General features: G+C 41.8%; 1 protein-coding gene and 1 pseudogene across 1 annotated transcript; both read left to right on the top strand.

Annotated features, from left to right (window-relative positions):
- Positions 1-3346: 3346 nt before the first annotated feature.
- On the top strand, positions 3347-61170 carry LOC114082422 (galactose mutarotase). Its single transcript, XM_071601508.1, has 7 exons — positions 3347-3719; positions 12292-12446; positions 23579-23785; positions 29492-29573; positions 57808-57949; positions 59434-59608; positions 59870-61170. Exons 1-7 carry the CDS (start codon positions 3530-3532, stop codon positions 59945-59947), a joined length of 1029 nt encoding a protein of 342 aa, XP_071457609.1. The 5' UTR covers positions 3347-3529; the 3' UTR covers positions 59948-61170.
- A 4147-nt stretch (positions 61171-65317) lies between these two features.
- LOC114091799 (small nuclear ribonucleoprotein G pseudogene) lies at positions 65318-65548 on the top strand (annotated as a pseudogene).
- Positions 65549-124991: the final 59443 nt, after the last annotated feature.

The following is a 124991-nucleotide window of genomic DNA, read 5'->3' as shown; positions in this document are numbered from 1 at the left end:
ACAGATATGTGCCACTGAACCAGGTAAGAAACCAATTTTTTAAAATTTACAATTACCTTACAATTAGAAGATGAACATATTACATTAGTATAAAGTACTAGAATAAACAAAGTGCTTTGGAATCCATATTCTCACCTGATCACAATACCAGACAGCAGATAAGGAAGTGGGTTAGTGCTCCCATCTCTGCAGTCAAGCTACCTAGGATCAAATCTGGGTTTCCTGATTTACTAATCCTGTGACCTTGAACAAGTTTCTTTACCTAAGTGTCAGTTTCTGTATCAGATAATAGTGCCTGAGTCAGGGGTGCTTAACACAGTGCCCAGTAAATTTTTAGCACTTTAGTTTACTACTATTCAATTAGAAATAATTGGATGGATTCATCATGTGATATTATTCCCATTTTATAGATGAGGGAGTGGTTGAGCTAATTACCAAGCCAGTAAGTGCTGGTGTCTCTTGAACTCAGGTCTTCTGATACAACAGCCAATTCTTCACAACATTATTTGTACAGATTGATGTATTGTATATTCATTCAATAGTTTTGCAGTGCTGAGGATCAAACCCAGAGCCTTATGCATGCTAAACAAGTACTCTAACCATTGAGCTATACCCTTAGTCTTAATAATTATTTACTGAGCATATAATATGTAACAGTCACTGTGCTTGGTGCTAGGAAATTCTAAAATAATCCCAATATGACTTGCCATCTTTGAGCAATCCTGAAATTACAAAACCTGAAGCTAGGCCCAGAGCTACTTTGTTTCATGCAGCATTAGTTAATAGTGAATTCTGAAGATTTTTACTGAAGTATTTGTGGGGATAAAGATGAGGATTATATCACATTAAATTATAAGTTATTTGAATGCAAAAATCATGTTTTTACTTATAAAGGTATAACCAGAACTTAGCATAATGTCCATCACATACTCACAGAATAGTTGACAAATGAACAACATGCCATATAGCCAAACTGAGTCCATCTTCCTAAAACACTTCTCACGTGTCCCCCACAATACATTCCCTGGCAGCTGCTCCAAAATTGATAAATTGAATTGAAATATAACTCCCATTAACTTGATTCTTCTAGGCATTTCTGGCTTCCTGATACAAGTGATTTTCATCTAAAACCAAATACAATGAGTTTGGGTTACAAAAAAATTATGTAAGTCAAAATATTGAGTCAAGAAGCCAATAGTTGAGTAAACAATGACAATAAAACATAAGAAATGATAACAAAAGATAAGAAATGAGTTCAGATGGTGAATACAAAGTGCCCAATGAAGAGAACTGAAATATCATGGAGTTTAGAGGAATGAGAAAGAGAACAGATGCACAGTAACCTATTCCAGGTCTCTTATAGACAAACTGTATATTGGTTTTAATTATCGAATCTTAGAGAATTTCCTCTGTGTAGCAGCCTGTCAATGGCTTAAGGCTTCAACAACATCTCTATGAATGAGCTGGGGCCTAAGAGGTCCCAGAAACAGCAGACCCTGCAGTTTCTGTGTAGAATGAGGAGGTGGGGGTGGGGTCCAAGCCTTGGTTCACTTCAAAGTGAAACAAAAATGAAGTTAAGAAATCCTGATATGTTTCCTTTTCTACCAAGTCAAGCAACAAGACCTCCCCTGGCGACACTCAGAGATGGCCACTCAAACAAATTTCTTTCATTCTGTGACAGCATGAGCTTGCAGAATGTTGAGAACAGGAGGCCAAGAAAAAAAATGCCGTCTTCCTGCTCACAGAAGAGATTGTAAGACATACTTGCTCACACAGCATTACCAAAAGGGCTTGTGTATGAGTCAGGCACAAATGGTAAGTGGGCTGATGAGACTTGCAGAGTTTATGATAATTTCTGACGAAGCAGCATGCAAGAGCGCCCATCGGTTATTGTATGAGTGTGGTGCGGTCTGTAATTTGACTTGTTTGGTTGGGTCTTCTTGTTATTATAGGTTGTGCTTGACTGAAGCCTGTTGAAAAGTCTTTTTTCTTTTTCTTTTTTTCCCTTTGCTATTAGAATTCTTGTTTAGTGACGAAGAATTGAGACTTTGCGGCAAGAATGCTAAATACTCCTTCAAGCTACACAGGCAGAAAAGGATGTGAGATAGTTTTATGTTTTATTAGCATCTGATTACAGGAACATGATCCCAGTTCCCCTGATTTCCTGATCACAGATGATTTCTGCACTCACCACAGTGTAGTTGGACACTGTCTGAAGCATCCAGGAACAAGGTCAAATGCAGGGCGAAGCACAAGGGATAGGTATGCAGAGGGATTGAACAAAACATGTCTCTAGGCTCCTAGTATCCCCCTCCATTCCAGGGCCAACACTCTTCTGGAGTTGCTACATTTAGCAAAGAATGCATACAGTCATGCCTGTATTTCATCTCATAGTCCTTTAGGGTTTAGTCCTCTGCCATCAGAGCCTAATTTGGCAGAAAATATCTGAGTTAGTTACCAGACTTTAAAGCAATATTTCAAGTCTGGACCCAGATAATCTGCATTAGCATAACTGGAGGGTTGGGAAAAAATGAGAATTCCTGAATCTTGTCCTAGGTTCCCAGAATCAGAAATTGCAGGAGTGGGCCTAGGAATCTGCCTTTAATTATGAGGCCCACTAAAGCAAGAAAAGAATTCAATGACTTCAGTGTCTTTCCTCTCCCATCTGTATATACTTAAGGACTTCATCCTACTTGTAAAGGAGACAACAAAGGTACAGTACTTGACCTTTATAGGGACTACAATAATTATATGTTTCCTTAATCCTTTCCTAAAGGGACTTTGGACTTCAGAAACAAAATGGGTATCTACCCATGGCTCCTCCTTGAAGAAAAGAAAGTCTGAAGCTATCTCTGATCACCTCCAAAGAAGGGCCTAACCCCTCTACCAGACCCTGTCTAGGTTGCTAATGCCTGCCAGCAGTCTGAGGAGGTTCCTCAGGAGTGACTCCATCAGGACCATGTCTAGGGCTTCATCCTGTGTTACAAAAAGAGCACATCTTCAATCAGTGTGCTAAGAAGCCTGCAATGACCTACCCCCTCTCTAAATTACCTCTGTACTCTTTGTTCTTCATCAAAGTGTTAACCAGAATTTTCTCCAAGATCTGCCTCTTTGTCCCTAAGTCTGCTCTCTGCATTTTCCAGTACTTTGTCTGACAATCAGCCATCAACAATAATGACCAGATCATTGCACGCTGAAAAAGTGTGCAGGAGAAGGGGATGGGACACAGATAACTCAAGATTTGGGTTTTGAAAGACTACAGGCTCCAAAATGCAATTTCACCTCCCAAAGACTACCATTCCCAACATGCAGTGCAGCCAGGGTCAGCAAACGCTTGGCTTGCCTTTCTGTCACCTCAGGCAAAGGAAGGATATGGAAAAGCCCCAGAGGATATTTGTGGCAGGAGTGGTCACTGGCTAAATCCAGGCAAGGAAGCGGAGCGGAGTCCCGCCCCTCCTGCAGTAAGCGCCTCAACTCGGCTGCTGGAGTTCTAAGAGCACAGAGTAGCTGCACGCCCCGAACTTTCCCCATGGTTTCGGTGACCAGAACAATGTTTGGAGAGCTGCCCTCCGGAGGAGGGACAGTGGAGAAGTTCCAGCTACAATCAGACCTGTTGAAAGTGGACATCATTTCCTGGGGCTGCACCATCACCGCTCTGGAGGTCAAAGACAGGCAGGGGAAAGCCTCCGACGTGGTTCTTGGCTTTGCCGAGTTGGAAGGTGGGTTACACCAATCCCGGGCCGAGGGGATGATCAGGACCACCCTTCACGCACCCCGAACGTTCGGCCGCCTGTGAGCAAGGGACTGAGGTCAAAGTCCCTGAGTGATCTTGGGACGATCTAACTGGGGAGTGCGTGGGTTGGCTAACAGGGCAGTGTGGCGATCCGGAGCTTGGGGGGAAATGAAAACCCAGAATGATTCCAAGTCGAGTAGCTAAAGGACTTGGTTTCTTGTCTGCTGGTTATCCATTCAGGCTTTGCCTCAGTTAACGCAAAAAGTAAGACCAAACTCCAGCAATCCTGGAGCAAACTTTGAACTGCTGGCAACGGGGGCGTGGCTCCTTCTTCTTCCGGTTCTGCTCTTTTCAGAAGAAGGAAAAGCAAAGACTTGCGTCTACTAGTTACTCTTCATCAGATTCTCTTTGAAGACTGATTGTCCCAGAAATGCTCCATGACTTAAGCTGAGTGCAGGCTCAGCAGAGAGCTTGGCTGTTTTGGTTATGATGCCCAGCCCAGCCCACCCTGCTTGCCGCTCAATAAGCATGTACTGACAGAAAGGGAGAAGACCACCTCTAACTAGATGGACTTTCTCCCCTTGGGGTCTATGGGCAATTAGGATGATGTGTTAATTCATGCATTTTAAAACTCTGGTAACACATTCGACAACACAGACAAGCCCCCACGCCCACCCCCTTCACAGAGCTTGCCGTTTAGCTAAGGAGATGGTTTTTAACCCAAATAACTCCATAAATGTATAATTACAACTGCAGTTGGATTGTAGCAAGAGAATGGGTACATGCTTCTATCTCTTGGCACTGCAGTGTAACCAAACAGAAAATGAGGTCTGAAATAAAATTGGCCAAGGGAAACTGAGAATTAATAAGCTCTGCTGGCTGTTGGGTGTGGACAAATTCTGCATGAGAAGAAGTTTGAGGTTTCCCTTTTGGTGTATCTCTCTATCCCTTGGGTTATTTAGATGTTTAACTTGGCTCATGGTTCCGGGTCAACAGGAAAACTCCTGAGAGTTTTGTTTTCCACTTAGCATAAAACTTTACTCTCAGTTTCCTTAACAAAATTTATTGTAAGAATATTGCTGAAGGTCCTATTGATCACCTCTGCTTGTCTTCACCAGCCCTGGAGCCCCCCAGTTTTCTTTATATGATCTTTTAGGTATGACCTAGGAAAAAACCAGTAATGCCTTTTGTGAGTTTTGCATACCATTTCTTATCTTTAAAAATCTTTTTTACTTGTGTCCCACCTACAGTTCTTATGGCTTCTTTCAAAGCCTGTTATGAGAATATTTGCTGGTAAGCCACATAGATAAACAACTTACCCATAAAATCCATGAGATTCCTTTCTTTCATTTCCCCCCAGTTACTACCAAACAGCCATCTATTGCTGCCATGAGTCATTATGGCACTAGCCCACCACATGTGAGGCCCTGGGTTAGATCCCCAGAACCTCAAATAAACAAACAAAAATGCTTCTTTAGCAGCAACTTAAGTGAGGAGGCTGGTACAGGAGGCTGACTGTAGGAAGGTACGGGGATGTGAGAAAGATCAGCGTCACTTCCCTTCCACACATCTTCAGAATTAGAAGCCGAGAGGGCAGGCAAGTGACCAAAGAGGATTCTCTATAATCACTTTGCCGAGTCACTTGTCTCTGCTATAGGCTGCAGATAGAACCACAAAAGATTGCATCTATTTTTTGTTTCAGTACTAGGCCTCACACATTCTAGGCAAGAGCTATACCACTGAGCTATATCTCTGACCCTTTTTATTTTAATTTTGAGATAGGATCTCCTTAAATTGTCCAAGCCAGCTTCAAACTCCAAATCCTCATGTCTCAGCCTCCCAGGTAGCTGGGATCACAGTTTGCCCACCACACGCAACTCAAAGAGTTTACTTGACTCATGCAAAATTGTTCAGGGGAGTCAAAGGAGAATTGGATATTTAACCTGGAATTCCTGATCCACGGAAAAAAATTGGGGATATAAAATTGTGGGCACCATCCCTTATCACCATTCAGAAAGGTACTGTCCACCCCCTGCAGACATATGCACACCTCTCTTATTTCCTGCAATTTTTAGTTCTAAGAGTCACATGAATGTAAAAGCACAAAGATCTTTGGAATTCATATGGAATGTGAGCTGTGATGACAAGCTTCCGGATGACATGACACCCAGGAAGCACCAGTTTCTTGATAGGTGTGGAAGTGCAAAGACATTCACATAATCCTGTGTGAGACTGTAAACCTTGTGGGAGTCTCGGTGAAAGAATCCTTCCCAAATGTTCTCAAATGTTCTTAAAAGGAAGAAAACACGTTAGCTCCCCTAGATTATAGTGATCTAGCTGCTATTTTATTGCCCTCCCTAGTACCAACATATGTTGAGAATGTTCAGTGGCATTTTCTCAGCAGAAGGCACCACAGCTTCACAGAACGCCAATTTAAATCAAAGCATTTCAAATATTCTTCTTGGTGCTGGTCCAAGATGGACATTTTCATTCCTGTGCTACAATTCAGATAATTTAATTATTTTAAAAGGAAAGAAAACTATTTTCAAAAGACAATATAAAGGGAAAACACCCTCAGTATATTAAATTACACTTTCTGATATGTTCAGCCATCTTTAAGGTTACCATAAGTGGACCCAAGTTTCTTTTATAAGGCCTTGTCTTTTAGTATTGCCAAAGATAAGACTTCACATATGTCATAATAGGAAGCATATTGCCTCAATCAGAAAGTAAGAAATGGCTCTCTGCTACTATTTTGGTTAATTCTAATTTATTAAAAGCCATATTAGGAAACTACTAACCTCAACGTAGTGATGCATTCTTGTAATCCCAGCTACACGGGAGGCTAAGGCAAGAGGATCTCAAGTTCATGGACAGCCTAGGGAATTTAGTGAGACCCTGTCTCAAAGTAAAAAGTAAAAAGGGGTTTCAATTTAGTTTAGTGGTAGAGCATCCCTAAAAGAAAACTAGCCACAGTGGTTGTCCTTAAGAAAGGACCTTGGATAGTTAAGGTGTAGGAAAGGACCTTCTTTATATTCTTTTAAAATGTCTGATTATGTGAGTACATATAAACATACAGGTAAATAATTTAAAGTAATAAGATTCGACAGAGCAAGGTATTGTCTTGACATTATCATGTTCCAAAAGTGTTTTGAGCTACAAGGGAGAGCTAAGCATGAGTAATTTGATGAGACATAGTCCTTTTGTAACTGCCAGGTTGGATGTGAACACTCTCCAGTTTCCCAGATAGATTATATAAATGCTTGGATGACAGCCATAACCAGAGGTCAGAATGGCTCGATTTCTCTCTGGGAAAATGAGATCTTTCTTCTGAAGGATTCTAAAGAGTAAATTATCCGATCTTTTAGGTATGACCTAGAAAAAAAACCTTCTGTGAGTTTTGCTACCATTTCTTTTCTTTAAAAATCTTTTTTATCTGTGTCCCACCTACAGTCCTTATGACTCCTTTCAAGCCTGTTATGAGAATGTTTGCTTGTAAGCCACATGCATAAACAACTTACCCATAAAATCCATGAGATTCCTTTCTTTCATTTCCCTCCAGTTACTACCAAACAGCCATCTATTGCTGCCATGAGTCATTATGGCACTTGCCCAGCACATGTGAGGTCATGGGCTGGATCCCCAGAACTTCATAAATAAATAAACAAACAAAAATGCTTTTAGAAACCTGGGTTAAGCAGAGGAGGTGGGGATAAAAGCAATCAGGTTAGAGACTGCAGTGTAATATTTCAAATGCCTAAGAGTACCTTTATGGGAGCATTGAGGACTCCCCACTTTGTCTTTTAATGTTGTGTAACATCTTGGGCAAGTTTTTTTTTTTAACCTCTTCAGAGCAGTGCCTCCCCTGAAACAAATGGATTATGATGATTCAGTGCACTATGATCTGTGATATGTGTCTGACTGGAGATGTGTCTGCTTTCTTTCCTTTGCCCCCAAATACCTTCCATCATACGACTAGAACTTTCTATTTCACTTTGTTAAATCTGCAAAAAATTATGTGGAACTTCAGCTTGGGCAACCAACAGCCTTTTAAAAATATATAACATGTTTGGGATAATTAGAATGCTTGTCAATTAAACTTCGGTTATTTTCCTCATCTGACCAAAAGACAGTCATTCAAGTAATAAATGTTGTTTGGAGTTTTAAAAAATTAATTAAATACATATGCATATGTGCATATATATTTAATATATGTATATATAATAATTAAATTATATACTATACAATATTATGTTATTATACATATAATATTATAATGTTGTTATTGTATAATTGTCATACTAATATTTATAATATTATAAATAAATAATATTTATAGTAATGATGTATAATATGTAATATATTGTATATTACTTATTATAATGTATGCATATATAATTAAATGCATGTATATATTTATATGTTATATATATGCGTATATAGATATGGATATAGATGTACTTTTTTTTGAGGTAGGTTTTACTATGTTGCCCAGACTGGCCTTGAATTTGCAATACTCCTGACTCAGCCTTCTGAGCAGCTGGGATTATAGGTTTTGCACCATCTTGCTGGGTTGTTTTGAGGGAGGGTAGTGAATAATTTATTTCAGACTTTAGAGCACTCTGGTGAAGGTTGGGGCTTTTTGAGGTGGGTGTCATAGTTGGGGATCTTGGGAGGTTAGAGGAGTGGAAAGGGCCATATACCATGCTTAAGCATTTATTGATTTATTCTGGCCAGTGCCTTGCCCAGGAAAAGGAGCAGACTTTCCCAATCCTCTTTCTCCCACCTCAGCAGCTGATTTGATTAAATCAGTATTCGTGGCTTGACCTAGGAACTTTGAACTTTTCACATAAAACAGAATTTTCTGCATTCCTTATTATTATTATTCCTTATTATTATTATTCCTTATTATTATTATTCCTTATTCAGAATTTGGGGATTTTCATTTTTCCATAAGACTGATTTGATACAAATGCTTAATTACATTTGAAAATAGTATGAAATCTATTTGTTCTGTTAAGGTTTTTTCAGAGACAGCTTGGATAAGTGGTTTCTCCGTCCTCATGGATCAATTCTTTTTTTTTTTTTTTTTAGTATTTATTTTTTAGTTGTAGTTGGACACAATACCTTTACTTTATTTTTATGTGGTGCTGAGGATAGAACCCAGGGCCCCCTACCTGCGTAGATGAGCGCTCTACTGCTGAGCAACAACCTTAGTGCCCTAATGGATTAATTCTTAAAAACTATTAGTCTAAACCAAGGAACTGGCAGGTACTTCTCATCTCCACAGGCTGATGAACTGTTGCCAGGAGTCGTGGCTTCTGAGGGAATTCTTGACAGCCAGTGTGGCAGGAGCTTTACTGTCAGATTGTCTCCAAGGCCTAGTATACCTCTGGTGGAGGATGGGGGCTCTGGGTACACTTGTGGAAAAATATTGAGATCGGACTAAAAATGGCCACAGCCAGTTGTTGTATGTTTGTTTGTTTGTTTAGACAATCTGCTTTTCTTTACATTTTTAAACTTTATTGGGCTCAGACATCCCAAATTGATGTCTGCAGAAGCAACCTCAAAGCAAAGTTTCCCTCTGGCCTTCTCTTGAGGCAAGCCATAGAAGCTAGGATTGCTCTTCTCCAAGGCAGGTCATAAAAACTAGAACCCCCTTTTCCCCAAAGTCAAGATAAAAGCTAGAAATATTACTCTAACCCCCCCCCCACACACACCACACTTTCTCTCTAAGAGTCAGCCATAAAAAAAAAAATTCTCTGACCTCTTGTTCAATTGTAGGTCCTAGGACCCCTGTTCTAGAAAGGGTCTTGGTTCGTAGCTGGGAGGAAGGATTGCTGTTCAGACAGGCCAAGAAGAATCTGAGCAGACAGGCCTTGCAGGGTCTGCCATGATTTTCAGAAAATACCCTTTTTGTCCAGTTCTATTTCTAAATGGCTGTCCATGCTTCATCTCTCCTAAGAATAAAAATGGTTAGTTCACCCTGGGTCTCTGAGTCTTCAATCTGAAGGTTCCTGTGTCACGTGAAACTATAATCAAATATGATTTTCTCTTGTCAACCTGTCTTTTGTTATAGAGGTGTCAGCCATGACCCCTGATGGTGGGCAGGAGAGGGATTATCCCCTTTTCTGTCTAAAGAGAAGATGAAACAAAACCAAGAAGAGGTTGTTTGCCTTTTGGGACTCCTTTTGTTTAACCACTGTTAAGGGGTTTGAAAACTACAGCTTCAGAAAGTAGAAGGTGGGGAGAAAGTGGGAACTGACGGAGCAATGAACCCCACCAGTGCCTAGAGACGGTGATTAGATGGGCCAACCAGGATGCCTGGTGCTTGCTAAATACAGTTGGCCCTCTGTATCTATGGATTTGCATCAGTGAATTCAACCAACCACAGATCAAAAATATTTTGGGGAAAACTGCAATAGTACTAAATGTGTTTAGACTTTTTTTCTTGTCATTCCCTAAATAATAATAAAGTACAAAAACTATTTATATGGCATTTGCATTGTATTAGGGATTATATATAATCTAGAGATGATTTAAAGTATATGGGGGGAGCTAGGTGCAGTAGCACACACCTGTAATCCAAGATACTCAGGAGGCTGAGGCAGGAGAATTGCAAGTTCTAGGCCAGCCTCTGCAAATTAGTGAGACCTTGTCTCAAAATAAAAATAAAAAGGGTTGAGGGTGTAACTCAATCCCCAGTACTGAGGAAAGAAGAAAGAGGATGTGAATAGATTTTATGCAAATGCTACCCACATCGTATATGAGGAATTGAGCATTTATACACTTTCCTGGAAGGGACCACTGGTAAGCAATGCTTAAAAGTATGGATTAGGAGCCAGACTACTTGGATTCAAGTCTTGATTCCTTTGCTAACTAGTGTTTTAGAGCAAGTTACTAAACTTTTCTGTCCTCAGTTTCCACATCAGTAAACTGGGGCAATAATAGTATCTACTTAAGAGAAATGTTCTGAGGATGAAATGAATTAAATGTAGAGCCCTGAGAAAGTGTCTGGGACTTAGAAAGTACTAAGTGTCCGCTGTTATAATAGTTCATTTACAAGATTCTGAGGCACCATGGATTAATGAGGAAGGAACAGGACCTGGAAGAGAATGATTAACTTGTGCCCAACCAGTTGCCTAATGGGAACAGTGACCAGCCACTGGCTGATTCAGGGTCTGAAAAATAGGTCATATGTTTGAATTGCATTCTTTGCTAATCCTAACTAGACATGGAGGATACAGAGTACCCCAGGGAAGGAGAATGGAATCCAGAGTGCATTTGAGTGAGAAATAGAACAGAAAGGAATTTTGGTGAAAATGCAAAAACAAACTGTCTCCAAATCTTAATCTGTTCCATGGAAAACCACACAAGAACTTAAAAAAACTGTAAGAATAGTAAACTTTAAGAAGAGAAAAACTTTAAGAAGAGTACTTTAAGTACTTTTACTGGAATATGCCCTTGTTCAAAGTTGTAACTACAACAATGGAGCTTTGCTTTTTATAACCCCCACCACCACCACCACCAAAAAATAAAAAAGCCCAACAACATTTGATTTTCATCAATATGCCCTGTAGCAATCAAAGGAATGTGGTAGATAGGTAGTAACAGGGAGAAACCTTAAGATATTTGATAAATGAAAAGTTACAGAACAATGTGTATAACTCAATTATAACTGTATAGAATATACATGTGTTTGTCTTCTTGCATGATGCTTATATGTAGTTAATTCAATTTTTGAAAAAATTGTACATTCCCAACGGTTAACAGTGATTGACATTAGGAAGGAAGAGAAGTGAAGAAAGGCTTTTAAAATGTTTTACACTATTAAATTTGCCAGATTTAGCAAATGAAAATATAAAAGTCTGATTTAAATTTCAGGTAAACAACTTATACTGTCTCATCTATAATAGTACTATGAACTTACTTAAATACTGTTAAATAATTATTCATTTTTTATTTGAAATTCAGATTTAACTAGGCATCCTGTATTTCCTCTGGCAATCCTACTCAATGTCCTTGGGTATTATTTAACTCTCATTAAAGATATTTACATGTTCTAATTATATGATTTTACAAAAACATGAAAAGAGAAAGAAGAATTAGATAGTTTTCTCTCAAGACAACACAAAAGTCCAATTTTTAGTTAAGAAAATTGATTGGCTCAGAAAATAGCAGATTATAAAGCAACATTCCCACTAAGATCCCAGTTTATAAAAAGAAGCAAATGCACTTTTTACACTGAAAGACAGAAGGATATATATAAGAATATTAACAGTGGTTCTCTCGAGTGATAAGATTAAGGAGGATTTAAATTTCTTCTTTGTGTGTTATAAAATTCTTTAAAACTTTTTGTAATGAATATTTATTACTTCTGGAACAGGAAAATGTCAGGTGTGAAAAAAAAATACCATTTTTCTGTGCTTTCATGAAGACTTTGATATGGCCAACTTGTAGGTAGTTGTGGCTTCCTCAAGAAGAAAGTGATAGGCAGCAGTGTAAGACACCTCTTCTGTTTGAAGTTTTAAAAAACACTGTCATCCTTGTCCTTTCAGGGTACCTCCAAAAGCAGCCCTACTTTGGAGCAGTGGTTGGAAGGGTGGCCAACCGAATTGCCAAAGGAACATTCACATTGGATGGGAAGGAGTATCACCTGGCCATTAACAATGGGCCCAACAGTCTGCATGGAGGACTTAAAGGGTTTGACAAGGTGAGTCCAGGGCATGTGGCAGAGTCCTTTCTTGGTCCACTTCCCAGAGTACCCACAAGCATGTCTTCTGTTGCCAAGCAGAATCCTAGGCCCTGGGACATGTGCATGGTAAAGCAATCCAGGAAAAAGGCTGTTCCCAGGGTTTGGGGGAGCAGATGCAAATGGCCACATCCAGGATCCATCCTTCTCTAATTCATCTGACTGTCACAAGCAGGGATCCTTGAGTGAAAGGACCATGATCCCTGACTTAGGGAAGATGTGGAACAACTTTCTCATAGTGTTGGGATCAGGGAATCAGGTTGAAGAAATGTGGGTTAATGATAAATACCTACCCACCCTCTACTGCATAGGCCTTCACGTATGTTGTCTCTGACCTTTCCAAGAGACCTGTATCATCACTCAAATGAGAAATCTGAGAATGTGAAAGGCACATGATTCCTAAAGGGGACAGCCAGGTCTGCCTGGCTCCAAGCCCTCATCACTATACTAGAGCTGCTGGTGTCCTCCATGGCCACTGTGGGGACCCCCAATCCAATACACCTCCCTGTTCCTCTTGTTTGCATCCTTCCTGTGCAGTGTGGCACCAGACCCGGGCCTGCCCTTCCACTGAAGTGCTTTGTGCCTTGAAATTACCTTAGGCTCCTCCAGATCCCCCTTTCTAAATAAAAACTCCATTCCCTAAATAAAAACTCCAATCCTTGGAAAGCAAAGGGATCAAGCTACTCCCTGAGATCAGAGTTCCTGGCCTCCTGCTTCAGAGTCCTGCCAGTCTCATTTTAGTCTCTGAGGGAAAAAAATTTCAGAGAGCTCTCCTTTAAATTATACCACCCAGGTTGTTTGCTAGAGTGGAGATAGAGAAGATAGGAAGTAAAATGTGTGGTAACTAAAGGCCATGATTTCCTTTTTTCTGCCTCTGGCCTCCACTTCTCCTGCTGAAGGAAGTTGGTTGCTCTAGGTTTTCCCCTCTCCCTCCAGCTTCCTCTCTGTAGCCAAGAACCAGATCCCATTGGCTTCCCTTTCTTCAGTGATGGACTCCTCACCCTAGGGAGAGCAAAAAGCTCTCCCTAGTAGCATCTGCTGTGCCCAAGAGCAGAGGGCAGAGATCCTTTAGAACATGCCAGGTCCATGAGTAAACCCCATCTAGAAGAAGCTGGGCCGAGTTCCTACAGGGATCTTCAGAGGACCCTCAGAACAGCACCTTGCTCTTCTCCTTCTGTTCCACTGTGGTATTTTCTGCAGTGTATGTATTCATATGTATTCCCTTTATTAACACAGAAGAATAATAAGAATGCATATCTGTCTTACTCCATTTTCTGTTGCTATGACTAAATACATAGACTGGGTCATTTATAAAGACAAAGATTTTTTTCCCCTCACAGTTCTGGAAACTGGGGAGTCCAAGAGTGTGATGCCAGCCTCTAGTGAGGGCCTTCTTGTTGCGTCTTAACATGGAAGAGGGCATCTCATGGCAAGAATGAGCAGCTGTACCAGTTTGGGTCTTTCTTCCTTTTCAAACAAAACCATTGATGCCATCGGAGGTTACCTCTCTCATGACCTCCTCTAATTCTAACTACCTGCCAAAGGCTGCATCTCCAAATACCATTAGCATGAGTTTGGTAATTACGTTTTAAACATATGAACTTTTGGAAGACACATTCAAACCATAGCCCAAACCCGTGCAGTGGGCCCCTTTTGTGAACCACAGAGCATAACAGGCTGGGGATTCCTGAGGTTCACAGTATAATGAGGCAGATGGACCCTTACATAACTATTAACAGCTGAGCTTCCACAGGCACCATAACATAGATGCTAACATTATACTAGAAGAGCTGATCATGAACAAATGAATAGTTATGGAGGTGGGACTTGAACAGCTTTTGAAGAACAGGTAGCATTTCATTCAATCTGTGGGTATTAGACAGAATGGCTATACTGGGGCCCAGAGATGGGTGGGAAAAAGATGAGAATACTTATGGAGCCCCTGAACGTTTCTCAGCAGTAAGTTTTTAGATAGGTATCATTAGCAGTATCAGATGGACTTTATTTTAAGTTGTACTGGATTTCAACAATTACTGAATGAATAGTTTAGGTTGGGGGGGTGTGTTTTTCTGTGCAGATCAGCACAATTCTTTAAAAGATGAAAATTAAATAACCTGACAGGATTTGAAATAGTATAAGAAAGTCTGCATATTTAAAGTTCCTAGAGAGTTAGAAACTATAAGGTCAGAGAAATTCTTCCATGAATGGGAATTACACGTAACTGAAAATATTTGTTTACACCAAAATCTTTCCATTCTTTCGTTTCCTTAAAGAAGAAAATCTGGGTAGCAAGGTAAGAGCATTTTATTTCAGATATTTAATTCCTAGAATTTTCCATTTGGGGAATTCTTTTTTTCTTTTTTTAATTACACATATAACAGTCTTCCTATTTTAAGTGTCTTGAAAGTTCAATATTTCTGAGAGATAATTAGGATATAAATTAAATTTTTTACTGAGCTCAGTGAATTTGTGTCAACGCCAGATGCTCTCATTGTAGATGAAGGTAGAGAGCTCCATCCCTGCTGGGCTCCCCTTCCTGGCAGACAGAACACCTGTGAGAGCCAGACCCAGGCTAGAGTGAATGGGCAGAGCCTGGCTGCAGGGCTATTCCTCTGATGCAGAAGGTTATTATCTTTTAACTGTGTTTGGAGTGAGAGTTTGACTCTTCTGTTGAAAATGGAGATTTGAATAAAGCTGTTCACTGAAACTAAGATGTGAAATCATGTAGATAGCCAGACCTGAGTTGGAATCCTAGCTCTGTCACTAATTACATGTATGATTTTAAACAATATTTTTTCTTTTTAAACTATGCTGTATTAAAGGGTTCTATTCTATACCTCTGGAATGTATGGGGAGAAACAGGCAGGTTAACTCCATTGAACTTAATTTGTTCATCTGTAAAGTGGGGATGATATTAGTTGGAACTATAAGAGATTGCCAGTGTTCAACAGTTTTGACCTACAGGGACGGTCATTTCGTTTAGTTCAACCAAAAAGTTCCTTGCAAGGTGATTTATGTAAGGCATCAGTGACTGGTGAATACTCCACAGATTGGAGGTCTCATGTGTGCAATAAACTCTTTACTAGTGATCCCAGAGCTCCCTAAAGGACAAGGACTCTGGTCAACTCATGCTGCTATTGTAACATAAGGGAACAGGCTTGGGCTGGGTCAAATCCACTATCACTTACAAGCTGCATGACCTGGGGCCAGCAGTTTACCCTTCCTGAGTCTCAGTGTGTGGTCACTCAATGAGAATGATGGCACTACTTGAAGTAGACAGATGAGGTAGTGTCTGTAAAGTTTCTGGCTAGGTGCCTTTCTTCATAACGAACACTTGATAAATGCTGGTTCTCCCTTCCCTGAAAGTGTGATCTTGGGGCCTTTCAGGCAAAGTGAAGAGGAACCTCTATGTTAATTCAAGATTCCTTTTTTTCTCTTCATATTTTTCTTGCCTTTCTTAGAATTTGTTAGAACACAGACAAAACCTTCAAGGTAATTTTTCTAGCTCCTTAATTTTATGGAAGTGATAGATGCCCAAATTTACACAATGAACTAGGAACAGATCTGGCTCCAAAACCATGACTCCTGACTTGTGGGCTGGAACTGAATCCTAATGGAACAAGTGCCCAATTTGCTATAAACTCTGTCCAGGGAATAAGAGAAACTTGGAGTGTTTTTTTTTTTTAATTTTTTATTGTTGGCTGTTCAAAACATTACATAGTTCTTGATATATCATATTTCACAATTTGATTCAAGTGGGTTATGAGCTCCCATTTTTACCCCATATACAGATTGCAGAATCACATCAGTTACACATCCATTGATTTACATATTGCCATACTAGTGTCTGTTGTATTCTGCTGCCTTTCCTATCCTCTACTATCACCCCTCCCCTCCCCTCCCCTCCCCTCTTCTCTCTCTGCCCCCTCTACTGACATTCGTTTGTCCCCCTTGTATTATTTTTCCCCTTCCCCTCACTTCCTCTTGTATGTACTTTTGTATAACTCTGAGGGTCTCCTTCCGTTTCCATGCTTTTCCCCTTCTCTCTCCCTTTCCCTCCCACCTCTCATCCCTGTTTAATGTTAATCTTCTTCTCATGCTCTTCGACCCTACTCTGTTCTTAGTTACTCTCCTTATATCAAAGAAGACATTTGGCATTTGTTTTTTAGGGATTGGCTAGCTTCACTTAGCATAATCTGCTCTAATGCCATCCATTTCCCTGTAAATTCTATGATTTTGTCATTTTTTAATGCAGAGTAATACTCCATTGTGTATAAATGCCACATTTTTTTTATCCATTCATCCATTGAAGGGCATCTAGGTTGGTTCCACAGTCTAGCTATTGTGAATTGTGCTGCTATGAACATCGATGTAGCAGTGTCCCTGTAGCATGCTCTTTTTAGGTCTTTAGGGAATAGACCGAGAAGGGGAATAGCTGGGTCAAATGGTGGCTCCATTCCCAGCTTTCCAAGAAATCTCCATACTGCTTTCCAAATTGGCTGCACCAATTTGCAGTCCCACCAGCAATGTACAAGTGTACCCTTTTCCCCACATCCTCGCCAGCACTTGTTGTTGTTTGACTTCATAATGGCTGCCAATCTAACTGGAGTGAGATGGTATCTTAGGGTGGTTTTGATTTGCATTTCTCTGACTGCTAGAGATGGTGAGCATTTTTTCATGTACTTGTTGATTGATTGTATGTCCTCCTCTGAGAAGTGTCTGTTCAGGTCCTTGGCCCATTTGTTGATTGGGTTGTTTGTTCTCTTATTGTCTAATTTTTTGAGTTCTTTGTATACTCTGGATATTAGGGCTCTATCTGAAGTGTGAGGAGTAAAGATTTGTTCCCAGGATGTAGGCTCTCTATTTACCTCTCTTATTGTATCTTTTGCTGAGAAAAAACTTTTTAGTTTGAGTAAGTCCCATTTGTTGATTCTAGTTATTAACTTTTGTGCTATGGGTGTCCTATTGAGGAATTTGGAGCCCGACCCCACCGTATGTAGATCGTAGCCAACTTTTTCTTCTATCAGACGGCGTGTCTCTGATTTGATATCAAGCTCCTTGATCCATTTTGAATTAACTTTTGTGCATGGCGAGAGAAAGGGATTCAGTTTCATTTTGTTGCATATGGATTTCCAGTTTTCCCAGCACCATTTGTTGAAGATGCTATCCTTCCTCCATTGCATGCTTTTAGACCCTTTATCAAATATAAGATAGTTGTAGTTTTGTGGATTGGTTTCTGTGTCCTCTATTCTGTACCATTGGTCCACCCGCCTGTTTTGGTACCAGTACCATGCTGTTTTTGTTACTATTGCTCTGTAATATAGTTTGAAGTCTGGTATCGCTATACCGCCTGATTCACATTTCCTGCTTAGCATTGTTTTTGCTATTCTGGGTCTTTTATTTTTCCATATGAATTTCATGATTGCTTTCTCTATTTCTACAAGAAATGCCGTTGGGATTTTGATTGGCATTGCATTAAACCTATAGAGAACTTTTGGTAATATCGCCATTTTGATGATGTTAGTTCTGCCTATCCATGAACAGGGTATATTTTTCCATCTTCTAAGATCTTCTTCTATTTCTCTCTTTAGGGTTCTGTAGTTTTCATTGTATAAGTCTTTCACCTCTTTTGTTAGGTTGATTCCCAAGTATTTTATTTTTTTTGAAGATATTGTGAATGGAGTGGTTGTCCTCATTTCCATTTCAGAGGATTTGTCGCTGATATACAGGAATGCCTTTGATTTATGCGTGTTGATTTTATATCCTGCCACTTTGCTGAATTCATTTATTAGCTCTAATAGTTTCTTTGTAGAGCCTTTTGGGTCTGCTAGGTATAGAATCATATCATCTGCAAATAGTGATAATTTAAGTTCTTCTTTTCCTATTTTGATGCCTTTAATTTCTTTCGTCTGTCTAATTGCTCTGGCCAGTGTTTCGAGAACTATGTTGAACAGAAGTGGTGAGAGAGGGCATCCCTGTCTTGTTCCAGATTTTAGAGGGAATGCCTTCGATTTTTCTCCATTCAGAATGATGCTAGCCTGAGGCTTAGCATAGATTGCTTTTACAATATTGAGGTATGTTCCTGTTATCCCTAGTTTTTCTAGAGTTTTGAACATAAAGGGATGCTGTACTTTGTCGAATGCTTTTTCCGCATCTATCGAGATGATCATATGGTTCTTATTTTTAAGTCTATTGATGTGGTGAATAACATTTATTGATTTCCGTATATTGAACCAGCCTTGCATCCCAGGGATGAATCCTACTTGATCATGGTGCACAATTTTTTTGATATGTTTTTGTATCCGATTCGCCAGAATTTTATTGAGGATTTTTGCATCTAGGTTCATTAGAGATATTGGTCTGTAGTTTTCTTTCTTTGAAGTGTCTTTGTCTGGTTTAGGTATCAGGGTGATGTTGGCCTCGTAGAATGAATTTGGAAGTTCTCCCTCTTTTTCTATTTCCCGAAGTAGCTTGAAAAGTATTGGTATTAGTTCCTCTTTAAAGGTTTTGTAAAACTCTGCTGTATACCCATCCGGTCCTGGGCTTTTCTTAGTTGGTAGTCTTTTGATGGTTTCTTCTATTTCCTCAATTGATATTGGTCTGTTTAGGTTGTCTATATCCTCCTGACTCAATCTGGGCAGATCATATGACTTAAGAAATTTATCTATGCCTTCACTATCTTCTAATTTATTGGAGTATAAGGATTCAAAATAATTTTTGATTATCTTCTGTATTTCTGAAGTGTCTGTTGTGATATTGCCTCTTTCATCCCGTATGTTAGTGATTTGAGTTCTCTCTCTTCTTCTCTTCGCTAGCATGGCTAAGGGTCTGTCGATTTTGTTTATTTTTTCAAAGAACCAACTTTTAGTTTTGTCAATTTTTTCAATTGTTTCTTTTGTTTCGATTTCATTAATTTCAGCTCTGATTTTAATTATTTCTTGCCTTCTACTTCTTTTGCTGTTGTTTTGCTCTTCTTTTTCTAGGATTTTGAGATGAAGTATGAGATCATTTATTTGTTGTTTTTTTCTTTTTTTAAGGAATGAACTCCAAGCAATGAATTTTCCTCTTAGAACTGCTTTCAATGTGTCCCATAGATTCCGATATGTGTGTCTGTGTTTTCATTAATCTCTAAGAATTTTTTAATTTCCTCCTTGATGTCTTCTATAACCCATTGATCATTCAGTAACCTATTGTTCATTCTCCAAGTGATGTATTCTTTTCCCTTCCTTCTTTTATCGTTGATTTTCAGTTCCATTCCATTATGATCAGATAGGATGCATGGTATTATCTCTACTCCTTTGTATTGTCTAAGAGTTTCCCTGTGACATAATATATGATCTATTTTTGAGAAGGATCCATGTGCTGCTGAGAAAAAAGTGTAACTGCTTGATGTTGGGTGGTATATTATATATATGTCAATTAAGTCTAGGTTATTAATTGTGTTATTGAGTTCTATAGTTTCCTTATTCAACTTTTGTTTGGAAGATCTGTCCAGTGGTGATAGAGGTGTGTTGAAGTCTCCCATGATTATTGTATGGTGGTCTATTAGACTCTTGAACTTGAGAAGAGTTTGTTTGATGAACATAGCTGCACCATTGTTTGGGGCATATATATTTATGATTGTTATGTCTTGTTGGTGTATGGTTCCCTTGAGCAGTATGTAGTGTCCCTCTTTATCCCTTTTGATTAACTTTGGCTTAAAATCTATTTTATTTGATATGAGTATGGATACTCCTGCTTGTTTCCGAAGTCCATATGAGTGATATGATTTTTCCCAACCTTTCACCTTCAGCCTATGTATGTCTTTTCCTATCAAATGCGTCTCCTGTAGGCAGCATATTGTTGGGTCTTGTTTTGTGATCCATTCTACTAGCCTGTGTCTCTTGATTGGTGAGTTTAAGCCATTAACATTTAGGGTTATTATTGAGATATGGGTTGTTCTTCCAGCCATATTTGTTTATTTATGTTACTAAACATGGTTTGTTTTCCACTTTGATTATTTTCCCCCCTTTAGTGTCCTACCTCCCACTGTTGGTTTTCATTGTTATTTTCCATTTCCTCTTCCTGTAATGTTTTGCCAAGGATGTTTTGAAGAGATGGTTTTCTAGCTGCAAATTCTTTAAACTTTTGTTTATCGTGGAAGGTTTTAATTTCATCTTCCATCCTGAAGCTTAATTTCGCTGGAAACACAATTCTTGGTTGGAACCCATTTTCTTTCAGTGTTTGAAATATGTTATTCCAGGATCTTCTAGCTTTCAGAGTCTGTGTTGAAAGATCAGCTGTTATCCTGATTGGCTTACCCCTAAATGTGATCTGCTTCCTTTCTCTTGTAGCTTTTAAAATTCTCTCCTTATTCTGTATGTTGGGCATCTTCATTATAATGTGTCTAGGTGTGGGTCTCTTATGATTTTGCACATTCGGCGTCCTGTAGGCTTCTAGGATTTGGGGTCCTGTCTCATTCTTCAAGTCTGGGAAGTTTTCTCGAATTATTTCATTGAATAGATTGCTCATTCCTTTGGTTTGAAACTCTGTTCCTTCCTGTATCCCAATGACTCTTAAATTTGGTCTCTTGATGTTATCCCATATTTCTTGGATGTTCTGCTCATGGTTTCTTAACAGTCTTGCTGAGGTGTCTATGTTCTTTTCAAGTTGAAATACTTTATCTTCATTGTCTGATGTTCTGTCTTCTAAGTGTTCTACTCTGCTGGTAGTATTCTCAATTGAGTTTTTAAGTTGGCTTATTGCTTCCTGCATTTCTAGGATTTCTGTTTATTTGTTTTTTATAACCTCTATTTCCCTGTATAGTTGATCTTTTGCTTCTTGGATTTGTTTATGTAATTCATTGTTGAAGTGATCTTTCATTGTCTGATTTTGCTGTCTGATGTCTTCCTTGAGACTCCAGATCATCTGAAGCATGTATATCCTGAATTCTTTATCTGACATTCCATCAGCTGCAGCTATTACCTCTTCTAACGTTGAGTTGACCTGCAATGCTTGTGGTCCTTTCTTTCCTTGTCTCTTCATACTGTTCGCGTTCCTTTCTTCTTGGTGAAACTGTTGTGCTATTGAATTTTCCCCCTATATATTTATATTGGTCTTGTATAGTTGCAAAGTCTCCCTCGCAGGCGCGGGCGGCGGCTCTGCCCCTCCTCCAATTGGGGCAATGTGCCTACCACGCCGGCAGGCCGCTGGGCCTGCTCTGCCAGTCGGTAGCAGGTCCGCCGACCTTGCAGGCGCGGGCGGTGGCTCTGTCCCTCTGCGGGCCGCTAGGCTTGTTCTGTCGGTGGTCGCAGTTCTGCCTACTTTGCAGGCGCAGGCAGCGGCACTGCCCCTCTGCAGGCCTCTGGGGCTGTAGTGCCAGTAGGTCGCAGGTCCGCCTACTTTGCAGGCGTGGGGGGGGGCGGCTCTACCCTTCCTCAGGCCACTGGGCCTGTTCTGTCTCTCGGTTGCAGGTCTGACCTGTTCTGATGGTGGTCTCAGTTCCGACTACCTTGCAGGCGCGGGGGGGAGTGGGCGGCTCTGCCTCTCAGCAGGCCGCTGTTCCTCTTCTGCCGGTGGGTCACAGGCCCGCCTACCTTGCAGGAGTGATTGGAAGCTCTGTCCCGCCGCGGGCCACTGGGCCTTTTCTGTCGGTGGTCACAGTTCCCCTACCTGGCAGGCGCGGGGGGTGGGGGGCGGCTCTGCCCCTCAGCAGGCCGCTGGGCCTGCTCTGTGTTTGGTCCCAGTTCCCTCTACTATGCCGGCGCAGGGGGAGGGGGCGGCTCAGCCTCTCAGCAGGCGGCTGCTCCTCTTCTGCCGGTGGGTCGCAGGCCCGCCTACCTTGCAGGAGTGATTGGAAGCTCTGTCCCGCCGCGGGCCACTGGGCCTTTTCTGTCGGTGGTCACCCTTCCCCTACCTGGCAGGCGAGGGGGGGTGGGGGGCGGCTCTGCCCCTCAGCAGGCCGCTGGGCCTGCTCAGTGTTTGGTCCCAGTTCCCTCTACTATGCCGGCGCAGGGGGAGGGGGCGGCTCAGCCTCTCAGCAGGCGGCTGCTCCTCTTTTGCCGGTGGGTCGTAGGCCCGCCTACCTTGCAGGAGTGATTGGAAGCTCTGTCCCGCCGCAGGCCACTGGGCCTTTTCTGTGGGTGGTCACCCTTCCCCTACCTGGCAGGCGAGGGGGGGTGGGGGGCGGCTCTGCCCCTCAGCAGGCCGCTGGGCCTGCTCTGTGTTTGGTCCCAGTTCCCTCTACTATGCCGGCGCAGGGGGAGGTGGCGGCTCAGCCTCTCAGCAGGCGGCTGCTCCTCTTCTGCCGGTGGGTCGCAGGCCCGCCTACCTTGCAGGAGTGATTGGAAGCTCTGTCCCGCCGCGGGCCACTGGGCCTTTTCTGTCGGTGGTCACCCTTCCCCTACCTGGCAGGCGAGGGGGGTGGGGGGCGGATCTGCCCCTCAGCAGGCCGCTGGGCCTGCTCTCTTGGAGTGTTTTTCATTAATATTTGTATACAGTACACCAGAGAGAGGGGTTGATTTATTGAGGTTATTTTTTAGTACTATAAAAAGATATTGCTACACAACACCAGAATGGAGCACCAAGATTAAAATAAATATATATCCAAGAAAAATTCAAAGAGGAAAATATTGTAGATACATACATGTAAGGTTAAGAGGAAAGAGTATAAGTAATGGAGCCAGGCAAGGTGGTACATGCCTGTGATCCCAGCGGCTCTGGAGGCTGAGGCAGGAGGACTGTGAGTTCAAAGCCAGCCTCAGGCCTCAGCAAAAATGAGGTGCTAAGCAACTCAGTGAGATTCTGTCTCTAAATAAAAAATATGAAAAATAGGGTGGGGATGTGGCTTAGTGATCAAGTGCTCCTGAGTTCAATCCCTGATAACCCCACCCCCCAAAAAAAGAGTATAAGGAATGGGAGTAGGTAAACAGGAAAAAAAAATGCCTCTTTTCTGTACAAATCAGAGATTTAGATTATTTCAAATCCAGGCTACTAATCCAAGCCTTAATGATTGAGGAACTCCCTTTCTGGAATCAGTTATCCTTAAATATTGAAGTGTGGCATTTAACTTGGGATTGAAGCAAATAAGCAGCTTTGAAAACACTTTTTTCTAGGTCCTCTGGACCCCTCAGGTGCTCTCAAATGGCATCCAATTCTCCCGCATCAGTCTAGATGGTGAGGAAGGCTACCCTGGAGAGTTAAAAGTCTGGGTGACATACACCCTGGATGGTGGGGAGCTCGTGGTCAACTATAGAGCACAAGCCAGTCAGACCACACCAGTCAGTCTGACCAACCATTCTTACTTCAACCTGGCCGGCCAGGTAAGTGAACTCACTCCTTTTCTCCTGCTGTAACTTGCTTCGTGGAATAACCAGGGACTGTGACTGGAGAGATCAACCCAGTATGGACTTACTCTGGTCCTGACAATGATGAAAAGAGCCCAGGAGAGCATCTGGCTCATAGTAGGTGTTCAATAAATGGAAGTCATAGAGGAAGAAGATGGAATGAATACATTGTACTGTCAAGAAGGGTATCTGTTCCCGTGGCTATTTCAAGAACTCACTCTCATCTGATTGCAGCATGTGCTCACATCTGCTTCCCTTATTGTACTCCTACATGACCCTCCAGTTACTTCCATTTAAGGAAGCAGATATAATTCTCCGAATTATACTTGAACCAGCCCGTTTAATATTTGTGTACTCCCACTGTGCAGCCCACCAGCTCCTTCCAGGGATTCTGGTGGCCAGTCATGCCCTGCACAGGACAGTAGAAAGAGCATTAGACCTGGATTTAGAAGACCTGGTGGGTTTTGTTTTTATTTTGGTTTGTTTTTTTCAGAATAAGAGGCATGTTCTTAATTTCGTAATAATAGCTACCTATTATTTATCAGCCCCTGTCAGAAGCACTTTATGAAGTTGTCAGTAAAGACATTGAAATCAACCCAGCCCAGGGATAAGCCCAGGGATAAGCCCCAGGGGATAATGTCTCCCTACAGGTGGCAGAGAGCCACTGACAGTGCCCTTGAGCGATCCCCTCTAAACCACATCATTCCCTTCGAAAGGGAACATTTCAGCTTATTGAGGAGCCTATCACAGGAGGCAGAAAACAGGCTGAGCCCAACTCTGTAGATTCTATCTGTTACTTCCTCATTATCTGAAGAAATCATGGTCCACTCAACTTGAATCATGTGGGCATGATTTCCTTCAAGCCTATGTACAGCCAACAAGTATTAGCTTACATTTTTGTCCTCCCCAACTTTTAGGAATTTGCTGCTGATTTTTAGGGGTGTGTGTGGATAATTTTCTTAAATAACAGAGGTAATTGGTTCTGATAAAATTTCCAAAGTTTTCCCTTTAAAAATAAGAAATATGGGTCTTCCCTTGTTTGATCTTATCTCCAGAATATCCATCATCCTTCCTGAAATCTGAAAACTAAACCAAAAGCTAAGAACAAAACAAAAACACCCATTCGTAAGAGGATCTACTTTTTTAAATGGGTTCAGCAAGGGCAGAATTAGAGAAAGAAAAACAAAACAAAACAAAACACATTATATTGTTTTAGGTAGATAGTAAATTGTGATGATTTTTCTGTTTTCTGAATTTTGATAGGCTTAGGACATATTATTTTATAACCTTGGGAATGATCTAAATGAATTGATTCAGAAATAGAAAGAGAAATTACACATGAAGTATTCCATCTGCCAGTGTTCTTCCAGTGAAGGAGATAAAGTGGGAATTTAAGGTTTACTAAGGCCCTTTGCATTTGTCACCTTTCTAATCCTGCAGGGACTTGGAGTGACAGATATTTCTGAATCTCTTTGCAGAGGATGAATAGTTTCCTAGATCAGAGATCCTACCCAGAAGAGCAATCAATATAAACCTCCCTTCTTAGACTGTCTTAGTAAGTGCAGCTCAAATAAATCTACAACCACCAGCCTCAGCATTAAGGGCACCAGCCTTTGGGGGCACTTGGGTAGGAATGGATGGTCACTAGGCCCGGGGTCAAGAGCCGCTGCATTTTCAGAACAACCCTTGCCCTATCCTGGGAAGCATTATCACATGTCAAGCCCTCTCCAGGGAAATACTTCAAAACATGATATTTAAAGTAATTAGCTGGGATATGGTTCACTGGTAGAGCACTTGCCTAGCATGGACAGGCTCTGGGTTCAATTCCTAGCACCTAGCACAAAAATAATAAATGAATAAAGTAGCCAGCTCATGTTACATCTGTTCACTTTTTTTGTTTTCTAAATCTAACAAATGGTATTTTTGTTCTATTTTGGGGCCCAAGCATTGGTTTGCTACTTCTAGTTTGTGGGTTGGGGGGGTCTGAGAGGTAGGATGTGAGAACTGTTTGAAACTTAACCTAAAGACCTCTGAAAGCAGGCCTAGTGGAATTTGAGATGAAAAGCAATAGCTGTGGTTCTGGTATGACTAGGTAGATAACGTCATCAAGGAACCAAGTTCTTCCATTTTTCCGTTCTACTTCCTCAGTGTCTTGGCTTTTTTTTTTTTTTTTTTTTTTAGTTGTTGTTGGACCTTTATTTACTTATATGTGTTCCTGAGAATCGAACCCAATGCTTCACACATGCCAGGCAAGCACTGTACCACTGAGCCACAACCCCAACCCAGTGTTTTGGTTTTTGTCTTCAGGTTTGTCCCCCTCAGTCACAGGGTGGTTGCTACAGCTCCAAGAGTCACCTCCTCATACAGTCACCCCCCAGAGACAAAAGAGGATGTTTACCTTTTTCATATCTCTAATGTTTCTTTTCTAAGAACAAGTACAACCTTTTCTAGAAGCTCCTGGAAGACTCACATTTCATTGGCCAAAAGTGTGACTCATTCTCTGCCAACGGGAATCTGAGACTGCCATGATTGATCTAGACCAACCAAAATTTGGCCTCTAGGGCTCGGGAAAATGTTCCTTGCCTGAATCTATGACTTAACATAGATAAATCAACAAGTCAAGTTTCTCCCAGGAGAAAGGGAGGGTACAGGTGAAGGGAAAGGCACTATGACTTCTGGGCAGTAGTCAACAGTGTCTGTTACTCCTGCTAAACACATTAAAAGATGAATTAAGGCAGGAACTGTGGCAATGAACAGAAAAGGTTTTAAAATCTCTATGCAAGTTGTAATGGGCTTTGTAAATGGCTAATGTTACAAACTGGTATTAATCGAGCAAAGTTCACCAAAACACTGAACTCAGAGATGGATCTCAAGATTGTTTGTGAGTCAACATTTCTTGCCAAGTGTTCATCAACCTTGAACGGAAATGGGTCTAACAGTAATATTCCACCAGAGTAGATCATTGGAGTTTTCCAGCCAGAAGAGGCGTGAACTGAATCATGCTTCTCTTTCAGGAAGGGATATTAGTGCTACTTGGTGACCCAGAGGCCACTGGGAGCACAGTAAGCATCTTTTCCTGCTCCTCTCAGCTTCTTCTTATAATGTCAGACTCATCCATTTTTTTGCAATGTGACTTTTTTTGTTAATTCATTTTCCTCCTGCCCATTGCTTTAAAAACAACAAAACAAAAAAGAAAAAGAGAAAAGGAAACTCCTAAGCAGTCTTGTTCATGATAGTGAAACACTATAAACAATCCACAAGTCCATCTACCCATCAGGAGAATGGGTAAACAAATGGTGATATAATGGTATAGTAGAATATTATCAACAGTAAAAAGGACCAAATTACTGATCCAATAACATGAGTGATCTCAAAAACCTTATGAGACACAAAAGAATATCTACCGTAGGATTCTATTTACGGGAGGTTCTAGAACACGTACAACTCATCTATGCTCATAGAAATTAGAATAGCATCCTGGTTATAAATGGGCATTTATCTTAAAACAAACAAACAAACAAAAAGAATGGAAGGAGGCAGGCACCTGTGGAAATTGAGTGAAGACCTGATAAATGCTAGGCTAGGAGTCATCTCCTGCAGGCTTTGCTCACTGGATGGTGTAGGAGAGGTTGTGTGTCTCAAGCCTCATATATGCAAAGAAAGGATGGAGGTGTTCTTTTGGTCGGGCTGTCCTTTCCTGGGACTCTTCAGTCCTCTATGTGGACTGTAGATGTCAATCTAATACCATCATGGCTTTGCACTCAACCTTCCTTGCTGCTGCCTGGACAAAATAAAACCTTCCAAGTTAGGGCTGGGGGTAGCTCAGTGGTAGAGTGCTTGTTTGGCATATGCAAGGCCCTGGTTTCAAACCCCGGCACTGAAAAACGAAGCAAAATAAAACCCTCCTGTTGAACTGAGCATTGAACAAATAGAGCTGGGGAAATAGTTCTAAATTCCCCTTCTCATCTTTCCTCCCTTTAGTCCTAAAGGCCTCCTGGGTGCCAGCACCACCCTGGTAAAAGAGGATGGCAATAGGGAGGAGCCTCTATCCAGGAGAGACACCCTGATGTCTTGAGCTACACTGGACCTGGGTGCACGCCACCTCCCATTTTGGACCTGCCTTCTCAAGTCAGAACAGGAACCAAAAAAGTGGCTAAGAGAGGAAGCATGAGCAGCGGAGAGCTCTCTGTCCTCATATTGTCCCCATTTCCTCCTACCCCAGCCCAGCACAAACCCACTTTCTCTCCCAGGGGATATCAGTTCTGCAGTAGCAGAACCTTCTAGCAGTGTCATTAAACCAGTTTTTGCCACATTTCCACATGGAATCTCATGGTCCCTAAATCTTGTTCTTTTGCCTTAAAATGACTCCATTTGATTGTGTGGCCTGAATCTTTGTCGCCATAGAATCTGCATCCCGTCAGCCTGCAGCCCTCCGCCCCTCTGCCCCTCTGCTTACCTCTCTGCAGCTCAGCAGCAGCTTCAGTTTAGCTTTGCTCAGGGTTTCTCAGCCACTGACATTTTGGGCCAGATAATTGTTTGTTGTGGTGGAGAGAGGGTGGGAAGGCTGATTGTTGAGCTTCACTAAGCAAAAGCCCTCTCTTGGTTCCTCTTTCCCATCTTGTGTTGTGAAGCATTAAAATATGTTACTATGGATAATAAAAATAATCCTTTGCATTAAAAACATACATGTATAAATTTATGTTCCGATTTGCAAGTAGCCCTTACTAAACTGTGCCTCACAAAAATCCTAGAAAAAGTGGGATCATCATAATCCCAATTTTACACACACACACACACAGAGAGAGAGAGAGAGAGAGAGAGAGAGAGAGAGAGAGAGAGAGTATTCCAGAGGTTACATGACTTCCCTAGTGAGTGGAAACTAGATTCCAAGCCTTCTGACCACTGACTCAGGTTTCCTGTACTAGCTTTTTTTTTTTTTTTTTTGCAGTACTAGGGATCAAACCCAGGGCCTTGCACCCTGAGCTACTTCTGCAGCCATTTTTATTATTTATTTATTTTTATTTTTATTTTTTATTTGGAGACAGGTTCTCAGAAGTTGCTCAGGCTGGTCTTAAATTTATGATTCTCCTGCCTCAGACTCTGGGGTAGCTGGGATTACAGGTGTGCACCACCTTGCCTGGCCCGTACTAGTCTTTGACTCTCTCAAGGAGGCAACACAATTTTGATTCTTGGGCTTCTGTCATGTGGCAGGGAGTGGAGCCTCTAGATGGGAGCTGGGAGAGGGGTGACAGGTGTCCCCCTCTAGTGGGCCTGGAGGCAGTGCCTTGACCACCCAGGACTTGCGTACTGGGTGAGTGATCCTTTCTCCTCCCTGTGCCTGCTATCTGACAGAGTAGCAGAAACCCCTCCATTAAAAAGCGGGAGCTAAAAGGCTTCCTAGCCACTGTGGTCTCCCTGACTTCTCACCTTCACATTCCACTTAGAAAAGAAAATGCATGCTGGGGTCACACGTTGAAAGCTTCTCTCACATGTGTCAGTGGTTGTTTGGAGGCCCCCGTCTACCTACACTAAGATGACCCTGTTTAGTCAGTATCATTGGTCAACTGGATTTCTAAAGTTTTTGTCAATGCCTGAAAACATTTTTACAAGAAATGTTACAAAGCAAATATGTAAAAGACTAAACAGTAAGTCTTTTTTTTTCTTTTTCCTTTTCCCTCACAGGGGTCCCCAAATATATATGACCATGAAGTCACCATAGAAGCTGATGCTTACTTGCCTGTGAATGAAACCATGATTCCTACAGGTTAGTGAATTTAAACATTTTTATGTAACATAGTGTCACAGATTAGATTCCGAGACCAAGACATAACATTAGTAGAGAAACTAGTAAAATCCTAACAAATCCTATCGTTCAGTTAATAAACTTATTTCAGTGTTAATTTCTTAGTTTTTGATATTTGTATCATATTTATGCACGATAGGCTTCCCTCAATGTACTATTTTTTACCACATTTCTGTGAATTAAAATTATTTCAAAATTTAAGTTAAAAACAATCAGTGTAAGAAAGTACTTCAAGTTTACAGGCAAAGAATTTTGTTTTAGTTTAGCCTCTTTAAAACAAAGAAGCTGTATTTATGGCTGCTGGTTTAACATTTTTATAAGGAAAAAGATAAACATGTGAGCCTGTGTATGCAACAGTGACTTGAGTTAACAGCAGCAGTTAGAAACTTCCATAAATACAGTGACCATAAAACTAATTGGAATAATAATGAGAAATTGAGATAGATGAGTTAAAATTTTTGTCATCACAGTTTTGAGTGTTTTCCTGCTCCAAGACAGGATTTAAAGGCTTTTATGTTTGTCTTGGTAATATGTGTCATCTTTTGATATTTAAATGACTCAATAGATGAGCATGAGTAAGCTGGCCCATCTTTTTTTAAAAATTGATGCATTATAATTATACATAATAGTGAGATTTATTATGCATAATTTGATTCCCCAGTAAAGTTGTCTCATTTTGTCCTGGATGCAGAATTATTGCATTACAACTGTATATTATCATTTATAAGGAAAAAAATAACCTGACTGCTATAATGGACTGATAAGGAAGAAAGTGAACTAAGTAGCTTATAAATGCAGGTTTTGAAATAAGTGCACATTTATTTGTCTATATTTATAAAATCTTCTTATGCTATATCCTGTTGTTTTGATCATATGAAAAGTGCAAAAATGCATGATTCATGCTATGTAAAGATTATCTGCCAGGGTTTTAAAAGATCATTGTGGGGGCTACAGTTGAGCCTTAGAGTCCATTAGAGTTCTATCATGATAACAAATAAGTTGCAGTAACTTCAGAGCTCATGAAAAATTATAATTCTCTGCTACCTGTCTATATGTTCACCAGTTCTACATGTTATGTCTGTTTGCCCCATAATACTCAAATGAAATTTATATGATTCCTTTGGAATAGCCTCCAAAATAGGTGGTAACTGCTACTTGACACCTCAGTGATGAAAGAATTCACATCTAGCCCATTTTCAGTTGAGAACAAAATCTCTAGGAGCCCAGATTTCATCTGACTCTTAACATTGACCAAAAAACCTGAGCAAGTGGTTTAATTCTTTTTTTTGAGTTGGGGGTATTGAACCCACGGGCACTCTATCACTGAGCTACATCCCCAGTCCTTTTTTTTTTTCTTCTTAGGTATACATGACAATGAGTATATTTTGACATATCATACATACATTGATATAACTTATTCTAATTAGGATCCCGGTCCTTTTTATTTTTTATTTTGAGATGTGCTAAGGCTCACTTTGAATCTACAATCCTCCTGCCTTAGCCTCCCAAGCCACTGGGATTACAGGAATGCACTCTTATGCCCAGGTGCAACTTACTAATTCTAAAATCACTACAAAGGGCCTGTCCATCATTTGGGCATTCAAAAATGCCTTTCCAGGGCTGGGTTGTGGCTCAGGGATAGAGGCCCTGGGTTTGATCCCCATTACTGCAAAACAAAACAAACAAAAACCAGAAATGGCTTCCCTGTGCTCCTGGGAGAGTTAAATATAATCTGGAAGGTCAAATGAGAGTTTGTTAGGCAGTGAGGAAAGAAAGGTATTCTGGATAAAGAGGAGTAGATCTGGGAAGTTCAGAAAACAGCAGGACTCTCCCAGGGAAGTGCTGCTTCTGAAGCACCAGGCTGCACCACGCTCAGCATGGCATAGATTAGATGGACCACATCAGATCTGCTGAAGTGCCTAGGTTGGCCCATGGTGACCCCAGGCTGGCCTGGAATTCAAGGTCAACCTACACAGAACAGACTGAAAGGTGGGACCAAATGCACTGTCAAACTTCCTGGTATTCAGCCAGACGTGGACTGAACACACAAGGCCACTTTCTTGTGATGCACTTAGGAACCTGTTAGACCAGCCACACTCCATTAAGACTTCTGGATCGATGTGCAGTATCTAGCGATGTAGAGATTGTAGTTTTGTTGAATTGAGATAATAACTTGTGAGATGAGATGAAGGTTTATGACACTAATAGCTAGTATTTCAAAGGAACACTATAAATAATTCCTACTGCAATCCTTCCTGTTGGGTGGATTGTGTTCATTTTCTTATTTAACAGATATGTAAACTGTTGAACAAGGAATTTAAATAACTCAGTGAGGCTATGGTTAGGGTATGGTTTGACTGTGTTCCCCAAAGGCTCATGTGCTAAAGGTTTGGTCCCCAGAAGGCAGGGTATAGGAGGTGGGGCCTCATGCAAGATAATGAGGTCATAGGACACCATCCTCATAAGGGATGAATAGCAGCCTCTCAGAATGAGTTTGTTCTCCTGAAAGAGAATTGTTGTAAAGGGAAGTCACCTCATCCAACTGGCCTCTTCTGCATGCAGCCAGTTTCCTTCCTGCTTCTCTGCCATGTTGTGAGATATTCTACCAAGGAGGCCCTCGCCAGAGGCCAAACAGATGGGGCCACCTGATCTTGGACTTTGAGCCTCCCAAACTGAGCTAAATGATCCTCTTTTCTTTGTAAGTACAAAGCCTCAGGGTATTTTGTTATAACAATAGAAAACTGGACTAATACAGAGAATCACCCAGTTAACAAATGGTGGAAAACTGAGATTCACACCAAGTAGTCTGAGATTAGAACTTGGGCTCTTGGACTAGGGGCATAGCTCAGTGATACAATCCTTGCCTAGCATGCACAAGACTCTAAATCCAATCCTCAGCACAGCAAAACAAACAAACACCCAAAAAACATACTCCCATGTTAAATGTCAAGAAGGTTTGGGTCAGGTGTGATGGTGCACGTCTATAATTACCAGCTACTTGAGAGGCTGTAGCAGGGAGATTGTAAGTTTGAGGCCAGTCTGGGCAGTTTAGTAAAACCCTATCTTAAAATTAAAAAAATAAAAATAAAAACTGAAAGGGCTGGGGAGGTAGCTCAGAGGTAGAACCCTTACCTAACTTAAGCCAGGGCCTAGGTTCAATCCCCAGTATTTAAAGAAAAAAGAAAAAAAAAAAAAGATTTGGGATGATGAGGAAGGGTAAGAAAGGAAAGAAAGAAAATAAATTAATTTCTTCACTCTATAGATATCCAAGACCACCATATAGTCAAGAAATGAGAAATAAGCAAAAACAAAAACCAAAACTTTTAATAGTTGTCAATTCTCATTTCTTTTGTCACCTTTGTACAAGAAACGTCACAGCTTCTCTAGCAATTGTTCCGTTTTTCCTTCTGTTCAACTTATTTCTAGTTTGCTGCAAAGAGAACAAAACACACAAGTTTGTTCACATTTTATTTTAAAAAGGGAAAGAGGGGGAGGGAAGAATTTTCCTGAAGTTAAAAGCATGAGTTTAAGTGTGTGGCTTTGTCAGCCCAACAAGGAGGGAATCAGAAAAAGAACAACTCCAAGGCAGGTAAATGGAAGCTCAAAATTCTTCTCTGTGCCCCTCGTAGCTAAGAGCTGCAACCAACTGTGTTTGGCAATGCATCCCCGGTCTTGATGGTTCCTGGTTTTCTTATCTGCAGAATCTTACTATGATCATATTGAAAGTTTACTTTCTTAAGTATGTGGTGTGTGTGTGTGTGTGTGTGTGTGTCATTTCTGTTGAAGATGACAGGAAAATCATTTGATAGACAATTCACAAACATAGTAAAAGAAAAGCTTTACCAGTTACAGGATAGCCTTCAGCTATCTGGAGAATTCACTTACTGGGGGACTTATTTGCCCAGAAGGGACACCGGGTAACAAGTTCACTTCAGACCCTCTGCTCTCCCTGGCTTTCCTGGGGCTGCTGATCTGTTGTGGTGAAGCCCTTAGAAGTCAGCAGTAAAAAAAAAAATCATTAACAACTTTGGTCTTCTTGCATATGAGTGGCTCTTATTCACAAATCGGTTATTTTGCTCACTCTCCTAATCCTCTGCTCTGCACCCCAGATCCTTGCTTGTATGTTTGTTTTTCTCTCTTCCTGGGCCATAAAAATTCTCAGAACTCCTGAAGAGAAAACTCTTATTATCATTGTAGCAGAAAAGAGGCTGAGCACCAAGAACTCTTTAACAGGTAACAACCAAATCTGAAAAAGTGGCACATGCAGAAGCATTTGTAGTGGATGTGAGGGAAGCTGGGGCACTATTTTAAAGATCAGGTCATCTACATTTCTTGAATTTAGTGTGATGTAATCTGACAAATAACAATGTCTAGAGACTCATCTGATTTGATCCTACTGACTGTCTGCAAGTCCTCTGGGGATCCTCCTAAGATTGTGCTTCACACAAAAGTGTTTTAATAGCTCCCCCCCATACACACACACACACACACACACACACACACACACCATCCTTTTCCTTTTGTGGCTATTAATTTATACTTATGTTTTAACTCTTTATTTTTGGTTGCCCTTCATAAAAGGTGTAACCTGAGCTGCTAGTCTTGTGGGAGATGCTGATGCAGATCTAAACTCAGAAGGTGATTTTTACCCTGGTTAGTACACTGAGGTGCTCAGTACATGATTTTTCAGGTGATGGGAAAACCCATCATCATAAGAACGTAGCTTCTTGTATTTTACAATTAACTATAATACCATAGCCAGGGTATTCAGTAAAAGGGGACTAGCCTCCTGCTGAGTGTTTTTGAGGAGGGGTGAAGACCTATTCTTCCTTTTGTTTGTTACCTGCTTACTAATTGAGTGTCATCACACAGAAAGGAAAGGGACATGGTAGCAGACCATGATGTGGCTTCTTCCTTCTCTCCTTATTCTACTCTTCTATATTAAAAAGCTACCCTTTTCCCCAAGCCCCATGGAAAAGCCTCCACAAGGGTAGAGGTATCTGCAGCCTTCGAAGGGACTCAGCCAAGTAATTTAGAGTCACCCCTGTTTCCCCACAGGAAACTCCTGCCATCTTGTCAGCCCTGGAGGCTTCAATCCTTCATACTGAGGCAGGGGGGAAGGGATAAAAATAAGAACAAAAAATATTTTGAATGAAATTCATCACCTTCTAAAGCTGCTTCTCTGGATGACATTCCTGGCACTTTGGAGTCTGCAGTGAACACGTGGTCCTTGCTCACAGGTGCCTCTGATATGACCCAGAGGCAGTACCAGCTGAAGGCCTCTCCAAGGCCGAGAACTCATTTTAACCCTAGACCAGGAGCAAAGCTTGCTGCTAAATTGTCAGTTCAGCTTTACTTCTTCGGAGCCATTGTTTTTAGCTATTTAACGAAACACAAAAGGATTGCAGCTCATAAAGCATTTGCTCCTATGCATAACGAGGGCCACAGCATGAGGACAGGCTCCCATTGGGGCATCTCAGGTCCACTTCAGTGTGTTTGTTGTGTTTCTTGTAATCAGGGCTCTCCCTATGGGTTCCCAGAAGTGAAACTCCTAGAAGCCGTTTACCAGAAAGACAGATGTACAATGGATGGTCAGGACAGAGAACACTCAGCGCCAGGTCTCTGAGCCATGTGTCAGGCATTCCACTCAGGACATGATTCTCATGCCTTTCCCTGTGGCAACAAGCAGAAACCAAAGTGAACAGGTGAGAAAAATCAATCCAGATTTCTCCAGGGATTAATTTGTTCCCAGGTTTGTAAATATTACTTTTTACCCTTTCACCTTACAGAATGGTGAGAGCAAGAGGCAGGCTGGGCAATCTGCCCAGCAAGATGTAGCCACGTATATAACACAGTGCAGTGTTAAAAAAAAAAAAAAAAGATTTTTTTTTGAGGCGTGCACCACCACACCTGCCTCTTTAAAGCATATTACTTTTTGTTTAATCTTGCTGCTCTTTATTTATAGATGAGGAATCAAAAAAGAAAAAATGCCTATAATCCCAGCAACTCAGGAAGTTAAGGCAGGAGGATGACAAGTTTGAGGCCAGCCTCAGTGATTCAGCAAGGTCCTAACCATCTTTGTGAGTCCCTGGCTCAAAATAAAAAAATAAAAAAGTGCTAGGGATGTGGCACAGTGGTTAAGCACCCCTGGGTTCAATTCCTGGTACCCAAAACAACAACAACAAAAAAAATGCTTTGATCAGGTCTTTGGCCTCTTACAGTAACATTAGTAAAATCTTCTTTTACTCTTTTTTTTTTTTTTTAGAAAAGATACCTTGTATTTTTATAAAAATTTGCCCAATCCACTCTGTCCCCCAACCCATCTGTGTTCACCTGCTATTCTTGCTGCTCTCCATTTTTCAAAGCTCACTCTAAAATTACATGAAAGCAACCCCATTTTAACAAAATTAGAATTCTGGTAGGAAAGGCTTACCATGAGTCTGTGGAGACAGACCCAGCAAGAGTTTTCTATTTTACTTCAGCCTCTCTCAGTTCCGCCTAGAATTTGGTCGATGATATAATTACTTCCCTAGAGCAGGTCTGTGTCTCTGCCCTGGAGAAATAACAAACTCCAAAGTATTCTCCTGTTTCAAAGATGCTGCAGATGAAGATTGTTTTGATCTTCGTGCATTAGTATGTGGGCTCCTGACAGACAATTCCTTTCGATATTATATAATCCTAAAATATTGGACACAGTATTCATTTCAACCATCCATGGATATGCTTCTCTTTCCTTTTTACCCTCCTCCACATCATTAGTCATCAGGTCCTGCTGATTTTTAACTCCTACGTATTTCTCAAATGTCGCCTCAGTATGTCTTATTGATTATATGATTCCACCTCCATTGACACCATCTTGGTTGATGAGATCGTTTCTTGTCTAGATCAGTGGGCTTCATAAATTTGGATGAATAAATGAATGAATGAATATAAATGATCACTCTCTAACTGAAAAAAAAAAAATCTCAAGATCTATCTTCCATCTGGTTCCTAAAGATATCTATCTAAAATGCAAATCTGACTCTGATAATCAGAAGCTTAGAATCTTTTAGATGATTTTTAGGCCAGACCCCAGCTGCTTCTTCAGGCCATTTATCACCATGCCTCACTCACAACCCCTCCAACCCCCATCCTAAAGGGACCACTATTATCCCCTTCTTTTTTTTTTAATATCTTTGTTTTATTTATTTTTGCATGTGGTGCTGAGGATCGAACCCAGTGCCTCACACATGTGAAGCGAGGGCTCAGCCACTGAGCCCCAGCCCCAGCCCCAATTATCCCCTTCTTTGCTGCATAAACCCTCACTTGTCCTTCAAGACTCATACCTTCTCCTTGGAAATCTTTCCCACACTTACTGGAAACAATAGTTTTGTTTTGTTTTTAAAAATTTGATCTTTGTTTTATTTATTTGTTTTTTTATGTGATGCTGAGGATCAGAGCCCCAGGCCTCACCTGGGCTAGGCAAGTGCTTTAATGCTGAGCTGTAACCCCAGTCTGGAAACAATAGATTCTTGTCTAGGGATTTTGTTTTGTCAGGGCCTCTTGCATTAGAGACAAGCACTTTACCACTGAGCTATATCCCCAGCCCTTGTGCTTGGTTTATAATGACATAAGCCATTTAGCATTCATCACATGCCCAAGTTTCCCTCCCTGCCCCTCTACAAGTTTTCCTTGGATGACCTATCAGGATTTAGTTGCAGATCCAAAGAGGAGAGCTTTGGGCTTGGTCACTTTTGAAGTTGGAAAACTAATCTATGCTAAACACAAAAATGAAACCAAGAGCAAGCAAATCTACATATCTTAGAAACAGCTACTGCTTCCTCCCCTCATGACTACTCGCTCTACTCTTTCCCCTCGATTACAGTTATTTTAAATACAATATATTAATGCGATATGGTGTGAGATCTGGGATTCAGAAAAGCAGGTACAATTTTTAGTTCTGTTCTCTACCAGCCATGTCCTCCAATCATTCATAAAAACTCTTTGGGCCTTATCAACTGAATCTGTAAAATTTGATTAGATGGGAATTGCATGAGTTGGACTTTAGATCCTGTCCATTTCTAACAATGACTCAAAAGACCACATGGAACCTTTAACCAGGGTTAAAGATGATGAAAGAGCTTTAGGAACCCAGGAGGGGAGAGGAGGAGGGCTCAGTTGTAGAGCACTTACCTAGCATGCATGTGGCCCAGAGTTCAGTCCCTAGTAGTTTTCCAAGAAACGGGGTGCCCAGGCACTCCTAAGTTCTATGGAAAACCCTGTGTGAGTTGGCCACATCATCTTGGTCTGCACAGGGGTTTTCTTGTCCTTTTTTCCTATCAGGTAATGACAGTCTATGGCTGCATTATATATACTATGCATTAGCATATATAAAAGCGTCATCTTTTTTGAGAAGAACAATAGTGTTTTACTTTGGGGGAGTTTCAGGATGGATTTGGTGTTTTGTTTCGTTTGCTGATTCATCATCATTGAATTTCCTGAAGGGAACTAGAAAACTAGCTAGAGGAGAACGGCAAACCAAGAAAAGCAGCTTCCCCAAGTCCCACCAAGAGGAGTGACAGTAGTTCTCTGTTTGGAGTTAGAGGGCCAGCTTTTCTGTTTCTACTTGATTCAGTTCATGAAATGGCCTCCACATGTCCACCAGCCGTTGGTTTGGACATCAGTATGTGGGGTGTAGGGCAAGCAGGCACACCAGGGCCACTCTGCAAGTGACGTGTTCTGGTTGTCACCCTCAGCTCTGCAGTTCTGGGGACAAGCCCATCCAGCTCCAATCTGCCCCCCACTACTTCATTTTCCAGTCTGTACCTACAGGATGTCACAGTACCTACTGTGTGCCGGTACTATGCCAGCCCTGGGGAAGAAATACTGAAAAAACTGAGTACGTTTTGCCTGAGTGAAAAATATACAGCCATGTATATAGTACAGGTCCTATCCTCATCCAAATTTTAGGCAACAAGAGTGCTTGATTGACCCTAAAAAATTAAACTGTGACATTGGATTTTATTCAAAGCTGCTTATTCTATGATAGGTCCCTCCTAAATAGTATTCAAAGAGGTTTGGTGTAGAAACTCCACATCTCTCTCCTGGTAATGATGATACTCTCCAACGGGGTACGTTACTGAGTTCTCATAAAATGGTCCCAAGAACAGTTTTCTGAACCCCTAGAATAACTCCCAAAGTTACTCATGTCCCCTGTTAGAGAACATATCACTGCTACAAGATTGGCAAACATGAACCAGCATGGTGGCGATTTGGCAGAAGGAAAGCTCGGAAATTAGCACTTGTCCAGGCTGTTAGAATTCCTGTGAAACTTGCAGGCTCACATCGAATGGATTTGTCAGGAGGGAAATTATTTGCTAGTGTTCTGACCACCATCCTGGGAGAACTGATTTAACATTTACCCCTTCCTTACCCCAGCTCTGGACAAGTGCTGGCTCTGTTTCACTCCTAGTGCATCACAATCCTCAGAGGTCACCCCATTCTGAAGGGGCTGAGTGGTAACTGGGGACCTTGGACGATGGATCTGCCTCAAGGGAGTTCCAGAGCAGACTTTTCCAGTTCAGATAACATTTACAGGATACCTGCTGACTGTTACATGCTGCCTGAAGCACTGGACACACCTAAAAAGAAAATGGAACACTCTCTCTGCCCTGGAGAAGCTTCCAGGGAGCAGCAGGATCTTGGTGGTCAGATCTGTAGTGGAGATACACCTCTATGCCCACAGGGCTTGGGAGGCATAGAGGTGAGGTTAGGAGGAGGCTCTCTCAAGATCACTGAGTTGTGAGAAGCTTCTTCGTGTCTGTGAAGATACTGCAACAAGGAGACTGAAAGCACCAAAGCATGGAATGTGGAAGGGGGTGGACTGTGAAGCCAGAATGTTAGAGAGGCAGTAGGGAAGTGCAGGCACTAGGGTACAGAATTTAAGGTGGCACCCCTTTTCAAGGTCGGCACCTGAGAGCATTTGTCTCCTTAACATTTGCACCTGGCGCCTCGCTTGCTCAGCCCTGCAGATGGTGGTCTCCATTGGCCTGTGTCTTGCTAGGGAATTGGGACTTTATCTTTAGATCATGGAGGTCTTTGAAGGGTTTTAAGCCAGGGGAATGACTTGGCAGGACTGGCCTTTTAGAAATACCACTCCAGCAGCTGTTAGGGTGGGGCTGGACTGCAGACAGATAAGAGGTTGTGCTCATAGTTCAAGCGTGAACTGGGAAGGACAGAAACATGGTGTGTGTGTGTGTGGGGGGGGCGCTGTTATAAAATTCAGGAGGTAAAAATCAGATCTGAGTTGAACGTTGTAGATGAGGAAGGAGGAAAGCTATCTGATCACTGCTGGTTTCTAGGGCAGCCCCTGCGCAAGAGAGATAAAGAAATCAAGTGGTAAATGGAGAAGGAAGAAGAGGAGGTGGCATCGGGTTAGTGGGCAGGCTGGGGAGAGGTGCCGGGAGAGCCGTGGATTTGGCCTCAAGAACACGGAAGGTTAAGGAAGCCATGGGGCGCCCAGGTGGTGACATACAGCTGGCAGTTGGACAGGTGACTATGATGGTAGGAGAGAAAAGAGAGCTGGAGATACAAATGGGCAGAGTGCACTTTGTAGATTGAGCCACGTGGCTTTCCCAAAAAGGAAATGTCGATCCAGGAAAGCAGCAATCTAAGGACCAAGCCCAGGGGAACCCTAGGAAACCACTTCCAATATTTAAGGTGCAAGGAAGCCCCCAGTAAAGGTACTGCTGAGGGAGATGGTGAGGGGCTGCAGGTCGTCGAACTAAGAGAAAGGTGTGTAGAAAACTTGGAGTGACCAACACTGTCAAGACTCTAGAAAGGTCAAGTCAGAGGAGGCCTGGGAAAAGTTTGTGATTGTTGTTTGACCCCATTTGACAATGTGGTCAGGGCAGAAGCTAGATGGGGACAGTTTGAGGAATGACAGAAAGTGAGGAGAGAGAGGATACAGACTGAGTGGTTCCCAACTAAGACAACTTTCTCGAATACCGAGATCTGGGCCCAGGTCTTCTGGTTCATGTGCTTGTACCTGAACCAGGGACCTGAGTTAATGGAAGGGATTGGTGTTGAACCTGCTCTAGGGTAGCTGGGACAGGAAGAAAAGAGAGTGCTTCCCTGTATGGGGATGCAGATGCAAGTTAAGAGGTTTTCCTTTAAGGATAGAGGGCAAGCAAAATGGTTGAGTGGGCCGAGAATCCACTTAAAAACTGAGACCGTGGATTTGTGATGGCTTCTGTCAGTGCTTCTGAGAGTTTTCTCCAGTGTCTCTCAGCAGCACGGAGTCAGAACTGAGAAGGCGAAATCAGGGGAATAGGAAGGGCAAGAGTCAGGGTGTAAGGCTGATCAGTGAGTGCCACTACCCGTGGCTCAGGTCATAGACAGTGCACCCTTAGAAGGTGGTGAAGGGGGTGAGAGACAGAAGGACATGTGGCAGGGGAATGACACCAGGGGCCTGACAGTCTCCAAGAGGAGCAGACTTGGGAGGAATGAAGCATGAAGGCCAGGAGGCCACAGACGTTGGCAACAGAAGGGTGAACCTCTTAGTGGATGGCAAATTTCCGATGCCATCTGAAGAGGAAATATGATGGAAAAAATACTGTCACGAAAATGTCTTACGTGGGTCTGACTGTGAAGTGTAAAATGGCCTTTTTGCCTGAAAATGAATAACCTGTGGTTCGGTTTAGCAGTTTATGCTTTGGATATCATGTCATATCCAGAAACAATACCTTCCCCCACTGCAAGTTAAAATAAAATCAGAAAGTGCTCAGTGGAAAGAAAAAAAAAAAAAAAACAGTAGTAGAATAAAGCCACAAAACTCAAAGACCAGCAGAGGAAAGGGGGGAAAAAACTGCAGACAAGCTTTGAGGTTGTGTGAACTATGAAAATTTATAGAAATGTTATCTTTACCAAAAAAAAAAAAAAAAATCCCAAGGTGCTTTACTTGCCAACCCCTGGAATGAAGTAAAAATTCCCATCCAGAGTGCTACTTTTAATTATCATTCTCTTTATGTTGTTTCCTAAAATAATAACCGGCATTCTAGAGATGATTTACCAAGATGGCTTAATTAGATGTCAGATGAGTACCTGTGCCCAGAGCCCCATTACCGCAGGCTTCTTTATGCAAATCAGACTGACTGTTCTGAACCTGACTAGATAAAGAGACAGACATAATTGGAGCAGCTGGGCTGGAAGCACAGCTGGGCCGTCCCCATGGAGACCAGACTCCAGTGCCTGGAGCTTCCTGTTGTCCCAGTGTCCTGCCCACTCTTCTTTTTCAGAGAGGAACATAGCAGCCCATCTGAGCCTGGGTCTCCCTTGGATGATTTCCATATTGGTGCTCTTCAGTTTTGATGTGCACACCAATCTCCTGGGGAACTTGTTAAAATGCAGATTTCGCCTCCTTGTCCTCCAGTGGAGCCCCTGGGTTCTTGTTTCTGACAAGCACCCAGGTGATGCAAGTACTGGTGAACTTCAGTTCTATTAAATAGTAGCTATTAAATAGGCTCTAAAAAGCTCCAACTAGCCTTAAGAGACCTTCCTTGGCATTCCCATTTTAGCACCTGTTTCTCCCCTTTTGCTCCTTTCCTCAACCACCCTGCCTTCTATCCTGCCTCCTTGGATGGAGGAGGGTAACTAAAGTAGTGAATTCAGGTACTAATTCCCCTCCTCCCTCCACTACTTCACACTCTGGGCTCTCTCAGAAGCTCTCTCAAAAGCTGTTCTATAAATCAGGTGTGGTGACACACCCCATGGACTCCCAGCTACTTGCTACTAGAGAGGCTGAGGTAGGAGAATTACAAGTTCAAGACCATTCTGGGCAATTTAGCATGACTAAGTCTCAAGATGAAATATAAAAAGAGTTGGGGGGTAGCTCCGTGGTAGCTCCGTAAGTCATTCTGCAATGAGCTGCTCTCAGCCAGTAGTCTCCTTAAATAAGAGAAGCTGAATTTTTATTTTTAAAAAGAGAGAGAAGAGAAATAGCCAAAATATCACAGAGTCCCCCAAAGGGAACAGCCTGTTTTATTATTTTTGTCACCTGAGTCAAGAGACTACATTCCTGGAATGTGGTAGTTGGCAGCTACCACCCATCTTTCCAGTATCTGACTGCAGACCTCTGGGTTCCACAGACACTTGGGTGCCTCTGGGACAGGATGCTCATGGTCCATCACGGGTCAGCATAGAGGAAGGCTTTTCTAATATTAAGATGAAATCCATCTACCTAGAGCTGATCCCAGTGGCCTCATTCTGGGAACTGGTCCTTAGATCCCTGCAGAAGAGGCTTGAGAGCCTAGAGGCGGCTGTCATGTCATTCCTGCATCTTTTCTTCAGGCAAAACATCTCAGGTCCATTGGCTATTATTCTTCTTATGCCATGGTTACACTTCTAGACATTTTCCTCTGGTTCTGCTATATGTCTTTAGGTCTTTCTACCTGACATGCCCATGTGGCACAAAGTAACCCAGGACTGTCACCACCTTACTATAAACATTCTTTCTGTGATTTCTGTCAAACATACTGCCAAGTTATATCCTAAAAATCATTTTCACACATGCTGTGGCTCAACTACATCTCTCCCTAGTGGGTAATAATTATAACAATTACATTTAACATTTATGAAAATTAGTATATATAACATGATGATTAAAAACACAAACTCTGGAACAAGACTGGATAGGAACCTAGCACTCTGTAGGTGTTGGCTGTCACTGTCACCACCACCATCACCATCTCCACCACCATCATCATCATCACTGGGATAAGCAGTTTTTCTACACTGACTCAACTTAATCTCCTAGCAACTTCCTGATGTAGGCAAGGCCAGATGCAAGGAACAAATGGAATGCAATGTCTGCAGAACGGACATCCCAGAGAGGATAGTGACCAATAATTCTTGCAGCTAGTTAGAATGAGGAGGCCACGCCTGGGTTTCAGGGCACCCTGCCTCTGGCCCCAGCAGTGAAATGCAAGCCTTCTGTGTTGCAGCTAAGCCACAGGAGACTGAGTGGCTGGGATGGTGCCAGCATTTCTATGAAGTAAGAGCTTAAGGCAGTTGTCTCATCAGAAGGGAGGCTAGGCCTGTCCTTGGATTTAGATTGTATGATTTTGGGGGTCAGTTTGCAAAGAGGGGACACTGATAGAGATTATGGAGACTAAATTCCCCCCATAAAATGTCATTTCATGACATTTCCCCTGTGACAGCTGACCAAACAGGCTAGACTGACTTCTCCCCTCTCTCCTTTCCTGATTCTGTTCTCTGAATCCAAGTGATTGATGAAATCCAGCCCTGTTCAATTACCCCTTCCTTTCACAGGGTCAGGATGTCTACCCACCTGTCCCTGTGCTCTTCTAAGCTTCCTATGAAATGGGACTGTGGGAGCCTTGTGAAACTTGGAGGAGAGCAGGAGACCCCCCAGTCATCAGTCTGAGCTCCCTAATCAAACCATTGTCACTAGAGCCTGCCCAAGCTGCTGTGATGCAGCCAAGCCAGCATGTGGAGAAATTTTTGTGCCCCAATATGTCTCTCCTATGAAATCATCAAGCAAACCATGAAAAAATCCCCTCCCCCCTCTGCCATCAGTCAGGAGAATTGTCCCTCACAGTAGTCAGCAGCCATCAGCAGAATGAGCTCCCTAGAGAAACTGGGAGGATTCCAGGGAGAGTGTCTTGATTCTGAAGGACCAGCACTTGCTCTGCACCTGCTCTCTGAAAGTGCCCCCCAGGTGCCATGAAAAGCTAGGGGCAGGCAGGGGAGGTTCTGCCAGATCCTACAGAAGTGAATCCTTGGTTTGAGCTTGATGGCTATTTTATAAGCTGATCTTGACACATTATTCTCATGAAAATACAGTGGTTTGGGGCAAGAACACTGACCGCCTACATCAAAATGTTTACCAGCTCTGGGATCGTAGACAACATATTTAAAGTACTATATATAAAGATAATAATTGAACCTACCTCCTTGGTTGTGAAGATTAAAGAGGTAATAGCACGTACGTGCTTTCCTGGCATTTATAAAGAGCTTGAACCAGGCAAGATGACCCACGCCTGTAATCCCAGCGACTTGGGAGGCTGAGGCAGGAGAATGACAAGTTCAAATCCAGCCTCCATCAACTTACCAAGGCCCTAACCAACTTAGTGAGACCCTGACTCTAAATAAAATATAAAAAAGGGCTGGGTATGTGGCTCAGTGGTCGAGTGCCCCTGTGTTCAATCCTTGGTACCAAAAAAAAAAAAATCTTGATATTGTTATTTTCACTATCACCATCATCATCATCACCATTTACTGAGTAGTTAATATGTACGAGACACTAGGTTAAGCACATATATGCATTAGCTCATTAAACTACTCTTGGAAATAGGTGTTAGCACTATGCTTCCGTTGAGGAAACTGAAAACCCAAGAGGTTAAATAACCTGCACAAAGTTCAACAGATAAGTAACTGGTAGAGTCGGTGTATTAGTCAACTTTTCCTCACTGTGACCAAAATACCTGACAAAAACAACTTAGAGGAGAAAAAGTTTATTTTGAGCTCACGGTTCAGAGGTTCAGTCCATGGTCAGCTGGCTCCATTATCCTGGGCCCGAGATGAGGCAACAACACATTGTGGGTGAAAGGGCATCATGGAGGAAAGCTACTCAGCTCAGGGGCAGGAAGTAGAGTAAGAGCAAGGTGTCAGGGACAAAATATAAACCCCAAAGGCATGCCCCCAGTGACCTACTTTCCCTAGCCATGTCCCCACCTGCCTATCAGCCAGCACAGTAGTCCTTTCAAATTATTAGTCTACCAGCTGGATTAATCTACTCATTAGGTCATAGCTCTCACAATCTAATCTCATAATCATGAGCTTTCAGGGGGACATCTCATATCGAAACCACATAGTCAAAATCTGGAATCAAGTTTCCCTACCTCCAGGGTTAGCTGTTACTTCCTTCTCTGCCATCCATAATAACAGCTATAATACTGAGTACTTCCTCCACGCTGGGTAGAGTGCTGAGCACATTCCTTGACTTATCCTGTTGAGTCTTGATAATCCTATGAGGTAGATTGTCTTGTTATTCCCATTTTACAGATGAGGAAAACAAAGTTCAGAGAAGTGAAGCAACCTTCACAAACTTTTACAACAAGGAAAGCCAGGGTTTAAATCCAGGCCTTCTGGCTCTACAATCCATTCTATGGAGTTTGGTTGTCAAACACATGTGCAGGATGCTCCTGGGGGGCTGATACAGTAATTGGTGATCATGACCTCCAGTACTACCAAAGAGATGTACACCTACCCATTTGCACCCCTACCCATTTTCTGAGCTACCATGAGGGGCAATTTCTACTTCGTCTGATGCTTCATTTTCCTACAGTTTCTGAAAGGTGTTGATTTACTCAGATTAAGACAAGCTTCTGTGCCTTTCACACGTTTGTTGTACATGCTGCAAGAAAATGGAGGAATCCTAAGTATCCCAGGAGGTGGCCCTGGTGGACTATGCAGTACATTGCTCTAGGTACACTCTGCCAGGAGACTCCCAGACTGCATTTCTTAACCAAACAAATGTTATGTGACTGGAACATTCCACCCGTGCATTTCAGCATCAGATCATGAGATCTGTACCCTGTACAGGGTACAGTCAGACTATTCTCCAGCCTGCCTGTCAGGGATTCTTAACCAAGGATGTGTGGATGGGTTCAAAGTTCTGGGAACATTTGGTCTGTATGCACATACATGTTTTACTGGAGAAAGAGCCAATAATGTTTACAATATTCTCAAAAAAGTTCATGACTCAGAAAACAGTTTTTTAACCATTGTTCTAGATTTTAAAATCACTAAAAAAAGAAGCTTCTAAAAACAAAACAAGGGCTAGGGGTGTGACTCAGCGGTAGAGTGCTTGTCTAGCATGCACATGGCCCTGGGTTGGATTCTTAGGACCACAAAAAAAAAAAAAAAAAAAGAGGAGGAAGAAGAAGAAACCCTGAATAGTTTTGTTTTTCCCCTCTTAGTGCTAGGCGCTGAACTTAGGGCCTCGTACATGCTAGACAAGTGCTCTACCATTGAGCTACATCCCCAGCCCTTTTTAAATTTTAAGACAGGGTCTTGCTAACTTGCCCAGGCTGGCCTTGAACTTGCAATCCTCCTCCTTTTGCCTCCAGAATAGAATTTAGAACACAATACACTTTAATAAAAATATAATGACCCCCAAAGAAGGAATGCACCTTCCTTTTGCTTGAATGATTGATGCTATTGTTGATGCCTGTTTTCTACACTAATGGAGTGTATCTGTGTGTAATAGAGAATAAGAACAAGCTAACTATATGCCAGGTAACACCAATATTAAATCCATCTTATAAATGGAAGAAGTTGGGTCTTACAGAAGAATAGAAACTTACCCAAGGTCAGCTACTTTGTTTAAACCCAAAGATATTTTACATAGATTTGTAAAGCAAAATACAGGACAAATCAGAGAAAACAATTTTTAAATACACTTAAATTTCTTTTTGTGAAGGGGAAAAAATCTTTGGAGAACATTACTACCACCTATCCCCCCATAGTTTTCTAGAAAATCTATGTCAGATTTTCTTTTCCTTTATTTCTCTCTTTCTCAGAGTAATTTTTTTTTTGGGGGGGGGGGGCAGATGGGGGAGGAATATACCAACAATTGAACCAGGAATGCTTAAATGCTTTATCACTGAATCACATTCCCATCCTTTTTATTTTTTATTTTGAGACAGGGTCTTACTAAATTGCCTAGGGCCTAACTAAGTTGCTGAGGCTGGTCTCAAACTTATGATCCTCTGCGTTAGCCTCCCAAGTGACTGGGATTACAGGCATGTGCCACCACACCTGGCTGTCAAAGTAATTTTTAATTATAAGCAAGACTTACCTGTGTTGAGGAGTCAAGCAGGACTATGGTTTTGTTCCTGCACTTGTATATTAAGTTGTGTGAAGATGAGATAAAAAGAAGATCTGCTCAGAAGGAAGGGCCTAAAAATGAATGAATGTGGAGATTCAGTGACTCTTAGAGTGGCCATCAATTTTCCTTATCAGAGAGCCCAGCACTACAGGAGTACCAGGCAGGGAAAAGAATTATTTTAGATCATGGAAAGTTAAAGGCTTTGAATTAAAATTCACTCTAAGGGACTATTCTGTCAGCTAATTAAGAAAGTCTTCATGCCCAGGTGGTACACAAATCCATTTCACTGTAGACCAGGTTTGATCAGGAGTTCAAAAGAATCAATTTACTCTTTACCCTACTTCTTAAGTGCCCCCCCCAATTAAGTTAGAGGTAGGAACCTGTAGGGTGCGTATAATATGAATGAGTCTTGCCCCAAATGCAACTTCACAGGTGGCAGGAATCCATTCCTGTGTTGTTCTTTCCTGGGCCTTATCTGGTTAGTTCTTGTCACACCTCTGGAAAGTCTTTCCTGCCCCACCAGAGCCTATGAATCCCTCTCTCACTGCATTTGTCATATTCTCCTATAAATTTTTATTTTAAATTTGGTTCGTCCGTCAGATTCCAGGCTTCCTGACCTAAGCTGAACCCTAGACATAGAAGATACTAAAAAAACTGATGGATTAACAAATTTGTCTTTGTTTTTTCCCATCCAAAAATCACAAGGAGTAGGGTTTTTAAAGCACAATTACTTAAAGGCATTTCTGACCCTGTGAAAGGACAGGAGGGGAGGAGGGGAGAGATTTGCTTCCTGTCAGGATTGTTACTTCAGTAATAAGAGGTGATCCATGAAACTACTCTAACACTTCATTTAGTAACTTCATTTAGAATAGGGACTGGAATCATAAGAAGACTCCTTCACTCTCATGTTTGGCAGCTGGCGTTGGCTGTTGGTTGAGGGCCTAGTTGGGACTCTCAGCCAGAACAGCCAGCCACACGTGTTGTCTGGACTCCAAGGGCGAATGTGTTTGAAAGAGGGCTGACACCACTTTGTGTTCTATAATCTCTTTTCAGAAATCACTTGTGCCACATTCTGTTGAGGCAATTTCTAACCATCACTTTACAAGAGAGGAAAGACTCCATCTCTCAGTGAAGGAGGGTTGGGATTGCAATTGTAAGGAGTGCATGCATATGGGATGGGATATAGAGTGGTGTGGCTATCTTCAAAAAAATGCAATCTGCCACAAGCAGTCATGGAAAAAGGGGCCAAATTCCTCATAATAGAATGTGTGTCTGAATCCCTTATGTGAGATAAGAGATAAGAATCAAGGCAGATGGGTTTCACGAAAGCACTGAGTTTTTCCTTCACTTTGAGTAGAGGTAATTTTAGCTCAAGAACACAAATGGTGGGCTGGGGATGTGGCTCAAGCAGTAGCGCGCTCGCCTGGCATGCGTGCGGCTCGGGTTCGATCCTCAGCACCACATACAAACAAAGATGTTGTGTCCCCCGAAAATTAAAAAATAAATATTAAAAAATTCTCTCTCTCTTTAAAAAAAAAAAAAAAAAAAAAAAAAACCACAAATGGTTACCCTTAGAAAGTCCTGATCAGAGCCACTTCCTCTTTTTGCAAAAATGAGGCAGCTATAGTCACCAGAGTGTCATTCAAGTGAACTGTCTTCATTGAGGTGACCTATAGATGCCCCTGCCCAATTACTTCCTCTAATTTCTTGTCATAATTTTAATCACTTCATTAACCATATTGGTGACACCCTGACTTCTCAGCCTCCTGAGATCCTGTCTTCCAAACAGCTTGTCCTCCATCCTGCTCCTCGACTCACCCTGTCTGTGGTCCTAGGGCCAGACCTTTGATTTGTCATCACCTCTCATTGCATGCAGCCCTCCATGGTCACTATGTTAGGTATCTTTCAACTCCAGTAACTCTTCAATGCCAGAAGACCCTACAGTCCTTGGATCCTTCCACCCCTTTCACTCCCCCTCACCCCTTCGTGACCTCACTTCCCTCCCCGCACCCAGCCTGGATCAGGAATCCATTACAGAACCACCCTTTTGCATATGCTCAGCGTTCTTGCCCCATCCCTCGAGTTCTCCTAACAAACCCAACCCCAACACCCATCTGCCCATGAAAATAACCTCCAGTGGGTCCTTACTGCTGCCTGCAATCAGACTCTCCCTAAAACAAGGAAGCAGAAATGCTGCCTTTAGCCCTCCCCACCGCCGCGCTGTACCCCGACATCTTTGGGCCAGGGCCTACTATCTGCCAGGCTTTGCTGCTCAGACCTTACACACCAGCCAACCTTCAGAAAGATAAGAAGTCCTCCAGAGAAAACAATGCCACTTGGCCAACATCCTGGCTTTCTAGTGGTTTCCAAACTAGAGTCTGACGATGTGACATCCTCTCTGAGGGCACCCTTTCCATTTCCGCCTCCTTTTCTGTACACTCAGCCTTGCTCAGAGAGCTATTTTGACATCTCTTTCTATTCTTAGCACAAAGCACAAACTCACATATGCAGATTAACCAAAAAGTTAGAAGAACTGCACATCCATTTTCCAATATCTTAGAAAAATCAAGAGTGCTTAGGGGCTTAGAGATAGAAAAGGCTGTCACAAGGCAGATACCGTGGGGTAGAAAGGCCTGGAGGCTTCCGTGCGCTGGAGATGTGTGACCTCTGGCAAGTCCATTTTGCTGCCTGGGGTCTCAGCCTCTTCATCTGCAGAGTGAAGAGTCAGGATGAGGCAATTCCCAAGGGCTTTTCTAGATCTTTCATTCTGACTTTGTCACAGAATGTTACCACTTCATAATTGCCTGTTTTTTCTTCCTCTGAATCATTCATCTATCAGTTTTTCAGTCAAGGAAAGGGCTCTGCTTCATGCCCAGAGGGGACAAAAGTTAAATAGCCCATAATTCCTGCCCTTTAGAGCTTGCTCTAATCCTGTAATTTTACCACAATGTGATGAATGTTTGGGGAAAGTGTGTTGTAAGTCTGATGGGAACAAAATACAAAAAATGGAGGTTAGAATCCTTCACTGAGGAGATGCTGTTATAGACTACTCCTAAGTGAACAATTGGACTCTGCCAGAATATGGATAGGGACACAGAAAGGACATTCTAGTTATGATAAAGGGCCCAAAGACATGGTGAATCTGAGGGACAAATTCAACGTTTTCCACATAACCTGACCATTAAGCACAAGAGGGAGTGTAACTAAAGAAAATAAATGGGGGCTATCTATTTTTTCTTCTCATTTAGCAAAAATTTTATTTTAGAATTAGCCAAAGTTTCTAATTTTAAGTCAGGCTTCTCTAAAGTTTTCTTTTTAACTTGTTTTTATTTTTATGTAATGCTGGGGTTTGAACCCAGTGCCTCATGCATGCTAAGCAAGCACTCTACCACTGAGCCACAACCCTGGCCCCATTCTGTAAAGTTTTAGGTTTTGCCCTCTCTAGCCTCTGCTGTGTAATATATATGTTACCTGACATCTGGCTCATTTATTTATTTATTTATTTTTATTTTTTTTAATAGTTGCTCAAGACAATACAATGATCTTGACATATCATACATTTGATTCAAATAGGGTATGGATTCTCATTTTTCCACGTGTACAGATTGCAGGATCACATTGGTTATACATCCATGTGTATACATACAGCAATCCTAGTGTCAGTTGTATCGTTTATTTATTTATGCTACTTTCCTGAAGACTTACAAGAACAATATGTATCAAATATTTCCTTGTAATGTGAAAGGTAGCCAGTAATAGCAGCTTTGTTTTAAGGGGGAGAAGCTGAGGCAAACACTGATTGGTAGATTTAACATGGGCAAATATGCCCTGTGTCTTCATGAAAATTCCATGATTTTCTTTGTTCCTTATAGCCTTCTACTTATAGTCATACCTGAAAGGGAAATATTCATAAGCAATATAACTGACCTGGGGCAGCCACACTAGGTCAGTCTCAAGGGTGAGATCTTGACTCAAGTATGGCTTTAAGAAGAATCAAATATTATGAACACCATACAAGGTTAGGGTATAAAGCCTAACATAAGTTACTACTCAAAATATGGGTAGGTAAAATTCAAATCTCCTAAGCCCATGAGAATAGCTGTTCCTTTCTCCAAATCTAATTGTTTCACAGTCATTGTTGCCTTTTGTCAATCTGGAAGGTGGCTGGTCGCACACTTTATAGGTCAAAAGCACCGATGTGGATCACTGCCATATAGGATTTGGCCTTTGGCCTTAGAGATCCAAAAAGAGAACCCCATCTCCCAGAACTGATCAGAGTTTAGAGGACAGACAACTCAGCTGGGTCTTTCTCTCGTGTCTCTAGCGCCATCTACTGGGAAGCAAGTGGCCTTCATTCGAATACCTTCAGTTCAGAGTCAGAAACCTAGCCCAGGTAGCAAAGAGGAGAAAAGGGGAGGAAGGAGAAGCCAGAGCAGACTCTAACAAAAAAGATTAGGTGCATTATACTGAAGCCACTGATATACAGTGTACAGTTGAAACCACAAAACAAAAATAAAAACCTTCTAAGTTATCAGAAACACAGATACAAGTAAACACAGACCATATAACAAGCTTTTAAAGCAACAACTGGAAATCATAAACACAGGAAGCATACTATACAGTAAGACAAAACTAAGAACACTTAGAACAAATGTATGTTGTGTTAATTCCACTAAATGCCCCTATTAAACAGGATCATGGATTGAATCCCAAAACAAAACCCAATAGAATGCTGTATACAAACCAAGTGAAGGCTGAAAATAAAATATGAAAGTAAACCAGGCAAATGAAAGTCAGAATAGTGTGTATGTATACATGTATGTATGTATGTATTGCAGTGCTGGGGATCAAATCCAGGGCATGGGAAAGGCTGTGGTTTTGATTCCCAGCACCACTAAAAAAAAAAAAAAAGTTGGCCTGGGGTTGTGGCTCAGTGACGGAGCACCTGCCTGGCATATGTGAGGCACTGGGTTTGATCCTCAGCACCACATAAAAATAAATAAACAAAATAAAGGTATTGTGCCCATGTATAACTGAAAAAAATATTTTTAAAAAAAATTGATAAAGTATTAGCTAACCTATTCAATACACAAAACAAGAAATGAATATAGGAAAATTTCTACAGATGAGACTAAAAGAACCATAAATTATTACTATGCTAAACTCTTTATGAATAAGTATCAGAGTAATATAGATGATACTTTTCTAGGAAAATCAAATTTGCAGTTATGGCCCCTGAAAAGAAATATTAAGTAGACAAATTATGATAGCAAAAATAGAGAAAAATATGGGTGCATAGTTATCTAATAAAATAGATATAAAATAATCGGAATAACTTTAGAAACAACCTCTAAAATATATTGAATTAAAAGATCAAGGTGGAAATGGGCTACCAAGTGTGTGAGTGTGTGTGTGTGTCTGTGTACACTAAAATATCTTGTTTTGGATATCTTTTTTTTTTCTTTTTCAAACATTGCTGGACCTTTATTTTATTCATTTATTTATATGTGGTGCTGAGAATCGAACCCAGTGCCTCACACATGCTAGGCAAGTGCTCTACCACTGACTACAACCCCAGCCCCTTGTTTTGGATATCTTGTTTGGATATCTTGTTTTCTGGAAGGGTGCATAAAAAACAGTAACAGTAATTGCTTCTGTGGAAGGAGTGGGATATGTGGGAAATAAAGATGAGAATTCTTTCATTATATAATATTTTATGTTTGTATCTTTTACATTTGTCACCATTTAAGTTGATCACACATGTAAATATTACTTATTAAAAAAATTTTTTTGTAAAAGAAGAATCTAGGCAAGGAAATAGATGCTTTTTACGTTTCCCCAAATAATTCTATATTCCTTAATTTTTTCCTGAAGCTGATTGTAATAGAAAAGATTCTTTTATATGCTTCCCAAATTCCCTTGGTTGAACAGTGGACACCCATATGCCACGGTGTATCACCTGAGCATCAGTGTCTCACTCAGGTGCTTGGTACCCTGGGCACTCCCAAAGCTGTGAACTGCAAGACTCCAATCATCACACACCAGAAAGCTTGCATCTCTGAGTTGAAGTATGTCTTCTTTTGCTCAAACATTAGTGTTTCCTCACAGCAATTAGGAATCTTCAAAACCAGAATCAAAAGCTAAGTCTAATTTTACTTAATTAATGAAGAGTAAGGTACAAGCTCCTGATTTTTCTAGGCCTTCTAAGATTATGGCCTCACTTTGCATGCTAAATCTTTCTCCTAAATATAGTAGGCACCAAGTTCCTAAAGTATCCCCATCTGAACACATGAAAGGAAAAAGTAATCCTCACCCCAAAAGATTATATCAATCACCTAATGTCTGTACTTACCTTTAGTGTATATAATACAAGTCTGGGACAATAAAATTTTAAAAAGGACTAAACTGCATCATTGTTTAAGGATCAGAAATGGAGCCCCTTTCTTTTTTTTTTTTTTCAATCAAGACAACCAATAATCTTTATTTACAATCATTAAAAGTCTAGCCACTGTTGACCACCCATATATAACTCTTGTTGCTAAAAATTTAATCACATATAGCATGATACCAGTATTTTTTTTCAGGTAACAAAGAGTTATACAAAATATCTGGGGATTTTTCTACAAAACACATATTCCTTTTTCCCTAAGTCATGTGTTTTAAACTATATAGTAACACATGCAAATTCCGCCTAGAGAAAGTACAAATTTCAATTAAACAGTAACAAACATGAAGTAAAATTTTAATGTTACTGTTGTGTTTTCAAAAGCTACCAATTCATAGGTCACAAGGGTATGCAAAGGCTACATATGGCCACAAAATCTATAGTCTACAGATGTTGCATTTTTATTTTACTAGAAATATGTGCAAAATGCTCAACAATGATTGGCTAACAAATACTTACTGAACCCTACTTACAAAAAATCAAATTTCTAAATGCCATAAGGGATACCAAATATAAAATGTGCAGTCCTTGGATACAGGAAAATGAAGCTCTATCAACTCTCTACAGAGCTATTTTAAAGATCCACTAGGTCTTCCGTGTGTTACTTCCAAGACCAGGATTTTCAAATCAGCTGTAACTCACTTTCCCTTGATTGCACCCCTTGTTCACTGCAGGTTCTGCCTGCCAGAGATCAGCCACCATCATCTACCTCCCCCAACACCAGGCCTCCCTCCTGTATACCACTCAGCTTGATAAGATCACCGAGAGGACACCAGCTTGTCAATAGGTGAATGCAGTGCTATTCTCTTCCCTTGTTGAACTTTCTTTATACTTTGTGCCTTACTGTATTTTATTAGAAAACTTTTTCTTAAAAATGATTTTTTTTCTGGAAAGACCATTTTATTCTACACAGTGACACTATTTAAGGAACACAAATTTTCCAAGAACATTTTTCAAATTAAAATAAAAAGTGGAAACTGATGACCAATTTGCCAAGGATTTCAATAACCAATCTAGTCACTGGTTACATATAAGAAATGAGAGCCACATTTCATTTTATATTCTTGTTGGTTAGTTATTATTGGGTTAGTGGAATGAGATAAGAATACAGAAGTACACTGTCTCAAGTGCAAGGAAAGAAAAATGAGTAGATATTCTACAACAGTTCTTGAATCTTTCTCAGGGTTTATGACTAGACTTGGGATCTGCATTCCCACTTTGAGGCTATTAGATGTGGTCTAAGTGCAATCAGTATTAAGATTTGCTTTTAAGTTTACTTACTTTTTAACTTAGTCTCATTGCAAGTAATAATATTCTTGCAATCACCATCTGAAGTATAAAAATGTGTATTTCTAATATAAACTAATAAATAATCATTAAAATCTTAACATTCATCTTAGGTCCAAAGTCATCTCTTGTACCTTCAGTAGTGACACATAATCCACAGTAACTAGTTTGCCTGCATCTAAAACAAATGCTGCAAAGGTAGCATTATGATGCAAACCAACTAAGGCTGTGGAAGTCTTCATATTTCACACATAGGATCCATAATGGAGCCCCTTTCTTTTCTCCTCTTCAAGAATGGCTAGAGTACCAGGGGTAGTGACACATGCCCATAATCTCAGTGGCTCCAGAGGCTGAGGCAGGAGGATCTTAAGTTCAAAGCCAGCCTCAGCACTTACTGAACAACTTGATGAGACCCTGTCTTAAAATAAAATATAGAGAGGGCTAGTGATGTAGCTCAGTGGTTAAGGGCCCCTGGGTTCAATCCCAGTACCACCCACACACACCAAAAAAAAAAAAAAAAAAAAGTGTATGGAGTGTTTGGCTGGCTGAAGAGAAATTAGGGATTCTTTGTGCTTGATGCAATATTCTAGGACCTAACCGTGGGATACTCCAGGGTGGGCTATGATTTTATGGGACAAGGTGGACCTCTGCTGTCATTTTTGTCCTGGGTTTTTTCCCCTACACTATTCAGAGCCTGCCTTGGCTTCAGTTAGAACTCTGGCACATAACTATACACATATGTATACCTGGACATAAAAAAATGTGTTTAGTATATTGAGTGTCCTACAAAGATTCTCTCTGAAATAAAGAATTCTGCAGGAAGAGAGGGTGGGTAGTTGAAAGTCAGTGGTCCAATTTCATTGCATTGATAAAATGCCCAGGCTCAGGGCTGTTTGAGATGGCTCAGTCTCGCATCTGGGGAGAACCAAAAGTTAGAAAAGGGGGCTGGGGATATAACTCAGTTGGTAGAGTGCTTGCTTTGCATGCACAAGGCCCTGGGTTCCAATCCCCAGCACCACGAAAAAATTTTTTAAGAAGTTATGAAAAGTTTAAAAGTAAAATGTATTTTCAGAAGAATGTACAAACCCATACTGCTGTTTTGGCAAACGTGTATAGAAGATTTTGTGTTGAGAAATTATCTCTCCCTTGAATCTCCCATTGAAATGACTCAAGATAATCCCACTTTCTCTTTCTTTCCTCAAATCCCTGATTACTTGTTTAGTGCTTTTAGTAGGATGGAAGATATGACAAACAACTTTTACATATTATCAATTCTAAGATGCCATTGTTTATAAAGTTGCCATTATTTTATGCATCATAAAGAAAGAAAATCTCTGCCTTAAACCAGGGCATGACTGAAAATTTTAAAATATGAATGTAAGAGTCTTAAATTGAGGAACTGTGTTGTATCAACATCTAGGTTGTTGATAATGATATCAGGTTGTATGAGTCTCAGTTTCCTTATCTGTTACATGAGCAGTTTAGACCAAATGAGCTGAGAACCTACAGGTTCCAATGCTATTGAGCTGTGGAACACCATGAAGGGGTGTTCTGGGCATTGGTCATGTGACAATCACCAAAACTGGAGTCCTGTCCCAGTCCCTTCTATGCTTTGCGCTTTAAGAGTTGAAGATCCCTACATAGCAGTATCCTCCTCAGGACTGTCCATCCACTCACATCATTGTGAAGAGGCTCCAGGATGGCCCACCTTCATAAGAAAAACTCCAGTGCTCTGACAGTTGGAGGAACCTGGCTCACACACACTGAGGCAGTGCTTGCCAGACTGACTGCCCCAGGAATCACTCCTGGAGAAAAGCTTCCATCAAAGTACTGAATTTAAATTGGCAGATGATAGAGTGGTCATACATCCCAGTTTGCCTTGGACTATCCTACTTGATCCATTTGCTCCAGGTTTATTAACATCTTCTGATACAGTTTAGAGTGTCTATAGACTGATCAGGGAGGTGATTTGGACAAGGTAATTGCCAGTGTCCCTTTAACCAATAATGGCCCCAAATGGTTTGAAAATCACTATTGCAGGATTTTTTTAGTGTCTGGTCTGCCCTGCCAGGTGCTAATGCTTGGTTAGGAGACTGGAGATATGTTAGCAGTAAAGAAACATCATCTGGAGGTGCAGCTCAGTGGTACAGTGCTTGCTAGCCCTGTATTTGATCTCTAGTACCACACAAAAAGGAAGGAAAGGGAAAAGAAAAAGGAAAAAAAAGAGAAGAGAGAGAAGGAAGAAAAAAGAAAGAGAATCAATGAGGTGATTGGGTGAAAGGTTAACACAGCCATCACCTTTATGTAACTTAACCTTTCATGGAAATTAACGTGTTTCCTTATTTCTTGTACATTTCATACTTGAATGACTCTGAATATTGTATCTATTGCATTTTATAATCAATAGCATATTCTAATCAAGGAAATCGAATAATTGATTCTCCTTGGGATCTGGGCTTTCATCTCCTTTACGAATTGAAATGAAGCCTGAGAGGGTAGAACCAGTGGGTCTTTTGGGTGCTGTATATAAGGCTTGATCTGAGCATTAATCACCTTTGTTCTCTTTCTACCAGGAGATGTTGCTCCAGTGCAAGGAACTGCATTCGACCTAAGAAAGCCAGTGCAGCTTGGAAAACACCTGCAAGAGTTCCGCCTCGGTGGTTTTGACCATAATTTCTGTCTGAAGAACTCTAAAGAAAAGCATTTCTGTGCAAGGTCAGGTCCTTTTCCCTTCCTGCCTCTGAGGGAAGAAGAGACACCAATTCTTTGAGGAACCTTTTGCCTGACCATATTGATAGCATTTACAACATGACAGAGGACAAAACACCACATCCCCCATCTTTTCAAAGCTCCCATGAATTTGGTGAATTCATCCTCCCTGGCCTGCCATCATCCCTGTATTCCCTACTTGGGTGGCATCCCATCTCTCCTCTTCTCTGACTGTTCTTTAAGGCCCATTTTCTCTTAGAAGCCCTAATGCTTCCTGATCGAAGTCCCCATTGCCTTCCTTGACCTTCCAGAGCCCTTTGTACTTTATCATCTGTGACTCATGTCCTGCCCACCCCTGTGTATACTTGGAGGCTCCCCTTCTCTCACAGCTCTTACCACCTCAGTCTCCAGTCTGCTAAGATGTCTGTGTGCATGCTCTTTCCTTCTCACTGAATTCCCAGTTCCTTGTACCATTTCACTGGCAATAATCAATACAAGTTTGTAGAATCAATGAATTTTAAAGAAATCAGAGCAAATGATTCAAATTCTATAATACAGACAGGAAGAACTATACAAATCTTCTCCACCTCCAAGCCCCAGCACCAAGGCCCCCTGTGTTCTATCTGTTTGAACCACCTTCTTCCTGGGTATGTCTCTTCTCTCTGCCCCCACCCAAAGAACCCCCTGCCTTCTCCCTGTTGATTCAAATCTTGCCCCCCTTTTCCCCAAACATGTTTCCCTGAGCCTCTTGTTAGATAGCATGTTGTGTGGATGTCTTAACTATTTCATGCATGTATTGTGCCTTAAGACCCAAGCTTTTATCTATAATCCATCAACAGCAAGTATAGAACCAGAAAGGAGCTCACCCCTATAGAGGCCTGGTTGTTGTTTATAAAGGACACAGTTTATCAGAAAAAACCCATAGCCCCTAACAAAACTGTTACAGAAGAGACCTAAAACCAGCCTGCTCCAGCCCCTGGGAAGGGAATAGTTTAATTCATAAAAACATCTCTTCTCTTTTATAAAAGACATGGCTGGTTGTCTCCCAGGCCAAGCAGAGAGCCTGATTCTGTGAAAAAGAATCTCAGCCTTATGTGCTGGGGATATAGTTCAGTGGGAGAGCACTTGTCCAACATGCATGAGGTCCTAGGTCTGGCCCCTTCTGGAGCCCTTACTGCTTCTTTCCAGCCTGTTTCCTCTCTTTCCACCCTACCTCAGCTGGCTGGGGTCAATCCGTTTTGCCATTCCCCAAAGAAGCCAAGATCAGAGTGAAAAGTTGCATGGAGGATCCTTGAAACCACCTTCTCATGCCCCACCTAGGAGGCTGTAAGACTTTCCATCATATTCTTCCTTCCTACCTCTCTCTCCTCCATACATCTTGCCCCTCTCTGTGGCTGGGTCTGATTCCTGTCCCAAAGAGGATTCCATTTCTACCCCTCTCTGTCTGCTTTTCTGCTCTGGACTCACATGTGGCTTGTCTTTATCCCCAGGGTGTATCATGCTGGAAGCGGGAGGGTACTAGAAGTATACACCACCCAGCCTGGTGTCCAGTTTTACACGGGCAACTTCCTGAATGGCACGCTGAAGGGCAAGAGTGGAGCCATCTATCCTAAGCACTCTGGCTTCTGTCTTGAGACCCAGAATTGGCCTGATGCAATCAACCAGGTAAAGCCCCAGGCTGCCTTGATAAAGTGGTATTGAGTCCAAGGTCACAGCCCTCAAATCAAGCTGTATGATTCAAAAGTCCATGTTTGTTTTCTTTAGATTTTTATCTGGTTCAGAATGGTTCTTTATCTCATCACAAACCAATACTACTGTTTCCACACTGGCACTGACCCACAGAGCCCTGGTCTAGAAGCACATCCTGAATGGCTAATGGCACGACCCTGGCTAGTGAGGTGTAACTGTGTTGTCTTCCCTTCACAGCCCCACTTCCCTCCTGTGCTGCTGAGTCCTGGGGAGGAGTACAACCATACCACCTGGTTCAAGTTCTCTGTGGCTTGAGGAAGTGTGAAGATACATCCTAGTCCATGGCCAGGCCTGGGCCCCCTCAGCAGCCTGTCTCCTGTCCAGAGACAAGGTGAAGATTTAGAGGATTTAAAAGTGATCATGTGCTAAATCATACAAATGGTAGCTGTCACTATAATTGGTCTGAATATTGATTTCCTTTTCCAGTGACTGGCTCTGGACCATGTCTAATGACAAGCTTTATTCTCTGTGCAGTTCAAAGGGCAAGTGAACCCAACCATCAATGTCATCATCTAAGGCCTGAACTTAGCCCAGAAGTGGTGTCCAGGGACTCTTATACACTGTTGTAGGTTCCATCTCTCATCTTTGTTTCTGTGATGTTGCTCTCATTGCTTTTCTGTCTCCTCCTCCTCCTTTACATCAAATCGCTTTACTCTTGGGTAGCACTCTGCAGTTTTCCAAGGTCATATGAGCTGGTTCACCATGCCAGCAGATGGAGCCTCTGTAGCAGGTAATTGACAAGTGAGGGAGCTGAGGCACAGAGGTTGAGTGACCCACCGCAAGCTGGTAAAAAGTTTAAGTAGGACTTGAGTTTAGGTCATGCAAATTAAAGTCCCCTTCTTTACCTATCCCAGTCTGCCAGAGCATTCCATGAGTCACTGAAGGGTTAAAAAGGGATCTGTTCTCTGCTCTGTTGGGAGCCAGCCTTTCTTCTCAGATTCCCTTTTGTAAGAAGCCATTCAAATACCCATAAAGAATCCATCATTTAGACTCCCTGCCTTTGGAGTTAACATTTATACTGGAAGCAGTGTTGTGTTTATGGAGATGAGGCTGGAGATTCTTTTCCTGAATAATCAAATCATTAATGACGGGTGTGGGCTGGTGCTTTTTAAAGAAATATATTTTATACTATTGTTTACTACAATCAGTTGAAATAAAGTCATCCCCAGAAGACTCCAGTTCTTTCATTCTTCTTTGTCAGGCATGGACATTGGGGAGTGGAACAAGTATATGGTGTGTGTTCTGGATTCTATGTTCTCCAATAGGCGCCCCAGCATTTTCCCAGAGAAAGATGGCAAACTGTTGAGCTTTCCATACCTCCTCTTTCTCTGAAACCAATAATAAATCAAAGATACAATTTTTAAATTCATTTCAGCATGGATGTTCTGAATACCTACTCTGTATGCTAGGTCTTTTAAAGCATTCATGATGCCTGACATGCATGAGGCACTAGGTTCAATTCTCAGCACCACATATTAATAAATAAATACCCACATACATAAATAAAGGTCTATCAACAACTCAAAAATATATATATATATATATACTTAAAAATATATATATACATATACATGTATATATATTTTTTGAAACCTTTGGCTGGGGCTGGGGCTGGGGCTCAGGGGCAAACTGCTGGCCTTGAATGTGTGAGGCACTGTGTTCTTTCACGAGAGAGACTAATAAATGTATAATGTAAAATTGCACCATGAAAATTGAAAGCATTCCCTCTAAAAACTGGAATAAGACAGGGATGCCCTCTTTCACCACTTCTATTTAACATAGTTCTTAAAACACTAGCCAGAGCAATAAGACAGATTAAAGAAATTAAAGGGATATGGATAGGAAAAGAACTCAAATTACCACTATTTGCCTACAATAAGATTCTATACATAGAAGACCCAAAATTCCACCATAAAATTTTTAGAACTAATAAATGAATTCAGCAAAGTAACAGGATATAAAATCAACACCCATAAGTCAAAGGCATTTCTGTATATCAGTGACCAATCCTCTGAAAAAAGAAACTAGGAAAACTACCCCATTTATAATAGCCTCAAAGAAAAATAAAATACTTGGGAATCAACTTAATGAAAGAAATGAAAGACCTGTACAATGAAAAGTACAGAATGCTAAAGAAAGAAATTAAAGAAGACCTTAGAAGATGGAAAGGTCTCCCTTGTTCTTGGATAGGCAGAATTAATATTGTCAAAATGACCATACTACCAAAAGCACTATGCAGATTTAATGCAATTTCAATCAAAATCCCAATGACATTCCTCATGGAAAATGCAGTCACAAAATTCATCTGGAAAACTAAGAGAACCAGAATAGTTAAAGCAATCCTTATCAAGAAGAGTGAAGCAGGTGGCATCACTATACCAGACCTTAAACTATACTATAGAGCTAAAGTAGCAAAAATGGCATGGTATTGACACCAAAATAAACGTGTAGACCAATGGTACAGAATAGAGGACACAGAAACAAACCTACGTAAATACACTATCTTATATTAAACAAAAGCACCAAAAATATATTGGAGAAAAGATAGCCTCTTCAACAAATGGTGCTGGGAAAACTGAAAATCCATATGCAACAAAATGAAATTAAGCCCTTATCTCTCACCATGCACAAAATTCAAGGGGATCAAGGACCTAAGAATTAAACCAGAGACCCTACACCTAATAAAAGGAAACATAGGCCCAAATCTCCATCATGTTGGATTAGGCCCTGACTTTCTTAATAAGACTCCTATAGCTTAAGAATTAAAACCAAGAATCAATAAATGGGATGAATTCGAACTCAAAAGTATCTTCTCAGCAAAAGAAACAATGAATGTAGTGAATAGAATGCCTACAGAATGGGAGCAAGTTTTTACCACATGCACATCAGATAGAGCACTAATCTTTAGGATAAATAAAGAACTCCAAAATGTTAACACCATGGGGCTGGGGTTGGGGCTCAGCGGTAGTGCACTGCCTGACATGCATGAGGCACTAGGTTCGATTCTCAGCACCACATATAAATAAATAAATAAATAAATAAATAAATATCTATTAACAACTTAAAAAAAATTTATATATATATATACATATATACATATATACATATATATACTTAAATATATATATATATATACACATATATATGTATATATTTTTTAAATCTTGGCCTGGGACTGGGGCTCAGGGGAAGAGTGCTTGCCTTAAATGTGTGAGGCACTGGGTTCAATCCTCAGCACCACATAAAAATAAACAAAATATAAAGACATTTTGTCCATGTATAACTAAAAAAATCTTTTTTTAATTTTAACACCAAAAAACCCCAAATAACCCAATCAATAAATGGGCCAAGGAAGTGGATAGACACTTCTCAGAAGATGATATACAATCAATCAACAAATATATGAAAAAATGTTCAACATCTCTAGCAATTAAAGCAATGCAAATTAAAACTACTCACTCCAGTCAGAATGGCAGCTATTAAGAATACAAACAACAATAAGTGTTGGTAAGGATGTGGGGGAAAGGGCACACTTTTACATTGCTGGTGGGACTGCAAATTGGAGCAACCAGTCTAAAAAACATTATGCAGATTCCTTGGAAAACTGGGAATGGAACCACCATTTGACCCAGCTATCCCACTCCTAGATTTATACCTAAAGGACTTAACGACAGCACATTACAGGGACACAGCCACATCAATGTTTATAGCAGCACAATTCACAATAGCTAAATTGTGGATCCAACCTAGATGCCCTTCAGTAGATGAATGGATAGAGAAAATGTGGTAAATATACACAATGGAATATTACTCAGCCTTAAAAGAGAATAAAATCATGGCATTTGCAGGTAAAAGGATGGAGATGGAGAATATAATGCTAAGTGAAGTAAGCCAATCCAAAAAAACCATACGCCAAAATGTCTTCTCTGATATAGCTGATTCATAATGGGATGGCTCGGGGGTGGGGAGCATGGAAGGAATAGATGAACTTTAGATAGGGCAAAGGAGTGGGAGAAGAACGGAAGTGGCATGGGGATAGAAAAGATGGTGGAATGAGACGGGCTTCATTACCCCCTAAGTACATGTATGAAAACACGAATGGTGTGATTCTACTTTGTGTACAATCAGAGACATGAAAATTTGTGCTCTTTTTGTGTAATATGAATTGAATTGCATTCTGCTGTCATATATAACAAATTAATTTTTTAAAAAATTGCACCATGACAGAGCTGGGAGCACTGAGCACTCTCTTTGGTACTACTCATTTTACTTGGCCTGTTTTGTCACCTATGAGACAAAGGGATTAGACTTTGTAAGATGAACATATATCTGTAGGGCAGGATGTCAAGTTGGGCCACTTGTCAAGTTCTTTTCTCCTCAGGCCCAGGCCCTCCCTATGACTATGATGAAGGGTATTGAAAGGGTGGACAACAAATGCTCAAACTGGCCAGAGCACTGAATAACCAATGCTGGGAGCCTGGAGCTTTGTTCTATTTCTCTTCCTGGCTGGATTTGAGCAGGTATGGAGGCCTAATTAGATCACTCTAGAGCTCCTACAACCTCTGGACAATTAAATTCTGTTAGCACTTTGCCAGGATTCTCCTCTACTAATTGTTCATTCTCACTTCATTGTAATGGCTGTGGAAGTGTTTGAATGGATTATTTCATCTGATCCTTACTTCCCTGTAAAATAGGTGGTAAAGTCCTTGTGAAGAAGCTATTAGCTGGAGAAAGGCATACTGCTAGAAAGTAGCAGATCTAAAACACATCTCCAAATCAATCCTTTGATAAGAAACCCAGTGCAAGGACTGGGGATTTGGCTTGGTGGCAAAGTGCTTACCTAGCATGTGCAAGGCCCTGAATTTAATCCCCAGCACCAAACATAAATAAGAAACTCAGTGCATGTTCTACTGGCACAATATTTTAAAAAGAAAGAAACTCCCCAATTTTTCCTATCACACAGGAAAAAAATCTAAGATTCATAATATACAGTGTTGATAAATGGAGAATTTCCTCTCCATCACAATTGGTAAAAACATAAATACAACTTTTTTGGAAGGAAATTTAGCAGAATCCATCAGTATTGACAAACTTTAAAATTCATGATCTAACAATTCCACATTAGAAATGTTTTATAAAAATACTAGCATAAATGTGTAAAGAAATTCAGACAAGGTTGTTCATTGAAACCTAATTGGCAATTAGGGGAAAAAAGAAAAAGAATATTTAAATAATTCCACAAACATTACTATAAAGACTAAAATGGCATACCATATAGGTTGAGCTACTGTGACTGTTCAGTGACCAATGACAATCCAACCTTGAAAGATGAAGTTTAGTGTCAATAAATAGTGGATAATGGGCTGAGGTTGTGGCTCAGTGGTAGAGTGCTTACCTAGCACATGGAAGGCCCTGGGTTAGATCCTCATCACCACATAAAAATGAAGGTATTGTGTCCAACTACAACTAAAAAAATCAATATTTAAAAAAAATAATGGATAGCTGGCAGAATAACTCAGTAGCATATGCCAAATAAAATAAATACTGGTAGTTTACAAAAAGCACGACATAAAAAACTACAGGACAATTCCATTTCAAAGCAGCTGAGCCTACAATGAAGACGCCATGAGCAAAGGTCTCCCTCCTGAGCTGAAAACATTTGTGGACAAGAGGTTATGGAAATTAAACAGTGGCAGACATGTCTAAGGAATTTTGCAGGGCTTTGATCCCTTTATGAATTTTATGACAGATGCATGTGTGGAAATGGCAACTAGTGGGCAACCGAATAATACCTAAATAGTCTAATTTGAGGAAATAAACATTATCAGCATGTTAGAAGCCTTGGAACAAGTATAATGACTTTCAGAAATGCATCTCTTCTCTCAAAGGGCCTGTTTATATGATGTAAAAATCAGGTCACTGGGGATGAAACCCAAGGCCTTGTACATGTTAAGCAAGTGCTCTATCACTGACCTACATTCCCAGCCCAGGTTGGATCCTTTTGCTAGGAAGTGCATTACTGAGACAAGTGGCAAAATTTGAATGGGACCTTTGAATGGTGTATGGGAGTATTTGGTGCTATTTTGGAGCTATTCATGCAACTTTTCTGTAAATTTGATTCTTTTTTTTCAAGAAGATAGTGACTTCCAGCCATCCTCATTTTAGTGCCTTAAATTTTTTCAATTGCAAAAGGAAGAGTTTTGTCTTTGGCAATTCAAACTGTACCAATCATTAAAAAGTTAAATATTCTCCATTCCCATACATATTTTATTTCCCAGAGCTCACTGTTGTTTTCATATATATATATAGTTTTGGTTTTACAAAAGCAGGATATTGTATATATTATTTGACCTCATCCTTTTTTTGCCATTGTATGGATTATCATTTATACATTCCTGTATTGATAGCATTAGGTAGCTTTAAAATTATGCTTCATAATGATCAAAGGATCAACATATTAGCAAGATAAGACTGTTATAACCTTATGTATGTACCTAATAATAGAACCTTCAGATCTTTTGAAGCAACAATTGTACACACAGGGTATGCCTGGAATTACTTTACTACTGGGCATAACTTAATAGTTCTGTTAAATATTGCTTCACATTTCTTGAATAGAATTTATTTTTTTGAGCACAGTGACCTCTACTGGTACTAATAAATATGCAGTTTACGCCCCTTTCACCCAGCATAAAGACCAGGGAAACTTAAGAGAAGGACACACTCTCCCTTGAATCACATGTTCTAACTTCCTTTTTATAAGTAGTGATAAACTAGGCTAATCTGCCCAATAACAGACAGTTCACAACAGTGAACTAGCATCCTACAGCAGTGGTTTTCAATCCTGGTTGCTAGGATCCCTTGAAGGGACTAGGATCCCTTCAAGAGCATGCCCCACAATGACCTGAAGACTTTTCACTACACCCTACCACTTAAAGTTTTCTCCACCTCCCAACTTCACCACTCTGGGGACCAAGCTTTTAACACACAGGACTTAGGTGGTCATTACAGACACAAATTACAGCACTGGTTTTTGTTAGCCTCTTTTTTATTTCAAAAGTAATCATACAAAATTTTAAAACCTCCAAAATCCAAACAGATGATGAAAGTCCACTATAATCCCAACTCCCATATGCCTATCTAGATATATGTGTATATGAGTATTTTAAAAACAGATCATAAGAATTATAGATTATAACTCTTGACTGGAAAGGCAAAACTTATTCCAAGGTTCTATGAATATTTCCCTATATTTAATAGTTTCTTTTTTTAAATATCAGATTTTTTGATCAGCTTTGGGAATTTATTTTTATGTACTGTGTAACATTGAAATCTAAGTTAAAATTTTTATGTACGCACACTAATTGTCTTAACCAGTGTCCTGAATAACCCTGCTCTGCTTGGGTCTGGGTTTGTATTCTCTAACCCATTTTATTGATTATCTCTACAGTTATTTTGATATCTGACAGAGTAAGCTACTCTCATTCATCTTATTTTTCACATTTGTCTTGTCTATTCTTGAGTACTTATTCTTTTAAAGAATTTAAGGATCAACTTGACAAACATATATAACAAGAAGCCCTATTAGAACTTTCATTACAATTGCATTAGGTTTAATATTAGATAAATTTATCTTTTATAGTTTTAATTATTCTATCTGGGAGAGTCAAGTCTTTTAAGTCTTTCAGCATAGTTTTGTGGCTTTCTTTTTGTAGAGTTTATGTTTCTTGTGAAATTTATTATTCTTGGAATACATATATAAGATATATATTTGGAACTTTGTTTTTTATTATATTTGCTTAACTAGTTATTGCTAGTATTATATAAGACTATTGAATTCAGAATTTTTTTATTCCTTTATTCTACTGAATTTTCTTATTAGTCTTTGTGTGTGTGTGTATAGTGAATATTTCTTATTATCCTGGTATATACTAGATATTGAACCCAGGGACATTTTACCACTGAGCTATATTCCCAGTCCTTTTTATTTTTTGAAACAGAGACTTGCAATAGAACTTGCAATCCTCCTGGCTCAGCCTTCCAAGTCACTGGAATTATAGGCCTATGCCACCATGCCTAGCCAAAGTCCTGGTAATTTTTCAGAAACTCTTGAAGTTTCTTAGGTAGGCAATTCTATCATCTGCAAATAGTTCTATGCTATCTCTTCCTTTCCAATATTTAAACCTGTCTCTTTTTTTAGTCTTTCTCCTTTGACTATTGACATTTAAATCAGTTGTTTTGACATCAGAGACATTTTGACACAGTCTAAACAGAAATCACTAAATAATTTTTGTGTTTCCAAAATGAAATAATAATAGCTAATTCATATCAATCAGCTGTTGTGTGCCAGGTAGACTCTAAGCATTATTTATGAAGGCACTAGAAATTGAACCTAAGGGTACTGAGTTACAATCCCAGCTCTTTTTTGCTTTTTATTTTGAGACACGGTCTCTCCAAGTTGCTGAGAGCCTTGCTAAATTGCTGGTCTTGAACTTGTGATCCTCCTGCATCAGCCTTCCTTAAGCATGTGCCATCATGCTCAGCTAAGCATTTTACATATATTGATTTATTTAATCCTTCCAGCAGCCTTATGAGATAGGTATTGTTATTAAATTCTTTTTAGTGATGAAGAACCTGAGGAACAGAGGCTTCAAGCTACTTTCTGAAGGTTGAACAAGGGGATGGTACTGGGATTTGAACCCAGCCAATTGGGTTCCCAAGGTCATATTGTTTACTACTATTCTAAATTTCATCTAAATGAGTAAAATGAAAATGGCTTCCTTGATTTTTCTGATTATAAAAGACATGCTTATTACAAAAGACACAGTCAAAAAGGAAAATTACCTCCTTTTTACTACTGTTTTTCATTACAGTACAGCATCATTATGAGAAGGAGTGGTAGTTTATTTAATTAATCCCATGCTGATGGGTTTTTGTATATAGTTTCTCAACATCCATTATATGCTCGTGATACTCCCTGAACTGGAAATTGTCAGTTACAACATATTCACGTTTTAAATTGTGACAGAATTGTCAGGTAAAGTTTATTTCTTATCTAATGTGAGTCTAGAAGATAAGATTTGCTTGGCAGCATAATTATTGCTACCCAATAAGGAAAGATAACTTCCTTCTAAAGATTCCTGCTGTTTTCTTAGCAGATAGACTCTTCTGTGCTCTGAAGCTGCTGGGTGCTGTTATCATCCTTCCTGAGTTTGCTCTTTCCATTCTGAGATAGAAAGCAAAACATCCAGAGGGACAGAGGGAATAGCTCCATTGTTATTTATACTTATATTTGGGGGTTGATTGTATTTATTTTGCTTTGCTTGCTTTTTTTCCTTTTTTTTTTTTCTTTTGCAATCCAGTCTTTTAACATAATTACCTAATTTTTTGAATAGACAAAATGCATCAAGGTTAGGTTTGTGACTCAGTGGTAGAGCGCTGACATAGCATGTGGGAGGCACTGGGTTTGATCCTCAGTACCACATAAAAATAAATAAATAAAATAGAGGTATTGTGTCCATCTACACAGCTACAAATTTATATGTGTGTGTGTGTGTGTGTGTGTGTACACACACATATGTATAATATTTTTGAAAATATGCATCATTTAATACATGATAAAATATCCAAATAGAGACTGTCCTGAATATCTGGGACTTCTAATTGCTGTAGACCTCATGGAGGGGTCTTAGCAGCTCTGTCCATCTACATGAAAGGGATCAGAAAGGGTGCGCCAAGGGTGTTCTACTGTACTCTATATAAGGCCCAGGGGCAATTTGACTCTAAAACTAAAGAAATTAAGCTTCAGACCTCCTCACCTTTCAGGGCCTGGCCCTTTTTAAGACACAGAGAGGGGCACCATGCAACATGTTTGTATATTTCTGTATAAATGGAAAAAAAGATATTATTTCCCATTAAAGATGGTCTCAAAAAATTTATAGGTTTTAGGCCCTACAAATCTGGGCCAACTTCTGACAAAGGTTTCCTCTCTGGCTGAGCCTGATGGATATATAACCTTCATATAACCAGCATCCACAACTTCAAGCCAGGGTACACTGGAATGCCAAGAATGGAGTGGGAGTACAAGGAAAGAGGAAAATTCATGTCTCAATCAGCTGCTGGATGCACAGTATAGGGCATTCTGGGGCAAGAGCACACCTCAGGCGGAAAGCAGGTTGTAGACTTGGGGTCTGGCAGAGAGTTCCTTCTTTAGACTGGTGAGTAGCAAGTGACACTAATCAGTTATCCATCAAAGACTGAAAAGAAATTAAACTCTTCTCAAATAAAAATATCATTTCCAAGCTGGGCATGGTGGCACATGCCTGTAATCCCAGTGACTTGGAAGGCTGAGGCAGGAGGATCTCAAATTCGAAGCCAGCCTCAGCAAAAGCAAGGTGCTAGGCAACTCAGTGAGACCCTGTCTCTAAAAATAAAATACAAAATAGGGCTGGTGATGTGGCTCAGTGGTTGAGTGTCCCTGAGTTCAATCCCTGGTACCAAAAAAGAAAACACACAAAAAAACAAAAAACATTACCATTGCTAATGTGCTGTGCCCCAGTCATTCCCACTCCCTGGAGGAACTGTGCCAGGTAGTAGCTCTCGTCCTACCTCCTGCTCCCCTGTTCAGTAGCCATGTGACTTTGGCCAAGGTATTAATCCCTCCAGACCTCACTTTGTCATCTTTAAACTGACGGTGTGGATTAGGCAGCCTTGCTCTGAAACTAATTTGAAAATTATTTTAAGTTGCAGAGATAGAATTTAAATGATTTTTGTAGTAATACAATTGGTGTGGTAATACAATAAGGGTATTATTGTGGGATAACATGATGCATGGATTGGGAGGGAGATTGAGTATAAGGACAAAAATTGGACTATATGGGATTAGGAAATTTTAAAAAATTATCTCCTTCTGTTCAATAAATGTGTCAAATACGAGCCTCTTATCCTACGAACTGTCTTTCTTTTAGCAAATCAGAAAACATGATGAGCATTTCCAAAATTAAAAGAATTTTTGTGTCATGTCCAATGCATGACATGAATAGGCAGTGATGTGTTAGGTTTTAGGGGGAAATTAGTATTTAAGACATGGTCTTTGTTATTAGGAGATTATACCAAAAACAAGAGTGGCCCAGATTAAACAATTAGCAAAACAAAGCCCATAAGATAAAACCATAACTCATGATTAATGATGGATTGATTTCATAAAGTACATCTATTCTATGGAATATTTTTTCAGCCATAAAATAGAACACATTTATATGTATTAACTTGGAAAGGTATAGAAGATATATTGTCAAATGAAAATAAGCCATAATATCAAGAGTATGGTTATGTTTTTGTCATATACTCTTGTTAAATATAATTTCACAGAACATCAACACCAGACAGAACCACTCCATGACATCATGAATTAAGACAGAAACAAGGCCACTCTACGATCACGTAGGACCATGATCAAAACAAAGAAGTTATCCTAACCACAAAAATGACCCCCAAATTCCCTATCCTGGGTAATAGAAGTGACTACTACTTTTCCATGTAATTGGAAAAGCAGTGAGCTTCCTTCCTTCCTCCTGCCTTCTAGATAAGAGTTAAGGTACCCATCAGAATCATACCTGCTTCTTGACAATATCCAATCCAGAGCAAAGTCCTACTTCCTTAGACCTTCCCCAGAGTCAGCTAACACAAGCTAGCAAGTGTGGAGAACCCTTTTCAACACACTTTTACTGAGTGCCTGCATCTCTGTCATTGCAAAAGGTCATTAATAAACCAAACTTTGTCAGACTACAGGTGTGTTCCTGGTGGGTTCAGGCTGAAGGGTACTGACAAGAGGTAGGAACTGAGGTGCATGGGTGGAGTGGGGTTGAAGGCAACAGATTTCACCTGCTGTTTACTTCCCACTTGTTGTGAAAAAGTCATTTACATATTTGTACCCTTTGAACTTGATGGTAAATATGGATTTCTTCATTGCCCAAGGGAGCAAGGTATACAAGGACCTTACAGGAATGATCTGTGGTAGAGCATTTCTTTGGAAAGTGTTTGAGGGCCAGAGAATGTTGAAGAGGTGATGATAAATAAGGAAATGCTTGAATTCCAGGATGATTTACCAATCTGTATTCCATCCTATTCACTCGGTGTGAGGAAAAATGTGGACTTCAGGATCTATCTTCACTTTTCTGCTTAGGAGTATGACTTGAAACAAGTTTCTTAACCTCTCTGAACTACAGAATCTACATTTGAGCAATGGAGATAATATCACTTAGCTCACAGGCTTGACTACAGTGTAAAATCACCCAGCACCCCCGGGTACATAGGACAGTTGATACTTTCTTTTCCAGTAAGCAATAGATAGCTATAGTAGATTCCTGAGAGAGAAATGGCCCAAGGAGAATGGGCATTTTAGGAAGATAGCCCTATGGCAGTGCAAGAGAACCTAAGAAATTAGGCAGACCTGGGAGGTGCTGGGACTCCACAGCTCCTGTGGTTCTTGCTGACTGACACAGAAATTGTTCTACACCTTCATAAGCAACACAATTGTTCTGGCTGGACACAGGCAAAGAGTAAATGCTACAGGTTTGCTACTGCAGCATGTCCTATGCAATGAATCTTAACGCAACAAGGTATAAAAAAGAAATACTAAAGTTCTGGACATTTCTAGATATGCAGTTGGGGCTGGTTTGGACAGAAGAGAAACAGACCTTCTTTAGAGTGCAGCAGTCAGCAAAGGGATACCCATTTCTAACCCATGAATCCAGGCTTCCTAACATCTCCACTTGTGGATTGTTGCCAGTGCTTTGCAGTCACAAGAGGAGGTTGGCTTCAAATGGGAAGGATGATGCTGAGCTCTCTTCTCCATGTTACTTGTAGACTACTAGGCAGCACAGGGCGTTCCTCGTCCGTCAGTTGGTGGGCAAATGACTCCAAGGAGGAGATGATGGTGACATTGCTGTCAAGAGCTGTTTTACAACCACTCTTTTTCACCAGTTCTACCTAAGATAGTTCCTAAATTCTATATTTAATAGTACCCATTGTGTCTTCAGAGTCTCACTTAGAAAAAAGCCTTTGTACCTGGAGTATTTATATGGAAAAAAAAAAACAAAAAAACAGGCAAATGAAACCCCAGGTAGTTTGTAAATAAGGCAAAAAAAACCAAACATGTTAATTAACTGCAGATGTTGTAGAAGAGATCAAGACTGTGGCAATAATATCAGAATCTTAACCCAGTCAGGCATGGTGGGGTCACCCTTAATCCTATCAAATTAGGAGGCTGAGGCAGGTTGTTAGAACAGCATGTTTGAGGCCAGCCTGGGAAATTAAGCGAGACCCTGACTCAAAGTAAAAATTTTAAAAAATGGGCTGGGGTTATAGTTGAGTGGCAGAGCACTTGCCTAGCCAGTGCAAGTCCCTGGGTTTGATCAGGGGGTCACTAGTGTCACAAGCATAATTGTGCTTGATAATTCTTAAGCTGCTAAGAGAGAATGAAAGAAATGGGGAATCAAGTAATAGACCTAGACTGTCTCTCTGCTTGATATCACATTGTCAGGTTTTTTCCCTGTTTTGAGAATAAGAGAAAGACAGATGCCTAGTTATAAATATAATAAGAAAACAGCACCAAGGTTCATCAACCAGTGAGAGAATACAGTCTTTTAAAAACTACAAATTAGATACTTTGTGTACCACCAGAGATATGAAAAATATGCCCTATATGTGTAATATAAATTGTAATGCATTCTGCTGTCATATATAACAAATTTTAAAAAACTACAAATTAGAGTAAAATGTATATGCATTTGTGTATTTCTAGACTGCTTTGCATTTTAGTTCTCATGTACTTTGTAAAATGAGTATGCTATCAACTTCACAATTGTGAGGATTAAATACTGTACATCTTTTTTTTGTGAACGTGTGCTATTTACAGCAATATCAATATTATCTGACACTGCTGTTATCTTACTGGGAAAGAAGCACAAAAATATCCCAGCTTAGTACTGCCTCCAGTCACATTTGCCTTGTCCACCAGTCAGTATGTAAGGACACAGTGGCAGTGTTGGATTTCAAAAACATATAGTTGAATGAGAATCTTATTATTTGTTTTCCATCTTTTTCTTGTCCCAAAGGGCTCTTTAATGTATGGAATATGAGGCAGGTTGTGTGTGTGCAATAACTTAAAATGTTAATGTGGTTCCAAAATTACTTAAGGAAAAACATTTGGTTGAATTTTCAGTGTGAAAGTGACATTGGCACCGTGTAAGGAGTATGTTAGGAAGACAATGGATTATCCCTGAAGTGTTGGATGTCTATCCTAAAACTTTCAGACTCCGGAGAAGTGGTTTCATTCTTAAAACGGATCATTCCTGCTCTGAGCACAGAGATCTGTGTTGAGGGCCACAACCGAGTCGGGATGACGCATGGCATTTTTGCCAGAAGTAGTGGTTGAGAAGTGACACCAGCGAGTTCTAGCGGAGTTCCTGTTGAGTTCCAGTTGAGCTCTTGGGGAGATTCCTGGGGAGTTCCCATTGGTTGGGGAAGTGCCGGAGGAGGGATTTCCGGTTGCTGGTTCCTGGAGGAGCCAAGGCATTCTGCAGATTTTCCGGAGTGTGTGTGGAGTGTGCTAGTAGAGTTCAGAAATAAAGTTTGTTCCTGCTTCAGTGGCTCATGATTTGTGCCCAGCCAGACTGTGGCAGATCTGACAAATTAGCAGAAATCTCCTTCCCTGCATGCAATAATTCAGTCTAGCATGTCAACATGGATACAAAACCCCCCTCTATAATCTCACTGTGGGTGAACTAGAGATGAATTACAAAATTCCCTTCCTTGATCCCACAAGAAATGGGAATACTTTTCCAGCAAAGAAACTGCAGTTCTAACTTTTCATAACTGACTCAATGTTCAGTTTCAATTTCAGTGTCAAAAGCTGGTGTGGACAAGGTTTTCAGTGTCATGGGAAATTTATGGGCTGATGAATAAAATAGATTGTACATAGACGCAATTTGAGATAAACACTGAGCTTAAAAAATACTGCAAAATGGTCAAATATTCACAAATGAAATCATTCAAGATCTGGGATTTGCTTTAAATTAATCCAGTGGGCTGGTGGAGGTGGGTTTGAGGTATAGTCAGAATAGAATTGGCTAGCTGTTGATAATGATTGAATCTGGGTGATGGGCCTAGGGGAGTTCATAATGCTGTTCCCTCAACTTTCATAAACAATTAAAAATTTCCATATAAAATGTTAACCCCAAAAACCCCAACAGTGTGACCGAATTTCTTTTGTGAATGAAATGTTTTTTTAAAATTAGCAATTCAGCAAGAAACATTACCATCCCACAGCCATTCTATTTTTTGAGTGCCAGGGAAAGTTATGATTATATATAAAATTATGTACATGCCTAGCACATCAATGTTAGCTATACTTTATATTTATATAATTATATGTACATGTAACTATTATTTATACACATAATTTATATATACATATCAATATACACACACAGGTAGTATATCAACTCATTTAGTTTCTGTCAATCAGCCCATGACGTAAATTCTAAATAAATTATCAGCATTTGCAGATGAGGCTGTGGTATTAATTGGAAATTAAACACCGTGCACAAGGTCATTAAGCAGGATTCCAACTCAGGCCTTTAGACTCCAGAACTCATGCTCCTCCTTAAACAACCCCCTCTGTTACTACCTGTGTCCATGCTGTTCTGTGTTATTGTGGCCAACAACTTTCCCTGGCAATACTACTGAAGGCGCCTGTGCACGTTGGCCCCGGGCCAGGGCATTTTGGGCACCGAGCTGGTGTGCCCCGAGCTGGTGTGCCCCAGCCTCCTGCAGTTCTCGGTCCTGGGTTCTCTGAACCTCAGAACCCTGACCCCCTACAAGCCGTGCGCTGGCGGCCTCTGCCGCCACCTAGTGGTCGGGGCCGGATCGCGCACAGAAGCTCAGAGACCTCCGCGGCTGGGACGCCGCCCTGGCTGTGAGGATCGCGGGCGGGCGGCGTTGCTGCCGCGCGGTACCCAGGTGACTCTTGCACATTCCTGCGGCGCTGAGCCCACTGGCCTGGTCTTCCCCGAGGACGAAGCATGGCTGTCCCGAGGCCTCGCAGTCACAAGCCAGAGGCAGACGCGTCCTTCATCTTCTCCGCGTGTCGCAGGCCTCCGGGGGCGCATTGCCAGGAGCGCGAAGGAGACTCCCTCCGCCCGCGCCTGGCGGATCTCCAGCTCCCGCCCCTGCCTCCTTGGTGGCAGAGCCAGAACTCCATCTGCAATGTGGCGGGGACTCGGTTGACAAGAGGCGTTTTGTCTATGGACTTCAAAAATGGGCGCGTCTACATCTCCAAGTACTTAAAATCAGTGTATTTCTGTACATAAGCCTATGTGTATTTTTTTTTTGTAGCCTTCCTTTTTGCCAGAAACCATATTAAAGCTGTAATTACTTTATTTAATGTCACGCCCCCCTTGCAATGAGCCATCCTGGGCCTGTGAAGAACGCAAGTGTCATGAGCCTTGGCGCTAAGAAGTCGTCAGTGAGCAGGGCCAGCCAGAGGGGGTTGAGGCCGGGCGGGGTCTGAGGCCTTCTCCGCAAAGCCTGGACACCCTGAGGCTGGCAGACAAGCCTTGCTCTGCTGCTGGAGGAGGACTACACAAATGTAGACGTGGAAGAGAATCTCTGGGCTCTGCCAGGGGGCACAGTGTTCATGGTGCAGAAGGGGCAACCCCCATCAGAGCAGGGGGCTAGGTACCAACTTTCCTTCTCCCATAGTGCCAAGAAGATGGGTAAGGCCTGCGGAACTTTCCACTTGTGCAAGGTGAGCCTGCAAGATTTCATCGGCTACCTGAGGTCGAGGCAGCTCTCTATGGCAATGCTCCCTTCCTTTCCTGTGGGTTACATTGCCATCCCACTAAGCACATCCTGAAGGAAGCTCTTCTCTGAGCCCTCTTCAGCATGCAGGCGACAAGTCACGTGCTGTTCCAGCACCCCCAGTCATATGTGGCAGGTCCTGGATGTCACGGACAGAAGGCACCCCTCCAAGGGAAAGACCAGTCTTATGATACTGCAGTAAGTACCCAAGTCCAAGGAGGATTCCAGGACCAAGGGCTGCATTGGCCAACTGGTTTACTTTGTAAAAATTGTGTTATTGTGTTTAAGGACACATCTCTCCACGAGGAAGCCAGGTTCTATCTGAGGGGTAAAGTCATTTGTTTTGTTACTCCACCAAGGAGGAAGAACATTTCTCAAATTCACATCTTTGATCTGAGCAAGAAAACTTGGACAGTCAGAGAATGAGTGGTCTCATACGACTGGAAGTTGAGGATGTCAAGATTGCCAATGAGGGAATTGCTGGGGGTTGGGATGGAAGATATTTCGCTCCAGGTAGAAATGAGGAAGCCAAGGAGGGTACTAAAAACTCATGCCACATCTTTTGGTCAAGGGAGTAGCTCTCTCAGGTAGTCAGTGAATTGGGTTAGGATCTGTGAACTGTGGGGGCAAATTAGTTATTTTGGAGCCAAGCTTCATGCTGGGAAAGCCACTGAGGCTTAGCAGAGCCTAGAGAAACCCAATGGGTGAAAGGAGTAATGTTTACACCCAGACTATCCCATGGTCTGTTTGTGTCCCCTCCCCCAATTCTATGTTGAAATTCTAACCCCTAAGGTGATAGCATTACAAGGGGGGGGGGCTTTTGATAAGATCTGGCAAGTCCATGGTGGTATGGTAACAGACAGAGAGGGGTCCTTTGAGAAGTGATTGGTCATGAGGATAGAGCCCTCATGAATGGGATCAATGCCCTTATAAAAAGACTCCAGAGAGCTAGCTTGTCTCCTTCCAGCACTTGAGGCTACATGAGAAGATGTCTGCCTATGAGGAAAATTCCTAGGACTTGATCTTGGACTTCTCATCCTCTAGAAATGTGAGAAAATTATAAATTTATGCTGTTTATAAGCCATGCTGTCTATGATTTTTTATGGCAACCTGAATGGACTATGAGTACAACTTTAACATCATAGTTATCGTAGTGTATTGTGGTTTAGATGTGGTGTCTCCCAAATGCTCACGTGTGACAATGCAAGGAAAAACAATTGGATTATAGCCTTGATCTAATCATGAATTGATCCATGATGGGATTAACTGAGTGGAAGCTGGAGGAAGGTGGGGTGTGGCTGAAGGAAGTGGTTCATTGGGGCCAGGGCTATACGAAATATATATATATATATATATATATATATATATATATATATATATATATATATATAAATTTATTTTTAAATAAATAAGTATATTTATTTAAACTTGTTCTTTTTAGTTATTTATTTAAATTTGTTCTAATTAGTTATACATGACAATAGAATACATTTGACACATTATATACAAATGAAGTACAATTTCTCATTCCTCTGGCTGTATGTAGTGCAGAGTCACTCCAGTAGTGTAATCATACATGTATGTAGGGTAATAATGTCTGTCTCATTCTACTGCCCTTCCCATCCCCACAGCCCTACCCCTCATTCCCCTCTGCACAATCCAAAATTTCTTCATTCTTCCCTCCCCTCTCTCCCACTATGGGTCAGCATCTGCTTATCAGAGAAAACATTTGGTTTTTGGTTTTTTGGGATTGGCTTATTTCACTTAGCATGATATTCTTGAGTTCCATCCATTTACCTGCAAATCCCATAATTTCCTTCTTCTTTAAGGCTGAATAATATTCTATTGTGTAAATATACCACATTTTCTTTATTCATTCATCTCTTGAAGGGCATCTAGGTTGGTTCCATAGTTTAGTTATTGTGAATTGAACTGTTACAAACATTGATGTGGCTGCATCATTGTAGTATGCTGATTTTAAGACCTTTGGGTATAAACTGAGGAGTAAGATAGCTGGGTCAAAGGTGGCTTCATTCCAAGTTTTTGAGGTATCCCCATACTGCTTTGCATAGTAGTTGCACTGGTTTGCAGTTCCACCAGCAGTGTATGGGTGTACCTTTTCCCCCACATCCTCACCAACACTTAATATTCCTTGTATTCTTGATAATTGCCATTCTGACTGAAGTAGTTTTGATTTTCATTTCTCTAAGTGCTAGAGATGATGAACATCTTTTCATATGTTTGTTGGGTGATTGTATTTCTTCTTCTGTGAAGTGTCTGTTCAGTTCCTTAGCCCATATATTGATTGGGTTATTTGTGGGTTTTTTTTTTTTTTTGGTGCTTTTTTTTTTGCGGGGGTGGGGGTGGGCCCTAGGGATTGAACTCAGGGGTGCTTGACCACTGAGCCACATCCCCAGCCTTATTTTGTATTTTATTTAGAGACAGGTCTCACTGATATTTGTTTAGTGCCTCACTTTTACTGAGGATGGCTTTGCACTCGCGATCTTCCTGCCTCAGCCTCCCCAGCCACTGGGATACAGGCGTGTGCCACCACACTTGGCTGGTGTTAAATTTTTTGAGTTCTTTATATATCTTGGAGATTAGTGCTCTATCTGAGGTATGGGTGGTAAAGATTTTTTTCCCCATTCTGTAGTCTCTCTCTTTCTAATTCCTTATCACCATGTGAGCTGCTTCCCTCCACCACACTCTTCCTCCCTGATGTTCAACCTCACCTTGAGTCCCAAGGAATGGAGCTGGTCTTTATGGACGAAGACCTCTGAAACTGTGAGCCCTCAAATGTTTCCTCCTCTACAGTTGCTTGGTTGGGTCTTTTAGTCTCAGAGCAGAATAGTTGACTAAAAACATTGGGTATTGGTGTGGTATGGATTTGCTAACTGAAGTGAGAGAACCTAAAGGCTAGGGATTAAGTCAGGGCTATTTGAATTATCACACCTTCCTTTTTTCACATCTCCTGATCCTAAACCTTGCAGGATCTAGGTATCGTTTAATTTAGGAAATATTTTTTTTTCTTGTAATCCATAGTTTCAACATGAGCCAATAGAAACACTGGCTCAAAAGGAAAATGCAATGTTTTGCTTGGTTTAGTAGAAGCACAGCACTCAGGCCAAGAGCTATAATAATCTCATTGTACTATGTTTACTCTTTGTTGGATGTTGCTATTAGTTTGTTGGAAGGAGATGGAGGTGGCTAAATGTTGCCAGCCCTCCTTGCTGGAAGAGCTTCAAGTTTTCTTTTCTCCTTAAATGTAAGTCCAGGCCAAAGGCAGGCAAAAAGCCATGCTGGCCTCCTTTGACCTCCCCCTTCCACCTCGGTGAGAAGGCCTGGGTAAATAGCCTATAGCATTCTCTCTAGGCCAACCACAAAGTATCTCTTTTACTTACTTAGCCTCACCTTGGTCCTGCTAAAGTTCAGGTGCCTTCTCCATTCAGGGGGCAGCTTCTGTTATATTTTGACAAGACCAGAGGTGTATGCTTGCAAGGCATAGATAAGAAGGAGAGTGGAAGAGGCCAGAGAATGTCCAATTCTGTACCCTTGGCTAGGCATTTGCTGCCTTCTCAGCTAGGGTGGATTAAGGGAGCCTTTAGGTCCCTTAGTGGCTACACTGTGCCATGACAGATAGATGTATGATCTGCTAGAATACTGTTAAAGGGCATCCTGGATCACAGGCCTAGAAACCAAGAAACAATAGAAGGAACCAGGGGTGTTTGGTTTAGAATAATGAAGATTTTCAAGGACCAATCTCCCTTTAAATATTTACAATGTTTGTATAAGAGATACTATTTACCCTATATGGGAGTAAAGAGTGAAATTGAGATGGACAAATAAGTTTCTAGGAAGCAGGTGTTTGCCTCAATATTAAAAGTAGCTCCCCATTGGGTGGGCGGCCTCATGTCCACCAGTGCCCAGAGCCTTTGGTCCTGGGAAATAGGGTGTGGCCGGAAAAGGACTGTCCTCTCACCCACCACGAAATGCACGTCTGTGGGGACTCTGGCCCTAACCCTGCTCCTGGGTCGGGGTTTTGTTCAGAGCAGAGCTGCTCCCTTGCTGTGATCTATTGAAAGTCAGCCCTCAACACAAGGGTTTGTAAAGAAATAAAATATGTTCATTTTAAAACTAGCTCACTGGAGATATTTAAGAAGGTGTTGCTGAACATGTGACAATGCATTGGGAAGGCTTATTCTAGGTAAAAGGCTGCCCATTTCTACAATCCCTTGCCCCAGGCTATCTGGGATAGTTCTGTTCTCAATATTTTGTCAGTGACTGAGTCTATGAACAATTTATGTCCCAGAAACTCCAGGAGGCTTATGTTCTTTCCACACCTCCTAGAAGGCCTCTTCTTTTGTACAAATAACATTAAAATGTTTGTCTATTAGTGTCCTGATTTGTGGCTCATGCAGCCAGCTCCAAAGACTGCACATTTATCAGACGAGATTAAGTAATTATTTTAGATTATCCGTTGAAGTGGTAGCAGAATGAGCAATAGAACCAAGATCTGACCTCTTTGGACATTATCTGAGACTTTTGAGAATCCTGGCTCAAATGGGGTTTTCTGTGATGAGTTAGATCTGTTTAGCTCTGTGTGCCTCCCTTAGTCCTTCCCCTTAACACATCTCCTTAGTGCTCACTTTTCTCTGCTGGTTTGGTTTGACCATGGTACAGTATGAAATGAGACTGAATTTGCTATGGAAGTGAGCTGTTATTATTCTGGAGACGAGCTATCACCTTTGCAAGGACAAACTCTGGTGTGATTGAATGTCCTATGCTAGTCCTATGTGTGAAGAGTTGGCTGTTGCCTTAGAGGCTTTAAGTCCTTGAGGGCAAGGAGCAGAGACTCATTACTCAGGATCTCCAGGCAGCTAATAAGACAATCACCCTGTGGGCATTTGATAGTTATTTGGTGCTTTCTTTTCTTCTCCCATGTAATTCTCAAGATTCCATCATCCAAGGAGCCTGTTCCACCTTGTTGAACTCAAGCTCAGCTCCCGGATAAGGCTTTAGAAGAGGAATAATACGGCTTCCCACATGTCTCTGTTTTAAGCATAATGAGTTGATCTGAGAACCTAGAAACCATGGTGATAGATACCATAGAAATGAAGAACAGAGAGGTAGAACAGAAAGGACAGACCCAAAACATCTGGGGTCTGGAAACTGTGTTTTTGTGACACTGATATTTATTTTAAGCCAATGCTGTTATTTATCACATCTTCATAGCCTCTGTCCTCCTGGGAACATAAATGCTTTCTGCTTCCTTTTGCTATTGGGTCTTGAGAGGAGTAGAAATGCTGCCTTCAGCAAAGAAAGGTGCACATCATTGTCACTATTCCTTTTGTGTGTGTGTGTCACCTGATGTTTCATTGCATGTTCATGCACATTACTTTTCTGATTTGAACCTATATCAGGGGCAGATAGTAATCACCCATTTTTTTCTAATGAATTTGAGGTTCAGGGACTAAATAACTTGTCCAGTGTTACATGGAAAGTGAATGACCAGAGCTAAACTACTGCTTCCTGTTTCCTCGAGTAGACCTCCCTTTGCTGTGACTGTACTGTGCAGTCATGGGAATTCCAGGGAGGCTGGACTGATCCTCTGGAGTGCTCAGAATGCCTGGAGAAGCAGCTGGCATATCTGCACACAGCCCATGGGATAATGCGGTCAGCTGCAGAAGAATTTTACTAATTTTATTACACAAATGCACTCTACTTTCTAGACGGACAGCCATTCCAAACAGCACCTTACCAGCCGCAGTGAACTTTAGGGCTCTCAGCTTAATCTGCCTGTGCTAACCCAAACACCAGGCTTGAGAATGGCTGCACAGCTGTCTTCATCCCCTCAAAGTATCATGGGACACACTGAGCTCAGACTGAGCCAAATGCAATGTGAAATAGAACCCTGGGCATATTTGAGCACGTTCCCACCTCATCCCTAGGATCCTCCTTCAGGCACTTCTGATGCAGCTCAATAGCATTACCTACGGGTCCTGCCACTTCTTGACTCTGGACCTTTGCCTCTACTTCCCCCTCCCCCTCCCCTGACCATTAATCTTTACTTGGCCAAATCTGACCTACTCTTTGAGGGTCAGTTCAAATATCCCTGCTGCCCCTCCACCAAATTTTCCAATTCCCTATTCTTGAAAATTGAAAGTGATCTCTCCTCTGACACCTGCTAGTAACAATAGGACTAGTTTCAGTGAGGATTTAAAGGTGAGGACCCATGGTCTGTCAATCCAGAGAGCCATCAGTAAATCCCCAGATGGTAGAGTCAGCCAGACGCCTCTCCCCTTTTAGAGGGAGTCAGAACTGGCCCCCATGATACTAATCCAAGCCTCTCCTTCCAGTCAGCAGCTGGTATAGAGGATTGACAGGGAAGAGTGGACTGGTTTCCACAGTGGGGAAATTTACTTAATTTCTTGAATCCAAAGAATGGGGTGAGGGATCTCAGGGAATTTAAGACAAAAGAGAAGTGTTTGCAAGAAGAGAGCTGTGCTCAAAAGGGTTGTTTGCTTAGCTCTCTGACCTATTGCCCTGCCCTTGGGGTGTGGGGCAGGGAGAAGAGGATGGGAGGGAGATGGTGGGGGAAGGGATATACTACCAGGAGAGAAGGTCCAGTGTGGGGCTCCTGGGGGGTGTGGAAGATGGATCCATGAAACAATTTCTCATTTCTCCTTCCCCTCACCTCCCAGCAAACACCATTTTGCTTTCAGTTTTAGGTAGTATTTGCCCTTTAGTGATTGGCCTATTTCACTTGGCATAATGTTAATGTCCTCAAAGTTCATCCTTGACGTAGAATGTGTCAGAATTTCCTTCTTCAGCCATAAGCAGAACAATAGTCCACTGTGTGGATATACTGCATTTGGTATATACTGCATTTGCATCCATTCACCTGTTGATGGACAACAGGGTTGCTTCCATCTCTAATTATGACTAGTGCTGCTATGAGAAGGAGGAATGTGCAAATATCTGTTCAGAATCCTCCTTTCAATTCTTTTGGATATATGCGCCTAAGTGGAACTGTGGGCCTTTCACAGGGTGCACTAGTTCAGTTATCAAACACTGCTGGGTGCCAGGCACTGTGATAGGGGATTAGCTCCACTCCCAACAAGCGCTGTCCTGCAGGGGAGGTAAAAATGATGGCAACTTCAATTTGATGAGTGTGCCCTTGGCAAATGGTTACCTCTGGTAAGTAAAAAGGCAAAGAAGGGTGCCTAGCCTGGCCCAAGGGAGGAGATGTCTTGAGGCCATTTGGCACCTGGCCTGGTCTCCCTTTAGGACAGCCTGCCCTCTTCACCTTTTCAGATCCCAGTGGTCACCATCTAGAGTCTCCCAGAAGAGGGTGCATCATTGCAGAAAGAACACTGGAAACCAGGATCTTTCGCTTTGTTATTCTTCATTAACATGTTAATGGTTTGAAGGTGCAAAAATAATTCTAAATGACTCTCAATAAACTTTATTTCTCTTGGAAAACTTAAAAAAAAAACAATATACATGGTTCACAAATTTATTCTAAAATTAGATGCTAAAACCCAAGAGTTATTGTATTTAATAACTTTGTGTTTCATATGAACAGGTCACTGTTCTAAGCACTTTGCATGTTTTTAACTTAGACTCATAACAGTCCTATGTGGTAGGTGTTCGTATCCTTTTTTGCAAAGAGGGAAAATGAGGCATAGGGAGGTTAATAACTGGCCAGGGCCTTAGGATAAGAAGTATTAGAGCTGGAATTAAATCTCTAGAACCCATGCTGTTGGCCTCCAGTGGTTTTCTACATGCCAAGAAAGTTGTTCCACTTCAACCCACTTGATCAACCAGAATATTTGTTACAAAGGTCCTTACCTCTAAGGCTTCAATTCTTCACTTGCACTTTCTGGGAAACTCAGACTTAGGTGTGCCATATAAGGCTTAGTGTCCTGGCCCTAGAAATATCTGTAGGGGCTCTTAAAGTCACAACTTAGCCTCATTGCTAGATGCCAGGGAACCATGCTTAATGGCTAACTTAAAAATTAAAAATAAATTTTAAAATCAATCAATAGATACATAATAAACATAGAGGGAGAAACCTGACTCTAAGTGAGAAAAGGTTAAAACAAGATAAAACAAAATGTAACTGTAATACCCAATTAAAAAATCATCATAATAAATCATAACCATAATATAAAATAAACTTTAAAAAGTATAACTCAATAAAATCATACTCAAAATTAATAATTTCTTGATAATCTGCTAATACCGGAATTCAATTTTCTTTGTTATTTCAAAACTCTTTTTACAGTTGCCTTTGGTTTAGGTCTTTTCTAAGCCATAAAAGAATCACTTCATTTTAATTTTTGTACATTTTATTTGTTGAAGAAACTGGGTCACTTGTCCAGTAGAATAACTAGGAAGACTGATAAAAATGGCTTAAGATTTCTTTGTGCTCTTTTTGTCCCTAGGCTCTATCCCACTAGGGGTGTTCAGTTGAAATACTATGTTTTAAAGTCACTTGAAATTATTCTCACTGTGATTATGAAATCAACTTGATATAGTGTTAGCTTCGTTTGTCTCCATTTGACTTTTATTGAAGGGGGCTGCCTTTTCTAAATAAGATTTTGATTTTCCAGTACTCTAAAATATTCACATGGCTGAAAGTAAAAGCTATAAAAAAGATATAAGCAGAGAAGTTTAACTTCCATGTCTCTCTTCTTCTCCATTCAGCTGTCAACCTCTTCCTCATCATAGAGCTAATTAAAAAAAAAATTAGTTTAGTTTTACCCTCTGGTTGTTTATATACATTCTCATATTTCTCCTTCCTTTCTAATAAAGAAAGATAGCATGCTGTACTCTTCTGGCATATTTCTCACCTATCATTCTACTCTGGGGACCATTCTTATTCTTTTTATAGCTGCACAGCAATTCATTGTGTGTATTCTCTATTATTTATTCAGTCAGTCCCCTACTGGTGAAAATTTGTTTCCAGTCTTTGCTATTACAGATAGTGCTGCAGAGAACGACCTTGAGTACATGTCATTTCACAATTCTGGTAGCTATATTTGGGTTAAACTCCTAAAACTGTGGTTGTTGGGTCAAAGGGAAAAGGCACATGTAGTTTTGCTAGACATTACAAAATCCTCCTCCACAGAAATTGTACCATTTTGAAATCTCATTGGCAATTTAGGAGAATAACTGTTTCTCCGAGTCTTGCCAATAGAGTATATTGTCAAGCTTTTGCATTTTTGCTTACACAAAAGATAAGACATGGTTTCTCAGCATACTTTAAATTTAAGACCCCTTAATGTGAGCAGTGGTGAAATTATTATCATTTGCTTTTCTTTTTCTGTGAAATGCTTCTTCATATATTTTTCTATTGGGTTATTGCAGCTTTTCTTCTGAGAAATTCTTTTTAGCTTTTGTGATACAATTTGCAACTATTTATCCCATATTTTGTCTGACTTTTGATTTTACTTAGGGTGTTTTTATATTACCATGGAGCCAAATTTATTAATATTTCATTACTTTTATTAGTTATAGTTAGGAATTATTTTGCTTCTCTTAGGTTATAAAGTATTTCACTTTTTCTTATTATTTGTATGGTGTCATTTTTACATTTGTATCTTTGATTCATTTGAAATTAGCATGTTTAGTGTGAGGAATGGATCTAATTTTTTCTTTTTCATATGGCTGTCCAATTGTAAAGCATGTGAATTTAGCTGGGGATGTGGCTCAAGTGGTAGCGCGCTCGCCCGGCATGCGTGCGGCCCAGGTTCGATCCTCAGCACCACATAAAACCAAAGATGTTGTGTCCGCCAAAAAAACTAAAAAATAAATATTAAAAAAAAAAAAGCATGTGAATTTATCTCTTAATGGAGCTCCTATAAAAAATATCTATCTGTCCATCCATCTATAATCTCTCCATTTAAAAGTTTGGAAAGATCTATCCTAAATCTTAAACACTGGTTGACTCTAGATGGTGAAATTATGATTTTCTATGTTCAGTTTTGTTGTTTTCCCCATATAAGCAGACATGCCCTGTAAAGGCTGGGACATTTGTTTCTGCATGTAATGCAGATATGATGAAGTCTTACTGAAGGTTTTGTTTTTTTTTAAGAAGTCTGTCCATCATTCATACTTAGGAACTCAAACAGTAAGTGTTTGAGAATCTGCTGTGCTCCTTGAATCATGATATGTGTTGGAATAAATAAATAAATAAAGCACGGTCATCTGGACAGACATCTAAAAGGTCAAGTCAACTAAACTTGAGGGGCATGGATGTTATGGAGAAAGTTAAGAGTGGTGGCAGATCAGGAGGGGGAAAATTAACAGGAAAGAGAGATCTTGGTGGGCTGGTGACCTGAGAGGTTTCAGGGGGAATGTGTCTTTCAGTTAATCCTTGAAGTATGAATAGGATTCATTTATTTATTAAAATTTTTAAATCAATTTTTTATTGGTACATTACAATTATACATAATAGTGGGATTCATTATTCCCTACTTGTACATGCACATAACATAATTTGATCAATTTAATTCCCTGGTACCTCTCCTTTCCCTCCCCCTGATTCCTTTCCTCTACTGGTCTCCCCTCTAATTTCATAACATCACCTCCTTCACAATTTTTTTGGGGGGTGTACCAGGGATTGAACCCAGGGGCACTTGGCTACTGAGCCACATCCCCAGTCCTTTTTTGTATTTTATTTAGAGACAAGGTCTCATTGAGTTGCTTAGCACCTTGCTTTTGCTGAAGCTGGCTTTGAACTTGCTATCCTCTTTGTCTCAGCCTCCAGAGCTGCTGAGATTACAGGCGTGCCCCACTGTGCCTGGCCACAAGGTTTTTTTTTGTTTTTTTGTTTTCTTTTTTTTCTCTAGTTTCTCCCTATTAGAGAAAACACATGACTCTTGACTTTCTGAGTCTGGCTTATTTTGTTTCACATAATGCTCTCAAATTCTACCCATTTTCCTACATAGGACATAATTTTGTTCTTCTTTATGGCTGAATAAAACTCCATTGTGTATATACAATATTTTCTTTACCCATTCATCTGTTGATGAACACCTAGGCTGATTCCATAATTTAGCTATTGTGAATTGTGCTGGGATAAACATGGGTATTTATGTATCTCTAAAGTATCCTGACTTTAGTTCTTTGGGTAAATACCAAGGAATGGTACAGCTGGGTCTTATGGTGACTCCTTTTCTTGCTGCAGTCTGGCTGGGCACAAAATTACGAGCCACTCAAGCAGGAACAAACTTTATTTTTGAAACTCCCGCCAATGCCATGCACTCTCCCGGGAAATATGCCGAACTACACACTTTGCGTTCTCCCGGGCCACACTACACCAACAGACAAATCCCTTCTCTGGAAATCCTTCCTACTGCACTTCCTCAACCAATGGGAACTCTCCGAGAGTCCTGCTAGAGCTCCAAAGCAGCAGGCCCCAGGCGGACAGCAGGGGTCTAATATCCATTTGAATGCAGATCTTAACATAATCATATCATCTCAATGGCTTGCTGGCGTCACCTTTCAACCAAAAATGCCAGGCATCATTCCTACTTGGCTATGGCTCTCAGCATTTTCTAGTCTTTTGAGGAACCTCCATACTGATTTCCTTAGTAGTTGTACTAATTTACAACCCTATCAACATTGTATAAGTGTTCCTTTTTCTTCATATCCTTGCCAACATTTGTTACCATCTGAAATTCTTGACAGATGCTATTCTGATGGGAGTGACATGAAACTGGAATAGTTCTGGTTTGCATTTCTCTGATTGCTAAAGATCTGGAACATGTTTTCACATATTTGTTTGACCATTTGTTTTTCTTCTCTTGAGAAATGTCTGTTTAGTTCATTTGCCCACTTAATGATTGGATTTTGGTGGTAAGTGTTTTTAGTGGTTTATACATTCTGGTTATTAGTCTTCTGTTGGAAGAGTAGCTGGCAAAGGTTTGGATGAACAGGATTTAGGATGACAGTAGAAAATAAAGGTGTATCCAAGGAAGCAGAGTGTAGTGAAGGGGGAATGGGAATCCCTGAGGGAGTTTGGGGGACAAGGTAGGAAAGACCAGTCAAAGAGGAGATGCCTTGAACGACTGGCTGTGTTCACTGAAGCCGGAGAGCAAAGGTTTCTGCTCCTGTTGAGTGGTGAGGCTCTTTTCAGTGGCTAGGGGCAGGGAACTTCTCTGATTCTCTGAGGACTCAGTTACACTCAGGGATCTTCCCCAGGGAGCTCATTTCTGGGAGTGAACTGCTCAAGGATGCTGCAGCTTGCCGATGCTGAAGTTGACAGGCATAGACACTGTCAAGGTTTGGATTTGATTTTGCTCTATTTAATCATTCTGTTTGTGGCTGATGTCCATGGTCTGAGGCCCTGTGAGTCTACAACAGGACATAGCCCTCCAGCCCTCCACAGAAGGGAACACACAGCTGCCTGATGCCTCAGGCTTGGAGGGGCTCCTGCTTAAATCCAGGTACAAATCTTCCTCCTTCTCCAAAATAGCCACCTGACCACCTGTTGTACACTTGAGCCTCATTTCTTTGAGTGCTAGAGTAAAAGTAAAACAAACAAAACCTTACTTTTCAGTTATTTGTTTCTTTATTTTGTGGTGCTGGGGTTTGAACCCAGGGCCTCAACATGCTAAGCAAACACTTTACCATTGAGCTATACCTCCAACCCTCAGTTACTCTTTTTTTATTTTGTATATGTAAATTGGTGGGGATGAGAGACTTTGAGATTCTCCCTTTTTGGGGGGACTTCCTACAACTTCTGTAGGCCTCACATCCATGCCTTTCCTCTGGGCTACCGCTAATTGCAAAGGGTCCCTCTACATTTTGAGGTCTGCCACTCCTGGTCAAGGAAACACTACTCCAAGGTTCCCCAGAGGGATTTCTTTAACTTCCTGGGATAATCTATGCCTGTTTTTAACAGCTCCCACTGTGTCTAACCTAAAACTGTCATGCTGTAGAATAGGGAGTGCCTGAACATTGCCCTTTCTTTCCTAATTACAGACTCTTGTGTTTACCCTTAGTGGGTTACATGGTGGGTGAACAGGGCAAGGGCTCTCAAGTCAGTTGGAACTCTGGCTCTGTCACTACTAGCTGGGTGATCTTGGGTAAAGGACTTAGTTCTGAGCCTACTTTTGCATCTTAGCCAGTCGTAGTGAAGATGAAACAACACAGGCAAATGGCTTGGCTTATGGTCAGAATGCTGCAAAAATTAGTTCCTTTCATATGTTCAAGAGCCTCTATTTGTGTAGGCCTCACTCTTCTGTGTTTGAGCCCCTCACCATACCTATCATTTTAATTGTTGTCCTTTATGTGTGTGTGTGTGGGGGGATTAAACCTAGGGAGGCTTTACCATTGAGCCACATCCCAAGACTTTTTTTTTATTTTGAGATGGGAACTCACTCAGTTGCCCAGGTTAGCTTCAAACTTACAATCCCTCTGCCTCAGTCTCCAGAGTAGCTGGGATTACAGGCATGCGTCAGGCTTGGTCCCCCTCGTAGAGTGCATCATTGTCTACTGAGGCAGTGGACTCACCTAGAAGACTCTTTTGAGCTTGCACAATTGAATGTCAAGGTGTCTATACCAAGAACTGGCTTCTAGGCTCAAGGAGGCTGCTCCTGGGAAAGAGTATCCCCCAGACGCTGCCTGCAGAAAAGGAAGGGACAGAAGCAGCTGTGTTTACAATCTTGTCCTCGGTTACCTGACACCAGGCTCCATGGAAATTAGCAGAAGGCATCTCAAATTTCAAGGGACATATTTCTATCTGAGGTCGAGCTGTCTTCTCCTTTCACAGACCTGCACCACGTCCTCCCATAAATAAGTGACACGACTTCCTTGTGGAATGTCCTACACAGACAGCACACCTTCCTGGGACAGGAAGAGAACTGGGGCAGCGCACAAGGGAGAGAGGTAAGGCTCTTGTGAATTAAACAGGGCACACGTGGCTGGTCAGGAGCCAAGTCATTACTGTCTCTCCTCTGCTGATTTCCCTTTGGAACAGTCAGGAACTATTTTTCTCTCACCTTTAGTCCTCTGTAGTGCCTCTCACAATCCCTTTGATAATCAAGATGATGGTACACAAAGGCAGGTATGCTGATATCTCCCATCACCTTATTGCATGGTCTCCTGGTGTTCTGGCGTTCCAATGTTCCATAACCAACCTCAGACCCAAATCTTCAGGTGCTTCCCCATCTCCTGTTTCCCTGGAGCTGATTTTAGCCATCACCCTACCTCTAGTACTTCTTTGTGCCTCACCATCTCAGCACTGAAGTGTTAATGAACTAATTTAATTAATGTTGCCAGGTTAAATGAGAGAAGTCCAGAGGTATTCCAGTTGAGTTTCCTATGTAGCTCTAGACACATCATCCCTGATGTTTTGGCTCAATAGCTCATTCAAATGCCATGAAATAAATAAAAAAAAAAATCATGCTTATAAGCAATAAGCTGAATTCTGTGAACCAATGACTGGGACCAGTACTCTAATCAAATATGGCATAATCATAGGTATTATTTGATGCCTTTTAAGTGATATTTTATGCTTCCTTTCTTCCCCCACTACAATTAGCCACTGAAGAAGAATATCTTTCAATCTGATGTTTCTATGATAATGTATAGCTTCTGATAAGCCATCATTCCTTTCTTCAAAGTGTAGAATAGTGGTCTTCAGAATATGGCCCTAGAACCAGAAGCATCAATATCACCTGAACTAGGTAGAAAAGTAAATTCTCACGCCTACCCCAAACCTGCTGAATCAGAACTGGAGTGGGGCCCAGCCATCTTCATTAGAAGATGCCCTCCAGGTGGTTTTGATGCACACTCAAGTCTGAGAACCACGGGTGTAGAGTAACCCCTTAACCAGTTAATAGTCTATTGCCTGTTTCAGCTCTTAGCTCTGTCCTTCCCTTTCTCAGTTTTCCCTGAGAAAATAAATTTTGTGTCAACCTCATCTCTTTTCTAATCAACTTGCCTGTTTTTTTCCCCCAGAGTAGTAGTGAGTTGGAGTGGGAAAAAGCAACCAGCCTTAGGAGCAGCAAGAGATGCAGGGTAACCTCAGGGGTGGTGGTAGGGGAACCTGTGTGGCCCAGCTTCAAGCAGGGGTGCACCTAGGATTAAGACTCGCCTAGTTTAAACTGCACCAAACAGGAGGCATGGACATTTACTGTGCCCATGTGGGCTGCTGGGTCCCATCATGGCAGAAGCAGATTCCTTGCCTGATCTCCTCATTCATTTGTGGAATAAGGAGAATTGTGTAAGCATCTTTTGTTGGTGTCTGGTCTGATTTTAAAGTAGATTTAAAGAACAGGACTCATCATCATAGGAAGGGTCTGCAAGGGTACAGCCTTTCCTCTGACAAAGTTAGGATTAATTAGATTAAAAAAAAAAAAGAAGTTGGCATGAATTCTGCCCAAAGGAGGTGTTTAGAATCACAATGGTTCCCACTGACTGGATGTTTCTTGGTCTCTGTGACCACACTGGCCATTGGAGCCTGGGAGACACCAACAACTTCACTACACTTGCTACTCACAGTTCTTTGGGGAAGATACTGTAATGGGTAACTAACCCAAGCCTGGATGCAGAATAAACTAGGAACACTGTCATGAGAATTAGTGCCTGGGAAAGGGAAAGTTCCCTTGCCCTTTCTAGTCAGCTTCAGTCATCTCCTACCTTTTGGACTGTAAATGACTTCCCCTAGGGTCTAACTACTTTGCTTTGAAGTGTAAACACCCCTTTGAAGGCTCCAGTCCAAGGCCAGAGATATGGAAGTCCTTGTAAAAGGAACCAGTTCTTCCCCTTAATGGCACTCTACCCTTCCCACTTGAAACCCATGCACAACTACCTATCATTTAGATTAGAAAATGTATGACACTAGATAGTCTAGAACTGTTGTGAAAAACTGGTGATGAGCGCTCAGAATTTGGAGTCTGATCTCTGGGCCTGCCCATGTAAAAAAGTTTGGAGTTATCCTCCTCTCTGAGTGCTGTTTACGGCAGTCTGTTTTCTGTAACAATACCGTTATTAACTTATTTATAGATGTGGAGACTGAGGCTCAAATAGGCCAGATGGGCTGCTTGTTAGAAAGGGACAGAACTGGTGCGGAAATTAAATAGCCTCAAATGCCCATGTACTTCAATGGAATATTACTCAGCAATAAAAGAGAATAAAATCATGGCATTTGTAGGTAAATGGATGGAGTTAGAGAAGATAAGGCTAAGTGAAGTTAGCCAATTCCAAAAAACCAAATGCTGAATTTTTTTTTTTTTTTTTTGATATAAGGAGGCTGATTCATAGTGGGATAAGGAGCGGGAGCATGGGAGGAATAGACAAAATTTAGATAGGGCAGAGGAGTTGGAGGGGAAGGGGGGACATGGGGTTAGAAATGATGGTGGAATGTGATGATCATTATTATCCAAAGTACAGATATGAGGACATGAATTGGTGTGAATATACTTTGTATACAACCAGAGATATAAAAAATTCTGCTCTATATGTGTAATAAGAATTGTTATGCATTCTGCTGTCATATATAAAAAACAATATTAAAAAATTTTTTTTAGTTTTATTTTTTAGTTGTTGATAGACCTTTATTTATATGTGGTGCTGGGAATCGAACCCAGTGCCTCACACATACCAGGCAAATGTACTACCGCTGAGCCACAGCCCAGCCCAAACAATATTTTCTTTAATCCTCACAATATCCTTGTGAGTTAGATGATATTCCCATTTTAGTGAAGAGGAAACTAAAGAAGGAAATGAGGATATGTATGTTAAATAGCACAAAACTGGTAGAAGGGCTTAATTATTTTATTTGTGTACCTCAGGTAATAACTCTACCTGTTTTCAAGGTGTAAAAAAAAAAAAAAAAAAAAAAAAAAACCCATGTACTTAACTATCAAGCCGGGCTCCCTCCCATGGGTCCAAGGGGCAGAATCATCTTTTATTAGTTTTCCTTGAAATCTCCTCCTTCTTCCCCTCCCCCTTCTCCTCCTTCTCCTTTTCCTTCTTGTCCCTCTTCTTCCTTCATTTGTTGACAGGCTTTCCTCCATCCCAACTGAATGTGTAGTTTCAGATGTCTCTTAGATGTTGGTGGTGTTGGTTTGCGGTGCACATTATAAGTAAACCATTGGTTTATGGAGCCCAGTGCAATAATTATCAGGTGCTTTTGGATGAGTGAGTCACACTCCCCAAGGAGTTGCTTCAGAATCTGAGCCTAGCTTTTTCAACTATTCTCTCCTGCTCAGATTCTGAATTCCTTGGGGGCAAAGGCTGGGTAATTGGTCCTTTATTTTTGTTGTTGTTTGTGGAATTGGGAAATCAAAACCAGGGCCTTATCTATACTAGCAAGCTCTACCACTGAGCCATACCCCCAACTCAGGTAACTGTTCTTTTTGAGAGGGCCCCAGTAAAACTTAACAGTGAGCCAGTTTGGGAAATGTTAGGCTTTTTTTCTTGCATTTCCATTATCACCTATCTCAGAAGCTTTCTGTGGAAATCCTAAAGCTAAGGGTCCCAGGACCAAAATTTGAGAATTCTGCTCTAGAATGCACATCCTCAAACTTGAACATGCATCATAACCACAGCCTGTGGGCCCCACTCCCAGGGCTTCTGGTGCAGTTGGTCTGGAGTAAGCTTGGGAATTTGCATTCTAAGGAGGCCTGAGGTGGTGCTGATGGTGTTGGTCTGGGGACCACAGTTTGAGAACTACTGAGATAGATCATTCTGTTCTCTTTCAGATCAGAGATTTTTCTTCACTTTGAGCTACTGTGTGTATAATTGTAACACTCAACATGCTTCCTCGTAAATCACCAGCTTCCTTAATTAGTAGAGAACTCTGATTTTGCAAAGTATAGTACTGTTTTGTTTACTGTTAAAACTGGGTACTTGGAAACTTAGGTCCTAGGTGTTAACTTTGTGAACAACCACAGGAAAATCATTTACCTCTCTGACATGATTTTCCCCTCATTTGTCTAATGTGACACCTTCAGAAGAGAATGAAAGAATAAATTGTAACATGTCCCAAAGAAGTTTAAAGTTCCAGGTGTAAGTGCTGCCCATTACCCTTGATCTCTAGGGAGATGAGGGAGGTGGTTCTTGGTCTTGGTTTGTCCCTAACATTAAGGATGAAGTGGAGCCGATGGTCAGGTCTCCATCTCTTCATCTGTTAAATTCAGGGATTGGCTGGATGGTCTCAAATATCACTTGCAGGGATTTCAATCCAGACCTCAGCACCTAGATTAGCTTCATTCTTAAATCAGTCTATATAGAGGTCTGTTTCTTCTCTTTAAGTGATAATCTAGATTTGGAGTGCCAATGTTCCATTTCAAATATTACTGTGCCCATGTGGGCTGCTGGTATTCCAGCAAATGGGGAGAAGAAGTGGGAGGGTCATTTAACATAAAACAAGGCCAAACAAAACCAAAAAGCAAGCAAAACATGAGCTGTGGTGCCTGTGGAGCAGCCCTACTTAGGAATGTGTTCTCAGAAGACTTTCAGAGGGGAGGTGATCGCTGTGTCCTGTGAAATCATATCAGTAACCAGAGAAAAGATAAAATTTCTTGACTAGCCCGACTCATGTCAGTTTTTACCCGGGAAAAGACAATCTCTGAATAATAGAAGTACTACAGTCCTTATTTGTCTAGCTCCTATACATTCTGTATAAAAAAATGTTGTTCTACAATCCCACCTCTGTTTTTGTTGTTGTTGTTGTTTTGCAGTGCTGAGGGTCAAACCCAGGGCCTCCTGTGTGCTAGGCAAGTGCTCTACCACTGAGCTATACCCCTGGCCCCTACCACTATTTTTGAAAAATTTATAAATAAATATACATTCATTAGAGGTCTGTGTGCAAACTTGTTTTCCCAGTGGGCTGTATGGTCTCAGAAGTTTGGAGACCACTTCTGTAGGTAGTGATGTTGCCGATTAACTCAAGGTACTTTTGGTCAATTGAAGATAGAAATCACAAAGAGGCAAACAGGATCAAGTGATGAGGTTTATTAGGGCCATTGGTGGAGGTGCTCAATGTTCTGCCCCAGGAAAGCTATATGCTAGTCAGGGTCTGGCATTTTGTGGGGTAGGGTGGAGTTGCAGGAAAAATCTCTCACAAACTTCAGAGGTAGTTAGCAGCTCCTGAAATGGGGGATTAGTGGAAATATCGTTTGAAATTAGCTTATGCCATGAATGAAAACCTTGGCAGGGATCAGAGGTGGGGATGAGGGCCTCCTTATTCTCTCAATGGGATTTCAGGGGCTTTTCATTTCTCTTCTGCATATTTTAAAAAAAATTTATATATTTTAGAGCAGTTTGAGTCCACAGTACAATTGAGTAGGTTCAGAGATTTCTCATATATCTCTTGCCTCCACACATGTATAACCTCCCCCACCAGAATGTACCCTCATCATACTTGATGAGCGTCATCATTATCATCCAAAGTCCACAGTTTACATTGGATTTCACTCTGGTGCTGTACACTCATTGGGTTTGAACAAATTAAAAATGGCATGCTGTCACCATTATACCATCATACACAGTATATATTCACTGTTCTAAAAATCCTCTGTTCTGCCTATTCATCCCTCCTTCTCTCCCCAACTCTTGATAACCACTGATCTTCTTATCATCTCCCATAGTTTTGTCTTTTCAGAATGTCATACAATTGGAATCATACAGTATGCAGCCTGGACACAGGTGAACCCAGAGAAAAGGAAACAGGTCATTCCAGCAGATGAGCCAGTGAGTACAAATCCCTTCTGCTCTACCCAGTGATGTAAGCTTCACAAGGCCCTCAATCTGTCAGCCAGCCTGGAGAAAAAACGCAAGGCTAGAATTCCTATTTCTCCAAGGAGGAAATTCTGGTTCTGAGAGGCCAAGAGAGTCTCCTACAGTCCTCTGGAACGTGAAGAGAACCAGGATTTCTTTCTGCATAAGCCCAGAGAGGGACCTAGGTTCCCAAGAGCTCCTCAATGAAAGGAGAGACCCAGGCTTGCACTCAGGATTGAGACAGGTGAAGCAAGAGACTCTCACCTAGAGCCAGGCACAGCAGGTCCTGACCTAGAAACATCTGTCTCTCACTGGAGTTCCTGGGACATGCGGACCTCCTCCATCCTAGTTAGTCCTTAACAGGAGTTTATTAGATCGAATTCCAAAGTAAACTGGATGATCCAAGCTAAACAAAACTAGAGCCTGCATGGAATACTTGCAAATTTAGATGCTTCTCCACACTAGCTTATAATTTGCAAGTTGCATTAAGAATTGTATAAGAATTGCTTTAACATTCATTGTGATTTTTCTGTTTGTTTTATGAGTTCTTTCACTTATAAAGCGAGAGCTCAGTCCCGATGACTGCTTCCTGGCTGGGAGCAGCAGGCTGTTGGGCAGCAAACCTGGGTGGGCAGCTAGAGGGCTGCCACTGCACCAGCTTTAATCTGGGGAGCAATTTTTGGGTGTTGAGGAATGGTATACATAAAATATACTCAGAAAATGAAATTCACTGACAGAATATTTACCAAACTACGAAAATTATAAGGCGACTGATGTGCAATTATATTGTAATTGTCTGACTACTTGTCCACTGCTGTACCTAGACTATAAGATACTTTCTGATGGTTTTTTGGGGTCTTTTTTTCACCAATTTTGTCTCTAAAATTATTTGGTGAATTAAATTATTAAATGCAATTGATGATAGAAATGACTCATCTGGATAAATTTTGGTTTCACCTTAAATCCATTTTGTAACACAACAGAAAAGTATGTAAATCAAAGAGTTGAATGAATAAATAAATGATGCAAACAGTGAGACAAATAAGAAACAAATACAACAGTAGCCTCTTGGCCTCCGTGGTGGAATGAGGCTCGGGGCATCCCCTGGTCTGAAGAGCATTTGGGTTCCTCAGGATCTGTAGTGGTCCAACCCAATTTTGATGGGGATCAAAGGATTGAGATCCAAGTCATCAGCTCGACTCACAAAAGAACAAGGTGTTCTTTGCCTTGAGGCCCAGGCTGCGGCATAGAACCAGATGCTAACAAACGAGTCCTGGCAGAATGATGGTGTGAGCAATTTATTTTCTCAGGAATCCTGATTTCTGAAACTATGTTTCATGTCCCAGGAGCCTATTTCTATGAAACATGAGGTGTCTTGTGTGTCAGCTTTTTCTTTAATATTCTTCTTCAAATATCTCTTCTATGGTATTCTGTGCTGCTCTGGAGACATTGGGTAGGAACTGGTTACCCTCATTGAAAGTACCTTCCAGGGATGGAGACTCTCATTGTGAGACATGACAGAGTACCAGAGGAAAAGGCATTTCTGGGAAGATGGGCCACTGGTAGTTGTTCCTCCTATGGGTCAGTGTTTAGATTTTTTTTTTTTTTTTTTTTTTTGTGGTACTGGGGCTTGAACACAGGACCTCATACAGCTAGGCAAGTACTTTCTACTGAGTTATATCCCCTACCCTTTTATTTTGAGGTTGGATGTCACTAATTTTCCCAGACGGGCCTTGAACTTGTGATTCTCTTGCCTCAGCCTCTTGAGTAGCTGTGGTTGCAAACATGCACCACCACACCTGGTGGGTCAGTTTTTTATATGCCAGACGCCAGACCAGGTGCTATAGAAGATGGAATGCAGACAGATACAGATACCCGCCTCCAGAACCTTACAAATCCATGGAGGGAGCAATACAAAGGTATATACAGATTGCTAAACTAAACACAATAGAATAAGAACAATCTTTTTTTTTTTTTTGTCTAATGATTTGCTGATGCCTCTAAAATGCCTCTTTTGCTCTCTTTTCTTCCCATTTACCTTTGTTTCCTCTCTATCGTTATCTGATTGCACTTTCCAGCTCGTGGATGTTACACAGAATGGCAGTTCCTATAAAAAGCAAGAACAATAAAAACAATAGCTTTCCAGTCAATTCTTGTTAGCAGGAAAGCACTGGAGACTGGAAGGATAGTGTGGGTCAGCGAACTATTGCTCCAGGCAATTGAAATGATTAATTTATCCTTGAAAAACATGTGGTTGGGACTGCCCAGGAGCCAGGTTAAAAGCCGTGTGGTTACCTAAGGCTTGAGACTAGGTTTCAGGACAGGAGAAAAGTAATGACCTGGGGGTCCAGATCAGCAAAGGCTCCCAGGTGGGACACACACAACTTCTTGTGCTGGTCTGTATCTAGCACTTGACTTGGTTTCTTCATTTGAAGCCTGGGCATACTATCTGCTGTATCCAGCTCATAGGGTTGTCCTAAGCATAAAATGAGCGAACACATCTACATAAATTCTATCTTGCTCACACAGTATGGTACTTAGTGGCTGTCTCTCATTTCAGGGGAATTCACATTTCTTGGTTCAGTGGAAAAGAAGTGAGATTGGCAAGTACCCAATGCCCCATTAAACTAGAAGTCACTCAGCAATTTCCCCACTGTCCTTCCCAAAACAGTTTTATCAGGCAGCCACTCAGGTGTGATGTACATGATTTAATTTAGACTCAGTCATCTCAACAACCCTTCAAGGAAGATATTTTCTTCTCCCTTAGAGGAAGAAACCAAAGCTTAGAAGAGTTCAGGAGGCCTTGCCCGAGTTCCACCCAGACCCATCTGACTCGGGGTACATTCACTCTTCATTGTGCCCTACTGGTGTTCAGCTTTGATGAATGTGGAAATAGAACCTAGACCTTTGCATTGAGCCATCAGGTCCCTGTATGCTCTGGAGAGACGAGAGAAGAGGTAATAGGGAAAAATCACCTTGCCTCAGGACCATTCTGTGGGGACAGCTGGGACCCAAGACTGGCCTGATGCATATAAAGAAGCATCAATAAAGAAGCATCAGTTTCTCATCCTCCCCCCGTCTCTTCAGCATCACTTAGGGTGACCCCAAATCTGACAATCCACAGAACACATCTTCCTGGCCTTTCGCGGGGCTCTTTGCCCAATTGCCCTTTAGCAATCAGGCCAGATGGACGCTTCAAGTGGAAATCCAGCTGGGGAGCAGCTTGAGAGCTCAGTGCAGTGTTTGGAGGGCAAGGGGCAGGCTTCTCTGTAACTCCCTTTCTTCAGGCAGTGCAGCTTCCTCTTCTGGCCTGCTTTCTGATGTCCCCAAGGCCTTTCCAAATAGGCGGAGTGGAAGGATTGTGGATGTGGCCAAGCAAGACTCACAATCCTCCAATCAGGTCAACCAGGCAGCCCCTTGTCTAACCTGCTGGCTCAGAGCCCTTTGCCTGGGGATCATTCTGTTTTGTAACAGTAAAGCTGACCTCAAGCTAGGCCCCCGCAGCTTTATCTCAACAAACACTGCAGCCATCTCCCAGGAGAGTTCTGTCTTGCTGGCAGGCCTCCAGAAGGGGGCGTTGCTGTCGCATATGTCAGTATGTTCAGGAACAAGCTGCAGCAGTTCAGCCAGGGAGTTGGGGAATAGATTCACTCCTGCGTGGATTGGATTGGCTAGATAACCACGAGTGTGTGCTGGCTGATGGAATCTCCCTGGGTTCAGAAGTATCAAAAATTTCTAAAGATGTGCCAAAAAAGAACCTCATAACATTTATAGGAGAATGCAGCAGTTTATTAGATAGATCATTATACAAAAATCAATTTGCATTTTAATGTGCCAACCAAAGTTAGAAAGCAAAACTATTTACAGCTAACATTTATAAGAGAAACAAGAGTTATAAAGGACCAGAAATAAATCTGAAATTAAATGTATATAAAACAAACTAAAGATTGATAAGAAAAAGACGAACAACTCAAAATTAGGCAAAAGATATGAACAGATGATTCACAGAAGAAGAAACCCCAAAGGCCAATAAATACTCTAAAAGATGTACATTCTTACTAGTCTAGTAGTCACAGAAAGTAAATTACATCAAAGTGAGATATCATTATATACCTAAGAATAAAAAAACAGAAACATTTGTGAAAATTGGAAAAGATATGAGGCAACAGGAACACATATGCTGTTGGTGAGAGTGTAAATTGATGCAACCATTTTAAAACATTTTTATTTGTTCTTTTTAGTTACACATGACAGTAGAGGGTATTTTGACATATATACATGGAGTATAATATCCCATTTTTGTGGTTGTACATGATATGGAGTTACACTAGTTGTGTATTCATGTATGAACATAGGAAAGTTAGGTCTGATTCATTCTAGTGTCTTTGATATAACCATTTTTTATAGTAATTTAGTGATTACTCATCTAGTAAAGCTGTGGAAATACTTACCCATCAATTCCACTTAAGAGACTCTCTTATAAGTCTTATAGGTACATAGGGATATGTAGAAGAATATGCTATAGAATTTTTTGAAAGGAAAAAAAATCCCAAACAACTTAAATGTTTAACAACAACAACAACAAAAGATTGGATAAATAAATCGTGCAATAAACACACAACAGAGTAACATAACTCTGTGGAAATAAACAAACCAAAGGAAAACTTTCCACATGGAAGGGAAGTAAAAAAACCAACATTTGGCTATGACAAGTCCATTAATATTTATTTTATTTATTATAAAAAGTAAAAAGAGAGAAGGAGAAGGGGATGCTTGTTTATCTTTTAGGTGACAGCCACAAAGTTGGCCAAGTGTTTTTGACATGATTTGTATTGGCTGCGCTAACTTCTGAAGGAGACAAATTAGGATTTTTGTAAATCCTTCATCTACTAAAAACAGATGGAAAAGTCATTTGTTAACAGTTTTTTTTTTTTTCTTTTCTCATCAGTCCTGACACCTGTTGAAGGGGCTGGATATTTGGTGGAACTCTCCTAAATGTTTGCCTGGTCTTTGGAAGTATGCAGGGGAGGGGATTGTCCCCCAGTATGCAGCTGCGCTGGGACCTGCCACACTGGCCCCACCCTTTGACCCAGCATGAGGATGATTGATGTTCAGCTGCTGCCTCATGTGGCGGTCCTGGAATTCTTATTAGAAGAATGTCTCAGGCATTTGTCTGTATCCAGTGGTGACATTATAGACAGTGGAGTGCAGCCTTACTGCTGATGTGACCTGAGAAGGGGAAACCTCTCTTCTGAATCCTCACTTTGGAAACCTTCCAGGCCTCTCTGCCAGGGCCTTGTCCCCAGTTGCTTTCCTGATCCGAGACCAACTGACAAACAATGAACTGTGTAACCATCCCTTCCCTTTCCATAGGAAAGCCTCTGTCTGCTAAATTAGTCACCACACCCTCCAGCCAAGCCCGACAATAGGTAAAAGGTGAAAAAGTAGTACCTGGGGCTAGGGCTGGAAAAAAAGAAAGTCAACTAGATCAAGTTTGGTACCCAAAGATTTTTCAGTAAAAAGGAGGGCTATTTTATTTATTTATTTATTATTTTAATCCTACTCTGGAAATATTTATTGAGCCTTGCAATATACTTGTGGAACAGCAAAGCAGATTTGGATCTCATTCTCAAGGTGCTTGAAGATCAAAGAAGATGGACATGTGAACAGGCAATTATAACAGGAGGAGAAAAGGGCTTAGACAGATAAGGGCAGGGTGTGATGGCACCCACTGAAACCACTGGAGATCTCCACCTGGAAGCTGGAAAATGCTTTCTGGGGAGATGACATCTCATCTCAGACATGAAGATCAAATGCCTTGTGTAGGAGTTGGAGAGGAGAAGCTGCTATTAGGAAGTAGAGAGAGAGAAGCTTCCAGACAGAGGAAATAGTAAGAGCAAAGAAAGATTTGGTACCCAAGAGCAAGGGTAGAAGAAATTAGCAAGGCCAAGAATGGTCTGGGACAGGGGATCCTGGGGACGGGATACTCGGTGAGGGACTGGGAATGAAGGGCATTCTGCCCCTCCAGGAGTCCACTGGAAGAGGATGCCTCCCTCTTTCCCTGTCTCTTTTCTCCTCTCTCTTTCCTTATTCCCCCTCATTACACACTTTGTGATTCTCCTATGCAATTGGGCATGTATTGGTGATGAGAAATGATGATGGCAGTGTTGCTGGGAGGAGCTGGATGGTAGGGAGAACAATGGTCCCTCAAAGGGCTCCATTTCCTAATCCCCAGAACCTGTGAGCATGCTACCCCATTGGGCAAAAGAGACTTTGCAAATGGGACTAAGTTAGGATTCTGGAGATAAGGATATTAATTATTATTATTAATTTCTCTGGATGAACCTAAAAAACAGAAGATCAGGGCCAAACAGAAATTTGATGATTCTCTGCTGCTGGCTTTGAACTGAACAAGTCAAAGAATGCAGGTGACCTCTAGAAGCTGGAAGCTGCAAGAGACATTCTCCTTACAGCCTCTAGAAGGAACACAGCCTAACTGACACCTTACTTTAGGACTTCTGGCCTTCCAAACTATAGGATAATAAATTTGTGTTGTTTTAAGCCACCCAGTTTGTGACAATTTGTTATAACAGCAATAGCAAATGAATATAAGGTGAGCAGGTTCAAGAGCGATTTAGGAAATAATTTGACTAGAAGGCAGAGATGAGAGATGGATTTCCAGGTCAGGCTTCAAAATGAGCTGAGAACCATTCCCTGAGCTAGGGTGCATTGGAGAGAATCTGGGGATATTTGATAGGATATTCAGTTTTGGACATGCTAGGTTTGAAGTATCCCTGGGGGTTTAGCCAATAAGCACTTGTCTGCTGGAGGAAGACTGGCCTGGAGATCAAGGTTGTGCATGAAATTGGAGTCGTGGCTCAGATGATGGGGCAAGAGAGTGATACTGAGAAGAGAGCAGAGGACAGAGCCCAACATTTGAGGGGATATTTTATTGTCAATGGAGACAAAGAAAACAAAACATACTCGCATTGAATTTTTTTTTTTTTTGGCTCTGTAAACTTTTTTTTTTTTTTGAGAATTTTAATATTTATTTTTTAGTTATCGGCGGATACAACATCTTTGTTTTGTATGTGGTGCTGAGGATCGAACCCGGGCCGCACGCATGCCAGGCAAGCACGCTACCGCTTGAGCCACATCCCCAGCCCCCCTGTAAACTTTTCTACCTTTATATCCTTTTTGTCTCTCAGGGCTGTGTGTGTGTATGTGTGTGTGTGTGTGTGTGTGTGTGTGTGTGTGTTTTGGTACCAGGGATTGAACTCAGGGGCACTTGCCACTGAGTCACATCCCCAGCCCTATTTTGTATTTTATTTAGAGACAGGGTCTCTCTGAGTTGCTTAGCACCTCACTTTTGCTGAGGCTGGCTTGGAACTTGTAATCCTCCAGCCCCAGCCTCCAGAGCTGCCGGGATTATAGGCATGTGCCACCATGACCAACAGGGCTCTATTAAAATTTCCTTTTCACTCTAGTTCAGTTCTTCCCTCTAGATTCTCTCTCTCCTTCCATTTAGTGCCCCCTCCTCCCTGATGCAGAAGGCCATTTGAGGGCTTTAAAGTGTTCCTGGGCTACAGTTCCACTCTTGCTGAGCACACCCACGCTTCCACATACACCCGTGCCGCACACACCTGCCCTCTGAGCTGGGCCAGTGTCCCCGAGCGTCACCCCTACTGGCTGGCACAGTCCAGACTCCCTGCCAGCTGGGGGCTGGACGATCTCCCTAAGCTCCCTCTTTCCTCCTTCCTTGTCCATTCATCCTGATCTCTCCCTCCCTACTCTTTCCTCTGGTTCTCAGACTTTGATCTTTGTGGGTGGCCCCACTGGCAGAAAGCTGCCTTCCCAGCTCTGTTCCTACCACTGGAATCAGCTTCATTTTACCATGTTGGAATTAGGGAACCCCAGTCCTGCTCCCCAGCTTTTATACCCATTGTTCTCACTGCCTGGAAGGAAGCCCTTCTGAAAGGAACGTTGAGATAACGTGGGAGAATTGGGTCTGTCTGTCTCACCACTCAAAGCGCTTCTGCAGGATATATGTACACGAAAGATAGTCTCACTGTATGTATCACATAGATCGTACACCACTGTTTACTTGCTCACATCTCTGTACTTGACCGTGAGTTCCTTTCTGGTGAGCAGGGACCCTGGTCTATTCATTTCAGTATCCCCAGCACCTAACATACTCCATGATCCAATACATTTTCTTTTTGTTGGCCTGAGCCCTTCTCCATTGCCTCTGTGTGTCTTCACTCCTACAGCGGTGAGCTTGCGTAAGCAAGCAGATGTTTTCCCCCCTCGCTCAGTTCCTGACAGGCAGTGTACTAATTAGCAACAGGTGAATAGCTGAGCGCAAACCCATGTGCTTTGCTTACATAACCCAGCTTCTCTGGTGCAGTGAGCTGTCTCCCCTCCTCCTCTCCACATGCCAGAAGCTGCTGGGATCACACATCTCTTGGCCTCCCTAATAGTTACCTGTCCTTGGTCTTGAGTACCTTGATTGACAACTGGAGCCAGGCAACTGCAGGAAGAAATTGCCTTTGTCCTGGAACCTCTTGGCAGACCTGGAACACAGAGTTGGTTAGAATGTGTAAACTGGGGAGAGGGAGGCCAAGGGGGTCAGTGAGGACCGGTGTAACTGAGACTCCAGTGCTGCAAAACCCCCTTTTTGCCCTGCAATGGAAGGAAAAGCAGTGTTGAGAAATGCTAGAATAACTAAATTTGAAGATGAAAAGGAAACAGGGAAGCATGTGAGCCATCTTAGCTGCTGCTGGCCTGTCACATGTTACCCTCTGAGCTCTTGTTTCCAAAGGCAAAAACCAGCTGGTGCAGGTCTTAGGGAGACTTCTTAGTTACCTTGCCAATTCAGACAGCTCAAAGGGACCCAAATGTCCCCTGAGTCCCATCTACCCACATCTGTCTACTTTTTTGCACTTTCTTCAACCTAGAAAAAGAAGGCAGGATGAGCCGATCAAATTACACTTTGGCCCTGTGATGCCTCCTCCTTCCTCCAAGGATAAAAGAGTTGATTCAATAATATGTGCAATAACCCCAGAAGCATTGAGCTACATGACAGAAACCTTGTCTATTTCTGCAAAGGAAGTTCAAATATAAAAGCCAAAAATAGGCCAATAAATAGCAAAAAGGTGAGATGTTTAAGACTCATAACTCAGTGGGCCTGCTATTTTGCTTTAGCAGTGATTCTCAAGCAAACTCAAATCAGCATTACTAGATACCTGGTTGAAATACAAACTATTGGGTCCATCTGCAGTTTCTACTTCTATCTGCTTGGGGTCAGGCAGAGCATTTGTCTTTCTAACAAGCTCCCAAGTGATGCTGCTGCTGCTGCTGCTGATCCAGGATCCCTGCTTTGAGAACCACTGTTTTTTTTAACAATGGAAGAAACTACTAAATAAATAAAAATAGACACAAAATGTACTGTGTGAAAACCTGGTCTTAGGGCGGTCACAAATAGAAGACTTCTGGACACTTTTCGTTGCCCTTTGACTATCGAGGAGAAATGGCTTTTTCAGAGGGGGTGTCCTGGGACTCAGAGCCTCCCCACCATTGGCTTCTATAATGTCCCTCTGGCACAGTTACCTATCACATCCAACTCCTTGGTGCACAGCCAATTGAAGACCACATCAGGGTACAGTCCACCTAAGACTATGGGATTCAGAGTGCAGAAACTTCAGCTTGTATCAGTGAAAAATATTAGTTATTTCCAAATGTCTTCTAGTTTCCTGCCCCCCTCAAGGCCCCAACCTCCACTTTGAGTCTACTGGCTTCTAAAACAGAATTTAAAAAATCAATGTCTTTCTTTGAATGAGTTTCCCCCTCTCTTCCTTGTGAACACACACACATTTCTCTATGGAAACTGAGTTATTGCTTTTGTCCTTAATTTCTTGGATGAATTAAGTAATTTTTCTTTGGGGGCTCCAAGTCTGCCCTTTGATTTCATTCTAATATTACTCAATCCTAGGCTGCAACAGCTTGGGTTCCCTTCCCCAGTTAGACTCTGCCACTCTGAGACAGCATGGGCCTTGGCTCCTCTAGAGAATACTCATCCTCCCCCAACTCGTGGCTTTGACCTACTTGAGACCACTTTGTGTAAGCAAATCTCTCCCCTGGGGTTGAGCTCTGGGTTTCTGGCCAACACCCTCACATCTGTCATTCAAACGTCATTCCCCCACCCTGGCCAACTCCTCCATGGTAAATGAACAATTTGGTGGAGGGAAGGTGGAGGGTGAGAATATGGGGCTAGAAAAATGGGAGCAGTAGAGATCATTTGGTATTGAAATATTTGTCATGGGAAAAATCAGAGTCTTGATTTCCTGCCTTTATGATTAAAAACAAAAAAGCAATTTGGTATTGTTTTTATTTGGGATGCGGTTCCATAGCCTGTTCTGTATTTATGGTTTCTGAGGATCTTAATTGGACTCTGAACACTACAGCCCAACTATTGATGACCAAGTGTTGATAGTACAGCTGTGTTTTAGTGAGAAAAACTTGTGCATTCCTTAGCAGGCTATTTAAGTGTTATATAGCTCAAATATTTTTTGAAGGAAACTGTGAACTAGGCTCGTGGGATTCCATGGGCCTCAGCTCAGCCTTACCATAGGATTCCCAATAACAGTATCTTACCTCACATGGACTCCACTTCAGAAAAGATGTTAAATGGAAAAAAAAAAAATTAAGGTTAGAAAAGATAAAGTCTGCAAATAATTTTGACCTCCACAGAGAAATCCTCAATGCCCAATCCTCTCAGGAAAGTATAAAGAGAGAAATTCTTTCCTTAAGGAATCTGACCTAAGTCATATGCTGGGGACCATGTGAGCAGGATAACACGATACAAGTGCTCTGTCAGATTTTTCCTAACCCAGAGGCTTCCTGGGGTTGTCCACTGGTGTCCTTAGTAAGAGTTGAGAATGGATCATGCTAATTCTTGCCCTAGGACTTACTTGTGGCCCAATTGTGGAAACTGGGGTGACAGAGTCCAAGGTCTGGCTGGGGACCTGATTTAAGGAAAAAGGCCTCCATGCCAACTGAGCAAATACCAGGAAACAGTCCCTGCTGCATGCCATTCACAGCTCACATCTGGTGTTAGGAAATCCAGACTCAGAGCCAAGGATTACATTCTGGCTGGACGTGAATGTGTCATTGACAAGATGCTGCGGTCAAGCGTGGAAATCCAGCCAGCAGCTGACCAAACACTGAAGTCACTCAGAATCCGAAGCCACTTTCTTTTCCAGTCCTCCTGCTCTGGAGGGCACCCTTCTAGGCACGTTTCTGCAAGGGAGCATCTCAGGACAGTGAATTAGAGTCATTAGAGGAGCAATGGAGTTGATGGGTGGCTAAAACCACTTCTCTCCCCCATTTCTTTGCCAAGCAGACTGGTCAACCCCTTGGGGGCGGGCACTCATGGGCTCAGGTGACGCTCTCCACAATGGCAGAGCAAGGGCATTGCAGGCTGGATGCATGCCCTCTCCAGCCTGGGGGCAAACAAAGGGATCAAGAACAACTGCTTCCAATCAAGAGCTTTTATGAAGAAAATAGACTGCATTATGGAAATAAAACTCCTTTAACAAGTGCCCACTTCCTCTTGGTTCAAGGAGGGGGATCTTTATGTTTCCAGCTAGGAAAATTAAAGGCAAAGGAAACATTCTTTAAAGATATCTGAAGCAAAAATAATCCTCCATACCTTCCAAGGAGAGCTCTTCGAACCCTGAGAAGTTGTTTCTTCAATTTCTCTTTCTGATTCTGCAACGTGTGTGTGTGCGCGCACTCATGTTCTCCTCTGGAGTAGGCTGTACAACCAGGAATCAAGGAGTAAGTGTTGCTTCTGGAATATCTCAAAGAAGCAATCCAAACAGTTGTGAGACAAATCACTCTGATAGTCTTTCTTTTTAAGGGAGCTGCATGAGGTCTTATAGTCAACTGGGGCTGAATAGGAAATCCAGCACCACCTCTGCTAGAGCGGGGATGCTGAATCCATGGCTTCCCTTCAAGACTGCCAAAGTTCAAAGTAAGCAATTCATTTCCATGTGCATAAGAGGGCCCTGGGAATCCATGAATGTACTCTGACCAGAAGAATGTGGTGCTCTCCATAATAGGAGACATTTATTTGAACATTTACTATATGCTAAGTAGTACTTTTATGTAATTCACAACCCTATGAATCAATATTCTTACTTTGTAGATGAGAAAACTGACACACAGAGGGGCTAAGTAATTTGTTCCTGGTCATCTTTTCAGGAATTGGCTGAGCCGTGATCTGAACCCAATCAATTCCAGAGCCACTGCTCTTAATTTCAGTTGTTTTATACCCTTCGCTATGTGTTTTCAGGATAACTATTGACCTAGTACCTTTTATATTCCTATATTCACATACACAGTTACATTTGATTTCATCGTTCAACAGCCCTCGAAGGTAGGCAGATTGAATGTTCTCCCCATTAGATGGTAAGGAAATTAAGAAGTCTTTCTCAAAGTCACCTTGTTAGTTAGTAATGAATTACTCAGGACTCCTAATGATGAGGAAATGTTTGCCTCATTGATCACATGGAGCTAAACCTATGTGTTGGTTTAGAAATGAGCAGTAATGCTGGAGACCCAATTTATGACCCAGGTGATTTATGACCCAGGCCTTACCCATCATGATCTGCCTGCAAAATAGAATGGAATTTGCCTCTCAGTACTTTTGTGTTGTTAAACATAAAGGAAGAGCTGGAAGAAACCTTGGAGACCATCTTTTCATGGGGATGAAAATATAGGCCACGTTTAGAAAGTCAAGGCATTTGCACAGGTCACTGGAACCACTCATGGCAGAGCTGGCAGCAGAGCCTGGCTGCAGATTTCAAGTCCTGTTCACTTCCCCCTCCACTGCCTCCAGGAGATGTCAAGATGACAAGGCGTCTTTGGCTCTCTAGTTGAACAAGCTTCTTAGGTTAAGTGAAAGGGATGCAGCTCTGCTGGAAGCTTCCTAAGTGCTGCCCAGTCTTTTCACAAGAAAACAGGATTTTCTTGGCAATCAACATTTCCATATCTTCTTTCCTCCCCCAAATCCCTACTGTGAAATTTGAGATGCTTCTCTGATGAGACTCATATAGCAAGAGTGAGGAGCATGAGGAAACCCCAAACAACAGAGCCAGGAATCTGTCTGCAAGAGGGAGCCACATGGGAGATCATCAGGCAGGTGGCGAAGTATCAGATACGACGTGTCTACCTCCACCCAGTGCCAGGTCCACTTCCTGGCACTGTCTGCTGGCCCATCAGAGGCAGGATTCAGCCAGAGGTCACACAAGAACCTGTTAAGCATGGGACACCAAGTAAACAGCCCCTAGGAATGTCTCCGATTTGAATTTCAGCTCAGTGACTTGGGAACATCTGTCTTGCTTTCTGGCTGGGTAAGGGGGATGGGAGGCCGGGAGGCTAAGATTACAGAGTCCTTCTGTTCAAAGGAGGTGGTATGGGCTAGGGGAGCAATGGTTTTGGATGTCGGGTGTGGGGTACTAGAGGGACAAAGGGTAGAAAGAAGGAAACCCATTTCTTACACCCCTACATCAAGTCCCTTGCCCCCAGCTACTCAGCTTTTATTGGCTCTGAACAGAGGAATTCTGCCTACATTTTGGATCAAGTGGAGAATCTGTGATTAAAACTCTTTGAGAGGTACTGATCTAGAGAGGAGATGTAGGATGGGCGTGAGCAAGGTGTCAGGCTCATATCTTCCGCCAACATTCATCAAGTCTGCTCATGACAGCCAAGTTCGGTCATTTCTGCCATGCAGCAGATTCATCTGGCTCTGTCCTCTCTTTTCTCATGGGAAGGGAGCTGGTGAGGGGATCTGGGCAGGATCCCTTTCTTGGGAATCATTTTCATCTTCATGGCCTCAGGCCAGCACTCCAGCCTGCCGTACCCCCAGCTCCTACCCCATCTCATCCCTGAAGTCCTTTCTTAGATAAACTCAAGGGTGTGACACTAATTGAAAAGATATAAGATGATTCAAAACCAAGGCATAATTATCACACAAATTGACAAGGAAGAAGAAAGATGGGGCAGAGGCAAGAGGACGGAGGGGGGGATGGCAGAACCCTGATTCCACAAAGAGAGCTACTTTGAGTAATTAACATTACCGTCTAGTCAAACAAGCTTTTTAGGTTAGGTGGAGAGGGATGCAGAGAGTTTGAGGCAGTTCCTGCTGGCTCTGGTTAGGCAAAGTAGGCTCATCAGAATGGTTGGGAAGCCAGAAAAGACACAATTACTCATCTGATTTCGAATGAGGCTCAGTGAGCCAATGGGAAGCTTACCACCGAGACACGCCCTGCTGGAAAGGTCAAAGCCACCCAGGAAGACAGCAGGCAGATCAGGAGTGTACTCTGATCTGATCTGGAGGACTGACGGGTCTCCAAAAAAGGGACCAGCACCTTTGCTGACTGTCGAATTCCCAAACCCCCAGCTTGCTCTCCAGATTCCATGACGAGCACAATGCTCCACCTCCCCCAGCGTCTCCTTGCAGCTCTGCGCAGTTATCTATTAAAGGAAAGATGACTTTTAAAAACAACATTCCCTAGGTGGTAGGTGTGCAGGTGGGGGGAAATTAAATGATGTGGAGAGCAATGATGATGGAGAAGATGAAGCTAGAGCGAGGAAAATAACACGATCACTCACAGGTTAGCAAATCCAAATTATTTAAAAGTAGATTTCAGAGTATACTTATTCCCCCAAAATAGGGTTATGGGAGAAAAAAAGCAGTCCTAACTTTTCTTGCTTAGGAGCAGATGGATTTCAGCCCAAGGGGATGATAGCATAGTAATTCAACTCCCTTGTCCCCAGGACTAAAAATAAGGATGATGAAAGAATGGAATCTTTGCTTTCTGACATCCAGACAGCACACCTTGTCCCTGGACTTGGGAATTGAGCAAGATAGGAACACTAGGGAAAAATAATTGTCTTTATAAATATTTTGACAGGTCTCTACCCATTTTTCAGGCAGCAGGGTTGAGGACCATAGGCCACTATTGCTGACTGCTTCCTGGGTAGAACTTGACCTGATTCCTCAGCCTTCTGTCCTCTCTCAGGCTGTCCATCCACAAGGCCCCAAAGCTACTGCAGCTGGCAGCAATCTGCATGTCCTCCAGAATTTCCTGGGACAAACCTCCAAATGCCTGCTGCGCTATTTGGAATGTCATCTTCCCCTCACATCCTCTTGTCTCCAACCTGGGATATCTGCCATGGCATCCGCTGTAGTCATTAGGCTGTATTCACCTTGGCTGTGCCTAGGACACATGAAGCTGTCACTTCAACAACTTCTCAGACACGGAAAAACAATTCCAGCAAACAACGGAACCCAAAGATAATCTTCTTTATGGGACACATGAATCCTTCTGGGCAAGGCTCAAAAGATTTTTGAGTAGGGTCAAGGCCACTCCTTTGACCAAATAGGGCAGTAAAAGGTTGCCCATGGGGGGAAGAAAAGGCAAAGGATGTAAGTACATCTCAAAACGTCCTGAACCAAGCAGGTGAAAGACAGATTCACCATAATGCATGATGTGTGTGTGCTTAAACTATGAGATTTCCCTATATTAAATTATCCGAGATTTTGATATTACAGCAATTATAAATTGCTGTGTTTCATTTACTTTCTATTAGAAGTATACAGTCTGTGATAGTCTTTGAACCATATGAGTTGGCTATAACTAAACTGCACAGAATCCCGTGAAAGCTTAGGACAATTTATTTAGCTTTCCTCTACCTGGATATCCTCACATAGGGCGCTTACTCTCTCTCTCTCTCTCTCTCTCTCTCTCTCTCTCTCTCTCTTTCTCTCTCCCCACCCCTCTCTTTTTCTCTTGCTCCCTGGTGGTAGGAGCTCCCCTTGAGCCTTTTGCCTGGCTTGGGTGACTGCTCACCTGCCCTTATCTGTCCAGGTTGGTCCCTACCTACATCCCTGTCTTTCTTGTATAAAGAAAAAAATGCCAACGACCAGTGTTATTTTGGAAACTTATAAAATTTATCTTTAAAAATAACCTGTTCTTAAGAAGTGAGTCAACTATTGAATATGAAGCTGAGTTTTAGCTTGTGCTACAAATCTCTCTATAAACAAGATTTTTTTTTTTTTTTTTAAAGTTGGACCTGCTAAGCAAAGGTGAAGCCTGGGGAAGATGTGTGGGGCAGGGAGGAACAGGTTCAGTATTTGATGGGATGAGGCCTTATGGTTTATGAACTCACAGCTGCCTGAGGTTAAACTGGTAACCACGTCTATCCGACACTGAAGCCCTTTGCCTGCATTCTGGAGATGGGCAGGGTCAGTAGTCCTGAGTGTGATTCCCAAAGAGGCACATCCTCTACATTGAGTTACTTGATGCTGCCCTTGGAAGGATCCCCTGGTCCTCTTGGTGTGTTCTTTGACCATCCCCGTCATAGTCATTGTTGGGATATCCAATGTGAGATTGAAACAAGATGGTTGAAAAATCCCCACTAAATCAAAATAAATGGCAGTACATTTTTTAATCCAGCAGTAGTAAGTTGAAGCAGGTGGCCTGATGCTGGGTGTTCCTCTGGCCCACGTGCAGGTATCGGTTTCCATGCTATCAGCCCAGTGTCAGTTTCTGATCACAATGATTATGTTTAAACAGATGTCAAAACTCAGCAGGTCCCAGGCTGTAATAGCCTGCAGATATGTACTGTTAGGCCAGGAAGCTGGCTTTCATTTTCTTTCTTTTTTAAAAAATTGAGATAGTTGCCAACAATGAACTAAATAGTAAGAAATTTCACCTAAGAAAGCTTTTTCTGGCTTCTCTTTAAACTTCAGAAAGGCTGACAACACAAGGCCACTTTCCCACATGGCAGTAAATGGCCGGAGCCTCGTGGTGGCAGTGAACTGCCAGGCTCTCCCTTGGCCAGTTGACCAGTTCTTGTGGGGTTTGCTTCCTTCTCCCAGATGTCCCACACCTGCCTCTTAGAGGCTTCTGAGTTCCTGCCTCCTGCGCTATGCCAATCAGGTTCCTTAATGAATGAATGACTTAGGGTAAATTGAATTTGTTCCATGAACACTTGGGTCAGAAAGAAGCACCTACCCTAGGACCTGAGCTACGTACTACTTCTACAGTGGTGGAGCTTAAAAAATAACGAGAGGTTGTAGACACATACAACATTCTGGTCTCGCATCTTTGCTCTGCAGCCATCCCAGCAAAATGAATCCAGTAGGCAGAGAGGGCCGGGAGGCTTCCTGCAGCCCCTCCTCCTGCCCACGCCACATCCTGAACCAGGATTTTTTTTTTTTTAAATCTTTTAAAAATTTTTATTTATTTTAATTTGTTATATTTGACAGCAGAATGCAATTCAATTCATATTACACAAATAGAGAACAATTTTTCATGTCTCTTGTCGTACACAAAGTAGAGTCACACCATTCGTGTTTCCATACATGTACTTAGGGTAATGATGTCCATCTCATTCCACCATCTTTCCTACCCCCGTGCCCCCTCCCCTTTCCTCCCTTCCCTTTGCCCTATCTAAAGTTCATCTATTTCTCCCTCCCATTCTCCCCCACCATCCCTATTATGAATCAGCCTCCTTATATCAGAGAAAACATTCAGCATTTGGTTTTTTGGGATTGGCTTACTTCATGTAGCATTGTATTCTCCAATCCATCCATTTACCTGCAAATGCCATGATTTTATTCTCTTTTAATGCTGAGTAATATTCCATTGTATATATACCACATTTATCCATTCATCTACTAAAGGGCATCTAGGTTGCTTCCACAATTTAGCTATTGTACATTGTGGTGCAATAAATGCTGATGTGGCTGTGTCCCTGTAGTATGCTGTTTTTAAGTCCTTTGGGTACAGACGGAGGAGTGGGATAGCTGGGTCAAATGGTGGTTCCATTCCCAGTTTTCCAAGGAATCTCTATACCACTTTCCATATTGGTTTCCCCAATTTGCGGTTCCACCAGCAATGTACGAGTGTGCTTTTTTCCCACATCCTCACCAACATTTGTTGTTGTTTGTTCTTAATAGCTGCCATTCAGACTGGAGTGAGATGAAATCTTAGAGTAGTTTTAATTTACATTTCTATAATTGCTAGAGATATTGAACATTTTTTCATATATGTGTTGATTAGGCTCAGCCCTTTCTGCTCCTTGAGCTGTGTTCAACCCCTGCCTTACCTGAGCTGAAGGTGGGGGAGGGGAGCGTGTCTGTAATTGCCACCTGGTATGGTCATGGTTCTAGGAGATTGCATACATCTGCAGCAAACCTGGATTTGACCTAGAAACTTTGCTGGTGACCATGCATCCTTGACAACTTCTCTCCAGATGAGAGTCTGGAGGGAAATCGTGGCTAAAAATGTAGCATACTTGTCCAGTAATTTTTTTTTTTTTTTGGTCTTCAAATATACACAGTTCTCGACTCAGAATAAAAAATTATAGTAAACATCTATGTTTTTTTAAAAAGAGTTTCATTGAGATACAATTCACATGTTATCATATAATTGACCCACATGAAATAGAATTGAATTAATAAGCTTTTTGTGGTATATTACAGGATTAATTTAAAAAAAATTATAGCAATATAAACATTTCCATTCTAGCCATTCTAAGAGTACAATTCCTTGGCATCAATTACATTCACAAGGTTGTGCAACCACCACAGCTATCTAGATCCACAGCTTTTTCATCAATAGCAACTTCGTAACCATTAAGCAAAAACTCCTCATGGCCCACTCCTCATCTACCCTTGGTACACTCTGATCTGCTCTAATCTGTCTCTATGAATTTGACTATTCTAGGAATATCATATAAGTGGAAACCCACAATATTTGTCCTTTTGTGTCTGCCATATTTCATTTAGCATAACACTTTCAAGGTTCATTCATATTATAGCATGTATCAGAACTTCATTTCTTTTCTTTTCTTTCTTTCTTTTTTTTTTGTACTGGGGATTGAACCCAGAGTTGCTTTACCACTGAGTCATATTCCCAACCCTTTTTATTTTTTATTTGAGATAGGGTCTCACTAACTTGCTTAGGGCCTCATTAATTTGCTGAGGCTGGCTTTGAACTTTTGATCCTCTTGCTCAGCCTCCCAAGTTGCTGGGATTACAGAACTTCATTTCTTTTTAAGGCTGAATCATGTTCTGTTGTATGCATACTCCACCTTTTGTCCATGCACTTATTTGCTAATGGATACTTGGGTGGATTTTTACCTTTGACTATGGTGAATATGGTGCAAGGGAAATGGGTGTGCAAGATATGTCCTCTCTGTTTTCAATCCTTTGGGATTTATATTCAGAGTGAAACACTATCTACTTTTAACGACCTCCCCCATCCTGGCTGCTCACATCAAGCCAGAAAATTAACTCTGATCCTAAAAATAGGCAGCGATCTGGATGTTCTAGGGCAAGTGGACTGCAGTGGGCCCTCTTAGGCGTACCTGTGTGAGTCCTTCGTCTCTTCAAAGCCACGAATGCTGCTGCTGCTCCTGTCTGCAAATGGTCAGACCCCCACAGAGGTCAGTGTGTGCAGCAATCAAACACAACACGCAGGAGACAGAGATGTCCTCCAGGGGCTACTGCTACTGTGTTCCTCGATGAAAGAGCAGAAAAGGGTACACTGTTCCTGAGCAGAATGGTCCTCTGGGAGGCAGGAGAGAGGGAACTGGCATCCTGAGCTTGTCTGGGGGGCCCCCCAGATCTACTGTATCTGTTTACTCTAACCACGAAGAGTATCATGGGTCTCATCTTATAGATCAGGGAACTGGCTCCCAGTGGGCACCTCACTGACTTAAGGCCTCAGTTGCCAAAACTGAACATGCAAAAATTAGAAAATACCAGCAGATGATGCAGCCTAGAGAAGGGGCACACAAAATGCTGTGGGAGCTCAGGAGGGGAACAGACCACACTGCTTGGGAACTCAGCAGGGTTTTCATGAAGAAGGTGGGTCATGCCGCTGGACTGTAAAGTATAACTGTATCTCCACAAGAAGATGGCACAAGGAGAAAGGCAGACGTTGGCAAGCCATAAATTGCTTCGCAGTACTTTTCTGTTACCCCTGGTTAAATCCCAAAATCAGAGCACTGCTTACTTGGTGGCCCATCCTTCGGGGTGACAGTAGAATTTCCTTAGGTCCTGCAGTGATTTCATATTTCCAATTAATACTCTGGAAGAAATTCCTCCTGCTTCATTTAACAAGAAGGAACTATATCCTTGAACCCAATTCACTCTCTACATCCAGAGTCTCTCATCAACCCCGTAGATATCTCCTCCGTGCCAGCCTGTCCCTGCCCTTCCTCTTTGCAGTCAGGGGTGCCTCTCTCCACAGAGGCTGGGACTCTTCCAGCCTCTCTTGTTGCTGGATCTATGTGGACTGTGGGAGTGGGAGGAGGGCAGCGTTCCCAAACATTTTCTGCACTAAAAAAAAAAGAGACTATTGAGAAAAATCTTCCCTCCTGGCTTTGGTTGTGGTTAGAGTTTGCAGTAGGTCTGAGGACATCTGGTGACGTATGAAAGAAGGCAGAAAGGGAACCTGAAGTTCTGAGTCTTTTAGGACATTGATGTGCCACTTGTCAGGTCGGTGGCAGTGACTTAGAACAAAGCAGCCCGAGCCGGAAAGAAACATCAGGCGCCTATAGAAATGCCTGTCAATCAGCGGGATCTCCTGACTAATGCCTGTCAATCAGCAGGACCCCCTGGCCAATCCTGGAGTTCAGCCAACTCCCCTGACCAACTCCAACGGGATAAGGGACTCTGAAAAACACCTTTTCCTGTCCCAAGCCCTTCTCTTCCTGCTGTAAGCCCCCAAAAAAGTTCATTCCAGTCAAACTCCCACGCGGTTTCTCCTCAGACCCTTCTCCTGTCCACTCTGTCTGTCTGATTGAGTTCTGCCAGGGAGTGATATCTCAAATAAAACCTCATTTGCTGGCCTTTTTAAATCTGCCTCCTTTGGTCGCTGCCCGCCTTTGCCGGATCTTCCACCACTAAGTTAACAAACTTTGGAACTGGAACTTGTACATAATTTACTATTGTTTAAGCCACTTTTGGGTGGTTGTAAAGTTACTTGCAGCTAGAAGTGTCCTTGCATCTGTCTCTATTATATCACCTATAGAGAGAAGATGGAGGGGACAAAGGAGGGGCTGCTGCCCCTAGGTCCTGGTCTCTGATGCCAATCCAATAATGAGGACATTGTTTTGAAAAAGAGAAAAAAGGTTTGTTACTTTGCTAGCAAAGGAGAAACACAGGGACTTCTGTGTCAAAGGCTGTGTTTCTGCCCATCAGCAGGAACAGGGGGCTTTTAAAGAGGTGACTCAAAGGCTACATTCCACAATATGTTGGCGTTGTGATTCAATTGTTAATTTGGGAGATAGTCTTTTCTGAGATCTTCTAGAGCCATCCCCAAAGACTGGATTACTTCATTCCTATGGAGGGTGTGTACTCAAGGACAGATAATTCTGCCTAAGATGGAAAAGAAAGGTAATACTGTTTCCCCTGAGATTAGGGAGGAGAGATATTAGGGAGGAGCTGGGAGAGAGGAAAAGAAAGAAAACGTCCATTTTAAAAATAAATTGCAGTGGCTGAGCAGCAAGGGCTACATTCAAAGCATAAAGTGGACCACTGTTACAGGGCCAGTCTCCAGTTCTGCTAACGTCCTTGTGGGGATTAACAGAGACTTTGGGGTTGTCAGGAATCCATGGCTTTTTTTTTGGGGGGGGTGGATTCAGACATTTATCTTTTGACTTCTTTAGTGTTGAGGTCATTAAACTTGGCAGCAGGGGGGTGACAGGGACTTCTCTTTTGGTTGATGTGGATGATGCTACCCTTACTCCTTCCACTTTCATGTTTCATAAAATTGTACAGCTCTTACACATGCATTTCTGAAGCTTCTTGTGCCTATTTTCCCATATGATCTTCATACATAATCTTCAAGGCAGGTAGGGCAAATATCATTTGTCCTCTATTTCCAACAAGAAAACTAGGACACAGACTTAAATGGCTTGGCCAATCTCACACACAGCTAATTAGGGAGGCTCAGGTTGTGTGGTCCTGCTCTACTTTAACGTCTGCTGTACTACATTGCTGTCTCTAGATGCTGGCAAACTGATTGTGGGAAAATAAATAAATAAATAAATAAGTGCCTCTGGTGGAAACAGCTATGGGTTCACCCTCTATCCTCCAAAAGGGGCAAAGGGCTCAGGAAAGCAGAGCCCCTTTGTCTTCTGCAGAGAGGCCTTATGGATCTCCTTGGAATCACACCAGGCTTGGGGCTTTTTGTGCTAAGCAGAGGTAGGGGACTTCTTGCAAAGTTGCCCTTTGCTTTATTTGTTTGCAGAACACAAACATTTTCAAGCACACTCAAGTCAGGGGCATTTTTTGTAAGTCTGTTAATGCTCCCTACGGAGCAATACGGAACATCTCACTGATACAGAAGACAGGAGCCAGAATGGGATAGGGCCTCACAGAGGAGAGGGACTGTCTGACTTTGGGGACTGTGGTGGCCTTGGCAACCTTCATTCCAGGCTCTTCCACCATCTAGGCTGCACCTGCACCTGCCCTTCCATCCTGCCTTCTCAGGCTTCCTCATTGTTCCTCCCCCTAATCACTTCTTGCCTTTGGCTACTCATGCCCTTGTCTGGCTTCCTCTAAATTGCCAGGAGAAAAAGACAGTCCACAGAGCCGGGGTGAAAAAGCAATGGGTGAAAAATGATATGATGCTCTGGTGACATCCGAGTGGGTGAGCTGCTTCACACACACTGCTCTCGCTGTCGTGGAGGAGAGGGGGCATGGTGCAGCACTCTGTCACCCAGGGCCTCCAGGGACAGCCCCACTCCTTGGTTACAGAGGTGGATGAGAAGGCAAGAGCTCAGGGTCAGGTGGAATAAAGCCCAGGATCCTGGGCCAGCCCTTCATCAGTGGGGACAGTTCCTGTAGAAAGGTCTGGGGTCGGTGGCAGACATGAGACTGGTCTACCACGTTGGCCACCTGGGTCTGATTCCGACTGTCTTCCCTCAGCACCTGTGCCTTTGCCAGACTCACAGATGAGCCCCAAGGGTGGAGTTTGCTTGTGGGGACTGTTGGCCTGGGTTACACCTGGGTGTGACCCCGAGCTTTTCCAGATCTGGGGCCTTGTTCATTCTCCTGAAAGTCCCCATCCCTGGCTATATGACAACCTGGCACATAAGAGATGCTGAGGAAATGCTGGAAATTCTACACATGACCCACTGTGGCTCTAAGTTTGCTTGTCTGCAGGGAGATAAATCAAAAGTGGGATTTAAAAGACTTACCAACTTCCCTCGTAATCACTCCCAAGCCCTTTGTAGCTCCCAAAAGCTCTAGGTTTAATGTTTTCTTCCTGGTCCCTGAAGCTCCAAGTTCCTGGGCTTAGCTTCAGAAGAAGGGCCAGTGTGTGGCTTCATGTAAAGAACCTGTCCCCATAAAGTCAAAGGAGGCTACCGACGAACTGTGAACCCAAATGAACGCGAAACCTAATAGGGTTTGGCCACTGGGTGGGATTAGACTATTTTTAGATGAGCTATTTTAATATTATCCCCCTGCTTTGCATTCATATTTGTAATGCTTCCCTGAAACTGTCATTTGTCAATATTCTGTTTCATTTCATACCAACCTGCGGGTAAAGGTGTGATGTGAACACATTGCCGGCTTCTGAGCGAGCGTGGATCAACTGCTGACCCTTGTTGTTGAGGTTTGTTAGAGGGAGGTTCGAGCTTGCTAACCAGCTAAGCTTCGGATAAAGGATTGGATAAGAACAAGTGACATTGCTCCCTCTGGCTGAGCTTCCTGTTCAGCAAAGCTGTGCTCAATGCTAAGCCCAGAAGTAGAACTAAGATAGATAGACTGATGTTTGACAAATGCTTTTTAAATAAACAAATAAATGAATAAGAAAATGGGGATATGGCTGAGGTTTAGGCTCACCACAGCTCTCTATAACCTGTCCCCTCCACAGTGGCCCCCACCCTTGAACAGCAGTGTCCTCATGTTACCTCTGGGTCAGGCTTTCCCCTCTGGAACAGCATCCAGGTTGCCCTCCAAGTTCCTGTTGTCAAATGGAATTCTGGGGAATGGATGGTTCACCCAGAACATAGGAAGAAGGACTCCTCTAGAGGTGGACAATGAATCACTGGCAAATGGGTGACAGGACAATATTTTTTTGGGGGGGACAATATTTTTTGAAGGGTGGGGGAAGGAGGGCAAAGGAAGCTTCTTGGGATTCCAGCTGTGTCACTTCAGCCCCGGCCAGAGACACAATGGCACTTGTTCTTACCCAGTCCTTTATCCAAATGAGCTAAGCCAAAGCAAAGATACCTGTACAGATGGGGAATCTGAGACCCTCTTTTCACCAGCAAAATCCCTATAAAAGGCAAGTCTGATCCTATCATTCTTCTGCTGTAAATATTGAAATATGGCACTTGGTGACTTCTTGCTCCTATCTTCCTCTGCTCAGCCTCTCTCCACATAGGCCCCCACTCACCCCGATCTTTTGGCCACACCAGGAAAAATTGTAATCATGTTGTGACATCTATGCTTCTGTCTCACCGTTTTCATTTCTTGACACTCACCTTCCAGCAGGCCAAAGGAACCGAGGATCCTGGTGGCCTCTCCCTCTTCCCTTCCTCTGTGGCTTCCTGTCTGTTCTTCCTCTGCTGGGAATTCCATCCCCACCTCCATTCCAGGAAGCCTTGCAGGCTCTTCCCTCCCTCCTGAGCAGCAAAATCCCTTCTCAGTCGTGTCCTGACCCGCAAGGACAGTCATTTTTGGGTTGGTCACTAATCCTTAGGATAGGAATCCTCTGCAACTTTCATCTCAGGGCCCCTGGTGATTGGCACATATGCTTGCTGATGCACAAGCCAATGCAATTTGTGCCATCCCTGAATCAGCATGTAACAACCTCTAGGACTGCAGGCTAGTGAGGGGGATTTAATGAGCCAGAAATCTTCAGTGCTTGATGGAGGTATTTGTGATCTGACAAAATGCTGCCAGGACCTTCCTCTGCCAGAATCGCTCTCCTTCTAGACAGTGCCATGCCTCCCTTCCTCCAGTCTCTCTGAATTAGCAAAGCCTTCCCTGGCTACTCCATATGGCAGTTAGCCCCTACCCCTAGCACCCCCTATTCTCCTCTCTCCATTACCCGCTCTGATCTTGTTGCCACCGGACATGCCTGTTTGTTTACCATCTGCCTCTTTGTCACCCATCAGAGTGTAAGCTCCGCAAGGGCAGTGGTTTTTCTGTTTTGTTCCCTGCTGTGTCCCTAATGCCTGATATGGTGCCTGATAAGCACACAGTAGGTGCTTGTGTCGATGAGGTGAATTAATGAATGTGCACAGAGAACAGCAGAGAATGTCACCAGAGGACACTGCTACGTCTTCCGGTTTCCTTGAGTTTCCCAGAGTTTATTCTCAACATGATAGAACTCATTAAATAATAGCTTATAGGCAGGATCTGTGGCACACCGAGGTTAATAGTGATGGGTAGAGAGTGGCAGGCATAAAAACAGCCTCTCTCAGCTTCAAGCAATATAAAAAATATATTAGAAAAAGGTTCCCACCCTGGGTCTGGAATGCCAATACTGTATGTGAAGAAACAAGATCAGAGCAAACAAAGAAAAATGAATTCCAATAAATCAGAGAAGAGAGAGGACTCCATCTCTTCAACCTTTTGATGCTACCAGCAGATCTTTGATGTTTGCTCTAAATTCTATGAAACCAAAGGCCCTGAGCCAGGAGAAAAGGCAAATGGCGACAGATAAGCTGAAAACTGGGCTTTTATTTTAAGAAGCCACCCAAGGGACAGGCAATTTCTGGGAGATTCAGCCCCATCTCACAAGAGATTTGAGCAGGAGAATGGTGGGCCTGGGTCTCGCAAGCCGAGTTCCTGTGGACGGGATGGCGGGGGAGTCTGAGAAACTGAATCCCAAGGTCTCTTCCACCTGTACTGTTCTGTGACTCCGTGTATTGACAAGGGTTTTCAATTTGTCCTCATTAATGAAGAGATTCAATTAACCAGGACAGTAAATTCCCTGGGTGTTCTGGATAATTGGATCTTTACTAAAATAGCCCACAGATTTTGTTTACTACATTAAAAAATAAAAGTTTTCTTTGGTATTAATTGGTGCCTGTAGGGAATATGCAAGCATTGAACTGTAACAGCTAGGAGTTTGGCTAGAAGTTATTCTTTACAGCAGAGATTCCAGAACATGTTTAACAGTGAACCTTAAGTTTTTTAAAAAAGCAAATGTTTTATATTACACATGCACACACAGAGACAAAGGTTTTGTGACATAATACTGAACTTTGCCATATGATGCAGAAAGCATTTTCTATTCTATCTGGAAATGCTATTCAATCCACTAGTTGATTTGGGGGTCCATAATTGGAAAGCAGAGTCTTAAAAGGGCCATAGGACTCTTCCTGCTCTTCATGGAGCTCTGATAAGATGCCCAAGACATCTGGGGCTGTCATTTTGGCAGCTTTTGATCATGAAACTGAGGGCACTGTAGGGACCTTATTGAGTTCACATTCTAATTCACACCACTTGAAATGTCTTTGGCGTTACCTGGGAAGTGATGCCGAGCAGTACAGTGGAGAGAAAAAAGCACCAGATGAAGCATCAGAGATTCTGACTCCTAGTTTGGGCTCTGTCACTATCTGGCTGTGTTTACTTGAGTAATTCACTTAACTTCTCTGAGCTTTTAGCTACCTTCCAATGTGGGAATGCCTGCCCTATGTACTCCACAGGATGATGGTGAGAAATGAAAGCAATAAAACATGTTGAAAAGGAGCAGGAGCAGTTGATTTACAAAGCCTCTGGTTTGTGTCCCAAGATGTGATGAGAATAGGATGCATTATTAATAATGGCCTTTTAGATCTTCAGTGAGCATTTTAAGTATATTTTAAATATATTAAAAATTAGATGAAGCTAGAGTTTTAAAGAAATAGTTGAGAAGATAGTATATGATGTTTTATTGCATATCAAGTAAGGGAGGCCTATTAGCCTTCTTTTGTTTTTGGTTTTTGTTGGTGCTGGGGATGGAACTCAGGGCCTTGTACACGCACAAGTTTTACCACTGAGCTACACCTGCAGCCCCCTATTATCCTTCTAGATGAGGGTTATTTTCTCAACCTGCTAATTCCTCCATATTCCTGTTACATCTTAGATTTTTTCTTTTTCCCCTCCCTTCCTATCTTCAGATTGTAAAAGGTGGCCAGGTGTCTTTCAAACCCAATTTATCCTTTCTTGAAAAAAGTAATTCAAGAAGGACATCTATATTATATATTATATTTATTATTATTTTACAAAGACCAAATTTTGAGATTCTTCAGACCTAGCATGTGACTGAGAAATTGAGCAGGTAGATCATTGATTGGTGTGTCAGAGACCCCAAGCCTCTGGGTGGTGGGCATTTCCTTTGCTCCTTGAGTTGTGTTTTTGAGTTAGGAAGGGAACAGATTTCTGATAGAGGCTGCCTGGAATCTCCATCAGAGAGTATGGCGGCACTTGGGGTAGCTGTGTGGATGGGGAAGGCAAACTGTTCATTCAATGACACATTTCTGTGTGTGTGCACTTGTGAGTGTGTGTGTGTGTGTGTGGGGGGGGTGTTACTATGGATGGAACCCAGGGCTTCAAACACATGGGGCAAGTGCTTCCTATTACTGAGCCCCACCCCAGCTCATCTCGCACATTTTCTATTGAGCAAAATGAGAGGTGGGTGGGGATCAGAGTCACTGTTTAGGGAAAGTGACCCAGTGTCACCTGGTTGATGAAGGTAAACAGAAATGGTAGAGGGTAAGACATGCTCTGCAGTACCCAGTGGTGGCAAGCATTGAGGAACTTGTGCCAGAATGTAAATCAACTGTTCCTGCAAAAGGGAGTCCTGCTAGGAAAAAAGGCCAGTCGATCTGAACACTGTATTTAATGGTGTGGTTGCTCTACATTCTGGCTCAAGCTCCCTATTTTGTTGTATAGCACTAACAGTTTGGGTGCTGGCAGTAAGTCTGCTGCAGGCCAAGCTTCGAGTAGCTCTGCTCTAGGGGTCTTATTTTTATTTATTTATTTATTTATTTCATACCAGGGATTGAACCCAGAGTCACTTAACCACTGAGCCACATCCCCAACCCTTATTCTTTTTTTATTTTGAGGCAGGGTCTTGCTAAGTTGCTCGGGTTGGCTTTGAACTTGCGATCCTCCAGCCTCAGCCCCCAGAGCCATGGGATTATAGGTGTGTGCCATCACCCTTGGCTCTAGGGGAATTCTTATACAACCTGTGCAGGAGACAAGTACAAGGATCTTCCTAACAGTTTATAGTAACTAAGAAAGAAAACAACCCAGAATTCCACACATAATAGCATAGAGAAGTGGTCATGTTTTAATCCTACAATGGAGTCCTATACAGCAGAAAATGTGAATAAATTACAGCTACACACTGTAGTATAAATGAATTTTAAAAATACTACTGGGCAAAGAGAACAAACTGAGATGCTTACGGTTACTATGGTTTCATCATATGAAGTTTAAAAGCAGGCACACTACACAGTCTCCTGGCTAGGGATCCATCACAAGTGGATTGATACTATAAAGGAAAGCACAAGAATGAGGGACTTGGGTCAGGTGGTGGCCTGCTCTGAGATGGAAGAAAGAGGGAGAAAGCAACAGGGAGGGCCCAGCAGGAGGAGCTTCTGG

Source organism: Marmota flaviventris, chromosome 14 (genome assembly GCF_047511675.1).
Source record: "Marmota flaviventris isolate mMarFla1 chromosome 14, mMarFla1.hap1, whole genome shotgun sequence".
NCBI lineage: Eukaryota > Metazoa > Chordata > Mammalia > Rodentia > Sciuridae > Marmota > Marmota flaviventris.
The sequence above is the reverse complement of the archived record's forward strand: the minus strand, read 5'-3'. Positions and strand labels throughout refer to the sequence as shown.

Coding starts and splice junctions, on each gene's coding strand:
- LOC114082422 (XM_071601508.1), top strand. CDS start 3,530: ATGGTTTCGGTGACCAGAACAATGTTTGGAGAGCTGCCCTCCGGAGGA. Junction 29,574..57,807: donor TGAAACCATGATTCCTACAG/GTTAGTGAATTT, acceptor TCTTTCTACCAG/GAGATGTTGCTCCAGTGCAA. Junction 59,609..59,869: donor GGCCTGATGCAATCAACCAG/GTAAAGCCCCAG, acceptor TTCCCTTCACAG/CCCCACTTCCCTCCTGTGCT.